This window comes from Lepisma saccharinum, chromosome 3 (genome assembly GCF_977018435.1).
Source record: "Lepisma saccharinum chromosome 3, izLepSacc3.1, whole genome shotgun sequence".
Lineage (NCBI taxonomy): Eukaryota > Metazoa > Arthropoda > Insecta > Zygentoma > Lepismatidae > Lepisma > Lepisma saccharinum.
This window is the reverse complement of record NC_139231.1, coordinates 109,157,730-109,301,908: the sequence shown is the minus strand read 5'-3', so window position 1 is coordinate 109,301,908 and position 144,179 is coordinate 109,157,730. Positions and strand designations below refer to the sequence as shown.

Below are 144,179 nucleotides of genomic sequence, written 5' to 3'. Positions count from 1 at the left end.
AAATTTGTCAAATTAATGTTTTGTTTATTAATTTAATTATGATTGGATAATTAAGATCTCGAAACCCAATTTGAACTTGCGCTTCATACCGATACCAAAGAAAAAAGTAATAACGTCCCTGAATGACCTTCGACCAATAAGTCTCTTACCTATATTTTCCAAAATCACTGAAAAAATTGTTAGCAAGCAAACTCGCAAACACGTTAATGACCTAGATCTGCTTCCGAAATGTCAATCCGGTTTCCGTCCCTCACACAGCACGGCAACGGCTTTACTTAAAGTAACTGACGATTTATTACGATCAATCGACAAGAGAATGGCAGTAGCGTTAGTATTACTGGATCTCACTAAAGCCTTTGACAGTGTCCATCATGACCTGCTCTTGAGCAAATTAAAATACTACAATTTCTCACCTCCCGCTCTTCGATGGTTTAGATCGTATCTGAACAACAGACAACAGAGAGTATTCATAAACGCTGCCACGCCCCCTCTCTCTCGCACCCTGCCATTGGAAACTGGTGTCCCACAGGGATCCATTCTAGCCCCTCTCCTCTATACCATTTTTACAGCCGACTTACCTACCGTAATCAATCACAGTAAAGTTCATTTTTACGCAGATGACACTCAACTACAAATTCCTTTTCCACCGAAATCGCCAGATGCAGCCTTAGCTTTGCTCAATGATGATTTATCCAACATAAATACCTGGTGTAAAAGTAACGGTCTAAAAATAAACCCACAAAAATCAACTTCCTCTCTTATTGGTTCCCGAAATAGTCTCTCTCTGATAAATCCTAACGAGATATGCATCAAACTAGACACAGCTATAATCCCTTATTCAACAAATGTGAAAAATCTAGGCGTCATTTTCGATGAACACCTTAACTGGGATATTCATGTACAAGAACAAATTAAAAAAGCTTACGCCGTGCTAAGATCGCTGTACAGCTTTAAAGAATGCCTAAAAACAGAGATTAAAATGAGACTAATCCAATCACTTATCTTTCTTTTACTGGACTACTGCGACGCAATTTTCGGACCAAATCTATCCGTTCGAAACAAAACCAAAATCCAGAAAGTCCAAAATTCATGTTACCGTTTCGTGTACCATATAAGAAAATGCTATCATAACTTCCCAACCCTAAACGCAAACAAAATGTTGAACATGACCAGACGCCGAAAATTACATCTGTGTTGTTTTATTCATAATCTTTTACAAACCAAAACACCTAGAAACCTATTCCAGAAATTAAAATTCGGAAGGGAAATACATGATTACAAAACAAGGGGAAAATCGAAACTTGAACTTCCAAAGCACACACTAGTGCTTTTCGAATCATCATTTACGTATTCAGCTGCAAGAGCGTGGAATGAACTTCCTCCTTCCATGACGTCCCTCACTAAACGCAACAACTTCAAAGACAAACTAAAAACTCTATTGTTAAATGAACAATATCTGTGTTCCAGCACTCACGAATAATAGCTCGCATATCTGAACCAACTTCCTAATAACAAGTATTTTCATCTTAATTTTGATTGTTTACTTTTCCCCTTACATGTTGCCAACCCTTAACAATATTTTGTCCTTTCTCGCATATTAAAAACATTTATATGTTTTTTACACATAACATTAATATTAATTTGTATTATTCTTAACCATATCACACCAAGCACAATTGTGTCAATTAATTTGTGTATCCTTGTGTATTTGTTTTCAATCCTTTTATTATTATTATTATTTTTAGTGTGTAGACGAGCCTTTGTTCTCAATTTTGTATTTGTTCTTTTTGTGTCTTCTTTATGTTTCTCTCTTTCTTCCTTGTTTGTTATTGTACAAACATTTAGTAGGTAGAATGTATTTAGTATGTATATGTATCCATCGGGGTTAGGTGGTAGAACAGCCACAGGCTGAACCTCGCCCTTTAATAAAGGAAAATTGAATTGAATTGAATTGAATTGAATTAAATGAAAAAAAGTTGTAAAAGAGAGAATGCCATGGCGTCCAGTAAAACTATTTGCGCCCTATTAAATCAATATTGTTTTCAATTGCAAAAATTGGATCTAAAAATTTTCTTGCTCGCTTCGCTCGCAGTCTACTTGTTTTCTCTGATGTAATGTATTTCAATAATATGTGTTGTACTGTATATTTGTATTGAATAAGCTTTGAATATGTACACAATTTAGTGTTAGCTTGTTGCATATGTATTTTCTTATTTTATGTCGCTCCATGTTGCATATGTGTAAACATATGTTGTACATGAAAGTTACACATGTATCTTCGGAATGCATTTATCATTCATTTTCTGCCATTCAAAAACACAGTTTGTGTGCTCTATTTCCATTATTAGCTAATGTGAAATTGACGGTGTTGAAAAAACATTTCAAATAGTTTATTCCAAACAAATGCTTTCGAACAGACTTCTACCCTCTTTTTGCGTAATTTATGAGGATAATGACGTCTTTGATACCACTACTACTACTGGTGGTAGTAGTAGTAGTAGTAGTAATAAAGCCATTATTTATGGTATTATTATTATTATTATTGGTACGTTTATCCTGGTACTTGCCCAACCTCGCCCCCGACAAAAAATCGTGGTTGTACCTCTGGTATTATATTTTTCAGCAAATTTTGTCTAGCAAAAATAATTTGAGTAATTAATTCGGCATAAACGAGGAGGGGAAATGTTCTGGGGGGGAGGGAGTGCGTCATGGGCCTTGGGGGGATGGGCACCCCTGCTCTCGGGTAAGTTCTTGTCACATTTCTCTGTAACCTTTAGTACAAATGGGTCGAATTGGTGTGTTTAATCATACTTGCAATAGTGTTTCCTTGGGGTTTTTTGGTAGAAAGATGCTGATACTTGCGATACGTTTGACGATAGAAATGATAACACTCAAAGTTAAATTTATCTTGATAATTGCACGTTTGTTCATTTATATTTCGTTCGTTAACACAATCTGTTATTAATTTTTATCCGATCCATGAGAAAAGGTTCCAATAGTAGGCTTTGCATACTGTCAGATAAAAAAGCACTGCTTGGTTAAAACATAGCCTATTAATGATATATCAAAGTATCCCAAATTGATTGATCGATTTTGTTTTATTTTACTTCGCTTTTCTGCCAGTTTTGGCTAATCGTGAAGACAAGGCTGACTATGATATGATGAAATTTAATAAGGGTCACTCACAAAGAATACTAATGCTCAGGCATTATTCGAACCCGGGACCCTTGGCATCGTAGCGTGCTGTGTTAACCACTCCGCCACGGGGTCTGACATATGCGAAATAGTTAAAGCAAGGAGTGAAATTACTGTTTTCGAGCAACTCAACATTTTAAATTACAGCGCTTGAACAAATCTTAAGGGGGAGAGGAACAATTTCCCCTAGGTCCCTCTCTCTTCGTCAGTTGCCGATCACTGTTGCCAACTTCGCTCTTTTAGAGCCAGATCTGGTTCTTTCGTGCACTCGTTTGGCTGTGAACTATGGCACCCGCCCTTTGCCCCACTATGATGCCATCACTGGCTCCGGCTTACATAGATAACTTCTGTCGTAAGTATACATTTTGCACGTGACGTTATGTTGGCTGCGTCGCCCCACCCCTTCTTACTTCCCCAGCTACTCTTCTTTATAGCGCCTTGGCTGACGTGAAGAGGACGTAATATTGTTATCCGGGAATACTTTATTTTCGATTTCATCGACCTCCGTCGTCGCCTTGTAATCAAGGGGTCCCGGGTTCGATACCCGGTGGAGGCACATGGCACAGTAGTTCGGATCCCACTTTAAACCGGAGGTCCAGTCCCGATTAACCTTACTGTGCATAAAGTGGACTTAAAACACCAACTCAAAAACTCAAATCATTCGACCATCGGTGGATTATTGAGATGGGTGATGCCGCCGGATCTAGACGGTGAAAACTAAGAATGATCTAGACGGTGAAAACTAGGAATAAATTGTCATCACTTTAAAGCTAATGGTAATAACACCCTCACCCCCACTCATTTGGTACCTAAATTACCCCACGAGGCACTTTATGCAGTTTCGTAAATCTAGCTCCTTGAAAGTTATTACTCAGTTTACGCTGAAATTTAGCTCTTTTATGTGCATCAGGTTTGGCAACACTGCCAGGATGGCCGTAGGAAGCAAGGAGAAATACATTACTCTTATGGAAACATTATTTTATTTGTTCTTTTGGGAATATCAAACTTCCGATGGCATAGAAAAATATATCAACGCAAAAAGGGACAGACTGAAGTAGTAATTTGAAAGGCGGAAATGTCGAAACTTCCATTTGATTAGCCGTAACTTGAAGTTGAAGTTCATTCCCTATAAGGAATACATGGGTTTCTGAAAATTCTTATTCATCATATTTTTCAAACATCGTATCTAGCTTAATTATCAACTTTATAAAAAACTTTCACTTGCAACATCTGAAGAAATTCTTACTCTATTGAACACCAGCTTTTTTCCTCAGTAGCATTGCCCATTCGGACGATATTGAAATAAATGCACAACTGGTGCGAAATTGTCCCTCATTCCTGAAAGGGAAACAGACGATAATGGCAGAGACTTGGAAATCTTAGTTAATCTGTATTGAATGTAAATATTTCAAGCAGAATCCGAACCACTAAAAAATGCAAAAAAAAAAAATTGATTACATGTAGCTGGGTCAAGTAAATAAATACAGAGTTGGCCAAAGGTTTAGGCCCCTTTTCATTTCGTTATAGTCCAGTTCATATGGATCTACACCACAAAACTTCGCTTTTTTCTCTCCATATACTCGTATTCTTCTGTCGACTGCGCAAAGAACTTGAACACGATTTCCAGATGGCACAACATTGTCAATTGTCATTAATTTTATGCAATTTTACCAGTACTAACAACAAACTTACAGTTGGCGCAGGTGTAACGAACGCTACGTGGTGGTATTTCCTTGCATACGACAATCAACTTGGCCGCGAACATGGCGGCAGTACGAATACTGACGTCACATAAAACCCACCTATTGAAATGCATAGTTCTTATGTTTTGTTATTAAGTTTTACGCACATCGTTCAAAAAAAATCTTTAAAAAATAGAAGTTTAGTCATAAAGTTTACTCTCTGTTACCTATGAGATGATTGATTCATTTGATGTTTTAAGTCCATTTTATGCACAGTAAGGCTAATCGGGACTGAACCTACAGTTTAAAGTGGGATCCGAACCACTATGTGCCTCCAACATATGATATGAAAACCTCATTTTTGCAATTTTGAAAAATAATTGTAATTCGAGAAAAGGCATTCTTGTAGCAATAATTTCTTGCCAATCGGAACTTATTCAATGAACGAGGCTGCTCAAGTGTTCAACCATTGACTGCTACCTACCAGTACTGCTTGCTTCATCTGCAAGTGGAGTACACGTTTTGGCACTGCAAATTAGGGGTGTGCGGGGCAGGAATTTTTGGGTTGGGACGGGAAATTTTTAAAATCAAGACATTCGGCACGGCCCAAAGCTCTGGAAATCTCGAATTCTACGTAATTTTCACTTTAAGTGATTGTTTTTGCATTTGTGGAATAAAAACTAACAATTTCCGATAAGTTCCAGAAACTTACAATGCATAAAACGTCGAGAATTAACGACTTTTTAAAATGACCATTCGGTATTTCCCGACTGCTCGGGATTCCGAGAAGTCGGGAAGTCATTTCCCGAAGTCGGGATCGGGACGGGAAATTTTTTCCCGATCCCGGTCTCGACTTTTCGGGATCCTGCACACCTCCACTGCAAATTATAAGATATTTGTGTTTTACACAGTAGCAAATGACTTTTTACCTTAGCTTTCACGGTCCATGCTAAGTTTACGGGACGAGCAGGAGCCCTACCTGTACGCCTTTCTAAATGATGACGTCAGGCTAATCGGTGGACGTTTTCACTTCAGTTACGTAGGACGTGAATTTCAGCAATAGAAGGCGTTTTCATTTTCACGGTCCATGCTAAGTTTACGCAACCAGCAGGAGCCCTACCTGTACGCCTTTCTAAATGATGACGTCAGGCCAATCGGTAGACGTTTTTCACTTCAGTGACGTAGGACGTGAATTGCAGCAATGGAAGGCGTTTTCATTTTCACGGTCCATGCTAAGTTTACGGGACAAGCAGGAGCCCTACCTGCACACCTTTCTAAATGATGACGTCAGGCCAATCGGTGGACGTTTTCACTTCAGTGACGTAGGACGTGAATTTCAGCAATAGAAGGCGTTTTTCTCAAGAACTAAGACAAACATCGCTGAGATATTTTGCAAATCTAATTTTTCTGTCATTATCAGTAAAAAATCTCCCGGTCATCGGGAAATGCGGCGATGACAAAGCAAAATAATAAAAATATTGCTTTTTAAATATTTTAGAGGAGAAGAAAAAATAAATCAGAATATTCACATATTTGAGCGAAATTAGTCAAGTAACACCATTAAACAGGTAGAAGTACGCAAGAGATTCGCTAAGTTTAGCGCATCGAAAGGAAAGCCCAGTTCTACACCCCCTCCCCCCGTGCCCAACCGTCCCGCTGCGTTTCCTGTTGAGTGCAATGGTGTCAGGAGGGCCAGGTCATCGCAGCAGGTCTGCGAATCCAAGGTCTTTCGACCGCTTTCCCCCGCTTTTGAAGGTCTGGGGCGCATCAAGTATCTGAGCGCTCAGCGAGCAACGTGGTCGCTCGGCTACTTGACGGCCAAATAGGCGTTGTTCCGCGAGCGCTGCTCGCTTGATCGCTGAGCGAACTTGAACCTTGCTCGCCACAGGTTTGAGCCACAGAATATAGCGTTTCTGTGTTTCGATCTCGTGAGGCAAAGGGAAGAAGAGGAAAACTGTATGAGGATGGCGGGTGGCGAGCCGCAAATTGCGTGGCGACCAATGAGGAAATATTTTTGATGAACGGCTTGCGATATAGCGTAATTAGTGAGGAAGTTCAAGTAACAGAAGGTGATGTGGTATTCCAGTTAAAATGATGGTGTTGTTTATTCCAAATATTAAATATTAAATGTAAATATACACCGTAGTTTTGGAAAGTTGTGCAAGTGTGTGTGAAAATGAAAATTTCGATAGTTTTGTTCACATCAACTATTCTATTTCCATTCCATAATTAACAGCATTTCAAACACCGAAATCTTGTCCACTCGACGCAGCCACATTGACCACAGATTATTCAAAGGCAAGGCACTGATATTTTGATCAATGAGCAAACTTCGTCAAGTAAATGATCTGTCTGCTCAAAGAGCGAAAATCTTGCTCAGCGAGCGTCGCTCAGATACTTGACGCGCCCCAGGTCATAAAGCGGGCCATCCATTTGCAAAGAAGCTTGCATGCTTCTTGCCCGCTCAAGGTAGCTGACCCTCGCGCCAAGCATGAGAACGGTTTATTGCTATCCCAACCAGATGTGAAAATGGATGGAGGGGTTGCGGGTTAGGTCAAGTTCCAAGATCTCTTCAGTTTCCACAATATTTAGGCATTCCAAACGTTTGGAAGTTTTGCTCCAGTCTGGCCAATTCGCGCGTGCGCAAAGCTTGCTTCGCCGTTGTTCTGGTGTTTGTTGGAGGTGATTGGCGGTTGTTTTTTTTGGGGGGGGGGATTTTCTGTATTGGTATTTATGCATACTTTATCAAGAGCAGATCCACGGGAGGGGATGGGGCGATCGCCCCTCCCAAATCAAAAGCTTAAACTAGGTTTTTCCATACATTATATTTAATTTACATTTCATTTGTATATCAGTATTATACAGTAAGCTCTCCTGTATTTAATTGTGTAATCATTATAGATAGTTATTATGAATATTTTATAAATATTGTAATAACGAATTTCAGTTATTATTATTATTAATTATTTTTCCCAAGTTTGTATTGAGGATCTGTGCTAAGAAAGAATATACATTTTAAATCAAAATTTTAAAAATAAGTAAATAACAACCCTAATGCTTTATGCATATTTTTATATTTTTACATCAATAGGGGCGACATCTTTTGATTAGGTTTATCACGGTAATAACGGGTGTCCCACTAGCTTTCGAACCCGAAAAAAAGTTATAATTTCCAAACAAACATACATAGGAAAATGAAATTCACAATACACGTACCTTGTTTCATGCTGAACAAGAGGCAGGGTTGAAAATAAACGTATGCGTCAAAACTAAGACGGTAGGTGGCGCCAGGAGAAGTGATGCGTGTGGGTTAGTGTGATGCGCGAGTCCCTGCATCGCGAGGATGGATCGGTACACCTTACCAGAACGCGTGTTCATTGTAAAGAAATATTGGATATCGGGATCGTAACAGACCGTTCAACGTAAATTTGGACGCCGTAATGGACCATTGAAGGTGGGAGTTTGGTGTGCAATTTCCAGACAGCGTATCGTTGGACCCATCTTCTTTGAAGATACAGTAAGCACACAAGTTTACTTACACATCTTCAGTGCATTTGTGAATCACCTGGATGATGAATAACTGCGTCGCGGTTATTTCCAACAAGACGGAGCGACATGCCATACTTCCAACGTCTCCATGGCAGAAATTGAGTCCTTTATTGGTGACAGAATCATCTCCAATGGATTTTGGCCTTCAAGATCCCCAGATTTGACACCTCAGGATTTCTTTTTATGGGGTTTCCTTAAAGGTTGTGTCTATAGAAACAAATCACGATCACTGCAAGAGTTGCGAAAAAACATCGAGAATACGATTCACGAGATCACACCGGAGCTTCTACATCGGACTTTTCACAATATGGAACGCTGTGTATAAACATGTCTGAACGTCCAGGGAACACACTTGCAACACCTCCTGTGACGATCATGTATTCAGCATGAAACAAGGTACGTGTATTGTGAATTTCATTTTCCTATGTATGTTTGTTCGGAAATTATAACGTTTTTTTTCAGGTTCGAAAGCTAGTGGGACACCCTGTATATATTAATGATTGAGAAAATTAATAATCATCCTTTACTTAACCCAGATTCGGATCCAGTACCCTTGTTTTCAGCTTGCCCAGGGAGCAAGGGAGGACACCCCCTCCCCCACGAATTTTCATGTTTATTAAAATGTACAATGGTAGAAGAATTTTTTAAAACGCTTTTGGAACCTAATGTTCATGTTTGGCCTTCCCCCTTCCCAAAGTTAGGCCCAAGTTACACTGGTGACGGAACCTAGAGGAGAAATTATGTTGATTTCATGAAATGGATGAACGATAAATTAATCAGCATACACTTCATTCGATATTTGAACCCAGAATTTTTGCTCGTGAAAAGTTCCTATTTGTAATATGACTATAACAGTCTACAAAAATACGTGAATGCGAAAGTAATGAACACGCTTTCAAATGCTTTGTTCTCAGAACAGAACAATAAATTGCATGGCATTTTCCCGAGATTACATATTCGTCCAATTGTTTGTGGTGCAATAACGCACGATTAATTAAATTATTATTAATACATTACTATCATATTAATATATTAATACCATATATTATATTATTATTACTATTCTGAGACACTTGCTTCGGACCCCTCCCCTCGAAATATATTTCTAGATACGTGATTGCAAGCAAGCTTCGTCGTTGTGTGAACAGTTTCTGTAATTTTCTGTTGTTCAGTTTTAAACTCATTCAGCAAATTCGTTTGGCTGTATGTACACAGGAAATCGAAGATTATGCAACCCGGAATTTTCTATCATCTAGTTTCGCCAGGAAGAGCAGCTCGCGAGAAGCATAGTGTTTCCAACTCTTGAATCTAGCCACAGATTCACGCAACCGGGTGGAGATTTTGCTTTCCTCTTGATTTGATTTCAACGGACAACAAGTTTATTTTGAGAATGTCTCTGGTAAAGCTCCTTCCGATAGCCTAAAGTCGCTTTGTAATCAAGCGGACCTAGGTACAATTCCCACTGGTGGCCCACCATTCTAGATCATAAGTTCCGTTTCCATTAATGTATCTGTGCATAAATTGAAATCAAGAATTTTCTTAAAAATTTGCGTGTGCTCGGAACACGTAAAATGACGTGGAAGTTGTGATTGGTTTTTACATCACTCGCGCTAATGCGGACTCCCGAACTCCATTTCTGCAGTTATTCTTTTCGAGACTTTTTCTCGTTGGTCCTGCCACCATAGGTAAGTCCAAAGAGAGGATTCTGACCCCCATAACTACCCCCTCCCCGTTCAGTGTGCTTATGCCTGTCACGCTTGTCTTTTCCCACTGTATCCTATTTGTACCCATTACACCCATTTTTTTCATTTTGCAAAAACGATTTCGGCATTTTTTTTCAGAGTTACTCTTTTTGTTTTAAATTTTTGGCGACATCTGTTTTGGAAAAAGTTCCACGAAGTTTGTTCTAAGTGTAAATGCATCTGGACATCCAGTGTAGAGTGGGGTTCGAACCACAAATATGAGCTTCCGTCGCGAATCGAACCAGCGCTCCTTTGATTATGTTTTCTTTCCACGTTTATTAAAATTTGCTTCCTTCACCCTACTTCCGATTGTCGTATATTTCAATTCGTATTAGTTATTTTCCAGTTTTTTTTTTTCATTTGCATTGTTCGAGCCGTGATAACTTTCTCTCTTAATCTGGTTATTCGAATACTTATATACTTTTTTTTTTTTTTTTTCCTTTTCTCGATTTTCCCTTCGCACTCACTACAGATTTCGGTATCGCGCTTTTCCATATTTTCAGTAATTTAATTCTCTTGTGTATAATTCCTTTGACTATTTTTAATTTGACCTTAGTCCGAATCAAGAAAATATGTTAAGAAATGTTTCCCGTGTAAATCTTATTGTATGGTGGTGTAAAATTGATGCCAGCTTTTTCTTGCGATAAGGGTTTTGAAAGTGCAAGAGTCTCATTTATTAACCTTGGGAGGAAGGGGGGAGGAGGGGTGCCAGCATTTGACAGTACTCTTCCATCACCAGGTGGGGTGCTGAGAAAGCTACCTGCGAGCGAAGGGGAGGCGGTGACGAGCAACACTGCCACAGCGAGTCGCTGTAAATGATTCCATCGTTTGTGCTGGGTGAAACCGGTTCTTGGTGCTCCTACACTTTTCCGATACATTTCTGCCAGCCTTTTTAGCAAAGTGAGGTCAAATATGTTCCAGATTCGAACTCTGGTCAGGCATGAATGTATCACTTATAATAATTTGTCCCGTCACAATTTTAAAAATTGATAATTCATCCGTATTAACGCGATTAACTCAAGAGGCAGAAGAGTGATGTAAAATAACCGAAATAGAAATTGATGCATTTGTGCCTGGTGCTATATAATGTAACGACGAAGTTAACTCTTTATAAATGATGAAATAGGTAGCCCCTTGCGCTCAAATACACTTATACGTTGGCCAAAAAGAAAAAAAAAATCAACTTATCGCTGATCTCTTACTACATTTGGAATACAGCCAAAAGCGATGTAAAGCAATGCAATTTCATTGTGAATGTTTCACATCCTATAGTCTTTCTTTTTCTCGTAGCGGGGGCGGGGGTTCATTCATTACAAATAACTAGGAAAGGATTTAGCAGCAATCCGTGATATACTTAAATATCATAACATGCTGCGTAGCCAGGGTTCTTGGGTCCTAGCCTCTGATAATTATGAGTTTTTCTTTTTCGTTGTTTCTTCAATCTTCATCAATTTCCCTGAAGCATCATTCATCCTCTGTCGCCATTGGCTATATGTAAAAGTTGACATAAAATGAGTAAAATTCGAAAAGAAAACACAAGGATCTACTTTTCCCATAGCTCGCCAAACATGCACATTTCCGTATTTTATGCTTTCAGCGCTATCATTATTCTTGGCAGGCAATGGATTTGAAGCAACTCTCACAACTAACGTAAACTACATGTCACTCAGGCATGACAATTCTGGCGGGCAAAGTGGATTTTTTTTGTATTGGCACATGGTAGCGCAATAACTATCTTCTGGCCTCCTAGATTTAAATCCGTACTTCTTATTCCAGTTGAGTGATTGACTCACAATTTCGCTATTGAAGATTTGGGTTATACGTATTGTGTTTTTGTTGCGCTAGGAAAAAGCAATCCCAAAGGTTCGCACTGAACAGAAAATTGTGTGCTTTCCCTCTCTCTCTTCCAACTCCGTCCCTATCTCTCACCCCACGTCCCCACTATTTAGGTAAACTGTTGTTAGAAACACATTTTCCGAAGAATATCCACAGTGAAAATAATATTCCCCAATTGTTTTGATAGGGCATTTCTATTGATCTGAACGAATTATCTCCGTAAGAGGACTAGGGCCCCCGATGGCGCAGTGGTAGAGTCGTCACCTTTTAATCAAGGGGTCCCGGGTTCGATACCCGGTGGAGGCACATAGTGGTTCGGAACCCACTATAAAATGTAGACCCAGTCCCAAATAGCCTTTCTGTGCACAAAGTGGGCTTAAAAAACAACAAATCAATTCAATTCAATTGAATCATCTTATCAATATTTTTAAATCTGCATGCACCTGCTTAATTTAATAGATTATACATTTATATTCATTGCGGGCAGAAATGTGCGAGAAAACAATGTATATTTTTCAGGGAATGCACGAGTCAATAGTAATGTATATTTTACGGTATATACTCTTTTATATTGCATTGATTAAATAGTATCCTAAAGCAAGCGTGAGTTTCTTTGCACACACCACGCAGGCCCTGCTTGACGTAAATCTCAGATGCAGTAACTTCACGGTTGCCTTTTGCCACCACGCTTTGGCTTTTATTCGAGCCCCGGTGGGTGCTTCGTTCGAGATCCTGCAGCAGTTTTACTCGTATCTATGCCTTGAGCATGTCACTTGCAACGGAACCAATAAAATGAAACTTTCTGCACGGGAATAGGCGTGAAACTCTACATGCACCAATGATAAGGTATTTTCAAGAGGCATGTGCCACGTGCAGCATGTCCCTTCGGTCCGAATGTTCACTTACGACATCATTTCATCATGCCTTACACTTCGGGATTTATAAGAAAGAAGATAGTCCGCATGTTCTTTGCAGCGGATCTGCTGCACTTCAGATTGCTACGACCCATGGTGTGGACGATTCATGCGTCAGGATTTGGTGTTACGAGGAAGAAGGGGACCAAGGAATGAAGTCAAGACCCAACAAAGACCGGCCGAGGAAGGCAACCAGGGAAGAAGATTGAGATCATTGAGATGAGCGAGGGCAATCCCTTCATGGCTGCAATGAAGATTCGCCAAGACTTGAAACTGGAGTGCCATGCTGCAAGTTCGGCACCGTCGAGCGGCAAAGAAAGAAGCAATGATGCATTTCCATCACGAAGCACGGATCAGTTTTCTTTACAATATTTACCAGCTCCTCAAGAATTTTGGCAGAACGTAATTTTGAGCGACGAGAAAGTATTTTCGTCTGACGAAAATGGTCAGGTTTGTGTTTGGAGGCGCAACAACACTCGCTACGGCCCCGAGAACATTTCTACCCATGCTAGGAGTGGCAGGATATCCGTGGCGATGTGGGTATGAATCAGTTCGCCTGGAGTAGATGGATTGGTGGAAGTGTCCTCGAGAATGAATTCGCAGGAATACATCGCAGTGCTGGAAAATCACATGCTTCCCATCGCGCGAGAGAGACACATTGAAGATGAGATTCCGCACGTGACTTTCGATCAAGACAACAGCTGCGTCCATACGTCGAAAGCGACCACCACCTGGTTTAATCAGCACCCAGGAATTTCAAGAGTAGATTGGCCAATCGAAAACATTTGGGCGTTGATGGTGAGAGAGTGGGAACCTAGACAGCTGAGAACAATGGAAGCTCTACTGGCTCACGTGTTTGATATTTGGGAGAGTTTAAGGAGAAGACCAAACATCTGCTCGTGGAATCCTTCCCTCGTCGACTAGATGCAGTGCTTGAATCCAACGGTGGTGGACACAGTATTGAAACCCCGCACGGTTTAACCGATGTTCTTTGCTACATCCCAGAACAAACTAATTACACACATCTCCATATGCAACTTATCTTTCCAATTCTTTCTTATTGATACCTTGGTGCTCATGGTTACTTTTAACACATCTGCACCATTATATTATATTCTATAATATTAATATTAATATTCACATTATTGACAGATTTGATTCACATGAAATTCAAATGCGCAGCACACATGCAGCCATTCCTAACACTTAACTATTAGTTACATTACACCTCTCACGTTGTCACAGTTCTAAATCAGGAGTGCCCGGGGGGGGGGGGATTATGGCGCAGACTGTGATGGAAATTTGACTGAGTAAACATGGCACACTGATGAATTACGTTATCAATTAGCAATTGCTGTTATACAAATAGTAATTTGTAGATTGTCAGGGGAATGTTACGGGTAAAAGTAATATCGGCCGGGGGGGGGGGGGCGGGGGCGATATTCAACTCTTACATATTAGGCCTTAGATTGATAGGGAAATTATGGTGAGCGATTAATGAAGTTAGTGGGATTTTCAGGTAGCTGGATTGATAATTATTTTGGGGGGCAGGGAATCCCAACTCTTGTGTATTAATATTACGTCTTAGATTGCTTTTTTGGAGGGAGCAATATCAACAGGAAGTCTAAAATTGGCATGGAAATTTTGTTGGGAAGATTGAGTATTAAATTTGAGGTGGAGGGGAGGGGAATAAAGTTTTGATAAAGTGTTATGTCTTAGATTGCGAAGGGATTTCTGACGATTAAGAAATTGAGAAAGGTTTGGGCGGGACTCGAACCCGGAACATTCGGTGTCTGGATCGTTAGTCCACCACTAACCGCACTTGGCCGCAGAGCCGGTTCTCTTTGGTGGCCAAGCGCGTTAAGTGGTCCACTTCCGATCCCACGAAATTTCCGGGTTCGAGCCACGGCTTCAGTATTGGTATCATGGTATCAATTTAATCTAATCGTCACTCATCCTCATTATCCGAAAGTGGCAGAAGAGCGACATAAAATAACAAAAGATACAAAAAGAACTTTAACACTCTAGTAATTTCTGATCAATAGATGCGTATTAGCTTTGATTGTTGACTCTTTAGTGATAAGCTTACGATTATTATTGTTAATATGAATTGCCGTCCATTAACAGAAGGACGGACCAATCGATCATTTAATTCATGTCTTTTTTTGGTATTTGTTGTCCCTTCGGATCAGCTTCGAAACCTAAGGAAATTATTGGATGTTTGTCTGAAGTTAGTGACAATGTTTCTTTAAATTCCCGTCGCTCTTTCAGCCGGCGCGGGAACCAAATTTATGGCAGTGATCCTGTGTTGTCGCGTTTACCTACGAAGGAACTCGTGGTCATCAACCAATTAGGCCTACCGCTTGGGCAAGAAACGATAACTTTACAAAGTCCTCTTCCCCGAAGCAGCCAACAGGGAAACAGGATTTTGTCAAAATAACCCTTCTGCTCTGTGAATGAACACCGGTTCTAACAGCGTTTCTACTTAATTGGACATTATCCATTGTTTTTCTTTTTGATTGACCATATATTCTATCTTTAAATTTCGAGACATTTCAAGAGATCACCTCTTCTCTCATCTTCAGGCGAAGAATTTTTGCTACGTCTCTAGTGTGATTGGAACTATGATAGTCCGTGATTTTGCTCCAAATCCGGTCCGCTAAACAACCAGTCTTAGATGTCCATTCGAAATCGACAGCTATAGAGCAAAATATGTTTGAAGTGAAGAGTCTTATTGAATGAAACATAGCTCGACTCACCCTCAAATTTGAATTTTTTTTAGATACTTTGCGTGCACTTCGTATAGAAGGCACCACGAGACTGAAAATTCACACTATTTGGCATGACAACAAATAGACCTTATTCCAGCTTCGCTGAAAGTTCGATGTATATAATAGTTGTCAGTCATTAAGTTCAACGCCCTCTGCGCGTGTGTTGTGATGTGTCACCGTGTTCCAATTTTGTTTTAATTCCATTTCATGCTCAGAAAGGCTACCCGAAGTGGGACCTACACTTTAGTGGGATCCGAACCACTAGGCAAGTGTGTCTCCACCAGGAATCGAACCTGGGACTCCGTGATAATAGGGGGTTAACGCGTTCATGGCTTTACATTTTCGTGAATTCAAGGAAGCCAAGGTGAGAAAAATGTGAAGAAATGTCTTCTACACGGAAATAACTATGTGTGTGTATGTATGTAAAACTTTGTAGCACATCCATTTTCCTGCCTTCATTTTATCATCATTACGTTGAATTTTGCACCAGTGATTTTTCACTACGTTCTAGGTCACGTCACTTTGAGTCGTAAAGTATTGTCTATAATTCAGTTTTAGTATAGTTTGTAGCCTCTCACCCAAGAATTTTTAAGGTGGGAGAAGGGAGGTGGGGCTCAACTTCTGGAAAAAATAGTGCGAGTTCAATTGAGAATACGAAGATGGAGCGGAATGATTATATTGCTACAATATCTTCAGGAAAGTAAAGCGTAAAATTGAATTCATCCTCTGAGTGAGTCCATGATATTGTTTATGTTTGAAGGTAATATATTAAACATGACTATCAGCATAACCGAACACATATAATGAGATGATTTATTGGTGTTACCAGGCTAAAGGTGTGGAGTGCGGCCTGTTGCCTCTTTCATTACGGAATTCCACATGTAAAAATTGATCAGCTCTTATTGCGAGTAACCATTATAGGCTTAGACCAAATTCTGATGTTTATATTTCAATTCACTTCCTCAACAAATCCTTTCTCGATTGACTAGATTTTAAGCGGAGCGTCATTCAGTTGTCTGTCCGTGTTCTTTTTGCAGAAGCAACAGCAGCTCGCTCGCACCCACAGTGCCCCGCCCACTCGAGGAGACGCGTTGTCTGTGCAGTGCAGAACAGTGACAGTGTTGCCTCTCTATTCGATCTTTGTATTCTCTTTTGCCTGCCACTACACACACATTTCAGACAATTCTTCCCATACAACAAATGGAAAAGCAATCAGGTAACTGTTAAATTGCTCTTTTCTAGATTTTGTATTAACACTTTCCACGGTCAAGATAATTATGTTAACTTGGTTCTGTTTCGTATTCCCACAATTTGGTTTCGTGCAGTAGGGGTTTATATTGCAAGCTAAAAAAAAAGAAAAGTAGGCAGGTATTTTAACATTTTAATTTTCATCCGTTTCATGATTGTATGAAAGAATATGGTGGAAAAATACACTACTTGAGACAATATCACTAATAATAATTGGCTGCGGCTGTGCCCGAGCGTGGTAAGCCGTCGGCTTTTGATCTCGCTGCCGAAATTCCCGGGTTTGAGTCCTGGCCTGGGTATGATTGTTTATGAGTGTTCCTTCATGAATTTTATCATACACTAATCATCATCGTTGCGATTAGCCAAAAGTAAATTTAAAAAAGAAAGATAATAATAATAATAATAATAATAATAATAGTTATAATAATAATATGAATCTAGCCCCCATGGTTCCTTTATGACTGTCCTTTTATCAATTTAATCGAGTTATCATTCATCCTCATTGTTGCGATTAGCCAATAAATGGTAGACAAGCTGCGAAACATAAGATGAAAAATAATATCAGAATTTTCTCCGCAGAAGGAAAAATAAATGCTCCAGAAAACATGCAATACAATACAGGAAAAGAGTGGCCTGTAATGTGAGTCTGTAAACCAAATTTAACTCTCGAATGAAGAAGTTTACGTGAAGGTTTCGTCTTCTACAAAGCAATACAGGCTTGGATGGCGCAGTGGTAGCGTCGTCGCCTTGTAATCAAGGGGTCCCGGTGGAGGCACAAAGTGGTTCGGATCCCACTTTAAACTGTAGGTCCAGTCCCGATTAGTCATACTGTGCATTGTGGACTTAAAACACCAAATCAACAACCAACCAACCAATACAGGGTTGGAAACACTACGGTTATAGGTTTGGAAACAATGCTCCTCTCGGGAACTACACAACCAGGCGAAATTAGATGATATAAAATTCCGGGTTGCATAACCGTAAGGGAGGGCGTTTCTTTCGAATTCCTGTGTACAATTCTCATTGCAAAAGAAAAATAAAAGTATCTATAGGCTACTATATTTTCTTTTTTAAAAGGGCGCTATCTAAAGTAACATTGAAACATGCGACTCTGTTTTGAAAGGATAGCCAGGTATTGCCTCGAGAAATTGATCGAATGCAATTCGCGATTAAAATTACCACCTGAGCGCTAGTGTCGTTTCCAATATGGCCGCTCTATGTAGGATAAATCTTTGTTTACATTCAGCAGTAGTACGAAAGAGCAGCGTATTGTCATGGCTGGTATAGTAAAAATGTTTAAATTGCGATGTGAATTCCAGGAACTCTAACGAAGGTGAAGCTGTGATGAGAACGAAGCATTTAATTCAGGCCCGTCGCGTGATAATGTTCGCACGAGCACGTGAACACTCATGAAAATGTTTTAAATTACGTACATATTAAATGCACACACACACACACACACATATTTTTATTCGAAAAAATACTTCTTTGATGTTCGAATATATACACACAATTTACTCGGACTTGACGTCTTTCACGTCTGATAACTTTTTTAGAGAGTTGGTAACACTGACTCCCACGGTGTTCCACGGATTGCGTTGAACACAATTGCTGTGGGTATCGCATGAAACTGACAGCGAATGCTGACAGCTAAGGGACCGTTGGCCGCTATACCGCGAAAATGTTTACTGGGCTGTGTGAACATATGGTGCTGGGAGCCCTGATTCAAGCGGCAATACTTCTTGCATTCGGCACCAGAGTGCAGCATAGACAAGGCATGTCTAGGGGGACTCTGTGCTCGAGACGGTCTGCGCTACATAGTTGCAAACTTTAGTGAAAAATCGCTAAACCTGGCGAATTTTAAATTCTAGTGGGCGCTAAAGTTCACGGAATAGTGACGAGCGACTTTTCTTTAGAAATTAGTCTGCAGGAGTTACATATCTTTCAAGGTTTATATGATTTGCGCATGTGCAACTTTTTTTAGTAATCTACGTTTTTAATGAAAAAAAAAAAAGAACTCTCGCCAACTTAAATTGCAAAGGAAAGTGCGGACTATATTTACATCAATTGAACGCGCATTTTTCTGGTAACTATACTCAGAATAGTATGGAGTCCTAGGCCTAAATAGCTGTTACTGAAAACAGTTATCAATTGATGTTAGTAAATTATTTTTACTATTCTCTACGTTATTAGAATATGCTTTTTGTGAAGAACATAATATAACTTTCAGAATACTAGAGATGCATTTTCGCTACACATAATATTTTCTTCTTTGAAGTTAGAAAGTTAAAATGAAATATTGCATAAAATTATCTCATTTGAAATTAAGTTATTTTTTAATCTATATATAAACGCACAAACATTTAAATTTAATTTATTGGTTGGAATTAACCTGATGTAAGTTGTTCTTTACAGTATCTTTTTAAAAATATATTTTGCATTTTCACCTGTAAATTTGATTCAGCAACTTTTAGCGCATGTTGAAGATTTAGCTACTTCTGCTTTTCAATTGTTGGCAACACTGTTGCTGTAGGAGAACTGCAAAGGGGACACGTTATTTTTGGAAAGGTCAAGTTCCGTTCGTTTTGCGGGGCAATAAAAAAGCCTATGCTCGTTGGCGGCAACCGGCAAAACGCGGTTAGAGTGGTGTCGACCGTTGAGAGCGCAATATCTATTGGCAAGCGGTTGGGTGAATTTATGTGCATTGGCTTTCAGACGTGCGTGTGTGTGTGTGTGTGTGTGTGTGTGTGTGTGTAGTGTAGTGTTGTGTTTTGTACACTATGAATACTGTTAGGAGTTTGAAAGAAACTTCATTTTCGCGAATGAGCGAAGCAGAACGAACGGACGTAAAAAGGATGGTCCCTCACCAGACGGACCTCTGCATTGTTCAATAGGTAAGTACTCCCAAACTTCAATCATAAGCATCCCAACCGAGTTATTGTGGGCGGGGCGAGGGCATTCTGTATAATACCCAAATATCTTACGCACACAAAATATCTTTTCTGGACTGGACGCGTCATCCCCTCTGTCCCGCTAACGATGCACGTGCTTTCAATGCTGAATGAATGTCGTTGGTTAACATATGGTCGGTGTAATATAAAGTAGATTGCGAAGTATGGTAGTCTTGCATTGTACATACCTGAGATTGCATGTTATACTAATTAGTTTGCACTAGCCATTACTAATTGTAAATTGCGTAATTAAAAGAGTGTTAATTGAATAAAAAATCTTGGATTACTTCAAATATAGCGTGATTTTTGTGGAAAATAGTTGAAAATAAGTTGAACTGTTATTCTTACTTTTTCAATTGAATATGAAGTTACAAGGGGAGAGGAGTAAATCTTCATTCAGTATAAAAATTTTATTGTGAACACCCGTATGTGAACCGCACGCGACGCCACTGATTTAATTATGATAGGCAAAAATAAAACGGAAAACGCAGACGAAACTAATGTATACGCACTGGTTCTTCAAAGCAGTGCTGTATCATCTGCACCTCATGTTGTAACTGGGGTTCTCGGAAATTATTTGAAAATAAAGAAATTGAAATAGACTTATATTTGAAAAGCTGGCAGGAGAAAATTGCGAACATGTCGGTGCAGTTTTTACTCGATAATATTCACGATTTCATGACCAGGCTATCCTCACTGATAAAGGACATCGTACTGAATGAAACAGCAACATTACCATGTTCATTCTCATTTTCTGGTTCTATTTGAAATTAATTCATTCTCAAACTATTTTCATCTTCTCTCGACTTGCACCTGTTCCAAATTTCACACATACATAATACATGGATGCATTGGGTAAGACGCTTCATGACTTTTCGAAAAAGAAAAAGCTTTATTTATAAAGTACGATTTAAAACTTTACTTTCATGGCAATATATATTTACCTATCGAAAAATAAAGTGAGCAAACTCGTGCATTCTTCGTAATTTCCTTGCCGAATTAGTGTTATTCCCCATGCCAATCTTCTGTCAATCAAAATATGTATTCCTGATTTATTTACAAATATCATTTTGTTGATTCCACGGGGTGGAAACACATGAAAACGTTTAATTTGTTCTGACCCATAAAACGATTTAGAGTACAAAAAAACCCTGAACAGTAGAACTTACTGTTTCGCATATTCCCCATGCTTTAAACGACTTCAACACAACGTATCCTACGTAGACTAGTTTCTGAAAGTCCCACCAAATGGCATATCGGTTAATTTTAATCGCGAATGGATGGGCGAAGCCAAGAAAACGCAACGAGAAATTGAGTGACCTTGATTTTCCAACTGCAAGTGTGCAACTATCTGACTCCAGCTTTTGGCAATCGCAGTGTCTCGCCAACAACAAGGGAGTATTTCCCTAAATGGATGGCCCGCGTTTAGACCTTTTTTCTTCAGCCTCTTTGTTTACAAACACGGCAGGGTTTCTGTTACATCAAGATGAAACTTCTCAGAATGTCCAGCACTGTAAAGCATACAAGGCTAATGTTTTTTAAGAGAAAAAAAAACATATTGAAGAGCATCGCAACGCAACTTAGACAGAATACATGAAAGTAATGGTGCATAGAAAAAAATATAAGTAAGCAAAAACATAAATTTCCCCACGGTTAATATTTTTTTTGGGTTCTGCGATTCAAATATCGATTTCTGGAAGAAGAAAAAAATGTTCTTGGTTTACAAAATACGAAGTACTTCCTGCTGTTTTGTGTTTACTATGCTTACAAATGACAAAGTTGATCAAGATTTTTGTTCTCGAGGTGATAGACATACTTACTCAAACAGAACATTTTTCCTAACATATCTTACTTTCACACCAGAGATGACCAAAAATATCAGGATTCCGGAAAATCTAAAAATCTCGATTCGAAAATTTTACTACCCGGATTTCGGAAGCAATCCGAATTGGAACGACTTGAGATGACCGGACCCCCCTCCGATTTTCTTCATATTTGGCATACTCACTAATTGAGGCCTCCTAATCACGAATCTGAAGTTTTGTCGGAAACGTCTAGAAATTGCAAAATAAGCTAAAATAAGGCGTTCGTTTTCGGAATGGAAACCGTCGATTTTTGCGAATTTTTTTGTTTCACAAGCAAATATTACTACCACGACACCAAATTTTAACTATGGGTGCGTTCCGAAAGTCTTAACGAAACGAACGCATTCAACGAAAATAACTGGGCTCGTGAATCTGGTGAAACCAGTTATTTTACGGACTTATGGGACACTCTAGGCGAAAGCGCAGGCGCAGCGTTTTGTTTAGAGAAAGTTTCCGCATGGCGTCAGCGGAAGGAATGTCCTTATGGCAAAAATAAACTCTATTATGGCCACTGTTACTCATTTTAATCACATTCTAAGAACGGTAAAGGCATACTTATCTTGTGCATGTTGCTTCATATCGCTATCTGTTAAAATTATAATACATTTTCCGAACTAGTGCAGTTTGAATCCATCAGCACGCGCTTTGTCTGCAAGGAGCAGACGATTTTCACGGAACAAACCAGCATCCTGGCCCGTGCGTTTGGTGAATCTCATTCTTGCACGAAACGCACGGAATGCGACTTTTGGGACAGCATAATGAAACTCACGAAACGCACGGAAGCACTTATGGAACGGCCAGTTGCCATAACTCGTTTAACGCGTTAAACTCGTGCGACTTTCGGAACGGGCCCAATGTTTGCCTAACCTAACCGAAACTAACCTAACCACGCGCCAATGGTTCGTGGGGCTAGCGCCAATGGTTCGCAATTTCTAGACGTTTCCGACAAATTTTAACTTCAGATTCGTGATTAGGAGGCCTCAATTAGTGACTATGTTAAATATGAAGAAAATCGGAGAGGGGTCCGGTCATATCAAGTCATACCTCTGAATTTCGGAGAGAGAAGTTTAACAATTTTTCCATATTGTTTTTAAATAGATTTAGTCATCTCTACTTCACACGTCACACTGTTATCATCATTATCAATGTAGAAATGCCCCCTCCCCGGGTTGAAAGATTGACCCTGACGTTTGGCAAGTCTTGCGATGACGACGTAAAATGTCACGCTTCGCCACTGGTAAAATGAATGGATTTAAAAAGTATTCCATGTCGTAATGCCTTCTCCTTCAATCATAGCATGAGTTTATTACTTTTTGTTTATTATTTGGGTTCATTGACATTATGATCTCCACGATTAGCCAAAAGTAGCAGAAAAGCGGACTTGACTATAGTTATTTCGAGTCGATTTTATCTGCACAGAAAGCAGACAAAATTATTTCACTTTCACCTACCCCGTCCCATCACTGTCATCTGACTGAAAAGAGGAGGATACAAACATGACAAATAATGCAGGTATAATAATATCGGCAAGCAAAAAACTATGTGATGAATAAGTTTCTTTTAAAAATTCGAAACTGTTTCAGATGATGAATAAGTTTATTTTTAAAATTCGAAACTGTTTCAGATGAAAGCTCAATGTCATGTCATGTATTACATGAAAAAAAGTGATGATATATTCCAATTTGGTATGAGCGATCAGTGGTGGGTACTGTGTTAATACCTTATTTTTTTGTGAAAAATTTTAATCGTTAACGTTTTACAACGTTTAATGATTTTGAAAGTTTTGTAGGAGAAAGACGGGTAACACTTTACTATACCAGAGACGGATTTCTTCAAATTTACAGGAGAAAGTACTTAGGCAAATCATTTTCTGTAGCGTTGTTGATGTTCGGGAATGTAGTTTTGATCCATTTTAATGCGAATGCATGTGGTTTTCTACGAAAATCTATTTCCGACGCGCTATTGCTGCTGCCGCCATTTGCTTTCTGCACGAGAGCACAATACGCGATATTGCTGCAGCTACAAGCCGATGTTGTCCGTATATGCTAAATTGAACGAAAGGAGTGCTAATGGAACCTAACCGAACCTAGTAGGCATACCTCTTCCCCGTGATGGTTCGTGAGGCTATCGTGAATTTTTGGGCTAACATCAATTGTTTTTGGGGCTACCCGTGGATGGTTTGTGGGAAATAAGGAAGAACAGTAAGTACGTTGATGGGTAAATTTCTCGTATCGGACAAACGGATTTCTTCAAATTTACAGGAGAAATTACTTACCGAATGCAGTTTCTTTAGGCTCGGGTACCCTTTTCTACACCCTCGATTTTTCGCACATTTCAAATATTCTCGATACGAAAATTAGTTCTTCATAAGAAACGATGTTTCTAAATAGCGCGGAAAGTAATTTTTTTAGATCTACGTGCTAGGAAACTTACGTTTTTCAATATTTAGATTCCTTATGTAACGTCGAAACGGTTTTGCAGGTATTTGATCATGGCGTATCTTGGATTCATGTCACAGGCGCACGTCTGAACATTTTCTTTTTCTTCTTATCTTTGACTTGTGCAATGGGATAATTTGCAATTTCTTCTTGTTATGAATGACTTGTGCAATGGGATAATTTGCGATTTCAATATATTAGTTATGTAATTTATTGGCGGATTGGATATTTGAGACATTGCAATTGTTTTGTGCGACTTTAGACATTGGAATTGATTTGTGTGACATTGAATTAAGACAAAAGGACTAAATATGAGATTGACACACGTTCAACGGATGAAGGACATAGAGGACTTTGTTCCACGAACCATTGGCGCTAGGCCCACGAACCATTGGCGCTAGCCCCACGAACCATTGGCGCTAGCCCCACGAACCATTTGCGCTAGCCCCACGAACCATTGGCACGTGGATAGGTTAGTAGGGCCACGCAAAGGTTTCAATAGTTAAAAATTGGTTTCGAAAAAAATATTCGTAGCCCCACACACCATTCTCGGATAGCCCCACGAACCATTGGCGCCCACGAACCATTGGCGCGTGGATAGGTTAGTAGGGCCACGCAAAGGTTTCAATAGTTAAAAATTGGTTTCGAAAAAAATATTCGTAGCCCCACACACCATTCTCGGATAGCCCCACGAACCATTGGCGCTAGGCCCACGAACCATTGGCGCGTGGATAGGTTTCTTTTCGGCAACTGTAGGCCGTTTTCTGAATGACTTGTGGGCTGGGATAATTTGCGACTTCTTATTTTTATCATGGAACTACGGGGTTGGGTAATATTCTGTGGAAAAGGACAAAAAAGACGACTTATTGCATACGACTGACTTCACTTACCGACTTTTAGTTTCAACTTCCACCTGCAATGCCTGGCCTTGGGAAAAAGAGGTAAGTGACCTTTTTGCTTCACTTTTAGCCTTAAATTTTTGTTTCTTCAATTAAGTCAATTACCACAGGGGCGGAGGCTCGAACCGGTGGGAAATTTCAACACAACAATTTCGAACGAGAAAATTTTGGCGCTAGGCCCACAAACCATTGGCGCTAGCCCCACGAACCATTAACGATAGCCCCACGAACCATTGGCGCGTGGATAGGTTAGTTCAGTTAGGTTGAGATCGATAGTTAAAATTTATTATCGTGTTAGTATCACGATCTACAAATTGGAAATAATTGCCAACCATTTCAAACGACAATATTTCAACTTCAAACGGCTGTACAGTCGTAAATACTTCTTTCCGCGCTCCAATGTTTTTTAATTCACAAATAGGATCACATAACCTTCATAATGAAAGAAAAAACATTTCAAAATTCGAGGGTGTAGAATAGGGTACCCGACCCTTTCTTTATACTTGTGGAAGTCCGGGGAAGTGTTTTCTCGCATGGTTCATTGAATTTTGCCGGTAAATCATCTATTTTTCGATATAAATGTGTGACCGATGCACGAAAGCTCTTGCATCCATTTACTTCCAGGTGGATGTAGCCTGTGTGTGATGATGTAATCCCGGTCAGTGTTTCCAAACACGTGTTTTTGTAACTGAAGGAGGTACGTTTCCGCAAATGGTTTGTGGGGCTATGTGTCAATGGTTCGTGGGGCTATGTGTCAATGGTTCGTGAGGCTATGCGAGATATGGGGCTACGCATATTTTTTTTCGGAACGAATTTTTAACTATTGTAACCTATACGTGACCCTACCTAACCTAACCTTACCGGAAATGGTTCGTGGGGCTATGTATGAATGGTTTGTGGGGCTATGCGTCATTGGTTTGTGGGGCTACGTAGGTATTTTTGGGTGCAGTGGGGTGGAAACACTGCATGCCAAGTGCCGTAGTGAAACTGTGACCGCCATTTTGCGTGTTACCGAAGGCAAAAAGAAACTAAGAAAACTTACTCGATATGTCACTAATAGAATTTATTTCCGTGAAATAAGCGAAATGCCACCCTCACCAATGTTTCTCAATGCAGAATACGTAAGTACGAATATTCAAATTAAATGAACTAGCAAATTTCAGCCATTTGTCCGATACGAGAAATTTACCCGTTATGTAAGAAATATACATTATTTTCGTTAGACATTCATTATTTCACCTAAAGAAATGTTCCGCAATGCAGAATAGTATGTTAGCAATGTAAAAAATTGCAAAATAAATCATTGATAGGTGTCTCCAGTATAGTAAAGTAGTACTGAAAGACGAAATATAACAAAATTGTGAAAATGTCCCAAGTTCCGATTGTTTAATTCTGAATTTATTATGGAGCACACATTTTTTGGTAAAAATGTCATAGCCAGGAAATGGATTTCTTCAAATTTACAGGAGAAAGTACTTACGGAATTGAGTTTCTGTGTAATTTCGGAAGGTCGTAGAAGTGTTTTCTCGCATTTTTCAATGTATTTGGCCGCTAAATCATGTATTTTTCTATAATAATGTTCGTCCGATGCACGAAAGCTGTTGCTTGCATTTCCATCCATGTACTTGAACCGGATGTTGCGAGCATCTGATGACGTAATCCCCGGTAAGTGTTTCCAAACACAGTTTTTTCACTATATTGCCCAACCTAACCTAACCTTACCCTGATGGTGCGTGGGGCTATCGTGAATGGTTTTTGGGGCTATTCGTGGATGGTTATACGATCCAGAATGGTTTTTGGGGCTATGCGGGAATTTTTCTGTTCAGAAGGTTGAAACGCTGCTTTGCCGTTTGAAACGCAGCATATTGACAACGATAGTCAAGATTTGCCAGCCATTTTGCGTGTACAGGAATCTGGAAAACAACAAACAATAATTACTCGATATGTCAACAATATATACTAATTTCGTTAAAAAAAGAGAAATCCCTTCTTAAACAATCTTTCGCAATGCAGAATAGGTAAGTATGAATGTCAACAATTACAGAATAAACAAGCTACAGACATTTCCCGGCTTTGATAGTTTTACCCATTTTTTATTTTGACATGGTTCGATTTCTATTTATGTCTGTTAACTCATACTTCAGAGTAGTGATTATTTACTGTGTTTTGTCTGCAGAACTATTTCTCCCAATTTTTTTCTTTGCTAGCAGCCATTCCTTTACTATCGTCGTGGATAAGGACTGCTGCTATTATCTATTCATGTGCGTTGGTTGCAAAGAGGTTTTAGCCCCGTGTAGTTCCAGGCATGGGCCAGGGGCTCAGCCAGGGTGATATAAATATCTGTATCATCAAATGTAGTATGGAGTGTGTAGTAAGGGATGATTTTAGTAAGAGCCAATTAACACTTCAAGCGATATTTTAAAAGATATAGAAAACATGTATTTGTGTGAAATTTCTAAACTGTATGTAACTTAATGACCCCCCTCCCCCACACATAATTTACCTTCATTTAACACTGTTAAACTTTTGAAAAATGGACTTGATAACCTGTGAGCCCCCCCCCCCCCCCTGGAGATCAATTCTGGCTACGGGCCTGTGTAGTTCGCTGCACTTTTTCACTGTCCTTACACTTGTGTAGCTAGTTGGTTACAAAGTGCAGCACCGAGTTGTGTACTTCGTTGATTTGGTGTCTGCATGATTTACAGTACATTCTTAAACTGTGTGCTGGTGTATGATCATGTGGTATGTGTTAACCTTTCAAATGAATGTTTTAAACATTAGATAGACATTTTTTTTTTTGGTCATACAACAACTACTTGGTTAAGCACAATTTCCTTGCACTAGCTTGAAATGGGATGTACCTGCATTACATCTGGTGTTAAAAAGTGCAGCAAAATAGACCAGGCTATTACATCACTAAATACTAGTTAGGTTAGGCAGTGTTTAGGTCTCTTTGCATTAATAAAGCATCCCTAAATGCTTTTGCTGTTAGGTACATCAGGTTTAGGGCTCTTGACATTAAAATGACGTCCCTAAAAGCTTCAAACACCTGATCATGTAATATCTGGTCTCAAGCATGAAACTACCTTCATTAGTCAGGTATGGGACTATGTCAGCGAAAAGCAACCTCATCATTGAATCTGCTTCAACCATTGTCAAGCTTTGCCACATCCTTCTTGAGAAGATCAATGGTCTCTACATATATGGCTTAACCTATTTCCTGCTGGTGCACCAGAACTATCTTGTTTGCTTCTGTGATGAAGACGACAATACGAGTACATCGATAACTGCAGTTTTGTAGGCAAAAGACTCGAATCACAGGCTATTTATGTGTAAAATTGGCAAATTTACCAATAACATTTAACTTACTATTCATTACTTGTAAGCACTTTGAAAATTAATGTAAAAAATTTTACATTACTTTTCACTTATATTTTACATTTAATTATCTTGGCAGGGAATCCTCCTCCTGGCTGGAATGACCCTCCAATATTTTCCTACGAAGCAACTTCTTCACCACATCCAACATCTTCCAAGAAAGGATGTCTTCTAACAAAAAGAGTGGCATTTCCGTTGAATTCAACACCTGATGCGAACAGTCCATCAAAACAAGTCTCTACAATGCCTCCTTCCACACCACCTCGACCACCGCCAACCATGGAACCTGAAGAAGCTACAAGTTCAGAAAGGGTGGATTCAAAAAATGATTCTATATCGACAATAAGCAAGAAAGAAACCCTGAGTCGGACATTAGGAAATTTGGAAGACATAGTGAAGGATTACAAAGCCTCGGCTAAGGTAAGAATAACGAAGGACAATGATGTCAACTTATTCATGTCATGACTGCAAGTTAACTGTTGTGATAAAAGTGCAATGATTGCACCTGCAAGAATGTATGATAAGTGAAAATGGTAGTTGCCATTCCTAAATATACTCTTTCTACACAGCAAAATAAGTTTTGACCTTCCATTTGGTAGTGTTATTTCTCGTAAAGTTTATGGTTCTTACAAACACACAAACTCAATTTTCAATGTAATGCACAGTCCGTTCAGTGGGAAAGGTGACTAATGACAAATGAAAGACAAAACGTTATGGACTGGTAGTTTACAATAACGTTTATTCAAAATAGACACCTTGTGAGTCAATACATGCACTGAAGCGGTCTTAGAACTTTGTGAAGCAGTCTTGGTACTCCTGTTTCGGAATTGCCTCCAAAATCACGGTCTTAGCCTTTTGGATGTCTGGAATGGTGTCGAAACGCCTTCCTTTCAACGCCAATTTCAGTTTTGGAAATAGCCAGAAGTCGCGTGGAGCTAAATTTGGACAATATGGGGGGTGATCGAGCTCCACTATCCCTTTTTTGGCAAAAACTGGCGTACCAGCCTGCTCTTGTGCACAGGTGCATTGTCGTGCAGCAGAGACCAGGAGCCTTGTTCCCGATATTCAGGCCGAACTCTACGAATCCTGGCCAATAGACAATGAAAAAGACCCACGGCCACTTAGTCTGCTACTTCTTCGATGCTCCTGAGGGGGAGGTGAGCGCCGAAACTCCGGTTCCAACAGATAGGCCCGCAGCTCCAAGGTCATTTAATTTATTTTTGTGCTCACTTCGTAATAGTTGAAAAATGTCTGAATTCGGCAAGTCTCTTCTGGCCAGGATTATCTTCTCGTCAAAGGCAGGACAGAAAAACACACTGTGTTCCGGCATATCTATTTCCAGTCGGCAATATCTGCATGTATTGTTTCCTCTTTTGCCTATTTTTGTAAGATAGCTACCATAAGGGCCGTGCCTGGTAAGGAGATGTATGAGACCTCTTGATGGTGTGGCGTCCGTATTTAGTACAGTCTCCTGTATACAGGGGAGGAAGTTATGTAGTCTTCTTCCCTTCTCGCACATGTCCCATTCTCGTTGCCAGTCCCTGTAGAATTTCACCTTTATGTTTTGGACAGTGGGGAGGAAAACCCATTTGTTCGGTCACTTCCCTATCGTTTCCCTTCTGAAGAAGGTAAATCATCGCTCTTAGCTTGATTTGATAATCGATTGGCAAGATTCGCATTATAACAAACAGTGCTTCAGTTGAGGTGGTTTTAAAGGCTCCTGTGATTCTAAGAATCACTTTCCTGTAAGAGGATCTTAGTTTTCGAACATATGTTATTTTGCACAATGGTGAGGAAGCCCACGTGGTAATTACTGAAAAATATATAGATGCAAGATAAGTTTTTATAACTGAAGGAGGAAGTCTGTAATTATTGGACGCTATAGTGGCTATTTTATTCATAACAGCTTCTTCCTTAGAGGTTATGTTTAAAGAATAAACCTTCTTCCAGTACTAGTTTATTTGTGATAAAATTATTCCAATATTTGGATTTGTAAGATCTTAGATCATTTTTGTATCTTTTTTGGCCACCCTGTATAATTCCAAATTTTTTATTCTCAATTTGTTTATTTTTGTTTTTTGATAACATTTTTCGTGTTTTTCTCATAAATGCTCTGAGTTTTGTTAAATTTAATTTTCACAGTTTATTGTTTTGTTTAGCATGTTTTTTTGGTGTTGCTATTGTAATTGCGTTATGTAATGTTTCTGTGAGTACTCTGGTCCATTCATTAATTCTTTTCGTGGAGTCCACCTGTGGAGGGAGGTCTATTGATTCCAATAGAAGTTGTTGGTTAGTTTTCCCCCATTCATATCTTATTTCTGGCATCTTATCTTTTTCCATTTCATTTTTGTATATTTTGAAAGTAATCACGTTACGATCACTGGAAGTTATCATGTCGTGCACTTTCCATTCCTTTACCTTCCCCAGTAATCTGTTATTTGAGAAGGTTACATCAATGTTACTGGAGGACCCTGCCCTCCCTCTATAAGTTGGTGGGTAATCAGGTAAATTTTCCACAAATGAGTTGTTTCCTGCCATGAAGTCCTCCACCTGTTCGCCGTTGGAATCAGTGTCTCGCCCGTACCACCATGGGGAGATCCGTGTCTCACCTGTAGCACCACGGGGAGGAAGAGTTTGTATCCATTGTTATTAAAAGGTCTTGATTGTTATAAGTGTTGCACGCATCGCCCATTTTTCCTAGAAATTGTTCGATATTATGACTGTATTGGCAGTAACAGTTTATCAATGTAATGGTCGGCTGGGAGCAGTCTTTCCTTAACAGGTTTTTTTTTCTTTTCCTAGGATCTTCTAATGTCTCTGGGGATCGTTTCCTCTTGTCAATTGGTGTGTGGCATACAGTTATATTGATTCCTGTCCGGTCCGAAACCGGGCCACCAATTATAAACGAGGGAGTATTTTTTTGTTTTGATCTGGGATTTTGGGGGGTTAGATGATTTCAGCCCCTTCTTGGGGCATTTGCAGTTTTCCTTCTTCTCCCTAGTAGGTTCTGAAACAATGTTCTATTACAAAGGATCGAATCGCATAAATGCACGCAGCAATTTTGCCGACAGTTCGAAGTTGCTGGCGATAGCTTCCTCTAACGTGGGAAGGTATGGAGGGCAATTCACATGGAATAAAAGTATGTCTTAAAAATCATTACCAGATAAATCTGGAAAAGTGCCCTTCCTTTCAAAGCCAACACACTAACATTCACACACACTCACACTATTACGCATTTTGGACGAAAAAAGAAAGAGAAAATTTGAATAAGCGCCGAGGTCACGCAGGTATCTCTGCTCGCTCTTAATCACAAACATTGCTTTACTTTTCCTCGTATGCAGTACTCAAGATAAAATTTTCATTTCTTCAAAACCTCCGGGCCTCTCCGATGGCATAGTGGTAACATTGATGGCTTGTAATGAAGGAGTCCTGGCTTCGATACCCAGTGGAGGCACATTGCACTGTGGTTCTGGTCCCACTTTAAACTGTAGGCCCAGTCCCGATTACCCTATCTGCATTAAGTGGACTTAAAAGGATCAGATGGGAGTGAGGCTGCCAGTTGGTAGGTAGGCCAGGGGCATCAATGGGATGTTGTGACACGGGCTATTTTTTAAAAATAGTGGCAAAATGCGTAATTGAGAAAGAAATGCTCAGGACATCAAATAAGTCTAATTTGAGAATTCTGTTGGAATATTCAGGAAAATCTAGAGGTTGGATCTTGTTGTTATCCAGATATTCGTACGACTCCACCAAATTATTCTCCTTATTACTTTAGAAATATTTAAAAATAAAATCTAAACTTTCATAATTTAGAATACCACCATGGCTCATTAAAATAAGACAGATTTTCAAAATAGTTGTTGCCAAGAAAAGCCTAAAGGTCTGATTAATGACGATATTGTGTAAGAATGAAGGTTTTTATTCCTACTTAAAATTCTAAACAGAGTCCAAATTGTAAATATTTGTATTGTCTGCTGTAGATTCATTGGCTTGTAAGGTAATTGGATATCATTGCTATGAAGACATGTCATTGTATGTATATTTTGAAAAAAAAAATGTTTCATTAAAATGTAGTTCTCATTTTGATCTGCTTGTCTTTTTGCTGGTGGTAATGCTATTGTCAGTACAATTTTTTGAATTTGCAGCCTAAACATGTAGATGAGATCCAGAAGCGATTAACAATAATGCAGCACATGTGGGAAGACGACAAACTAGTTGATGATGTGTGTTCAAAGATGGTCCAGTTATCAGAAGGTGAGAATTACTCACATTTTAGTATTTACTTAACTATGACTGTAAATAAATGTGTTACTATGTTGTTACAAATTCATTTTTGTATACTTTGTCCTTTAATAGGCCACAAAGAAAGAAGTCTGCAGGCATTAAATCTGGAGATCTGGGTGGGCAAAGGTTTTGAGATAATTGTGTGTCCAAAAAAATTGAATTATTGCATGTTATACCATGTACGCTTTTAGAAGAAACACAAGTTCAGCCAATATGCAGAAAACTAACAGCTAGGGGGAAGGGAAAGACAGACAATTTGCTGTGTCCAATATTCAACTATTTTTTTTTTTATAATACATACACAGTATATGCGAGTACAGTAAAATAATATAGTGAATATTTCTACACAGGATTATAATATCACTGCAGCATACACGAACTCAAATTGACTCACTCACAATGTTTGAGAGTACCCACGACAATTAAGGGTTATTGTGTATATTAAGACTAATTTAACATTCATTGTTTTGACAAGACAGAACTCAGCTGTGGCAACGGGGAAAAAAAAATAATAAAAAAAACCAACAAGGAAAATGAAAGTATAATTGTCTGTGTGTGTTGAGACATGTTGTTTCCAAGCATTTCTTCAAGAAATGATAACTCTGGCTGTAGGTGAGGGAAATTTATGGGACTTGAACAATCAGGTTCAAAATGTCTGGCTCCATATTGCACCCAAGAAAAGTTCAGACCACAGTTTCTAAAGGTACAACATTGCACTCCTACCATAAGCTGGTCACCACGGACAGGCTCTGCTTGGCCTTGCCCAATATCGCTTCTAAAACCATATGCAGCATAAGCACTTGAAGTGTGAGTTGTTGCACCGTCTTGTTGGCAATATCCATTAATTAGTTCTTCATCAGTTAAGTGATTGACAAACCCGTTGAATATTTGCAGGTAGACTTCCGTGAAAACTATTGGTTAAAAAAAATAATAATGTCTATGATTCGTCTACGAAACATGCGACTTTACACACCGATTTTCTATGCAAAGGCTTTTCATGCACAGTATGAGGGTTTTCTGCTGCCCCTATATTGCGTGTTTTGAGAATTTATGTATTCACTCCAATGAAACCATGCTTCGTCTGTAAGCCATGTGACGTCTAAAATTCCAGGATTCTGAGTAAGAAAATCTTTAAACTGAACATGTTTTTCATAGTCCATTGCAAGCAATTCTTGAACACACGACATGGTGTGTAGTTTTGCTTCCTTTGCAGCTCCTTGATACATTAGTCTCTTGGGAAAGTTTTTGTAGTGATGTGAATGGTATTGTTTCTTCTGACATTTTGCAGTTTCCTGCATGTTGTGCGAGAAGGCTTCCCATTGACTAAAACTGGATGCAACACTTTGATGATGCAAATTCAGTTCAAAATGCTGTTTGAAATGAACTTGTTTGCCAGTATTTACAAACAAGGAACATGTGCTGTTTGACTGTGTACATTGTTATTTACCTGACAATCGACTCTCAACTGCTGGGATGCGGAACAAATGAAGGTCACTGAAGGAGTCCATTATATCACTGGGAAGGGGGGGGGGTGTTCATGCTGTTTTGCATCCTTGGCGGTATGTGTATGTAAATTTTCATGTCAGTATCTTCACAAATTTTTATAGGCAATATTTGGGGGCCTCGAGCAAGAGATTCACCCTGCTTCAGAAAGATGCAAAATTTCTTGCAAACAGCACTTTAAGTGGAAATGCCTAGGTAATGGGATGTTCAGTTACACCTTGGGCCTGGATGGGAGGGGGTGGTACTTCTATGATGACAATGAGGCAGCTGAGGGATACTTTCAGAAAGTTTTGCTAGCTGGGGAGAAGCCACCCATCTCCTTGTTTTGCTCCTCAGTTTGAGCACTGATCAAAACGATGAAGTTTAGAATCTTGAGACACTAAATGAACGTTCTTCTTATTATTTTTTTTAGGGCAGATATTAAATTTTCGCCGATACCAATATTCTACCGATCCGATATAAAATTCCAAATTTATCACTTACCTAAATAAATGTGTTTTGATCTGACCCCAGTGCAAAGAAGTTGTATATTTAGACATTTACTTTTTTAAAAAGTTTGACATGGAGATTATCCATAATTTTGCACTAAATTATAAAATATTTATAGATATATTGGATCAGTAAAATAATTGGTAATTTTACCAATACAACAATATGCTTCCATCAACTGATACCGATAGAGTACCAATTAATCTCCCATTTCTATCATTTTTACTATAAATATTACTACAAAGGGCATTTTTTACAAAGATTGAACATTGTATTGTGACCACATAATGTACAAATGCAGTTGCTTTTCATAGGACAGTGCAAGTATGTAGTTTTTTTTTGCCATGACTTACCTTTATTCAGTTTTTTCACTAATCTTTGTTTCCCCTTCATTTAAGACTTGAAAAAGGGAAGAGCAGAGGAGGCAGACAATATTCACAAAGGCTTGATGGTAGACCATATTTCACAATGCAGCACGTGGATGGTAGGAATCAGGCATTTAATACACCACGTAAGGAGTGCAAGACAGAATGATGAAGGCAATGAAGTGGAAAACTAGTGGGGAAAATTAAAGGAATTATTCAGTTTTACGATATGTAATTTTGGAAGGGTACTGTTGGATTGGATGTTGATGGAAATTCACATTATTTATCTCCATGCAAATATTTATTAAGAAAAGGTTATATTTGGAATGTTATATTTATTTTATAATTTTATGGAGATTATCCCAAGTCCATTGTGTATGCAATATAGATCTTTTTAAAGTCACATGTGTATTTTTAAAAGCCCACTGGAAATCAAAACTAATTTGAATAGGATACTACTGGGACAAAATATAAAGCAGAAAGGTAGATTTTATTGCAAAACGAAGCAATTGTTTGATTGGGTTTATCTTAAACGAGGGATGTGCCGAAGCCGATTACAGATGTATGAAAATCGGCAGAAATTGACATATCAGCATCAGCATCAGCATTGGCAAAAATCCAATATTTAAACCGGTACAGATTATACCAGGTGGTTATAATTAAAGTGACGGTGTTCAGAGTGGTACAGTACGGACTGTAATGAGAGTAGCAGTCTGAAACTTTGTAGATATGCTAATGAAGCAATGCGCTCGCGAATTATGCAAAAAAATAATTAGTTCCAATTCTCGCCACTAGGGTAAAAAATGGCGCTGTAAGCAGTCAAAACTTGGTATAGTTACAGGAAAAACACTATAAATCGCAGAAAACAATACTCTTTGTAATAAAATATCGCTACAATTTCACTATTCGAATTACATGAACATTACTAAAGGAAAAAGCAACAAGCGTCACCAACAACAACCAGGGAGCTCACACAATGGTTAGGCAATGTCACCGACTTTGACGTCAGAGTTACGGAAATTTCCACGTTTTGACTGCTTACAGCGCCATTTTTTACCCTGGTGGCGAGAATTGGAACTAATTATTTTTTTGCATAATTCGCGAGCGCATTGCTTCATTAGCATATCTACGAAGTTTCAGACTCCTACTCTCATTACAGCCCGTGCTGTACCACTCTGAACACCGTCACTTTAATTATAACCACCTGGTACTAGAGTTTTTACCTTCTAATAAGTTTTATATTCTAGTTTTGTAAGATTTATTGAAAATTTGGTTATGATTCGTCATTATTGTAGAGTTTTTGTAATAAAATTATTGCAAACTCTCATTCAGAGGATCAACCTAACTATAAATTGGAAATAAAACAGTACATTGCTGAACCAGGATCTGCTGTTGTATTGGAAATTCAAAAATGAATATTCAAACCTGAAGCAAGTGCTGAGAAAATACTTGGGCATACCTGATGCATCAGTATTCAGTGATTGAGTGTTCAGTGTTGCTTAACAGATTGAGTGTTCAGTGTTGCTTAACAGATTTGCGATAAGAGAAGAAGTAGGTTACTTCCTGAAGTGCTTCCAAATCTCGTGTTTCTGAAGTTGAATCTGGCAGAACAGGAATTCATTTTGTATTTCAAAGAACTGCTTGTGTACTAATGTTAAATCTCTTGAGAATCCATGTTCTTCTTAAAGGTTCACATAACATCATTTGCATCTCTTGAGAATATATATGTATATACATATGATACGCAATAGAAATGTACATAACAAATTTATTTTTGTCGTGCTGAAAATAACATCCCATTTCTGTTTAATAATCTTATGTATCGGAATTGGTTAAATATCGGCATCGGTTCCGGTTCCAAAAATTATCGGTGAGTACATCGGAATCGGTAAACTTTCAGTTTCGTCACATCCCTATCTTAAACACTTTACATAGTGCGTATTTGAACGTTTTCCTGGGATAGGGGATGACCATAAACAATATCCAAAATGCATGAAGGAGCAATATACAATTTGTAAACTAAGAAATACAGTAAATCTTGTAAAAATACCAAAACATAGTCCATAATCACCCAAAATGGACCACAAATTCAAAATAAAAACAATGCTTTCAGATTTTAACTGAAGGGGAACCAATTACTATTATGTAGTTCTTGAAGCTTTCCTGGAGGTGAATGATGATGAAGTTTTCTCGGGATACCAGCCAGGTGATTTCTGGATAGGCTTCCAAGCTTTCAACTTCAATCCCTGAAGATGAGTGACGTTAGCTCTCGGAAGCCTATCCATAAATCACCTGGCTGATATCCCGAGAAAACTACTTCTTCGCAATTACTATCATGTTTAGTAATGTCTTCAGTGTCCTGAAAGAGAAAAAAAGATCATCAGCATCGAAGCTCTGCTTGCCCACAAACTTGTGAAATTCCAATGACATGTCTATAATATCTGAGGATGCTTTAGTATCTATTCTTGTTGCAGGATAATGTCATAGGTACTCCTGGATGTCGATCTGTTATCAGTATTTCTAAGTAACTATAAAGGAAAGGGGGGGGGGAGAAATTTCAATTCACTGACAGGCATCACCCTCACTGTCTTCCATACCCAAATTTATTTGGAATTCAAATTTTTGTAGGAACTATACAATATGACACACATTTTTAAAAGCCACATACTGCTAACATATTAACATTAAACCAGTCAGTAGTCACAATACATATCTTTCTATTGCTATCAGAATTTTGATCTGACCTCAATTTCCGTCAGAGCAGGAAACGTTTTTAGGGCATGGTAAAAAGTATAGTATAGATGAGAATTAGGATGAGTATTGGCATTCATTGAAGGTGATATCGCTCAGCTCAAAAATTACCAAAGATTATCTGAATGACTTTAATAACTACTATAATAGGAAATGAAAGACATTGGATTCAAGAAATTCAACAACATCAAATGGTCATTTTACCATCATTCATTGTCTATTCTGCAAACATTTCTTAAGTAGCATTCCTGCATAACAATCACTAAAATATTTTTTCATTGCATAACTGTAAATGGGAAAAGATTCTTCTCGCAGTTGTGTGTATGGTGACATTTAAATGCTACAAGTGGCACATTAATTGTAAGAAAGATTTTGCAATGTCCACAAAATGAGACTGAAGCTTCACTTCAAAGAGTGTTTCAAATTAATTCTCTGTATCATTATACGAGACTTACATTAGACGAAAACAGTTCTTTCCTAAAAACAAAACATGAACCCAACTGGCTTGTCGCTTGCTTGCTGGCACATATCTGGAACTTACTGGTAAATCCTTTGAAGATTCTCTTGTCCGACAGCTTCTAGAATCCAGAAATGGGCTTTGGTCCCAGTCCACTGCATTCCTAGACCACCTCTCCACAAATAGTAGTTGTTTCTGATTCAGATTACTTACTCAGATGTAAGTCGCAAGCTGCAATCTTCTGTTGCTTTCATACAGGTATAGATGCACTAAGTTGCATTGAATCAAGTAAAGTATTGTAATTTGATATTGGGCATGTGTAAATATTCTAAACAGTGATGATCCAACATTTGTATCATGTCTGTAATGTTTATTTAAAAGAATAACATAAAAAAAACTGCTGTAAAATTGCATTTTTTGACTATAGTGCTTCCCCCCCCCAAACATTCTAAAATTATTGTTGAGCTTTGACCTTTTGTTGTTGTGAAATTCCCAAGTATTGTAACTCAACTGATTTATAAACTACATGGATAAAAAACTAAATGTAACAAAACATAAAAAATGTAATAACTGCATTTCACAAAGAGTTCCATTTGGATGAAACTTGCAGCATTGAAAATATTTAAAAAATTCTTTTCTGTTGCATATAATGAACAAAAATCCACATAGCAGCAGCAAATGAATAAAATGTAATGAAACAAGGTGTAGCAATTTCTTTGCTTACAATTCAATTCTGATTGCCTCTGATTCAGTACTAGTGTTGTTTATTAAAATAATAATTATTATTATTGTAGACACAGGGCCAGATTAAACTATGGGCAACTGGGGCTCCCACCAAAAGGAAGCTGTGAAGGGCTTCCACAAAATTTATCTTTTAACCAGCTGGCTATACTTGTGAACAATTACATAAGAAGTTGTATTTTAAAAATAAAAAAACTTCCAATATTGTCGTGTCTACACTTTTCTGGTTCGGTATTCTAATTGAACTTGTGGTGGCAACTCCCATCACAAAGTACGTCTGCAGCTCGCGAGCTTGTGAGCATTTACAAGGAGGATCTGGAACCCTCGCTAGAGAATGAGCTGATACAATTTGCACACCTAGTAAGCAGTAGCAATGTCAAACATCAGGAAGACATCCCAATGGAACTGTCTATGTATAATATTGTAAGCAAGGATCCGTTCCGCAGTACATTTCCCAATGTGTAAATTCTCTTTAGAATGTATTTGGTCTTAATGGTAACAAACTGCAGTGGAGAAAGATCTTTCGCAAAAATGAAATTAGCGAAAAACATGCTTGTGCTGCCATGGGACAGGATCGCTTATCCAATCTTTGTTTATTAAGCATTGAACATGAACTTCTTCATGAATTGGACTTCGATGGTATAGTAGATGAATTTTCAGCCAAAAAGGCAAGAAAAGTGTGTCTACTACCTAGTCATATCATAAATTATGTTACAAAGTTTAGACAGGGATGGCAACACTGGTTGGCAAGGTAACCCCGCAATGTTGGATCAAACAACAACCAGTATCATTGTGTGTTTGGCTGTGGTAGCGGAAAGGTGAATTTCACTGCGAGTCGAATGGAGTGGGGTGTATACGAGAACCGTGTGGCAGTAATCGCACTGCACAAAGTTGGCAAATCACCATCGGACATTTTCAACACCCTGAAAAAGCTGAATATCAGCAGGATGTTCATGCATCGGACCATCAACAGATACTGTGACACAGGGACAATTGAGGACCGCCCCAGGAAAGGTAGACCTTGCAACGTGAGAAGCCAGAAGCTTGTGAAAGCAGTGGCAGCACTGATTCGACGAAATCCTGTCTGGAAACAAGCAGTGATGGCTCGAGAGCTGAACATTTCGAAAATGTCGATGTTGCATGTGCTCCGAAGTGACCTAGGACTCCGTGCTTATCGGCGAAGTACTGGTCACTTCCTCACTCCACAGCTTAAGGTCCAGAGGGAGCAGAAAACAAAAAGACTTCTTCAGCGTTACGCAAATCTTAACAATTGAAGTCTTACAATTGTTAAAACAACCGTGTTTATGGCTCGACATCCCAGCAAGCTTGTGAAAACATGCCACAGATCCTCAGAGGCCATCCAGGGTGGCTACAAACAAGCAGAAATGAAATTCCCTGACTTTTCCAGGTTTTCCAGGACAAAATTTACATTTTTCCCTGACAATTACAAACTAAACTAAATCGATGTTTTTGCAAATGGAAATAATAAACTCATACAGATCCAGGTATGGATTTGTTAAGTACCAATATTATCTACTATGAAATTGACTCAATTTCTCTATTCTCTATGATTTGAATTCAAACTGCAAAATAGTGAATTTGGAAAATTATTACAATTCACAAGCTAAGGAAGGATTACGGAATTTTGTCATACGCAGTAAGTTTAAAATAAAATACTTGATTATTTTTAAAGTTACGACTAAATGAAATTAGAGTGAAGAGTGATTGATTAAGAAATACAATTTGTAATTTATCAGTCTCCTTATACATTCTCGGTATTATATGTTGATGTTTCCACTGAGGTTTGGAACCCTCTGCTTGCAAGAACCATGAGTGCGGACTCATTTTTCCATGTAAAGGGTCTTTCATTAAGAGTGATACTTTTTAAAATTTGAAAAAAAAATAAACCACTCAACGTATCAAAGTAAATTGTGCTTTATTTTGAAGCTTAGACAGTTATGTTCTGAACAAAATCTCGTTCAAATGTCCACCACGGCATTGAACACACTGACGCACACGATGGCTCCACTGATCCTGATTTCAGTGGAAAAATCATCTTCTTAGACGAGGCGCATTGTTGTCTTAGTGGATTCGTTAATACGCAAAATTGTCGTTATTGGAGCGAGAAGAACCCACAAGTGGTCCATGAGGTGCCTTTGCATTTAGAAAAACTCACTGTGTAGTGCGGTTTATGGAGTGGCAGCGTCATTGGACCTTATTTCTCTCGAGATGATGAGAGAACCGTTACCGTCAATGGCAACCGCTACAGATCCATGTTACGCGAATTTCTGTGGCCAGAACTTGACACCATAGATATTGAAAACATGTGGTTCCAGCAGGATGGCGCTACGTGCCACACAGCTAATGCTACGCTCGATTTGCTGAGGGATAAGTTTGGCGACCGGATTATCTCAAGACGTGGATGTGAATTGGCCGCCACGGTCGTGTGATTTAACACCCATGGATTTTTTTCTTTGGGGCTAAATCAAAGCCCAGGTCTATGCTGACAAGCCATGAACTTTGGAACATTGGAGGCGAACATTCGTCAGGCTATCGCAGACATAACGCCACTAATGTTGGCCAGAGTGATTAACAATTGGAGCTTCGTGTGCGTCAGTGTGTTCAATGCCGTGGTGGACATTTGAACGAGATTTTGTTCAGAACATAACTGCAATGTCTAAGCTTCAAAATAAAGCACAATTTACTTTGATACGTTGAGTGGTTTATTTTTTTTTCAAATTTTAAAAAGTATCACTCTTAATGAAAGACCCTTTATAAAGCTACTTCTCTCTTCTCTGTAAAGCAAACAACTTAACTCTTGCATGTAAGTGAAATAATTGAATCGAACAAAATAAAGTGTCATATTTCCATACATTATCAATGGGATTTCTGCTTCAGTACAGTATATCCAAGTAAAGTACTGTGAAACTGACAACATGCAGTTATACCATTAATGTTGACGAAAAGGGTATGTAGGTATTAGAAATTTAACGCACGGAATTTATAGAATTGCATTGTATCTGATTTACCTAACCACACATTAAAACAGGAACACACTAATAATAAAAGCTTCTTAAAGTTCATATACGAGGGGCATCCTGAAAAAAGCTCCAATGGTGCCTATACGCAGCACTAGTGGTCGGAGAGCGACACACACACATGCAGGCAGGAAAAAGTGGCATGTAGCTCTAATCTGGTAGTTGCAATGCAAACCTTTTAGGACAGTTCTAGGTTAAACATTGCAGCTCTCATACAGTCTCCCACCGACTGCGATGTAGCGTACATTACACACTCAGAATTCGGCATAGAGCCACCAGAAACCGTGTGAGGTGTGCAAAGAGGACATCGTGAGTGATAGTATGGTCAGACGATGGTGCAGGCCAATCGAATGTGCACAACCCCATACAGCTGAGTACAGGAGGGCCCATTGCATCACTTCAGGTGTGATATCTTGGACCACTCCCTGTACAGCCCTGGCCTTGAATGTACAGACTTTCATCTCCTTGTTTAACTGAAGAGGTTTCTGGCAGGGCAAGGATTTGACAGCTACACTGCGGTAGAGATAGTTCCAGTATTTGCTGTCAGACACATATGCAATGGGCATACAAATTTTAGTGCCATGCTACGACAAATGCCAGAACAACGGTGATGATTGTGCCGAAAATTAGGTTAGGACTCGCAGTTACTAATGCAATAAATTACAACTGATATTCTTGTTTAATTCATGCCTAATCGGTAGGGACCTTGATATTTTGTTATTTTTTTTTCAAATTGGTGTATTTTCTTATTTTTTTTATTTTTTACTATATGGTGTTTTTTCCCCCAAAATTCACATTTTCATTTTAGCGCATTTTCTGGCAAATATCTGAAATTATACCTTCATGGAGTTTTTAAACTACTGTTTCAAATTGTAAATCACATGGCTTACGCCTCTTCGTGAGAGTTTTATATCTTGAAAGTTATTTTCCATACCCCTTTTTTAATTTTAAGGTAAGGATTTTAGATAATGGAATTTTCCCCGTATATACTGAAGGGTGCATAATGACCATAAGTGGCGACGCACCCAAAAAATTAAAATCAATCTCACGTGACAGATACCGATATATTACACCAAAAATTGGCATTATCTTTTTTTGACTTGTTAGTGTTTTACGTTTCCCCAAAATAAAGTTTTTTTTTAGAACTTTTATCTGCCAAATATACCGAAACTTAATAATCCATTGTGCTTTTAAACTATTATTTTAAATTGTAGGTCACCTGGTCTACGTATTTTCATGACAGTTTGATATGTTGCAAGAGATTTTTGAGGAAGTAAAAGTAAAGTGCTCCCCTGCACTTTTCCATGAAGGTGTATAGGGGTGTGGAGTTAGGGCCCCACACTTTCTTGATCACGGCTGAAGGTGGGGGTGATGTGATCAGCACCACGCAACTGGCTACCTTTATCCCTCAAAGTTTCCTCAAGGTACCAGCTTCATATGATGCTGGGTTGGGTGCCGGAGCAGTTTGAATAGGTGGAAAACATCCCGGTTCTCCCCCGCAGGGGATCGACCGCAGGTCTCTCGCATAGTAGTCAGATGCCCTAACGACTGAGCTCCATTATTACTCGCTCCATCTGTTGACAAGTCCCCTTACTACTCCCATACGGACAAGAAAAAATTATAATTCAATGCATTTATCACATAATATTTAGAGGCTTAACCTTTACTCCCCCGATGATACCATATGGTATCATGGTGCTTATTACGAAATGTCCTTCAAACTCTTATGTTTGGGTGGAAACTCTGACACAGGTCTGGAGCAAGCCTGGGAAATTCATATTGATGACCAACCTCCCCCTCTCCGCAACATATCCATGCCAGATTTCCGAACAGAGTTTCACATTTTGGCTCATTATTCAACTTGTATGGCACCCAGGAACATGAAACATGTTTCAATCTCTTTGGAAACATCCATTCTTTTAAGAGTATGACCATTTCCTGTTGTACAGGATTTTGTGTATCGTGCATGCGCGAGAGGTTACCTGTTTCGTTTGTACCAGTGTCAAGTGAAGGAAATAGTTTGGTACGAAGCCAGCTACGTGCAAGGTTGCTTCGAGGTGTTGCTTGTGCGTTTGCAGAAATGTAAGTGTATGCTGTATGAAAGCGAGCTATTACATATATCTTACTTCAACTGTATTTTTTTTATTTGTATAACCCGAAATGTGTTTGATAGCTTCAGGCAGGTTGGTTATACAAAGTTTGGCGTACCCGTCACAGGGACTCGAAACGAACGAGCATTACTCAGCGCGTATGGACTGTTAAGATAGAGAGCGACTGGCAGTGTAGCGACCACGTGACCTTTGCGATTCAGTTTTTTTCCTCGCCAGCTGTGTGCGAAGACGTTGCAGTGCAGTAATCATGTCAGGGAAGGTGAAAGAAATGGAGCAGCTTTTAAAGCAAATGGAAACTCGTATGTTCGAAAAACTACAAGAGCAGAGCAACGAGATGCAGGGACAATTACGAGAACAAGGTAAGGAGTTAATCCAGCAAACTAAACACGTTGAAGAAAGAATTAATTCAAGTGTGTGCAAAGTTGAAACCTCGTTGAAGCAAGAAATTGATGTCGTAAAAAGTGAAATAGTGAGAATTGAATGTAACCTGAATGCAAAAGTTGAGTTACTTCAAGAAGATTTTGTGTCGTTGGAAAATAGAATAGAAAAGAAAATAGCCGACGATAAAGCAAATATGAAAGAATGTACAGGTGTGTTCAAACAACAAGTTTTAGAATTACGTAATCATTTAGAAGGTAAAATTAATGAGATTGCAGATAATTGCAATGCACAAAACATTAAATTACGAGAAGTTTTTGACAATCAAGTAAAGCAAAACGAAGCTGTGTTTGTTGAAATAAAGAAAGCAATGGATAAAGATCAGGCTAAGTTTGCTAGTTTGTTCGATCTTGTTAAGAGTAATGAATATAGTGCGAAAGAATTAAAAGTAAGGTCAGATAATTATGATGTTCATTTACAAGATCTTGCTAAAGAATTGAACGAATTAAATACAAAAGTAGGTCATACTTTTCAAGATTTGAATCAAAGTGTGCAGTCTACCAAATGTAAAATTACAGAATGTGATACTACTGTAAAAGGCTGTGTTCAGCAAATTTCTGATATTACACATAAAATTGACGTAATAGAAGGGAAATGCGTTGGCATGGAATATCAATTAAGAGATTTGAGCAATGAAATAGGCATGTTGAAACTTAGTTTAAATAACATTTCGTCTAGTATGAATGTTCCTTGTAACACATACGTAGATAGAGAATCCAGAATAGATGTAAGTTCTTTATCGAAATCTAAGAATGAAAATAAGGTATCTTTTCCGAGTAAAGTATCTGAACATATTACGTACAGAAAAAAACAAAATTATGTTGAAAAGGAATATAATCCTGAAAGTATTTCTTCAGGTTCTGAATATCAAGCAAAAGTGAAAGGAAATAAAGATAAGGCTGATATAAATGTAGGATTTCCATATGGCAAAAACACTGAAAGTAAACGTGATAGTAGGTTAAGTAAAGTAAATGTAACAGAATATAATAGTTCTGATAGTGATTCAGAACAAAGGCTTAGAAGGTCAGAAAAAAAATTAAAGCAAGGAATATTAAAATATTCTGATGTAGATAGATTTCCTAAGTTTAATGCAACAAGAACAGATTATTTAGCTTCCCAGTTCCTACAGGAAGTGGAAGATAGGTTTGAAATGTTGAATGTGTCAAGAAATGAATACATGAGATACATTCCATTGTTATTAGAAGGAGTTGCTAAAAACTGGTACTTACAAGAGAAAGCACAAATATGTGGTTATGATGAATTTAAGCTTATGTTTTTAAATGTATTCGAGAGTTCTTCATGGAAATCGACTCTTTTGGCTAATATTTTGTGTAAAAGGTATTCTAAAGAGTTAAAACAGTCTCTTTTGAGTTACTTTTGGTCTCAGATTCATCTGTTAAACACAATACAGCCTGATATGAGTGATCAACAAAAGATAATTCTAGTAGCTCAACAGTTACCTGTAAAAGTGAAAGAAGCTATTTTAAATCAGCCATACATAAGTTTGAATGTAGCAGCTGAGCTTGTAGCTAGACATGAAGCATTATATACAGGGTATGAACAAGAAACAAAAAGAGATGGTAGATTTGTAGGTGTAAGACAAGTGAAAATTGTACAAGGTGATACAGTTAGGAATAAACTACCTATAAGAAACTCTTTTCAAAGAAATTATGTGAATGAAAATAGTGGCAATGTTGATAGAAATCAAAACATGTCTAACCGAAATGGGAATGTAAGACAAAGATCATGGGTTCAAAGACCTAACCGTCCTCAATCAAGTTATAGACTACCTAATAGAAGTGGGAATGATTCAAATATAAGTAGAAGAAGTAGATATAGTTACGATGTTAATAATGATGACATTATTAGACATGATGGTAATGAGAGAATTGCAAGTGGAACTAGTTATCGAAATAGTAGTACAAATACAGTACCGTATAACAATATTCAAGTTAGTAATAATAGTCATAGTAGATTTATGAGAGAGCCTGTATTAGGAAATTCTCAAATTAGTGGACTGAGATCTTGTTCTGAAGACACAGAAACAGTAAATGTAGATTCTTCGCCTAGAGCGAATGCACCTTTGTTTATGCAATCACAACCTTTAAACTAAGATGCGAGTCTACTGTTACGACGACACATAGTAGCATAGATGAAGACAATGGTGTTGTGTCTGTAATTAATTCTGACATTGAAACTCATGTAAAGGAGGTTTGTAATGCAATATCTAAACCGAAGATGAGTGAAGCTCAATTGAAAACTGTATGTACGATAGATATTGATTTTTACGAGGATATATTGGAAAATGAAGCACAGTATAACTCAAGTAATATGGTGTTACCTGTGAATTTAAGAAATAAGATAAAAGGTACTACATTTCTTTTTGCGAACATTAATGGAGTAAAGAATAGATGTTTATTGGATACTGGATGTGAAATTTCGCTTATGTCAGAGAAGAGATGGAGAGAAATAACGTCTGAAGTAAAGAGTCCTAAACTTGATCTTGTAGGAAACATAATTTTACTTGATTATACTGGTAAAAGAAAGCAAAACGTGTTAGGTAAATTCTGTGTAAATCTTGAAATGGATAACATTGATTTTCTAATCCAGTTTGTTGTTGTAAGAGATTTATCAGTTGATGTGTTGTTAGGTTTAGACTTTTTATATAGTATAGAAGCTCAGATTGACTTCAGAGATAATGCTATGATGTTTAATTCAGAAGAAAGTTCACATTTAGTTAAGTTAATTCCAATTTCATGCACCTATGTTGAATCTGAAAATAATTTAGAAAATGATTGCCTCAGAATAATGACAAAATCTGAAATGAGTGAAACTGTTGCTAGTATTAGTGATTTAAGGAATAAGACTTTGCAAGCAGAGATTTTAACTGACAATGAAAAGGAGAAATTATTTGATTTACTAGTAGAATTTCGAAGTTTATTTGATGATAAACCAGGTCATTGTAATAAATACATCCATGACATAGAACTTAATACAGATGAACCTCTTGTTACGAAACCTTATCCTATACCATATCACTACAGACAAGCTGTACGTGATTATATCAATAAGTTATTGGAATGGAATATTATTGAACAGTGTGATTCCCCATATCTTAATCCTCTTGTGGTAGTACTTAAGGCAGATAAAAGTATACGCATATGTACAGATTTTCGTAATATTAATAAGCATCAGAAGATTAGCCAGATTAGACCTATAAATATTGAAGATGCAGTTCAAGGATTTAGGGATAAACCTTATGTTACTCTGATTGATATGTCAGCTGGATTCCATCAGGTATTACTCTCTGAAAAATCAAGAAAATATACTGCATTCTCTTTTGAGGGGAAACAATATCAATATAAAAGACTTGTGTTTGGTACTTGCAATGGTGTGCAGGCTCTCACCATGGCAATGAGTAGAGTGCTTGGAGATACACTCTCTGATAATGTAATAATATATGTTGACGATTTATGTGTTCGTAGTAGTACATTTGAAGCTCATCTTAAGCATTTAAGAGAAGTATTTTGCAAATTGCAAGAATCTGGTATGACTATACGCTTGAAAAAGACATTTTTTTTGTAAAGAAAGATTACTGTACTTAGGTCATATTATTGATAGAACTGGTATTCATGTAAATCCCGAAAGAGTGAGAGCTATTCTTGATCTTCCAGCTCCAAAAAATATAAAAACACTCCAAAAAATCATTGGTAGTTTCTCATGGATGAGGAAATTTATTCCAAATTTTGCTGTTATATGTACTCCCTTGTATGAATTATTAAGAAAAGGCAAGAAGTGGGTGTGGACAGAGAAAGAACAAAGAAGTTTTGATTTACTGAAAGAAGCAATTTCAAATGATGTTAAACTTTTCCATCCAGATATTCATCAAAGATTTTATGTCCAAGGAGACGCCTCCTTACTTGGCGTTGGAGGTTATTTATTTCAAATTGTTGATGGTGAAAAAAGGGTAATAAGTTACATGAGTCGTACATTAAGAAATCATGAGAAGCATTACACCATAACAGAACTAGAGTGTCTAAGTCTATTATTCTGTATAGAAAAATGTAGCCAATATCTTCTAGGAAGAGAATTCACAATAGTATGTGACCACAAATGTCTTATTTGGTTAAATCACTCAAAGAATTGGAACCCTCGTTTGTTGCGATGGTCTCTCCAGCTTCAGAAATACCAATTTACAGTGGAATATTGTAGAGGTTCTGATAATGATCTCGCAGATCTATTATCAAGACATTTTGAAGGATCTGAACCTGTTTTGGTTCATGTTAACAATAATATGGTCTTGAGAAATGAAATTTTGAATATACCAGTAGAAATACTGGTGCAAGAACAATGTAATGATGAAGTGTTTCAACCTATCATTAATTATTTAAACAATTCTGAAGGTTTGAATATGAATTTGCCACGAGAATGTAGAAATTGGAAGAAATATTATAAAATATGTAATGGAGTTTTGTTAACGAGAGATTTTCATTTTGAAAATTCATGGAAGATATGTATACCTCAATCTTTGATTTCTGTATTATTAAGAAATTATCATGATAACATGGGCCACTTTGGTGGTGATAAAGTTCTTAGAAGAATGAGGAAAATTTATTACTGGCCTCGTATGAGAAAAGATATTTTGAGTTATGTTAAAGACTGTGAAATTTGTATGAAAACAAAACCAAACAGGCATCCGCCTAAAGGAACTTTTCAGTTACATTATAACAGAGGTGAAACTGTTTTATTTTTAGATATTCAAGGTCCTTTGGTTAGAAGCTCAAAAGGAGAAAGGTTTTTGTTAACATTGCAGGATGCTAATACAAGGTATTTATTTGCCTATCCAATGAGATCTAGTACAGCTGATAGCATTGTGAAAGTCCTCTTAGAAGGATATATAAGACACTTTGGTATTCCACATAAGTTAGTAAGCGATAATGCTGCAGTGTTCCATTCTAAGAAATATGTAAATACTTTGACTAACCTAGGTATTAAGTTAACACACACTCCTATGTACCATCCAAATTCTAATATGGTTGAACGCCGTCATTGTGAACTAAACAGACTAATGCGTGTATTTTGTAAAGAAAAACATCAAGATTGGCCCAAGTATATTGATGTAATTGTGAGTTTACTCAATGATAGCATACATACTTGTTTAGGGTATGCTCCATCTGAATTACAACTTAATAGGAATCTGGAATCATGTACTCTGAATCACTTTCAAGTACCCCTCAATGAAGTTCCACAATGGAAAAATAAATTATATATGACTTCTGTTAAGGACTTAGAGATAAAAAAGAAAAGGAATGAAAGATATAATGTAAGGCAAGAGAATAGAGCTGAGATTAAAGTTTCAGATTTAGTATTTATCAAAACTCACTACCTTAGTAATCTTCTAGGGAATCGTATCAAAAAATATTGTGAAATTTATGAAGGTCCATATTTAGTAGTTTGCAACAAAGCAACTAATATCTTCAAGTTAATAGACTTAAAAACTGGTAATATTAGTGATAATCATCATAGTAATAACTTGAGAGTATGGAAATGTTCAAGTGAGAAGAGAGATTATTATTTAAAACAATTAGAAAAGTTAAACGCAGAGTTATACAAGCATTTATTCAAATGAAAGTATAGATAAATATGTTGTATGCAGATATGTATTCTACATATTTTGATAATTTGTTTGTAAACACAGATATTTGTTATAATGATAATCATGATTTAGTTTTGGGTTGATACAAGACTTGAATTCTTTTGATGAATTAATCAATCATCTTTAAAAATTAAGAAACAAAAATTTGAGTTATTTTTTTTGTGTATCATGGAAATTTAATTTTATTTTTGAATTACCTAAGTGTGAAACATTTAGAACTTATACATGTAATAACTATTCATGGAAGATGTCAAAAGTGTAAAATTTCACTTACTCCCTTCGTGAAATTTTTCATTGAAGGAGAGGGATGTATGACCATTTCCTGTTGTACAGGATTTTGTGTATCGCGCATGCGCGAGAGGTTACCTGTTTCGTTTGTACCAGTGTCAAGTGAAGGAAATAGTTCGGTACGAAGCCAGCTACGTGCAAGGTTGCTTCGAGGTGTTGCTTGTGCGTTTGCAGAAATGTAAGTGTATGCTGTATGAAAGCGAGCTATTACATATATCTTACTTCAACTGTATTTTTTTTATTCGTATAACCCGAAATGTGTTTGATAGCTTCAGGCAGGTTGGTTATAAGAGAATACTAAGGTTCGTGCCTTCTCCCCAAAATAGCGGGAAAAGAAGGGGGCAAACTCCAGATTTTTTTTCATTGAAATTCGGTGGTCGCGCCCCCAAACCCCTCTTCCTCGGTTTGCCATTCTGAATTGTACACGGTTGCATGCTATGATGTCTTAGCTGCAAAACAAAACTTATCCAAAGTAGATTGCTCCCATAGTGCCAGAGTTATAACAATTTTCCTCCAAAAATGCAAATTACCTATTTTTAGTAAAATAAAAAATAATCACATTTTGGCTTATTATTCAACTTGTATGGCACCCAAGAACATGAAACATGTTTAATTCTCTTGAGAAATGTCCATTCTCTGAAAAGAATACTAAAGTTTGCACCTACTCCGCAAAATAGTGGGAGAAGAGGGGGCAAACTCAAGATTTTTATGTTTTTTTCCATTGAAATTTGAGGTCGTGCCCCCCAAATCCCCCTTCCTCGGTTCGGCATTCTGAATTGTACACGGTTGCATGCGCTGATGTTTTAGCTGCAAAACAAAAGTTATCCCAAGTAGATTGCTCCCTTAGTGCCAGAGTTATAACAATTTTCCTCCAAAGTGTGTCCGAATTTAAAATTCCTGCCGAGAAGCCCGGGCGAGAGAAATTTATATCTCCCTCTCTCTCTCCTCCTACCCTCACTGGTTTCTGGCGTAGTGGTTGTGTTGCGCATAAAAGGGGCCTAAAAGTTGAGGCCGAAACTTACAAACGAGATTTCCTGTTTCCGTGCAGTGTTCTATAACGATATCTTTAAATAAATAAATAAATAAATTTTTAAAAAAGTCAATGAAGACGAAATTCCCTGACTTTTTTTGACACCTCAAATTCCCTGACTTTTCCCGGATTTCCAGGTCTGTCGCCACCCTGCCATCATTCCGCGTCAGTGATGGTTTGCTGGGGGGGAGTTCATAGGATGGCACAACTGACCTCCACTTCTGTGGACATGGTGTGAAAACATCTGCAAAAGTGTACCAAGCGATAGTGTTGGAGGCACTTGTGAAATCGTTGGCCTGCACCATGTTCAACAATGAGCCGTGGAGCTTCCAGTAGGACTCAGCACTGGCCCACAAGGCAAAGACCATACAGGAGTGGGTGGCTTCAGAGGAATGTGCCTGATTTCATTGCTCCGACTGATTGGCCCTCCAACGCCCCAACCTCAGCCCATTGGACTACAGGTTGTGGTCCGTTTTGGAGGGCATGGTCTGTAGGAAGAGGCATCCAAACCTTGCGTGTCTCAAGCATTCTCTTGTGAAGGCAGTGGCAGACTTTCCCCTCGAGATCGTGAATACTGCGATCAATGACTGGCCTCAGAGACTTCAGGCCTGTGTGAAGGCCAAAAGTGGCCATTTTGAACAGTGATTGGTGCTGTGTGTTGGCAAGACCTGTAGCCTTGTAACATCCAAATATTAATACATTAGCTTCCACACTGTGCCTGTAGTTCATTATTAACTTTGTAACAGAATTTATGATATGACATACCTAAAGTGTTAAGCCTTTGGGAATTTTCTTGAAAGTGTAGTTACTACAATTTCCACAATGAACCTGTCGGTAATTGTCCAGTAAATGGACCGTATATATGTAGTGATATATTTACTCTTAATTGTAAATAATATCATTTATAATAAATTATGTACGTAAGTAGTCTACTGCTCAGTTCTCTGTTTCCGTCAACCCCATTAGTATTTACATAATATATTGTAGTTACGGTGTTCTCTTCATAATATACTGTAGACATTTAGACGCAGAATTTTACTGCTTCTATAGTGCTACAATTTTCAGCCTGCGCTATTCTCCCTGCAAACCTATCTGCGATATGTTCGATTGTGAATGACTACCAATTCTAACATCAGGTCTACTATTTTAACTGCTGAAAATTGATGGTTACCATATTGAGCTAATAAAGCTCCTAGTAAAAATAATAAAAAAATGGGGGCCTCCACAAACCTTGATACGGCCCTGTGTAGACATATGGCAATCATGAAAGCTAAAAGCTTCTGCTTGTCTGAATAAAGAAGTGATATGTAACTTTACACGTGTATCTATAATCGACAATGGTTCATTTTTCAGAAAACTGTTTTTTTTTATTAAGTTAAACTAATTCAATTACAAAAAAATACGCATCAATAACTTGTTTACAAAAATCATACTGAATCTACTTAAACAAGCTGTACACAATAAACAGATCTTCAACACATACTTAAAGTTTTATCGGTAACAATGTTACCATTTACAACTGAAAAACATAATACTAAGTACTTTGGTGAACACAACATTTGAGCAATACTTTGTTATGACACATACTTTAACGTACTTCAAAAGTACAAGGAACATAATAATCACAGTTTTGTTGTTAGAAATAAGCATCAACGATCAACTTTTTAAATGCAAGAACTGAAAAACATAAGCACCAGAATGCTTCTACCCACTTCCAGTGTGCAAATCTGATCTCTTAATAATATAACTATAATCAATGATACATCAATTTGCAAAAATATAGTACTAACATCAACAGTTATTTCTCATTACAAATATTTGAGAACATTATTGCCATGTTGTCTTTTACTTAACAAAACAAATATTTTTTTAATGACAAAACATTATCATTTTAATTTCTGCATATTCATATGTGCACTGCTGCATATTAAGTGTGGCATTTAACACAAAACTCTAAATTCAAATTTCTTTTCTGCTGTTTACAAACACACACACACACACATTCTGACTAATTTTATTACACATCTGTAATATATGGAGGAACATGACTTAAAAAAATAAATTACTATATGCCGAACTCGTATCTACCAGATCGTAACATTCGTCGTCTTACCAATAAACTACTAAGATCTTTGTGGAAAAGCACAAAGCGTCAAGCTGTCATACCATAAGGAGAATTTGGGGCTTGTGGATACATATACGAAGATACAGGTATAGGAATTGAGTGGGGAGGTCCCCATCCAGATGGAGCGTTTGAGTAATGGTTAGGCGGTTGATAAAGAACCGACTGTGGTGCATAGTAAGTGTATGGGGAAGGAATAGGACCTTCGGAACTTGAGTTTCCAGGCACAGGGCTATAACTAGAATCAGACCTGATATCTGGTGCATGGGGCTGCATAGAAGGTGATGTGTACATGGGGGAAAACACAGGCCCTGACCCAACAGCATAGGGTGACATATATGGCATCATGGAAACACCATCCGACTCGAAAGGGTACATTGGTACTGGGCTGTACATCGGCATCTGCTGAACACCACTTGCTTCTTGCATGGAATGCATATTTGGCAATGCAAAACTTTGGTTATTTGGACCTGACAGTACAAAGGAATCGCTACCAGGTTTCTTTGGTTCCACAGAAGCCAGCAACTGGTTGTCGGAAGACATCTTTGGTTTGAAACACTGACCCGAGTCAAAGTTCATTTTCTGGAACCTTGGCGGCATATATGCTCCATTCCTTGATCCTTTATCTCCATTTTGGAAGGTTTTGGTGGTGGTGTGAACATGGGCGTTCCTCTGCCAGTTCTCTCCAGTGTCAGCTACATGTGAGGAACTGTCACAGATTAACTCATTCGATGGCACATGGCTTTCGGACACTACCAAGTTCTGCTGCATTTCTTGTGTGAGAGAGGTCATCTGGTAATTCCTATCATCTGATGAATCTAAAAAACATACAACGTGGGAAAGTAAACCTTGAAACATAATTCAAAGCATTATGGGGGCAAAATCAATTTTCCTAGAATATTATTTTAAATCATTTTCCACTACACTATTCCTGACTTTAACATTTAGTGAAATGTTACAAGATTTTCCCACTCGCATTGAACACGGATGGGAACACCACATGACAGCAAACAACATGCAGTTTCTTGAAAACTACACTTGATATTTCAGTTCTGTCTTTTTTGGTTATTTGTATAGACATAAAGGCATAACATACTCGAATTATATATAAAAAAAATCCATTGTTCCTATTATGTACACATTCAGTGTTTGAAAAAGTTCTTTGTTTCCCTCTCAGTATTATGAAATAGATCTTATAAAATGGGCTATAACTCCTCAACCACTGCTTCCGATATATTCCATTTTTACATGTAATAATGAGAACAAAATAACATTTTAAAAACATGTGACAATTAGAGGTCCAGGGGCAAAGGCCCAATTTTCAAAAATTTCAAGAATCCCGAAAATTAAGGCTCAAAAATGTTTCACAATGTCAATTTTTTTTTCAAATTGGGGGACAAGCATTATGTGTCCTCAAAGAGTGGCCTTTTGACGTGCTTCCCTCCAAATTTGGTCCATCAAGAGTCCACAGGGTTGATCCTAGAAGCAAAATTATGGAAATTGTTTTCGTAAGCTGGCAACAATGCTGCTCTTTTTTATACATTGTTTTATTTTTCGTCCTGGTAGTCCCTGCCAATTCCCCTAAGGTTGTGCATTATTAAGTTACAGTTATACTATTTTTTCGAGTTAGATGCTCAACGAGATCAGTCCCAACAAGAAATATACTTCAGTTATATGTTTTTTGTTTCTTTGTATAGACTGCTTGCTCCAAAGAATGCAATTGGTTCTTGAGCTACAATTTTTTTTGTCCATCACAGCAAATTTGAAAAGCGAGCACTTAAAAGTCCAATCTGGAGAGCACGCGAGGGTCCGTCCGTTAAATTATTAATTATGAAAACATGAAAACCAACAAGTGCAATGTATACAGATTTTCAAGGTATTAAATTCTGTATTCCCTGTACACCAATGCACCGTGTCATGATGACACTATCCTACAGAAACATTGGCATACATAGTACTTGTCCCAAGGGTGGCACTTGTAACCCCCTCTCCCCCCCAAAAAAACCCTAGGCAGCTGCTTAAAAAAATATTGCATTCCGGCAATGACTATCTGCCAAGTTTATACTTGTAACTATTAGTCTTCATTAATGCAAATTACCCTGACTAAATGAAACTTTTTGTGTGAAAAATATAATTTTAGGCTGACATTTATTTTCCATGTTCCATACTCCCTTTTCTGGATGCCATTTAATGGAAACAATTTCACCAATTTGCTCAATCAATTAATTTGTCTAAACTTCCGTATAATTAGGGGAAAAAATACCTCCTGCATTGGAAGTTCCATTCTGCAAAGACTGTGCCATAGGTGAAGTACTTGTTGGCGGAGACTCCAAGCCATCCATGACTGCACTCTGGCTGACAGGTACGAATGAAACTGGTCCAGCCCATGATGGATACCCTGTTCTGAATACCTGAGAAAATGTTTTGTTAGTATGTAGTACCGAGAAGGAGTAGTATTAGTCCAGATTTAAACCTTAGACATCCAGGTAGTTTTCTAAAAATATTAGCCTTTAGCATAAAATTTGAAATAATACAACTGCTATAAATAAAATTGAATATCTATGAACGTAACAATGGTAGTTACGAATTACATCTCACTTTGTTTAAGGGAGATTTCAGGCTGAAGCGACAAGCAATGCATCCAGCTTGGGAACAAGTCAAATGGCGGCAACGTTTCAGTTTCACACCACAGCAGCATGACAGACCTCACAAGCCTGAGTTAATTGATGAAATCCTCAAATGGCACGTGTCATCTGTCGCTTCAGTGTGAATTCTCTCTAAAACTACATTATTTTCATGAAGTTTGAATGTTGCCCAAGCCATCTGGAGATAACACTGTGATTTTGGGGTTGAGAACAGTGCTGAAATATTGGCTGGCACATACTAGGACTGTGCGATATTTCGATATTGAGTCAATATTTTTAAAATATTGAATCGTCAATATCCAATACATCAATATGTCTGTATTCGCATACATGGTGGCCTTTACATGCATTCTGTTGCTCTTGACGGTATTTAGCAACAGCAAACAGTACAGAATTCATATTCTTCATATAGTTGTTGCATGTATTTGCTTTTCATGTTAATCAGAGGCAATCTCTTTATCGATATCGATAAATTGACTCTATATCAATATCGCACAGCCCTAGCACATACATTAAACCAATACATAGCAATACACTCATTATTTATACTTTTGCAATATTTTTTGAACAGAAGAGAATAGGCCTTGTATACAGCAAAACAATACATGTTTTCAAATATTATTCTTGCCTCCCTGATGGCACAGAGGTAACTCCATCTCCTTGTAATCAAAGGATCCCAGGTTCGATAGCTGGTGACGGCACATGGTGGTTCAGATCCCACTTTTAACTGTAGGTCCACTTCCAATTAGCCTTTCTGAGCATCAAGTGGACTTAAACAAAATTGCAATTAATAAAAACATCATACATTACTTTCCTTTAAAATTAATGATTTAGATATAAACAATACTTCATTTTGTTCAATATAGATAAGGCTATATGGGGATGCTCATAACAAGCTCACAATCTGCATTTATTACATGAAGTACCATGCACAATAGACAACTGAACTACAAATCAAATAACTAAGCTTACGAATATCCATGGTGTTTACATATTTGTGAACAACACAGACCAAAAACTGAAGATTAACAAAATAACATCACTTAAAATCTGATCTATTTCTGGGTACATCAGCAATGAGGCTACCTGCTATAAGAATGCAACCACCTGTAAGCTAATACAGGAATGCCATGTGTTTGACAAAAGATCGACCTGTAAAGGGGCATTTAGCACCTACAAATATGGACAGGACAATACACTATTACACTCATAGCCGCTAGCGCTAAGTTGAAGGAGAAGAGCCTCACTGATCTGCATGAATGAACTTTAATTACAATTTGAATGCATGAATTTTTAGTCACAATTTTAAAATTATATGGAAATACATTATACAAACAGTAAAAATGATGATGATGTTTACAGAATTGGCAAAATTGAATTTTTCTCCTGACAATATCTTACACAGTATTAATTTACAGTGCTTCCCCTATGATATAGTGATAACATTATCACCTTGTAATCAAGGGGTCCCAGGTTCGAAACTCTTGGGAGACACACAGTGGTTTGAATTCCAGCTTGAACTGTACGTACAGTAATACCAGGTGTTTCAGAAATAATTGAGAGGTTACAAAAATTTATTGCAAGTACACTATTGAACTCGCATTAATGAAACCAGCCCAGAACGAATGACAGGGTGGCTACAAACAAGCAGAAATGAAATTCCCTGACTTTTCCATGTTTTCCAGGACAAAATTTACATTTTTCCCTGACAATTACAAACTAAACTAAATCGATGTTTTTGCAAATGGAAATAATAAACTCATACAGATCCAGGTATGGATTTGTTAAATACCAATATTATTTTCTATGAAATTTATTTAATTTCTCTGTTTTCTATGATTTGAATTCAAACAGCAAAATAGTGAATTTGTAAAATTATTACAATTCAAAGCTAGGGAAGGATTACAGAATTTTATCATACGCAGTAAGTTTAAAATAAAATATTTGATTATTTTTAAAGTTACGACTAAATGAAATTAGAGTGAAGAGTGATTCATTAAGAAATACAATTTGTAATTTATCAGTCTCCTTATCCATTCTCGGTATTATATGTTGATATTTCTACTGAGGTTTGGAACCCTCTGCTTGCAAGAACCATGAGTGCGGACTCATTTTTCGATGCATAAAGCTACTTCTCTCTTCTCTGTAAAGCAAACAACTTAACTCTTGCATATAAGTTAAACAATTGAATTGTACAAAAGAAAGTGTCACATTTCCTTACATTATCAATGGGATTTCTGCTTTAGTACAGTATATCCGAGTGAAGTACTGTGAAACTGACAACATGCAGTTATGCCATTATTGCTGACGAAAAGGGTATGTAGGTATTAGAAATTTAACGCAAGGAATTTATAGAATTGCATTGTATAGGTACCTGATATAGCTAACCACACATTAAAACAGGAAAACACTGTGAATAACAGCAGCTGAAAGTTCATATACGAGGGGCGTCCCGAAAAAAGCTCGAATGGTGCCTATATGCAGCACTAGTGGTCGGACAGCGACACATACACATGCAGGCAAGAAGAAGTGGCATGTCGCTGTAATCTGGTACAGTTGTAATGCAGCCGTTTTAGAACAGTTCTATGTTAAACATTGCAGCTCTCATAGTGTCTCGCACAGACTGCGATGTAGCCTATGTGTAGTAATCAGATTTTTGCACAGAGCCACCAGCAATTGTGTGAGGTGTGCAGACTGGACGTCGTGAGTGATAGTATGGTCAGACAATGATGCAGACAATTCACAAAAGGCCAATCGAATGTGCACGCACAACCCCACACATCTGAGTACATGCGGGCCCTTTGCATCACTTCAGGTGAGAGATCTTGGACCACTTCCTGTACAGACTTTCATCTCTTTATTTACCTGAAGAGGTTTCTGGCAGGACAGCTGACAGCTATACTGTGGTAGAGATAGTTCCAGTCTTTGCTGTCACACACATATGCTATGGGCATACAAAATTTAGTGCCATGCTACGACAAATGCCAGAACAACGGTGGCGATTGTGCCGAAAATTAGGTTAGGACTCACTATTACTAATGCAATAAATTACAACTGATATTCTTGTTTTATTTATGCCTAATTGGTAGGAATCTTGATTTTTTGTTATTTCTTTTCAAATTTTTTACTATTTCCCCAAAATTCACATTTTCATTTTAGCACATTTTGTGGCAAATACCTGAAATTATACCTTATTGGTGTTTTTAAACTACTGTTTCAAATTGTAAGTCACATGGCCTACACCTCTTCATGAGAGTCTGATATCTTGAAAGTTATTTTCCATATCCCCTTTTTAATTTTAAGGTAAGGGTTTTAGATAATGGAATTTTCCCCATATATACTGAAGGGTGCATAATGACCATAAGTGGCGACGCACCCAAAAAATTTAAATCAATCAATCTCACGTGACAGATACCGATATATTATGGCACCAAAAATTGGCATTATCTTTTTAGACTTGTTAGTTAGTTTCCCAAAATTCGCGTTTTTGTTTTAGAACATTTTTCTGCCAAATATACCGAAACTTAATACTCCATTGTGCTTTTAAACTATTATTTTAAATTGTAGGTCACATGGTCTACGTATTTTCGTGACAGTTTGATATGTTGGAACAGATTTTTGAGGAAGTAAAAGTAAAGTGCTCCCCTGCACTTTTCCATGAAGGTGTATAGTAGGGGTGTGGAGTTAGGGTCCCACGCTTTCTTGATCAAGGCCGAAGGTGGGGGTGATGTGATCAGCACCATGCTCCTGGCTACCTTTATCCCTCAAAGTTTCCTCCAGGTACCTGCTTGATATGACGCTGGGTGGGTGCTGGAGCAGTTTGAATAGGTGGAAAAGATCCCAGTTCTCCCCCGTAGGGAATCGACCCCGGGTCTCTTGCATGGTAGTCAGATGCCCTAACAATTGAGCTCCATTATTTCTCGCTCGACAAATGCCGATGGTGCGCAGTTAGCTTGGTAATTCAAAACACATCTCACGCGACAAATACTGAAGATGTGGCTCGCGTGTGACGGTAGATACGCATTCGGTCTCCTGTTAGAACCCTGCCACTTTGCTCTGTGATGCAAATGGTTTTGACAGAAGTTGAAAAAATCGTGGGAAATACATGATTTATTGTGGCTGTCGGAATTATTCCATATATAACAAGCATTATAGTTAACTCTTGAATAAAATGTTGGAAAACTTGCACGTTCTATGTACACTAACATGGCGTACAAAAGACAAGTACGTTGGATTTCATGGAATTTTTTGTTGTTTTAGGACATTTTTTAAAAAAAATTGCTAAAAACGACAACAATTTGCATTTTATGCCAAATTCGCATTATCTCGATATTTCGAACGGGCGAAAAATGTGTCAAGACATCACTGCACATTCATAAACACAACTTCGAAGCAATTACCATTTTTCACGGTTTTTGTGTTTGCGAAAAATCAATGTCCCTACTAATTGGAAATTACTTTCTAGCCACCCCTCGTATAAATCAGCAGATGGAAAGTGAAAATTTAGCACAGCTGGCAGAGAAAAGACAATTCGATTTGCTTTTATGATTGAATGATTCGAGTAAATATATTAAAATATTTATGTATTTATTATTATTTTATTTCATAATATTGGACATTAACCACTCAGTGAGAGATTAATGACCACCTCTCAAGAGTTTAAACAGACAGGACAGAGAGTGGCGTTAATTTCAATACTAGTGTTGCAGTAAATTTGAAGTTGGGAGCATGCACTTGTCAATTTTTATAACGTTCACCAATGCAGATTTATGTTTCACTTTTTCGTGATAGTATTCAATATATATACCCCGTTTTGTTGGATTCTTCTTGATATCTAAGAATAGTGCAATGTCATTGTAAACGTGTTAACTTGTGCGAAACCAGTAATACGTCATGATGATGAAAGAAAACCTTCGTAAGCACTGCTACATTAAATAAGGTGAAGTGAGCCAGAAGAGTAATAAAATTCCATCAGCATATTTGCAGTCTAAAGCTCTTCTTGTTTATGCATGCAGTTTTTGTTGGATGTTGCAGTTTGAAAGGGGAGGGGTAGGGAAATCAAGACAAAATTCCTTGACATTTCCCTGACTTTTTTGACAACACAAATTCCCTGAATTTTCCTGGTTTTCAAGGTCTGTAGCCACCCTGGAATGAGGAATGCAAACAGTTTGTGCATGTATGTTTTGTTAAGCTGAGAGTTCACATTTCTGCAGACGGCTAGACGACACTCGCATCAATCAGTGTTTTGGTTCCCTAGATCACCGGACCTTACACCATGTGACTTCTTTTGGTGAGATTTCCTCAAAGACAGAGTATTCGTCCCAGGGATGCAGTGTGATATAGCAGACCTAAGGGAACGTATCATCGCAGCGATAGACACTATCGACAGGACCGTGTTGATGTGTACCATGTCACCTGTAGTGCACATGTTGAACATTTGTAGGAAAAAAAAACAACTGAATTACTTGTTCGTTCTGGACTGGTTTCACTCAAGTAAGTTCAATATTTTACTTGCAATAATTTTTTGTGAATTAGATATGAATAAAATAAAGGTGACATTATGATTTAAAAAATTAAGGTGTCTACATTGTAGATGAAACCAATAGATAATATGTTATAATATTATGTCGAAATACTCACATCATGACCAAGATTATAAAAGAACCTCAGTGTAGGAAGATCTGAAAAAAATAAATCACAGTCTAGTGAAGAAATAATTAAAATTAACTATAAATACAATACAATAATACAATTAAAATGAAATAAACTGCTTTCAATGAATTCACATTAAAAAGTTGATGAAACAGTATTAAATGAAGGAATTAACCTCTACCTATTTCTAGTAAAAGTTCTACTACTATTTGGACACTCAGGCAAAAAAAATCAATAAAAAATAAAAAATCTGATAACTTCCCCTTATTTTAATACAAGTGAGATAATATATGGAATTCAAAAGTGTTTGCTTAACATTTCAGCACTTTATAATCTAATTTTTCCAAGCCAAAAAACTTAATATTTGTCATCATCATAAGTAAAACAATATTATTAAAGGGGTTTTCTACATGTCCTAAATATCAGAACTTGACTAGAAAAGCACTGAAGTGCTGAAATGTCACCAAGAAAAGCAACACAGTGCTTGACCATCTCTTTACTCAATACTGGAGGTTGAATCCAAGTGAACAAGAAACTACACACTAAAAACAGTTCTTGAGATTACAGTTGAATCTCGATTTCACTTCCACTTTATAAATTTTACTTTTCTCATTCCAATAAGATAAAATTCGAATGTAATTCCCGGTTTTCAAGGTGAACTTTCCAAAAATTCAGGGGTACAAGCTGATGTTTTCTCATCCACACACAAATATATATTATCAATATAAAGGGTCTGTGTGATTCCAATGTACCAAAAATTCTAATTCAATACAATTAAACAGTATATATTTAAAATATTTCAGGTCCAGAAACTCGAAATACAGGTAATGGACAAAATAATATGAACACCTTGGTTTGCAAAGGCCTATATACGCCGTCGTGGAAAAGGAACAACACTCAGCAGAGATTTCAACCATCTAGTGGCGATGAAAGCAAACATATCAGACTATCAGAGGCTGGTGAGAGAGTTGCATGCGAGCAGTCAGCTATCCGTCAAATGCAGGTATGTCCGACCTTTCAGACTTCAAAAGAGGCATGATCATAGGAGCCCGCCTGGCTGGAGCATCTGTGACTAAAACAGCTACACTTGTTGGTGTAGCACGGAGCACAGTGTCAACTGTTCTGACAGCCTACAGACAACATGGAAAGACAACGTCTGCAAAGGAGAATAGTGGGCGAAAAACAAAGTTATCCAACAGGGATCGACGTGTGTTGAAGCGAATAGTGACTCGAAAGCACAAGACAACACTGTCCCAGATAACCGCAGAGATGAACAATCACCTCCAGGACCCTGTATCAACGAAAACCATTCAAAGAGAGCTGCATTCTGTGAACATTCATGGCAGAGTTGCCATCCCCAAACCGTTGGTAACTCCACGTAATGCAGTGACACGAAGAAGGTGGTGCCAAGAGCACAAGAATTGGACACAGCAGCAATGGGAACATGTGATATGGTCAGACGAATCGTCTTTCACATTATTTCAGACCACAGGACGTGTTTATGTGTGGAGAACTCCTGCTGAAGCATTTGATATCGACTGCTTAGTGCCTACCGTGAAACATGGTGGGGGGTCTGTGATGGTTAAGGGGCTATATCTTGGAATGGTGTTGGCCCACTTGTCATCCTGCGTGGGAGAATCAACGCAGAGAAGTACTGCACCATCCTGGGTGACCACCTCCATCCCATGGTTCAGACTTTGTTTCCCGATGCATGCCCCATCTTCCAAGATGATAACGCCCCTATTCACACTGCTAGGTGCGTTGATGCATGGTTTGATGAGCACAGTGATGAGGTAGAACATCTCATCTGGTGTCCACAGTCCCCCGATCTTAACATCATTGAGCCTTTGTGAGGTATTTTTGAGGCCAAAGTGCGTAATCGGTTTCCACCTCCAATGACACTTTCGGAACTTGAGACTGTTTTGTGCGAGGAGTGGCTACGTATTCCAGTTCACACTGTACAGGACCTTTATTTGTCTATCCCACGTAGGATACAAGCTGTCATTCAGGCAAATGGGGGGCCCAACCCCCTACTAATACAAGTTTTCTGCAATTGCATTGGTGTTCATATTATTTTGTCCATTACCTGTATATCTACAAACAAGTCATAAATGTTACGGGACATATTAATCTACAAAAAAATTGATAATTGTATAAAAATTTCCAACTCAAATTTACCTAATCAGCTTCAAGATATCTTATTTTGCAATAATCTTCCATCTGTTAGATTGTTCTGCAAAGGACACTAACAAAGTAAACAGTTCATGATTGGGGAAAGAGAGACGCGGTAGTATATAAATACGGAGAAACTAGTACTCACTTTTATCCGCGAAGCTGTTTTTTCTTCTTTTTCGATTAATTTCAGTGGCCACTGCCACCATCCTCGTTGGAACTTGCTGCGCTGTTGCTTGGCGTGCGTCTTTTGTTCGTAGTTCTCTGGCCGCCGTTAGGTGCGCTGTGCGTCTTGGTGCGTCGTCTGCTATTTCCGGGCGATAACTGCTGCAGTAGTGGAATCCAAGTATGGTGCGCTTGCCCGCTATCGATGTTTAGTTCGTGCGGGAAGTGCATTATGGCGTGCGTTTCCTTGATTTTGGTGTCTATGAGCGTGTGGGCAGTGTGTTTGACTCGAACCTTTTGAATTTTATGGCTATTGTATTTGATATGTCTAGCAAGACCAATCTCATTTCAACCACAAACTTACATACGTGTTCCGCAACAGTGCCGATGCTAAAAATCTGGTAACTTCAATAGTGCAAGCTGACAGTGCAAAACTAGCCAGCATTGATATAGTAGATATGTACAGTTCAATCCCCATAGACCTAGCACTACGTTCGGTGGAAAGATGGCTGACAACTAACAGAATCCCGGCCCTAGAGGTACAAGAGATAACCAGACTATTGGAAGTTTGTCTAAAACACAATTACTTTCAATTTGAAGATAAATTCTACAACCAATCCGAGGGCCTTGCGATGGGCAACCCACTATCAGCTCCTTTAGCCAACATCGTCATGCACCTGGCTGAAAAAGAGATACTCCACACTCCAGAACTACAACACATCCGATATGGAAGGTACGCGGACGACACAATAGTTGTATATAAAAAGGCAGAAGAACTCAACCTCCTAGTAGACAAACTAAATAGCATCCACCCCAGGCTCAACTTCACCGTAGAGCATGAAAAACTTGGTAAAATCAACTTCCTGGACATCACCATCAGCCGTGCACTTAACAAATTCACAACCACCGTCTACAGAAAACCGGATGCAGGCAACCAGTACATACATGCTCTCTCTAGCCATCCCCCTAAGCAAAAAGCCAATGTGTGGCTAAACTTTTATCGAAGAGCCTTCTCCTACTGTGGCAAAGAAGAGGATCTACGAGAGGAGATAGCCACCATCACAGAAATAGCCCTGAAACATGGCTACACTGAATCACAACTCTCCACTTGGTGCAGTAAGGCGGAAATACAGGTCAGACACCCTAACCTACCACAATCAACCCATCCACAAGCAACCCAGCCACAACCAACCCCCAGTGACCAATATAAATGGTTTGCCTTCCCCTACCATCCCACCACTTCCAACCGCATAGCCAAAGCCCTTCTCCCATTTGGCATCAAAGTAGCGCACAAACCCAACTCCAAAATAACTGACAAACTGAACAAGCACAAACGGTACTTCCTCTCCCCCCTTGACAACCCAGGTGTATATGATGCAGAGTGTGAATGCAAGGCTCATTACATCGGCAGGTCCATCAGATCTGTCAATGAAAGAATCCAACAGCACCTAGCAGATGCGAAAAAAGCCCAACCCACTACTGGTCTTGCTAGACATATCAAATACAATAGCCATAAAATTCAAAAGGTTCGAGTCAAACACACTGCCCACACGCTCATAGACACCAAAATCAAGGAAACGCACGCCATAATGCACTTCCCGCACGAACTAAACATCGATAGCGGGCAAGCGCACCATACTTGGATTCCACTACTGCAGCAGTTATCGCCCGGAAATAGCAGACGACGCACCAAGACGCACAGCGCACCTAACGGCGGCCAGAGAACTACGAACAAAAGACGCACGCCAAGCAACAGCGCAGCAAGTTCCAACGAGGATGGTGGCAGTGGCCACTGAAATTAATCGAAAAAGAAGAAAAAACAGCTTCGCGGATAAAAGTGAGTACTAGTTTCTCCGTATTTATATACTACCGCGTCTCTCTTTCCCCAATCATGAATACAGAACCTTCGCGTGTGAAGGAATTACGGGAATACGAACGGAACGAACGTAAGTTACTTGTGCGTCGTTTAGACGTAATTTTCTTGAAAGCGTGCAAGCGGTGCGATGTTTTTCCCAAGTTCATCCAGTGGAAAGTGCAAAATAGCAGCTACAGAATGAAGAACGTTATCCATATTTCACAAAAACGTGCGCTTTCCGCCGTTATTTCCGACAAACATGCAGAAATTCGCCGACTGGCTCACACGTGCGAACGACAAAGAAATAGACTGGAAACCACGCTACCACCCGCTAAGTGGGAGCATGCAAAGAATAACATCGAATACATGCTGCAAATCTTGGAAAACCAAAAAACTAGGTCTTTACGCAACAAACTTCACCACTTGGGAGGAACGTGGCCGAGTGAAAATGCAATCAACCCAGATGACGGACATGGAAAAAACATAATAAATCTGTCAAATCTCTCAATCCCCAACAAATTCAAAGAACTCCTTGCCTACGGCGATAAGTTTAATGTACAAAACAGTAAGCCACCCACCCTCGACCTCATATGTGCGGCAGAAAAAGCAGCTTGTTTTGCTCCCAAACCCCAAGATTCGGAAAACATCAGAACGTCAGCAGCCGGAATTTTTCAAAAAGTGATGACCAACAGTGAAACCAGGAAACCTAATCCAGTGCACCAAGAAATCTCTTCTGTCCTCTCCGATTTTGGCAAATGGCTGAACACCAATGATGTTTGGTGTCTAAAGTCTGACAAAACAAACCAGTTCGTAATCATGCACAAAGGTGATTACTCCACGAAAGTGATAGACAAGCTAAACAGTGACTCGTACAGTGTCATCAAAAAAGACCCCACAGACAGGTACAATAGAATTGTGAAAAATGCAGTGAAATCTAGTGCCATACTTAGTGAACAAGACCACAAATTCCTCCTCAATCCCCACCCTTCACCTGCCATTGCCTATGGCATTCCTAAAACTCATAAACCTGGAATCCCCATGCGACTTATAATAGCTGGCTTCAATTACCCCACAGTTCACCTAACAAACTGGCTAAAAAACAAAATATCTCATTTCAACCACAAACTTACATACGTGTTCCGCAACAGTGCCGATGCTAAAAATCTGGTAACTTCAATAGTGCAAGCTGACAGTGCAAAACTAGCCAGCATTGATATAGTAGATATGTACAGTTCAATCCCCATAGACCTAGCACTACGTTCGGTGGAAAGATGGCTGACAACTAACAGAATCCCGGCCCTAGAGGTACAAGAGATAACCAGACTATTGGAAGTTTGTCTAAAACACAATTACTTTCAATTTGAAGATAAATTCTACAACCAATCCGAGGGCCTTGCGATGGGCAACCCACTATCAGCTCCTTTAGCCAACATCGTCATGCACCTGGCTGAAAAAGAGATACTCCACACTCCAGAACTACAACACATCCGATATGGAAGGTACGCGGACGACACAATAGTTGTATATAAAAAGGCAGAAGAACTCAACCTCCTAGTAGACAAACTAAATAGCATCCACCCCAGGCTCAACTTCACCGTAGAGCATGAAAAACTTGGTAAAATCAACTTCCTGGACATCACCATCAGCCGTGCACTTAACAAATTCACAACCACCGTCTACAGAAAACCGGATGCAGGCAACCAGTACATACATGCTCTCTCTAGCCATCCCCCTAAGCAAAAAGCCAATGTGTGGCTAAACTTTTATCGAAGAGCCTTCTCCTACTGTGGCAAAGAAGAGGATCTACGAGAGGAGATAGCCACCATCACAGAAATAGCCCTGAAACATGGCTACACTGAATCACAACTCTCCACTTGGTGCAGTAAGGCGGAAATACAGGTCAGACACCCTAACCTACCACAATCAACCCATCCACAAGCAACCCAGCCACAACCAACCCCCAGTGACCAATATAAATGGTTTGCCTTCCCCTACCATCCCACCACTTCCAACCGCATAGCCAAAGCCCTTCTCCCATTTGGCATCAAAGTAGCGCACAAACCCAACTCCAAAATAACTGACAAACTGAACAAGCACAAACGGTACTTCCTCTCCCCCCTTGACAACCCAGGTGTATATGATGCAGAGTGTGAATGCAAGGCTCATTACATCGGCAGGTCCATCAGATCTGTCAATGAAAGAATCCAACAGCACCTAGCAGATGCGAAAAAAGCCCAACCCACTACTGGTCTTGCTAGACATATCAAATACAATAGCCATAAAATTCAAAAGGTTCGAGTCAAACACACTGCCCACACGCTCATAGACACCAAAATCAAGGAAACGCGCGCCATAATGCACTTCCCGCACGAACTAAACATCGATAGCGGGCAAGCGCACCATACTTGGATTCCACTACTGCAGCAGTTATCGCCCGGAAATAGCAGACGACGCACCAAGACGCACAGCGCACCTAACGGCGGCCAGAGAACTACGAACAAAAGACGCACGCCAAGCAACAGCGCAGCAAGTTCCAACGAGGATGGTGGCAGTGGCCACTGAAATTAATCGAAAAAGAAGAAAAAACAGCTTCGCGGATAAAAGTGAGTACTAGTTTCTCCGTATTTATATACTACCGCGTCTCTCTTTCCCCAATCATGAATACAGAACCTTCGCGTGTGAAGGAATTACGGGAATACGAACGGAACGAACGTAAGTTACTTGTGCGTCGTTTAGACGTAATTTTCTTGAAAGCGTGCAAGCGGTGCGATGTTTTTCCCAAGTTCATCCAGTGGAAAGTGCAAAATAGCAGCTACAGAATGAAGAACGTTATCCATATTTCACAAAAACGTGCGCTTTCCGCCGTTATTTCCGACAAACATGCAGAAATTCGCCGACTGGCTCACACGTGCGAACGACAAAGAAATAGACTGGAAACCACGCTACCACCCGCTAAGTGGGAGCATGCAAAGAATAACATCGAATACATGCTGCAAATCTTGGAAAACCAAAAAACTAGGTCTTTACGCAACAAACTTCACCACTTGGGAGGAACGTGGCCGAGTGAAAATGCAATCAACCCAGATGACGGACATGGAAAAAACATAATAAATCTGTCAAATCTCTCAATCCCCAACAAATTCAAAGAACTCCTTGCCTACGGCGATAAGTTTAATGTACAAAACAGTAAGCCACCCACCCTCGACCTCATATGTGCGGCAGAAAAAGCAGCTTGTTTTGCTCCCAAACCCCAAGATTCGGAAAACATCAGAACGTCAGCAGCCGGAATTTTTCAAAAAGTGATGACCAACAGTGAAACCAGGAAACCTAATCCAGTGCACCAAGAAATCTCTTCTGTCCTCTCCGATTTTGGCAAATGGCTGAACACCAATGATGTTTGGTGTCTAAAGTCTGACAAAACAAACCAGTTCGTAATCATGCACAAAGGTGATTACTCCACGAAAGTGATAGACAAGCTAAACAGTGACTCGTACAGTGTCATCAAAAAAGACCCCACAGACAGGTACAATAGAATTGTGAAAAATGCAGTGAAATCTAGTGCCATACTTAGTGAACAAGACCACAAATTCCTCCTCAATCCCCACCCTTCACCTGCCATTGCCTATGGCATTCCTAAAACTCATAAACCTGGAATCCCCATGCGACTTATAATAGCTGGCTTCAATTACCCCACAGTTCACCTAACAAACTGGCTAAAAAACAAAATATCTCATTTCAACCACAAACTTACATACGTGTTCCGCAACAGTGCCGATGCTAAAAATCTGGTAACTTCAATAGTGCAAGCTGACAGTGCAAAACTAGCCAGCATTGATATAGTAGATATGTACAGTTCAATCCCCATAGACCTAGCACTACGTTCGGTGGAAAGATGGCTGACAACTAACAGAATCCCGGCCCTAGAGGTACAAGAGATAACCAGACTATTGGAAGTTTGTCTAAAACACAATTACTTTCAATTTGAAGATAAATTCTACAACCAATCCGAGGGCCTTGCGATGGGCAACCCACTATCAGCTCCTTTAGCCAACATCGTCATGCACCTGGCTGAAAAAGAGATACTCCACACTCCAGAACTACAACACATCCGATATGGAAGGTACGCGGACGACACAATAGTTGTATATAAAAAGGCAGAAGAACTCAACCTCCTAGTAGACAAACTAAATAGCATCCACCCCAGGCTCAACTTCACCGTAGAGCATGAAAAACTTGGTAAAATCAACTTCCTGGACATCACCATCAGCCGTGCACTTAACAAATTCACAACCACCGTCTACAGAAAACCGGATGCAGGCAACCAGTACATACATGCTCTCTCTAGCCATCCCCCTAAGCAAAAAGCCAATGTGTGGCTAAACTTTTATCGAAGAGCCTTCTCCTACTGTGGCAAAGAAGAGGATCTACGAGAGGAGATAGCCACCATCACAGAAATAGCCCTGAAACATGGCTACACTGAATCACAACTCTCCACTTGGTGCAGTAAGGCGGAAATACAGGTCAGACACCCTAACCTACCACAATCAACCCATCCACAAGCAACCCAGCCACAACCAACCCCCAGTGACCAATATAAATGGTTTGCCTTCCCCTACCATCCCACCACTTCCAACCGCATAGCCAAAGCCCTTCTCCCATTTGGCATCAAAGTAGCGCACAAACCCAACTCCAAAATAACTGACAAACTGAACAAGCACAAACGGTACTTCCTCTCCCCCCTTGACAACCCAGGTGTATATGATGCAGAGTGTGAATGCAAGGCTCATTACATCGGCAGGTCCATCAGATCTGTCAATGAAAGAATCCAACAGCACCTAGCAGATGCGAAAAAAGCCCAACCCACTACTGGTCTTGCTAGACATATCAAATACAATAGCCATAAAATTCAAAAGGTTCGAGTCAAACACACTGCCCACACGCTCATAGACACCAAAATCAAGGAAACGCGCGCCATAATGCACTTCCCGCACGAACTAAACATCGATAGCGGGCAAGCGCACCATACTTGGATTCCACTACTGCAGCAGTTATCACCCGGAAATAGCAGACGACGCACCAAGACGCACAGCGCACCTAACGGCGGCCAGAGAACTACGAACAAAAGACGCACGCCAAGCAACAGCGCAGCAAGTTCCAACGAGGATGGTGGCAGTGGCCACTGAAATTAATCGAAAAAGAAGAAAAAACAGCTTCGCGGATAAAAGTGAGTACTAGTTTCTCCGTATTTAAAGTAAACAGATTGAGAAAATTCTGTTTTAATTTCCACTCAGCTTTCTTTTCCTTCCTTGATAAAAATATAAGCTAAACTGAAAAATTTGCCTCAGGACATTTATAAATATGTATACATTCAATAGGATTTGGATTAATAAAAGTTGCAATTTTTCACTTCTAACATTTCACTCCTACTAACCTGAAAAAGGAAGATCACTTCCGCTGGGTTCCAAAGACCTCTGCACATTCAAATTTACAGCATAAGAACCACTGTCCCGTTGGGGAAACGTGGGACTGCTGCCATACATCATGTAAGGGTAACTGCAAGCAGCTGTTGGTCCTGGAGCGGAACTTTGGCAATACGCTGGATATGTCATCATCTGCGTCATGGAACTGCTTGGCTGGAGGGCTTGCGGAGGTTCCAAGGTTCCTAGTGCCGCTGCTGCATTTGCAGAGGAGTGCATCGGAGATGTGGTCTCCGAAGTAGAAAACCTGTTATCGCTTGGAGATAAGGATGATAATGTGCACGTTGTGGCTTGGGAATTATCAGACATGGCAGATGTTGGGGAGTGATGATCCTCACAAGATAAATCCTGGAAGAAGAAAAATACCAGAAAGCTGTAAATTTGCATATCTTGGGTTAAAATTTCAGGAGATGTCTAGTTTCAAACGAAACCACCCAAATTATGCACTTTGGGGCAGCTGGTTTAAATTTAAACCAGCACCATGTGGCAGCAATGAACACATCCTTTCTTAAAATTTACAGATGATACAGAAGGTTGATCCGTCTATAATATGTGTCAGATTTTAAACCTTCACCCCTGCTCACAGAATCGCCTGATCTGAATGATTCAAACAGCAGGAGAAAGCCAAAGGCCTCTAGTATCGTGCCAAGTTCATGTGTGTGTGGTGTGTGCATCATGGCTCCCAAGGTGAACCGATTTTGGGAATGCTACGTCGTAGCACTTTTCCACCCCAAGTTTTCCGTGACACAGATTCAAAAACAGTGCTGGGAAAATGGATGTGCATTGGGGTTAACGACAATCAAGAACATAATTAATCGACATAAACACCACGACCTTCCAGCACTTCGTTCACCTGCAAAGGGGAGTAGAAAGCGACCGTGTACTGTGGTGACTCCTCCTGTAGCTCGGAAGTTGTGCCGAATGGCCTTACAGGAAAACACTCCTATGCAACGTGTGATGGCAAGACGAGTGCACTTGACATAGTCAACTGTGAACTGCAACCTACGTGACAAATTAAAGCTCCGGATGGTGTTTAAAAATCGTGGGCACTTCCTCACTGCGGCGGGAGAGAAAGACTCACTGCAGGTGCCTCTACGAACGCCATCTATCCGGGGAAAAGTGGAAGTTTGTTGCCACACTCGATGAAGCATGGATTTATCTATTCGGTTGTGGCAAAATTCGAGCTGTAACGTACACCCCCACGAGATGCAAAAACCCGTCCTGACTACATCCGTCGGTGCAAAGCAAGTTTCGTGAAGGGATTTCTGGTTGTCGCAGGATACTGCTATGACAGCAAGTTAACGATTCAGCTGGTGCCTAAAAACTGCAAAATCAACTCCTCATTTTATCAGAAACATATCCTCACACCAATTTATACAGATGGTCTGCTCCGTTTGTATTGGAATGCAATAAATCAAGTCAGCATGCATATGGATAAGGCCTCATCATACATCTCATTCTACACAGAGATTTCTGCAACAATTGGCGGCAGACACAGACATCCAAGCTATTCCCTTCCAGGACATACCAGTGAATTCACCTGATGCAAGTCCAATGGATTTTTGCGGGTTTGGCCTATTGAAAAGAGCACTTGCATCTCGTCGTGTCACCACTGTTCGTGGCCTCTGGAAAGCCTGCCAAAAGGAGTGGCTCGAGATTCCTGTTCCTGTACTTCAACAGAGCCTCATACAATGGAAGTTACGGTGAGGGCTATTGCCAGGACCCATGGTGCTCACATCGAGGGCAATCGCTGGTGGTCAGGTGGTTTTTCATAAAGTAGGTGAGACGTCAAAATCGGACACATATAGACGGATCAACCTTCTGTATTTCACTTCTGTTCATTTATACACATACTAGCTGATTGCCCGGCGTTGCCCGGGTATTTATTTATCCCAGTCTTCTATTAGACAGGAAAATAATGAATTCTAACTATAGTGTAAAATAAACTTGGAGTTGAAGGGCATTGGGAGTGTCACTATTAATCTTAGCGACCCCGAAAACTATGAATTCCACACTATAGATCCACCAACTTATTTGAAACCCTGGCTAGAAACAAGTGGCGCTAGTGTCGAATGTTTAGGAGGGGAGCTCGGGAACTCTGGGGCAAGGGAAGGGATGGCAGAAACACGTGTTTTTCCCTCTGTGTTGCCAAATCTAGAAGTGGGCGTGTGCCTTGAAAGGTTTGTAAGTAAACAAATATGCAGGTCGAATGTTAAGTTTCGTTTCTAGATGTGGTAATTCAAATAACATAGCATGAGAGGAGGGAGGGGGACACAAAGTTAAAAATGCCAGCTGTATCGCAGAAGGATATCAACAATTTAAACACATAAGATTAATATTCTAAATTATGTAAACTATATATATTTTTTAAAAAAAAAGCAACTTACTTTTGGGTTCTTGCCTCCGGTGGCCTGGAGGCAGATTATAAGGTGTCTATGCCGGAGAGGTCCGAATTCGAACTTTCGCTGTCACTGTCGCTATTTACATCGCTACTTTCGGAACCCGATTCCAGGTTTATAATCAACGTTTGAACATCATCTTCCAGAATTCCACCATTCCTCTGATATTCTTTTTCCAAACGGATGGCATGTTGGCACACACATTCCCATTCCTGCACTGTGACACTGTCAATTGCACTTTCGGTAAGAGCACTTATTTCTCTGAAATTTGAACTTACGTTTCGTAAGGCAACTCTACGCTTTATGGTGCTCCATATGTACTCGATCGGGTTCAAGTTGCAGTGATACGGTGGAAGTCGAAGGACAGGTGGCCGTGGGTTTTCAAAATTGTATCAGCTCGATATACCGGATCGGGAAGGTTATTTTTTTACTTTCAGCAACAATTCTGGCTTTGTTTGTTCGATATCGAAAGTTATGTTATTTTTTATTAGTCATTCTTGAATCTCTAGTTTCTTACTTTTTGTGTTCGGGGCTTTATTGGTTTGAATTGAGTGGTAGGAAGCATTATCCATAACAATGACAGATCTATGTGGGAGATTCGGAATAAGTTTCTGTTCCAACCACTTCTCGAAGTTCTCGGAATTCATTTCGTTATGGTAATCGCCAGAAGTTGTTTTGGCTTGAAATATATTAAGTGCGTTTGGAATAAACCCCATGGAACCCCCGGCGTGACTTATAGTGTTGCCCACGGGACGAGACGGGACAGGCTTTTAAAAATTCGAGACGAGACGAGATTGATCATGTGTCCCGAGACAAACGAATATTTTCGAGACGAGACAGCATTTCACAGTATTTCCACGAGACGAGACAGGCCAAAGTCTCGTCTCGTGGGCAACACTAGTGACTTATGATAAGTCTCTGCCCCGGACTGTCGTTTGTGAAGACATCTGACACATCTTCACTCTGCCAACACTTTTTTTACTTTGTAATTAGGATGAATCCAAGTTTCATCAATGTAAACAACAGGCCTCCCTTCGTTGCGGAATCTGTTGATCGCACGAAGATATTTTGCTCTCCAAACCACAATGTTGCTTCATTCAACCAGAGCTAAGCGAGAGTTTCTACATTTTTTAAATTTAAAGCCTATTTGTTTCATAATTTTCCGTAATGTTTCTCGCCCCCCCACCCATCCCCCTGATAATTAATTTCTTCCTTAGCAATAGCTAAAAGTTTCAATAAGGTAGGAACTTCTCTTTTCACTACGTACATTTCATGGATTTTCCTTCGCAGTATACACTTATCCATGTCGTCAATGACAATCTTATTCTGTCGAGCACGTCTCCGTTTACCAGGAGTTGACAATTTCTGGTTAGGGGTTTGTAAATCTTTTTTCTCTTTTCAGTTTTTTAAGCAATGACTCCGACCGTCCCGTTAGATATACTGCTCTCTTTAGGGGTTCATTGCGAGGATAATTCCACCCGTCTCTTTTCTCTTCCTCACACTTCTCGATGATTCGTAGTAGCAAATTTCGCTCAATGCTGTGCACAACTTTCGACATTTTACACTTACTCAAAAAACACGTCTACGCCCATCAACAACACTCCTCGAATTCTTGAAGAGAGTAAAATTAGCAACACTGTGTCGTCGGAAGTGGGAAGGTCCTTGGCCGACCAGCGCCAGAGCAAACACCGGGGGTGAAAGAAGGGGGTGGGGGAGGCCGGTTAGTTCGCATATTTTCCGAGGTTTCAGAAAGCTTGGTGGATCTATAATATCGGTCGTCTTACATGTCACCCCCTTCCCACCCCCACCTCTAGGGGTGGCAGAGGTTCCTTGGAGTTGAACGGGATTGGGAGTGTCATAATTCATCTTAGAGACCACGAAAACTATGGATTCCACACTAATGTCGGACATTTTCGATTATTTTTATATGGCACCCCCTTCCAACCCCCACCCCTAGGGGTACCAGAAGTGTCCTGAAGTTGAACGGCATTGGTAGTGTCACTTTTCATCTTAACCACCCCGAAAACTATGGATTCCACACTAACATCGGTCGTTTTCGATAATTTTTACGTCACCCCCTTCCCACCCCACCCCTAGGGGTACCAGAGGTGTCCTGAAGTTGAACGGCATTGGTAGTGTCACTATTCATCTTAACAACCCCGAAAACTATGGATTCCACACTAATATCAGTCCTTTGTGATTATTTTTATCACCTCCTTCTCATCCCCACCCTTAGGGGTGCCAGTGGTGTCTTAAGAGTTGAACGGCATTGGGAGTGTCACTATTCATTTAGAGACCCCGAAAACTATAGATTCCACACTAATATCGGTCGTTTTAGATTATTTTTACACCTCACCCCCTCCCCTAGGGGTACCAGAGGTGTCTTGGAAGTTGAACGGCATTGGTAGTGTCACTATTCATCTTAACGAACCCGAAAACTGTGGATTCCACACTAATATTGGTAGTTTTCGATAATTTTTACATGTCACCCCTTTCCCACCCACACCCCTAGGGGTGCCATGGGCGTCTTGGAGTTGAACGGCATTGGGAGTGTCACTATTCATCCTAGAGACCCCGAAAACTATGGATTCCACACTAATAAGGGTCGTTTTTCCATTATTTTTACATGTCATCCCCTCCCACCCTCAGGGGTGCCATACCCCCACAGTATTTCTTTCCAGGTTGCAAGTCGTATGTGTTCCAAGTTTGGTTGTAATCACTCCAGGCATTCGAGAGTTATGCCGGAACAAACAAACAAACAAACAAACAAACAAAACAAAACAAACACACACACAAACACACACACACACACACACACACACACACACACACACACACACACACACACACACACACACACACACACACACACACACACACCAATTTTCATATATTTGAAGATGTAGGCGTAACAAACTAGAATGACAACACAATATACAGAATGTATTGAACATTTATAGTACAAGAACTATTAACACATACAGCAAAAGGTGCATATCAGTACATAAAGAATCTCCCAAGTTTGATACGTACCATCAATTCTGAAATCAAATTATGAATCACCCTGTATGTGCTGTTACTATTCTTAACACGCACTTGGAAATTATCAATTTTTTTTTTTAAGAAAAATTATGCAATGTAATGTAAAATGTAACATATGAATGGGGTATTATTTCAACCAATGTTTCTTGCTGATATGTTTTATTTTTATGTGTAATAATAATAATGACTGATGATATGATGGAACACCCATGCCCAGGCCAGGTTCAAACCTGGGAACCTTGGTGTTGCAGCATGCTGTGCTAACCACTGCACCATGGAGGTTGGCGTGTAATAATGACAAGAGTGAAAGGGAAAAATATTGTTCCCAACATTCAACTATTAGGGGTTCAAAGGGAGAGACCTCCAACTTTCATTACCTAAAAATTACTATTTTTAAAAATTAGTTGCACATTTTCCATTTTTTCTCAAAATTTGTGGATTGGGATTACTCCAAGTGTGGTCTTTTGTTCTAGTGCATCCAGCCAATGAATCCTAGAACAAATTTTGCAGAAATCTATTCCGCAAGATGGGTGCACTGTTTTTCTTATACACTGTTATTACTACTCCCCCCCCTTTCAGTCTACTTTGGTCTATTGTGGTGGCTATAGGGGGATTTTATAAATTTCACCTCCGCTAAGAGTCATGTCCCACCCCTCCTGGACATGAAAAATGCCAACATACAAAAACTAACACAAAGACACTGTACTTACAGTAAAGGTTTGGCATGTATTGACATCCACTGAATTCATGTTCTGCAGAGTCATCTGAATCTGCTGATTGTCAGACCTCTCTCTGTAAAATCTGTAAAACGAGAAATATGAATGTTTTGCAACTACCTATTATGTTAGCATATTGATCAGTTCTCATTGTTGATATTTTTTTCAATAGAGTTTTATTCAACTGAAGCATGAGGGTGAAATATTGCTTTCTAAGTCAAGCCATATCATATGGCAAAGACTGAGATATCTGGATAAACCAGTTTAGGGGAGGGTGATGGGATGCTTGCCCAGATCAACAAGGAGAAATGCAGTGCCTATGCAAATTATCCTAGTGGTGGATGTTTTATGAGAATTATCCTAACTGTGGGGATGGCATCACCCCATGTTCCCCCTACTTTGACCACTGCTGAACCCTCTCTCCCTGAGAAAAATCCTCAGGGCAGCCTTGTCAAATGGACTTACATTCAAAAATGCATTTACCCTTTCTTCTTTCTTAAATACTGCAAAATATAAAGGATATTCAAATATAAACAAAAACTTGTCTAGAACACCTTTATTATGCATTAACTTCCTTTAAAATATTTGAAAATTACCAGCAGTAACTGGTTTGGAAACACAAAAAGCACAATGCTGGTGAAAAATAAATTAAAAACTTTACATAATTTCCAAAATACAGTCAACTCTCGATTCTACGACCCCGGGTATAACAACCCTCTCGAAGTAACGACCCTCTCGAAGTAACGACCCTTTTCCCGTGAAACGTGAAAATTTAGAAAAATTTGGGGAAAAAAGTTGAAAAATTGAAGGAAATCAGCCGAAAAATGCGTTGTTTTTTCCTCCATTCATTCCTTTTACGAGCGCTCTACCTCTCACAATTGGGTCTGAACTAAAAATAGACACCACCACACCATGCTTGAGTGATATCCAATTGCACTTGACCTTTGCCCTCCCCTCCCTCAAGCGCACCAATGTTACCCCGCACCCGACGGCCGCTACCCAATGCACCAGGCTTGTTTTGCCACGCTTGCTCTTGGATATGCCAGAAGAGATGGAATGTGCTTGGATGTTATTTTAAATCGACTTGACTTGTTACCTTGTCCTAAGAGCTGCTGAAAACTCAGGGAGGGGGGGGGAGAAGCCCGAAATGACTGCTGGGCTTGCAGTCTTTGCCAATGTGTATGGCAGGTCAAGCTCTTTCATCTATAAATACACCACCTTGAGAGATAAGATCGCAGGAATGTTCGAAAATACAGATGTGAGGCGCCTGGAAGTCTGGCCCATCTGCCCAGCTCTGACCTAGAGTTCAGCAGGTTCCCGTGAGTTAGCAACTCTCGGCCTTGTAGCCAACAACTTCCGGTAACCGCTTTCATTCAAAACGTGTTCTTTGTTCCCTGCAACACTTCATAAAAATGCGAAACTGTTAGATAATCAAAACCACATAGGTGAACTAAAGATCGTCAACCCGCTTAATGCATTGTCATCCAGGTTTCCACAAAAGTTTACTTCGATCTTACATGCATCATAACTCCCGTTTCCCACTTCATACGTTTTCCTAATTGTGTCGATGTCGTAATATCTGCCAAAAGTGTTCCGTTGGCTTACTGACTTCTCCCTCTTTTCCTATCAGCAAACGTAGGGGGAGGGGGGGGGGGGTATGCGATGCAGATTGTTTCAGCCACGATTTTCTTGTTGATGCAGGCTGATTACAGGCGAGAGTGGAAAAGGATCCACCCCTCTTCCTTTCCTTTGACGTCTAAAATGGGGCAACCAGTTCTGGATATTCTTGAAAACGAACAAAAACCATAGAACAAGTAAAAAAAAAAGTGACCCTCCCCCCTTTCCCCAGCTCATTCTCCGCCACTGGTGTGCATGGCAATGTTGATAATTGCAGAATTCAGGTTTTTTTTTTTTGGTTTTTTTTTAATGCTGTTGTCTGCATAGGAAATATTGCCCGTATTATTGTCTGTTGCATGGTAAAACGTAAAGCAAGGGTCATTTCTTTCTTCTTTACACTGCTGTTAAAAGTTCCCTCTTCAACAGTTGCGTTATCTCTAAAATGCTGGGATCTTTCTCTTCCGCCACCTGCTCGAACATCCAGTCGGTCTCCTTGTTTTTACGATGCAGCTGGCGCCAGTGTTTTGTCTAGCGTCTGCAAAGCTCTTGCTTGCCGATAACAGCGATGACTTATCCAGCGCGAAGGAAAAAGTTATTGTTTTGAATCTTGCAAAGCTGTTTTGATTTGACGATAACCTAATTCGATCTCCAGAAAGGAAAACAAGAGTTAAAATAACTTCATGTTCTGCACCTTCTGATAAGCAAATCTGTAAATTTAATTTGCATCCGCTTTTCTTCAGAACCATTCATGTGGAGAAAAAAAAAAAGAGTGTTCAATGTAGGAATGGTCGCTGAGACCGATTAAAAAGACATTATTCAAGGGGAAAACGTTTGGAGGGGTGGGGTTTGACATCGAGAATACTCCTAAATCCAACATTAAATTGTCCATTAACGTGAGAGTAAATAATACCATTTTGATATGTGAAAATGCGCAGTTTCATAAAGCTTGTTTTCAGTTCATTTTATGCTGATGGGCTAATCGGGACTAAATATACAGTTTAAAGTGAAATTCAATTCCAAACCCGAATGATTATCGACTGCCACGCTGTTTAATGACATGTCCTAGAATATGCATTGGGTGAAAACACATTGCAAGTTGCGCATTTCCTTTTTCATGGATTACAATGCAAGTCAAGGAAGGAGTTTGGACTGCTCTCTTGAATGGAGAAAGAGGGCGAATGAAGTTGGTTGAAGCAAAGAAAAGTGACTTTTTTTTTTTTTACGATGTATTGTACACAGCCGAACCAGAACGAAAATTACAGCCCTGACTTTATTTCTTTTTGTCTGGTACCTAGAGAGGTTGTGTTGTTTCTCCCGAGAGATCTAATCTTACCAGTTAATCTTGTAACAGACGATGCTCCAGCAAACCCGTATAAAATCCAACATTCATTCTGCCCGATTATCTCCAGACTTTTGCTGGCACCAGTCTGACTGGTGTCAAGATTCTTCGAGTTTCGCTTGCAATAAGCAAGAGATTGTTTTCCTTTCCATTGGTCTCAGTGCAAACGGGTTTCTCATGAACTAGAATTGTAAGAATTTCCTGGAAAAGCAACGACTGTGCACAATTGAAACAAAGTAACATTATTTTAAATTCTCTTTTGTGAAAACTTTTCATGTTCTATTTTCCTTCTCACAACATGCATCCTGTGCATAACAGGTTGTATAACTACCAGGATAAATGGTGTTACCATCTCCTAGGCATCTTTGTGTCTGTTTGAGCTCCCTTTAAGCTGAAAATTGGTGCAAATTCCAATAACGACCCCTTCGAAATAACAACCCTTTTCCCGGGAACTGTGAAAGGTCGTTGAATCGAGAGTTGACTGTAATTATACTCCAAAAGGCATTTTTACAGACCTTGTGAAGGACAAAAACACCAGGAAAGTATAGGCATATGTTGATGCATCTACATCGGTATTGACACAGCTCCAGCTTGTTAAATTTTATATTGGTACTTCATTGGTATTGGCAAAAAATCATATCGCTCTATCCCTACTTTAATAACACTTATTTTGTTTCGTATGTGGTTGTGGCTCACTATTTTACATGCAATAAATGTTTCAACTAGGGAAGTTATAATTGGATGGAGCACAAACAAATATGCACACAAAAAAATATTCTACATTAATCTCTCTGGCCAGTCTTGGATTTTCTTCAGCCAATGATGACTGACCCTGTCAAAATATTGTGTATAAGGGTCATTCTAAAAAAAAAAGGGGTAGAAACCTTGCCATAAAATATGTTTTAAAAATATTTAGACATCTTCTTTCAGCAGGAATTAATTTAGTCATTGGTTACAAGATTCATCACCTTTATTTCTTCCAGAAATAATTCTTCCTCTTTTCGGAATTTTACACCGATTATGTAGATTTTCTCCTCCGTGGACTGTCTGGATTCAAAATTTATGGATGTACATTATTTGAATATATTTTCCTTTAGCAGGGTTGCTATGATTTTTTTTAAAAGAAATTTCTTGACTTTCCAGCTTTTCCAGTCCAAAAATGAAATTTTTCCAGACATGTTTATCATCATGATTTTTTTCTTTTGAACCTTGTATTTCTCAATTAAATATATAATCTGTTAATTATTATGAATATTCACTGTCGCAACTTTTTTAAGCAAATTTAATTCTACACATACAAGAAAACATGAAAATTCAGAGTAAAATGTAAAATTACAATCGGCATCAAATGTATTGGGTGCTACAATCAAGTGCATCTAACCATCAGGCTAAGGTAACAGAGGTATATTATTTCACAATAACAAATTTCCACAATATAAAAACAACAGAAAAAGTTAATAAACCATACCCAATTTTTGATTTTCTGGCAGATTTGTAGAAAATGCTGCTATTTTGCTTACATTTACGAGGGCAAATCGAAAAGTCTTTGCGCCTAATTTTTTTCTAGCTTGTTATAAGTGTTATTACAAAAGCGAGATATACGAGCGATGCAGTAGGCTTTTTTGGAACAGCCCTATTGTAACTTCAGATTTCTTCCATGGCACGGTGCTGTTATCAATTGGCAAAGATGGCTGGAGTGCTCAGGAAGTCCACGACATATGAGCAGTGAAGTGTTATTCGTTTTTTATGGTGCAAAGGACAAAAAGCCACAGATATCTACAGGGAAATGGAGCCATTGTATGGGGACAAGCTACTGTCCCATACTCTCTCATCTGCGAGCAGCCATTAAGAAAAAGCATCAGGGTATTCGTGAAGTGAGTAATGTGGTCTTCCTCCATGACGATGCGAAACCACACGTGGCGAAAAAAACAATCGCCAAACTTCAGTCATGGGGGTGGGAGATTATGGAGCATTCCCCATACAGCTCAGACCTAGCCCACAGTGATTACCATATTTTTGGTCCATAGAAGAAGTTCCTGGCAGGACAGAGGTTCACGAATGCCACCGAAGTGCAGAACGTTGTTCGTCGCTGGTTTCGTGATCAGCCAGCTACTTTCTATGCAACGGGCATTGCGAAACTTGTGGTACGGTGGGACAAGTGCCTCAGCAGGTGTGGTGATTATGTGGAAAAATAGCAAAAAGTACGTAGAAGATTGTGTATATCTTGTTTTTCTTTTATAGTTTGTAATCTGAAAATAAATAGTTAGGAGCAAAGACTTTTTGATTTGACCTCGTATAAGTGCACAGCATCTGGAGAAATTTTTGTTGCATCCAGGAATTCTATAGGAAATGTGGTCTTCATCCATGACAATGCGAAACCACACTTGGCGAAAAAAACAATCGCCAAACTTCAGTCATGGGGGTGGGAGATTATGGAGCATCCTCCATACAGCCCAGACCTAGCCCCCAGTGATTACCATATTTTTAGTCCATAGAAGAAGTTCCTGGCAGGACAGAGGTTCACAAATGACACCGAAGTGCAGAACGTTGTTTTTCACTGGTTCCATGATCAGCCAGCTACTTTCTATGCAATGGACATTGCAAAACTTAGGGTACGGTGGGACAGTGTCTCAGCAAGTGTGGTGATTATGTGGAAACAGCAAAAAGTACGTAGAAGATTGTGTATATCTTGTTTTTCTTTTATGGTTTGTAATCTGACAATAAATAGTTAGGAGCAAAGACTTTGATTTGCCCTCGTATAAGTGCACAGCATCTGGAGAAATTTTTGTTGCATCCAGGAATTCTACAGGAAATGCCAACAAGACCAAGATCATCTTCACCAACCTATCCGATAATTATGATCATATTGTCAATGTACTTTAGTTATCAATCAGATATCTGGACTACAAGTTTTACTTTGATATTCTTTCTAATATCTACTATTATAAAAGTGAACATTTATTACAGAAATCTGAAGGAACCATAATTTTGCACAAGACTGAGAATCATAAGAACCGAATCCAGAAGTGGAAGTGAACTGCTTGTTCATTTTGCAACTTTTTCTCTTGCAGACTCCAAAATGCATGCAAATTCCAGACGATCTGCAAAATTCCACGACACTTCCCTGACAAGCCAAATTTTCTGACATTTCCCTGTTTTCCAGGTTTAGACAAGTTTTAATATAATGTGATTAATTAAGTAATCACATTAGAACCCACTATGAAGATCAACAAATTTTATGAAGATCTTAGTTAAATAAAACATTCAAATATAATGTTCAAAGGGGAAATTTCCATTCCGTGGATACTGATAAAAAGTTTCTATAAAAATCCACAAAGTTCAACACTGTTCACATCAGGAAATTGAAGGTAATGTAAGGCATTGTGATTTCAAGGGATGTACCTGTCTTGCCTTCTGTATGACATTTTTGGGATTGCATTCTTGTATTCCTACTTTGTTGTGATCATATGTCCAAGTAGAGGAAACAAATGGAAAAAAATGCCTAACATGGAAATAATTGCAACACAAATGGTTTTTGGGCTAGAATATGTGCAATGGTATAGTGAATAACATTAAATATCCGCCATCTTGAAAATTGCAGCCAAGTTAAAGCTTTTCATAAATTATTTGGAAACTGTCTACATGACCCACAAATGCTTTCATAATCATTTTTAGCAGAGGCAATGGACAGAAAATAATGCCCAGCAAGGAAATAATCAGAACGTGAATGTTTTTTTGTCAGATTGTGTAGACTGTGTGAATGGTACAATAAATTATGTGAAAGGTTTGTTCTTTTGCTGCGTTCTTCTTTATATTGTATCCCTCTAACGTGTAATGTGTTACACACACGAACGTGCGCATATGTCTATACATAATATAATGAATGTATGTATGTCTTTCGAAAACACTTTGGCTGGATGTTTGTGGAAAGAAAATAATGGATACAAGGAAGAGGAAAATGTCTTCGTGGAATAAAAAGTGAATGGGGTGTAAGAGAGTGACCCTATGTAAAAACACCCAAATGTCAACCTAACTACCACGTAATACACCATGGACTGCATTTTGCAGAATAAGAAGGCTCTGGCATTTGGGCTCATGGCCAGTATAATTCTCTATGGGACTTGTGTTGTGTGTTGTCAATATGTGTTTGTTTCTTCACCTATTTCATCTTATCAACATTCATCCTTACTTTTGAAATTAGCCAAAAGTGACAGAAACACGAAGAATAACTTTTTCATTTATTCAACAAAAAGTTAAAAATAAGAAGGATGCTTGGGAAAAAAATACATTAGTGCCAAACAGAAGAAGATAGGAGAAATTACATTAAAAAGAGGAACAGCAGTAATGCAAAATGAAAAATATCATGGGGAAAATTTGGAAATATGGTCGAAGAGAAAGCCTGGGAAAGTAACACAAGGCAGTTCTGGTGAGTTGTCAGGAAAAAGTTTTGGAAAAGCCACAAGAACCATTGAAGATGAGGATAAGTTAATTACAGATAAAATGAATGCGAAAAAATCGAAAAGAGACGAACGGGCCAGAGGAAAATGGGGTGATAAGTCCAGGGCCCAGATATAGAAGTAGAAATAGAAGATAGTGAAAATAACATTGTCGTAAGATAAGATGAAGAGAGGGAAGGCAGCAGGGCAGGATGGGATTGTCCCAGTAATAATAAAATATGGAGGTCCAGAGGTAAGGAAGAACCTAACTAAGCTGTTTCAAAAAGCATGGAATGAGAAATGACTGGGAAAGAAACATTATCCCATTGCATAAAAAGAACAGCAGCTGTGACTGTAACAACTACATGGTCATCTGTCGCTCGTCCATTGTACATAAGCTCTATACAAGGGCACTGCAAAATTGGCTCAGGAAAGTGGTAATGGAAGACATGGTAGAATAACAGGTGGGTTTTCATCGCAAAAGGCAAACACAAGATCATGTGTATACCATGTGAAGTGTTATGGAGAAAAGAATCGCCAAGCATATAGATGTATTTCTAGTATTTCTTGATTTAAAAGATGCTATTGATTCAGTTCCTCGACAACATGCATGGAAAGAGTTGGAGGCAAAGAAAGTGTCAAGACTGCTCAATGCAGTGAAAAATGTAAATAAGAATCCTGTGGGGCAGTCAGAATAGAAAACGAACTCTAGGTGAATTTAATATCAAGAAACGCATAAAACAGGGAGATAGCCTTAGCTCAATCCTATTCAATATCTTCTTAGTTTAAAATGCAAAAATATGTAAATGGCGGACCCATAGAATAAAACGAGGTGATTACTAGTATACCTTCAAGCTCTACTATATAGCGATGAAATCATTTTCATGTCAGATACACCTGAGAGACTTTAGAAGGTAGTGGAGGAGTGGCATAGGGAGCTAAAGAGAAAAGGCATGAAGGATTACACTGAAAAGAGGAGTTATGTGGGTGACTAAAGAGGACAAAGAAAACGAAGTCTTAAACATAACATGCGATGAAAAGCAACTAGAAAAAGTTGAAACATGTGGATATCAAGCACTATGCTAAGCAGCGATGGGGGAATGGATCAGGAGGTAACGAATAGGACAAAGAAGGCAGCTTCAGCATATTACCAAATGAGTAACACCTTTGTGGACAAGATAGACATTAGCACAATAACAGAAGTGCAGCTTTACAATTTGATCCTTGTCCATATCATGTTATATAACATAGGGAGACTACCACTCCAGAATAAATATCTTAACAGCTAATTCCAAGTTATAGAGTTGAAATAACTCAGAAGAATAGTGGGGAAAATAGAAGGAATAGCATCTGCAATGAGAGAATACCAGAGGGGGTAGGAAAAGGCAACATATGAAGTGGTAGAAGGAAGTTAGTTGAAATGGTATGGATATGTGAATAGAATGAGCGAAGACTGAAAAGCGAAGCAAATGATGCAAATGTAGGTTGAGGGCTGAGTAAGAAAAGGCATGCCAAGGAACACACTGGAGGAGCTGCTAAAGAGGATGAGTCAAGATCGAAAGAAAAAAGTTCGAGACATTAAATCTGCAAAAACAGAACTTGAATATCTTTGCAAGAACTTGTTGTTTATCCACTTGTTTCTTGGTTGTGATACTACTTTTCAATTATTTACAATTTTACAATTTGTATTACACGATTTGTCATAGATTCATCATCATGAAACCCTAGTCAAGTTTGAGACTCTATCATGCATAAAAATATCTTGTTCTGATTAATTTGCACGGGACTGTACTAGTAAAAATGTTTTTATGTACATTTATTGCAAGACATGCTGACACAAGGCGTAATAGTTTTAATTTTTTTCTCCTTCAAATAACTTCTTCCTTCCTTACGTATATGAAATTTCACTCCTACAAATCACATCAACTTTTCCAATGACAAAAGTTATGAAACACAAACTCACCTGACATTATTGCAAGGAGTCTTAGCGTAGTGCCTCGTTGAATTTTTCATTGCATAATGGCTGTTGTCCAGAAATGCAGATTGCAGTCGTGGAGGAACGGGGACAGGGACGAGAACTTCCTTCATCTTTCGAGGCTTTGCCAGTCTGGATTTTCTCCACTTTCCTCCTGGAAACAAGGAGAAATGGATGAAATAGCTGTCCTGGGTTACACAATGGCACACCGTTGCATCCTCTAAACATGTCTTAGCCTGTGAAGATGTCACACGGAAAAATGTTTTACGATCACCACCACCCATGTGTACCCAATTTGTACAGTAAAATATGGTAGTTATATTCTAAATTGACGCTAAATACAAAAGTATATTAATGAAGGTAAATGTGGTTTAAGTATTACGCACGTGAAGTTTTGTGTTTGCATGTTGCACAATTTTTTCCAATTAATTTTTGTTCATTCCTGGGTGGAAAGAAGTGACACGCTACCATTTCTGTACTTTTCTGTACTACACTGTACCCTTAGTGAATGAAGGCAGTGAGCCTTCGAAATTAATTGGAAAAAACTATCAAATTGTGCAACATGGAAAAACAAAACTTCACGTGCGTAATACAAAAGTAGGTATTCCACTCTAAGCGTAACAGTTTCGAATCACAATTGATTTTGTCACTTTTCTGGCAGCTTCAGTCATGGACACTTTTAGTTGTAACAATCCCACTGGGAAGTGAATGGGGCTGTTACAACCCAGAAGCATCCATGTCTGTACACGAATCCTGAGTATTCTTCCATGGACCCAGTAAACTGATATTATTTTATGTATAAGGTATATAAATACAAAGTTGCTTTTTTTTACTGTGAATCAAGAAGATAGTAAATGCAACATTTGAAAATTTGGACTGTGAGATTGGGCAACAGCCAATTAATGTAACTCAAGGATTTCCATCACTTCCAGAATTTGTTTTATAGTTAACAACAATATAACTATTTGAAAGTGTCCAATATAAAAATTGAAACCTGTATCACAATTTGAGCACTACATTCTAATTCGTTTTGGTTATTTAAAAAAAATGAAGAGCATAACTAAAATTGAATAAATGAAATTTTTCTGCACCAAATAAATTAGTATGATGATGTGGAATAGTCCATACTTGTAAAGCATAGAAAAACTGAATAATAAAAAAAATGCCAGGGGCTAAGAACTGTGAACATATTATATTAGAAGAGAGGCTCAAAATATTATTTGGTACCGTATTCCAATGCTAAAAGTGCGGACTTCTGCTGAATGTTGGACAAATGCTTGAACTGCTTGTATGAAGTGAACTGCCACTGCTGAACTTTCTCCTGGGACTTAGGAAGTGGTTCAAGGTTGTCATATGGCACAGTACGTCTATGGGAAAAGTAAAAGACATTGAAAAGGTTAATGAATGAATGAAGAAATTGAAAGAATAACAGAGAAATGCAATTACTTCTGTCTTACTTGAGATTTAAAGCCATGACATTTTGCCTCATAGCATGTTTCATAAACAAAAAATACATGGAAGACCAGTATGAATTTAACTAAATTACTTCACATGTTATCATTGGAATTGTAAAGAAGAATTCCAGCACTCTTCAAATTATTTATATACAGGGTGATTCAAAAAGAATATATGTATTTTAAAGAGGTATATTTTAGAAACCGTAAATAGTAAATGTGTGGAACTTACTCACAAACACTACAAGTTTTATCTACAGATGTTCAATATGTCGTCCACTAGCGGCACAAACAATATCACAGCGGTAATCAAATTCGTCCCAAACTAGGGCAAGGATGTCTTTCATGACTGAAGCAACCGCAGCACTGATTCAATTTTTCAGCTCATCCAGGTCATTTGGTAGTGGTGGTACATAAACGGTTTCCTTAATGTACCCCCAAAGGAAGAAGTCACATGGAGACAAGTCCGGTGACCTTGGAAGTTAGCTGAAAAGTGCCAAGTTGTTAACTGCCTGACGACCAATCCAACATCTTGGAAGAGTTTCATTGAGAAAAGTGCGCACTTGACGATGCCAGTGAGGGGCATTGTTGGAAAATTATTTTGTCAAAACCTTCTTCATGCAGCCTTGGAAAGAACCAATTTTGTAACATAGCAAGATAGTTCTCACCATGAACTGTTTGTTCATTGAAGAAGTACGGACCATACGCAGAAGAACGGGATATTGCACAAAAGACATTGATTTTTGGTGAATCTCTTTCATGTTCAATGTACGCATGTGGATTTTGTAGGCTCCAAATTCTTACATTCTGTTTATTAACCTTACCACTAAACACAAGTCCTCTTCAACAGCTTCCAGTATCTTGCCAGCAAATTCCACTCTTTTTCCCTTGTCCTCATGCTTCAGTGCCTGTAAAAACTGTAACTTGTATGGCTTCATCACCAAACGACACCGCAAAACTCTCCACACAGTTGTCTTGAGGCAGTTGCAACTCCTGACTTGCACAACGTGTTGATTTGGAAGGGATATGTTGAAAAGACGCTTGGATTCTCGCAACATTTTCTTCTGACACACGCAGCTTCCCAGTGCTCTTTCCTTTGCATATCCAACCAGTTTATGAACTGTCTATACCACCTGCGAATGTTCCACTCACTTGGAGGATTCACTTAGTAACACAAGCGAAAACGTCTTTGCACTGTAATCGCAGAGTTACACTTTCCAAACTCGACAACACAGAATGCCTTTTGCTGCTGTGTCACCACTTCGACTCGATCTGAAATAGCGGGATTGTGAGAGCACAAGTGCTGCACTCGCGATCTAGTGGCAATTGAACGAAACTACGTGATCTTACCTTCCGTTCAGAAGTGCTGGACTGTAATCTGATGAGTAGTATCAACAGCATACTGGTTTGTAATACGTATATTCTTTTTGAACCGCAGTGTATTTTTCAAGAAAGGCATACAGCTTGACCAAGATGAGAAAACCATTCTGGCACTATCATCGAATTTTTAACCTTAAGGAAATGGAGGGACAATGGGCAACACAACAGACTGTTTACCATGTAATTTTGCCCTTGTGTTGCCAACACATCGTTGGTGTCTTTATTCAGTGCTAAGTGTTTGTATCACCAAGAAAGATGGTGGTCATGTCTCGGAAGCAACCCTCACACATGGGCCCCTTGCCCTGATGTACCCAGGTGAAGTTGGATCTGAGATTACCACATCCGTTTGAGAAAAAAGGGTGTCCTGGGACTTTTGAATTATCCTGTATATAAATACGGCAACATGGAGGAACTTGAGCTCAAATGAAGGGAAAGAACTTTAGGTTGCGAGTTTGCCCTGTTATCATTTTGGTGAAGCTCTACTTTATTCATTCTACTTCTTCGATATAAACTGTTAATTTACATGTATGCACAAACCACTGGTAAAACATATTGCACACACATGGTCAAAGAAAAAAAGAAAAATACTAGACATTTGATACTTACTTCTCCCCAAACTCTTCCACAAACACAACTACAGGTCCCTTATCTGGCATCATTTCTTGAATATGAGCATGAAAAAGTTTTTCTGAGTCAAGTTTCAACAAACACTTCACTCCGACTTGAAGTTCATTGTTGCTAAAATATATCCCATACTTTAATTCTGGAAAAAAACAAAAACAGTTTGGTTTGTTTTCAGTTTATTATTTTCCTAGTAGCAGATAGCACACAGAAAATATATTTGGTGACATTTCATGACAAAGATAAATCAAATGCCACCAGATATGTGTTTTGCATGCACTTTGTTTTTTTTAATTAATATTAATAGTAAACATGGAAGTCAAGTGATCCTTTCATAATCTCTAATCCAGCTGCTACACAAAAATTTTGGAGAAGAGAAAACAGGGCAAAAAAGAAATACATGTAAAGAGTATACACGCATGTAAGTGAAAAAAAGGCAAGAAATGGGAATTGATTGACATGAAATTCCCTACACCGATATGAAATTTACAGATAACAATACAGTGGAAACTCGATTTTACATTACTCAGTTTCACATTTTCCCGCATTATATATTTATTCTTCATGGTTCCAATAGAGGATAATGCTATAAAATTTTCCCAGATTTTACATTTTCCTGCATTTTAAGATCATTCAACTCAGTCCCCCAGAAAACATAAAATCGAGGTTTCACTGTATTTACCTGGCTCTGTGGCTCAGGTAGTAGAGCATGGCATGCAAGAGACCTGGTATGACAAACTTTGTCATAAGCGTCATTCATGTGTGATTCAATTTGTTCTCAACTCACGTAACATCTTTTGTAAGGGGTATAATATATAACTGCCAACCTCGATTTGTTTATTTAGCGTAGTAGGCTATCTAGTTCATTGATTGCTCACGTGGTGGCAGCAGATGTGTCACAGCAGACTGAGTTGTTCTGTAGTACCAATTGTACTCAATAGATGTCCTTAGCTTACTCTTTGTATTGAAATAGTGTATTTTTTTTTTAAAGGCTCGTGAATGTTATAATAAATGTAAGGAATAACAATGTACAAATAAAACAATTTATGTTATGACAATCTATGTCATAAATGCTGCTTACAAGTGTATTTAATTGGCTTAACGATCAAATGTGCGTTCATAATTGATATTGCTGCAAAACTGCCAAATTGCATTCATCAGTCAACATTATGAGCTATCCAGTTCCGGGATTGCGCATCGAACAGCTGACGGAATGGTTTGAAGAACCGTTCACACAGAGTTCGAGTCTTCCGCTCACCGGGTGACTCAAATCAGCACAGTTCTTCTGTGAATACTATTATTGTGTCATCAACCATCGTGTACAAAAAACATGATTGATACTATAAATACGAATTTATATCTTGATGTCTATGTAAACATTCATGAGATAACGAATCCAACATTGCTAAACTGAACTACGGAATCACTTGCGTGAGCAGGTTGATGGAACAATTCAAAAAGGACTCGCTGCTCGTTGTACAAGATTCAAAAAGGACTCGCTGCTCGTTGTACCAGATGGACAGGACAACGGACGTCTGTTTGGAATAAGCCAAAAGAAATAGGCTTACATCACGTTCATCGAGGGATTGCCAGTTGTTTGCAAATGCATAAAATGTCAACTAAAGACAGTGGATGGTGTTACGGTTCGTATATCGAATTGTAAATCAAAGTGAAGCCCGATATTTGGAAATTTATGATGGCCGTCACATACTCTTGGTGGGTATACGCAGTAAAACATAAGTATCTACTGAACGGCAACATGCTTTGGAACAATGAACGTCACGTAGCCATTTTGGGCAGTTACAGCTGACTAGTCTTAAACAGTGTTCATTAACGTATTTAACAATGTTGTCATTTTATTGAAACGACTTTTTAATTCTTTACATTTTGCTGTTACCTGCGGTAACACCGGCTCTACAAGCCTCTGCTTCCACTTTTGTCAAGCTAAACATGCTGTCAGGTGTTGTTGTATGAAAAGGCACTCTAGTATGATATAAATGCTCATACAGACATATTCGTTTTTGGTCTGAAAGTATCATGAAAATACTAGAGTACTGTTAGTATCATTGCTTTTCATGCAGATAGGAGCGAAAATGCTAGCTGGTAAAATTTAGCAAATGGCCTTATTTGTGCAACATTGAGTATCAGTTGTAGATCTGAAAGTACAAATTCTTTATCCTGTTTGTTGTTAAATAAAAACACATATTGGTAATCCGTGGTGTTGCAATTTAACCCCAAAAGGTTTCTCAGTGTGTAGATCCTCAGCAATTTGTGTACTACTGTCAGTTTTCTCTACCAGAGAGGGGAGGTTCATCTCGCATTGGTCACCCTAGGTAATATCTATGCTAGTGAGAATATGAAGGCAATGTGGGATTTGCAACAATATTAAGGGATTGGTCAGTGTCAGTTTGGGTTCACAATCTCCTGAATTCTCAGGACCATCGCTATTCCAGGGGAGTCCTGTTAGTGGGTCTAGGCCTCAAGTATAGTTCATAGTGCTAATTCACATGTGCAATGGCAGTGGTACGGATCCCAGGTAGCTCACCCTTTAAAGGATAATTTGTCATTTTGCAGAAGATAATATGGTAACATCAGATTATTGTAACGAATAACTTAGGGGCCTGTTCACGTTTGGTCTAACTTATTGTACAGGGTGTACCAAAAGGAGGGGTAATTTTTTCTTTTGTTAAATAAGAATGAAAGATGAGTGAATATCAATTATATTTGAGGTAGGCACCATATGACATATAATGAACAATCAAAGATGAGATTTGGTTTCTTTAGAAAGTTTGTTTAAGTTTAGCTAAAATCAGTTTCAATTTATGAAATTTCTACTTGTGGCCTTCCAGTCATCTCTACCAGCAAGGCGAGAAGGAACCTATTGAATAGTTTAGGGATTTAGTTGGGAGTTTCGGGTAAGTTTGGAGTTTGGGTTCAAGGTTCTCATCACACAGTGAAACGTAGGGAAGACCCCTCCACTGGCGATTTCGTCTCACCAGGTTTGAGCCCTGGTCAAGCTTTCATTTCCTTGCTCTCCTGTGTGTGTGCCAAATCATAATGCAAAATTATAGCTATGTGGTGTAAAACTGCAAAATGTGAACTTGAATGGTTCGTTCGCTTCTTTAAGTAGCCATGTGAGTATCTACTGGTAAAATCATTGGCAATTTTACCGATAAACCAATATGCCCCAATAACAGCCTAGACTGATACAATACTGATTAATCTACCCCGTCTCTATTAAGACATACCTATGGCAGTTCTGTCATTAATAAAATCATCTATGTGTCACATATTTACATGCTGTTATCTGAATGTAAGTTTACATTTACATAACTCACCTTTCCGTATGTCGTTCCAAATGTCAAACTCTATATTCCTGTAAATATCAGGATCCAATGCTTTGGCCACTTTGTATGGGAATGGGGTGATACCATGAGCTAAAACCTCTTTAAGATTACAGGAATTCTCTGCCTCTTCTTCAGAGTCTCGATCTTTCTCCAGTGAACTTTCAAATGCCCTGGAAGAAGCAAAAGCAAGTTGTAAAACCATAACCATTGTTCATGAAGCTCAACTTAAATAATATTACGTAAGAGAGATACTGCACACATGCCCCTGGGTTCTCTTGAGATATTTTCTGACACACATTGCAATTTACTTTCAAGTCATGCAATGCTAAGAGTCTCATCCTAGATGATTAGAACAAAATCAATTACTCATCCAAGAACTGCATCTTCATGTGCATAACTACCTGGCATTACTGCCAACATGACAAACTGTACATGCTTAAAGATAAATTTAAAAGAACACATATGAATTTCCTTATGGTGCAGATTTTTGCCTATTTATCTTTTTTTTATGCCCTTGTAGTAAAATATAGGCTTTAATGCTTTAAATTAATTTTCATAGCACCTATAAATGGCTATCTTGAACATATCCCTTTTTATTTGTTTATTCCAACTTTCTCTAGCTACTTTGGCAGTACATTGCAGAAAGTAAACTCCTAACTTGTAGGTGTCCCTTCAAATTTCAACTAACCACAGTTCATCATCATTGTGATTAACCAAAAGTAACAGAAAAGCAACACAAATTAAGAACAATACAATACAAAAAATACAAGTCAATGAGTACAATTGACAAAGAAAATTAATATCAAATTCATGTTCACTGCCTATTATGCAGCATTTTTAATTTTAAAGTGCCTTTTTCCACCTCTTGTATGGTGTTTTCAGTCGCCATAAATCTGCTCTGTGATAAAAAAATTATTATTGTACGATAAGTGATTAACGTGGAAATTACAGCATTTTAGGAAAAATTTAGAATTGGCAAAACAGGCAATGTAGCAATAAATTAATATGTTACTATTATCCATATTAAAATGAGAAATAGTTCATTTAAAAGAATTCAAACACCCAATGTAACGAAGTCACTAATCTCGAGGATTTTTTTCAGTCTGATCCTGGATTATTGTAACATTATGTCAGTGCTGAATCAATACACATTACAAGATTATTTCTAAATGTGCCACAAAACCCCACCTCTTAGATGCTCACACTACATTTCATATAATTCGGCATTTTATGCATGACCTGCTTCCCTTCTGGGAAGTTTTCAGTATCATGCTCAAAGGTTTTCTTTACCTACTTTAAACACAAGTAAAACATTAAACTATAGTTAAGCGTAAGACATTGAGGTTATCAGAGCAGTACACAAACAAAAACAATACCACGTTGACGCTCAGCACTGCACTCCTACCTTGAAGACGAGTGTGACATTAGCTCTTGAAAGCTTGGAATCCACAACTCTCATGGTCAATAGCCCAAGAGAATTTCTTCATCAACAAGAATACATTAAAATTAACACCAGCTATACCATTACAGTTCTCAGTACAACACTATAAATCAATCTAACTGCCAGTGAGACAAAAAAAAATGTCTAAAATTAAGGTTTCACCTTTACTCACACAAAGTTTTCTTCAAAACATCACAACTTACATTTTATTTTTATTGTACGTAAAATCTTGAAATATACAACACTGACGACAACTTTAATAAAGATTCCCAGCATTTAACAAACTTCCAGTTTGAATCTGGAAGCAATGAAGGTTTACATCACAAGTCTTCCATTCCCCAATGAGAACTGGGAAACATGCAGGAAATTGGAAATGTTGGGTGTCCACAATATTGCCAGATTATAACCATTCAGTCTTGAAAACTTCATTTTTAAAGTTGATGATCTCACAATATTTGGGATACTTCACATTTGTTACATGGAGGGGTTTTGATGCAAATTCTAGCTATCCTAATGGCTGAGCATATTGAGTGGTTGACTACCAATCAGTAGAGGCATGAAGATTTAGTTTTTGACGAAAACACAAAACGTGAAATATCACACTGTAATGTTCATTTTTCATGTTTTTGAAAGGTGTCGGGTACATTTTCCTACTATGTGTCATCACGAAATGATGCAAAAGGAACTGCAAAATAAAGTCAAACACAAAATTTAGAGTTTATTTACCGATGTGACACTTTCTGCAGTCTGATTTATCCTGAGTTATGCAAATCATAGAAAACTGATTAACCCTGTTGTAAATATTTGAGAAGCAAAAATGGAATCCTTTACACAGGGATAAACTTAATACTCTGATAACTACATAAACATACTACAGGGTGTCCCACGAACGGCGCAACTGGGAATTAAGAGTGGCGTTACTTTGTAACCGAATCCTGTACATACATAAGTCATACACCAAATGTTAGCCCTGTCCAAGTAGATATTCTTAAACATAGAAACAACAAACGGGGTGCAGTGTTGTTCATGCAGTGTTGCCAAATGTAAGTGAAAGTGTAAATTTATTTTCCCACAAAGCATGGAAAATTGCATGTCAAACATTCGTACGGAAATTTGGACGTCAATTTCCACCTTGGGTAGGTGGACTATTTTGCCATCTATAGTTCAGAGAAGAAAACCGATCGTTTTCGCATATAGCCAATCCTGAAATGCCTCGTAAAGGCGTACCGGTCCAAATGGGTGTTTTAAAAAAAATTATGAGGTACAGTGGCAACACTCTTGATGTTTGAAGGCAACAAAAGGTGTGTTTAGTGATGGTCTATGACATGGAAATACTGGAAACAGGAAAAAAAGAAAATGAAAATTATGGTGAAAAAAGTGTTAAAAGTGTTACTTACCTACTCCTGGCAACCATGCAATGCGATAAGAGCGCCCACCGAACGAGAACAAAAGAATCAGTTAGTTGTGTACTCAGAACTGTTTGAGCCGTACATTTCGCATTGTTCATAGGGGAAGATTAGAATTGTTCTGTGAAATGAAGTAACGATATATCGACTTGTTTCCAGATTTCGTGAAACAGGATCAGTTAATGACAAACCCTACCACAGACAACCACCAGTTTTGACACAAGGTGTGCTGCAGGATGTGGAGCAGAGAATATCACAATCTCGCAGGAAATCTGTTCGTAAACTTGCTGCACAGTCAGGTGTATCAAAAACAACAACTCACCGAGCGTTCAAACAATTGCACCTACGTGCATATAAGGTACAGGCTGTGCAAGAACTGAAGGAAGCAGACAAAGGTGCACGTGTAAGATACTGCCAGTGGTTTAGAAATTTTATTAGAGACAATGGTGTGAATATTTTGGATAAGGTTTTTTTCACGGATGAAGCATGTTTCCACTTAAATGGATATGTCAACAGTCAAAATTCTCGACACTGGTCAAGTAACAATCCCCATTTGTTACATGAACAATAACTTCATCCACAAAAGATCGGTGTGTGGTGCGTGATTTCGCGGAGAAAAATAATCGGTCCATTCTTTTTCAACACAACAGTTGACGGAATAGTTTATCGTGACCTTATCACACAGTTTATTTCTCTGTTGGAACGTGATGGTTGGTTTCAACAAGACTCTGCAACATGTCACACGTCTAATGAAACTTTAGACATGTTGGCAGAGTTTTTTGGCGATCACATTATAAGCAAAAACTTATGGCCCAGTCGCTCCCCGGATCTGACGTCTCCAGATTTTTTTCTGTGGGGTTATTTGAAACAAACAGTTTACATTAATAACCCAAGAACACTTGATGATCTAAAAATAAACATTTGCACAGCCATTAACAATATAAACCAATCAACCTTCCATAAAGTTGCTTCCAACATAAAACGTGTTGATGAATGCCTCAGGGAAAATGGTTGTCATTTTCAACATCTTTTGTAAAGCTACACTGCCTGTTACGTGCATTGCATGGTTGCCAGGAGTAGGTAAGTAACACTTTTTCACCATAATTTTCATTTTCTTTTTTTCCTGTTTCCAGTATTTCCATGTCATAGACCATCACTAAACACACCTTTTGTTGCCTTCAAACATCAAGAGTGTTGCCACTGTACCTCATAATTTTTTTAAAACACCCATTTGGACCGGTACGCCTTTACGAGGCATTTCAGGATTGGCTATACGCGAAAACGATCGGTTTTCTTCTCTGAACTATAGATGGCAAAATAGTCCACCTACCCAAGGTGGAAATTGACGTCCAAATTTCCGTACGAATGTTTGACATGCAATTTTCCATGCTTTGTGGAAAAATAAATTTACTTTCACTTACATTTGGCAACACTGCATGAATAACACTGCACCCCATTTGTTTCTAACCCCATTTGTTGTTTCTATGTTTAAAAATATCTACTTGGACAGGGCTAACATTTGGTGTATGACTTATGTGTGTACAGGTTTCTGTTACAAAGTAACGCCACTCTTAATTCCCAGTTGCGCTGTTCGTGGGACACCCTGTATTAGAAGGGAAATGTTTCTTTTGTGTACTAAGTGTAGTTTTTAAATCAAATTTAGGGTTTTATTTATCATTTTTAACACCAAAATGCAATTTTATATATGTACAGCTTTCGATCACGAAATGTGCCGTTAATGTACTGAAATCTTGATGTTTTATTCACCTTAAATATGTGGCTCTACCAATCAGCCACCGAAGATGCCATGCTTCTTTCTTTTGTGCATCAAGCTTCCATCAATTACATCTAATCATTCATCCTCAGTTGCAATTAGCCAGAGACATGGAAGTGATCTTTAAAAAAAATTTTAAAAAATGTGCATATCCTTCAGTCCCTCAAGATAGAAACAGGAAGTTCCCGAAACATTAAAAACTTTTCTTTATAGTCTTTATAGTTTTGAATTTTGTGGTGTTGTGTATATGAATATTAAATATAACTAGAGCTGAGCCGATACCACTTTGAACCGATGTCGATACTCTTACAGATTCCCCCAGATACCGATACTGATACTTCAAAATTGGTTCAAAATTTTGATTGTAAATATTTGTTTCCAATTATATGCAATAATTTGCAAGAAATTTAGTTTAGAATATTCAGAGATTTCGTCAAGAATATGAAAACAGATACAGTCAACTATCGATTCTACGACCCTGGATATAATGACCCTCTCGCTACCCAACGCACTAGGCTTGTTTTGCCATTGTGATTTTGCTTGCTCTTGGATACGCGAGAAGAGAAGATCGAATGTGCTTGGAAGTTATTTTAAATCGACCTTGACTTGTTTCCTTGTCCTAAGAGCTGCTGACTATTGGATTGGGGAAGGGGGGGAGCAGCCTGAAATGACTGTGCTGGACTTGTAGTCTTTGTCTATGTATATGGCAGGTCAAGCTCTTTCATCGATAAATACACCACCTTGAGAAATGAGAGATAAGATCGCAGAATGTTCCAAAATACAGATGTGTAGTGCCTGGAAGTCTGGACCATCTGTCCAGCTATGACCTAGAGTTCAGCAGGTTCCCGTGAGTGAGCAAGTCTTGGCCTTGTAGCAGACAACTTCCGGTAACTGCTTTCATTCAAAAATTGTTCTTTGTTCCCTGTAACACTTCATAAAAAAGCGAAACTAAAAACATAGGACAATGAAAAAAAAAAGTGACCCCCCTCCCCTTCCCAGCTCATTTCTCCGCCACTGGTGCACGGCAATTTCAGAGAGGCGATAATTGCAGGATTCAAGTCATATTTTTTTAATGCTATTTACTGCATAGGAAACATTGCCCGTATTATTGTCTGTTGCATAGTAATACATAAAGCAAGGGTCATTTCTTTCTTCTTCACATTGCTGATAAAAGTTCAGTCTTCAAGAGTTGCATAACTTCCAGCAGGAGCTGGTCTTCTTTATACGCTGCGGCGCCAGTGTTTTGTCTAGCATCAGCATCTGCAAAGTTGTCGGGTGCTGAAAACAGGAATGACTCATCCAGCGCAAAGCAAAAAGTTATTGTTTTGAATCAAGCAAAGCTGTTTTGATTTGGAGATAATGAAATTCGATCTCCAGAAAGAAAAACAAAAGTTAAAACAACTTAATGTTCTGCGCCTTCTGATAAGCAAGACTGTAAATTTTATTTTGCATCTGACACATGAACAAACTTCCTCAACACTCTTGAGTGTGTTGGAAGGAAATGCACACAATATAATCACCGCTTTTCTTCAATGTAGGAATGGATGCTGAGAGTGATTTAAAGAAACAGTATTCAATGGGAAAACGTTAAGAGGAGCGGTTGTTTGACAACGAGAATACTCCTAAATTCGTAACATTTCGTAAAATTCTCTTGCTCGCAAGGCCTCCTTGTTCTCAGTTTTGTCAAGTTCAGAGCCCTATTAGGGGCAAAGAGGAGGGGGGTGAGGGGGTGCAAACATTGACAGCCAAAGGAACCTGAAAGGGGACACAGAGGAAAAATTGCCCACATAAAAGTTATACATGTTATATGTACAAAAAATATTATCTACAGAATGCACATACCATTCATTTTCTGCCATTCAAAAATATAGTTTGTGTGCTGTTTTCCTTTATTAGATAATGTGAAATTGACGGTGTTGAAAATATATTTCAAATAGTTTGTTCCAAACAAATGCTTTAGCACTGACTTCTACCTCGTCTTTGCGTAGTTTATGAGGATAGTTAACTTTTCGATACTAGTACTATTACTACTACCACTAATAATAATAACAATGCCATTATTATTATTATTATTGGTACGTTTATCCTGGTACTTGCCCCTCCCCAGATAAAAATTCTGGTTGCACCACTGCTCCATATTATTTGGTTTTGCTGGTTTCATTGGTGATTAGACTGACTTACAGTGAGGACGTTAAGAGGCAATGTGCACAATAAATAATTTGCAACACAAGAACTTTCTAGCAACATAAAGAGACTAACCTTTTAAAAAGATTGTCCTGACTAAAAGCATTCTCTTTCTTAAGACGACCAAGCTTGTCATGAAGCATTACATCCACTGCATAAGTGACGTCAGACATGTGGAAAACATTTTTATACAGGATCTCATACACAACAGCTAAAATGCAAAGACATCCAAGCATTCATTTACTCAACAGAAAGCAGGCCAAGCAAGCATAGCAAACAAAGGATCACAGATCAAAACATGATGAAGTTCTACTGATATATTGCCAGGGTGATGCAAGCAATTTGAGCATATTAAAATGAATGCGGAGACTATCCACTGAAATGAAACTATGAAATGGAAGTAAGTATGTGGGAAGAAGCGACGGAGACTGATCTAAAGTGCAAAATAGAAGAAATGTAGCAGGGCAATAAGATTGATATGTTGCAGTTTGTTGACCCATGAAATGCATCAATGATGACTGACTATGCTTAGCTGTTGATAACTGCATTTCACTTTTTAGTCCTGAATTTCAGAAAGTACAGTGATTTTGTTTTTTAGGGGGAACACACTGAGAAAACTTAAAATGCAAGAAAATGTGAACTCGAGGAACATCAAATTGGGGTATCACTGAATAGGAAAAATTCATTTCACATTTGGCTCCAATTTTCGGTACCTAATTTTGAGATCACCACCTTAATATCGAGAGCTTCATATATTTGGATCAATATTATTGAACGTGTTTTTTAAAACCATTACAATAACTCTTAAAAGTGTTACACAAGGAAAATGAACAAAAATAGATTTTGCTGGGGAAAGTTATCCATGTTTGGTTTGTGTAAAACAAGGTATTCAAGGAGTTATCGTGGGTTCAAACCTTCGAGCCCTATGACCAGGCAAAATCTCAATAATGTTGAAATCACTTCATCATGTGTTCATCTGTGATAACAACACACTGCTAATAATACAATATCATTCTAATGCAACTACATGCATAAAAATATGTAAGTGTAACAAGTAAAAATAAGCTTTTAACATAAAAAACATACAAAGTAAGAGCAATGTGGAGGATGTAACTCAACCATGGGAACTATCACACAAGAAATATATTTTAACACGTTTGCAGCTTATTTCTTACGTTGTTTGGAGTGTGATGTTCATAAGAATGCATATGAGAGACAGTTTGGAAGGCTAATTTCTGTGTTCTTAGTGCTCAGTTTTCGCAACATGTGCATCAAAGGAGTGCAAAAGCGAATTTTGGCATACATCAGGCATGATGTGATGTTTCTGCTTTTCACCTCTGCAACCAGGTAGCAAAAAAAAGTATATCTGTAAAGGTATGTTAGGGTTGAGTATCAGCAAAAATATTGGTTCAAATTGAATTATCCATACCAGCCTATACTTTCCCAGATTACTGTTGCATTGCAGGCCTGCAAAACATTTGTAGTGTCTAAATATCCTGAAACTTATGCAAAATGCATTTGCAATTGCACTGTGGGGAGAACTAGATTTTGAGATCAAATTATTTTCTCATGTAAAATTTTTATTTTAAACCAAAACTCTGGTAGATTGATATTGATATGGTTCCAATGCAATATTTATACATGTTGTTTTCCTCTAGCGTTCACATCATGTGGCTTCATCAGGGGATAAGACAAGAATAGCCAAAGTTTAAAACATGAGGGGGTAAGTTAGGTTAAAAATGTAAAAGACAGGGCACTGCATTTCCTTTTACCATTTTAACCTAACTTACCCTCCCCCCTTGACTATTCTTGTCTTATCTCCTGATGAAGCCACATGATATGGTGAGGGCTAGAGGAAAACTGTAAATAAGTACACGCCAAATCCAATTTCAAATTGTTACAATTTTTAAGTATTTTTAAGTATTGGTGGGAATCTGTTAGAATATCTAAATGATCATGTTTGGTTTGAATTGATATGAGCTCAGACATAGTCTGTATTTATTTCATTTTAAAAAAGTGATCTGTTTTTGGCTTTCATGTTAAAAGTTTTCTATAAGGCAGATAGGTTAGTTGAGATTGGAATTACTACAATTTAATGTGGAATTCGAACCACTGTGCAAATGCTCTACTGGGGATCAAACTGGAATACCCCTGGCTTCAAGGCCCTTTTTGGCTTTGAGTACATGTAGGCAATGGTACCTCACTTATGCAGACCACATTTGGGATGAAGACCTCTGATATTTGCAGTTTTTAATTTGATAACCTGCAGAAACAGGGCCAAAATGATGGCAACAGTATGAAAATAAAAGCCAAACAAAATGCTAGTCATTTACAGCACTTCAATAAATTTCCTTTACTTGAAAGAAGTCTAATATCCATAAAATTCAAGATACATTACATTACACACACTCAATGCACAAAAAAATATAAGACCAGCCCATATACTGAAGACATAAAAACATGACAACCCAACCTACTACACTCGTCAAGCATCTGGCAGCATCAATTCATACCAAAATAAAGAGAAATTCTTACATTGGCAATATCCTGCAGTGGCAATGAATGACTTTGCATAAACTGAATCGTAGTGGTTATCGTGAGAATAACACAACATTATCTTATCTTCAAAGCCATTTGCTGTGGCTTCATAAGGAGGTTTGCCAGCTTCTTTAAAAATGATGAAGTCACGTCTGGAAAGATACAAGGAGGAAAAACTGAGCGGACAGAAAAATTGGATGCAACAATTGTTATTGTAGTGTGCAGACTCTCAAGAAAAAACAAACAACTGTGCATTACAATTACTAGAATATAAAAAAAGGAAAGTCAAAAATTGTACTTACGTATGTGAGTATAGTGCTCTTAATTGTAGAACGACGTTTCAGAGATTGACTATCTCTTTCTTCAGGTTCGTATAAAAAACTAAGTACTTGACATAGTACTGCGTCAAAAATGTAATATGAGGATTGTGGTTAAGGGTTGGTTAGGATACATTTAAAATATTAAGTTTTTGCTATTAGAAGTACGTAAAAACCAAGTTGTTCCCTAAAAAAACTTGTACAGCAGACCTATTCACAGGTAAAAAAGCTAAAAATCTAAAAAACCTGCACGAATCACAATGCAACCTGCAGGTTTGGCCTTTCCTACCCAACTGTGCTTCTCAATCCACAAGAAGGTCAATTCTCCACGAATGTTTCCCCTCCCCTTAATTTTCTCGTTTCCCCTTATTACGTCACAAATCCAACGTAAATTCACGTTCCTCTCTTGCAGCTTGCATAACTTCCGGTGTGACGTGGAAACCGATATTGGGTTCAATCTTCCAGGTTTGATTGATTGATTGAGTTAAAATTTATGGGTGCGTCGGCACTTAAGGCCATTTCGCACCCTTCCGTGTATACGGGGTAATGTCCCCTTATCTAAAATTCTGACAGAACTTAAAAAAGGGGGTGTAAAGAGCCCCTTGGGAAAAACTAAAAGTGCAAGGTTGTAAAAACCTGCACGAGACAAACACAACACATTAAAAAGTCAGAATAAATTAAAAACCTCCTTACAGACGGTGGAAGAGTCCAGCTCTTCGCAAAAAACTAAAAACACATGATAAAATACTGCTGTCATCACCCAAGAGGGATGACAAACAGCCCGAAAGGTTAAAAGTCTGCCGGAGGTAAGCAAGATCGACACATTCAACGAGAATGTGTCGGATGCTTAAAATAACATTACAAGTACGACACAACGGAGGGTCCAGCCCTTGCAGTAGGTGACCATGCGTGAGACGGCTGTGTCCTATACGCAGGCGGGTAAGAATAACGTCTTCTCTCCGAGAGGGACGAGACGAGGAACGCCAAACACCTATGGTGGGCTTAACAGCGTGAAGCTTGTTCCACGTTTCCACATCCCACTCGGTCTGCCAAGTGTCAAGAAGGCGAGAACGGAACACATTCTGCAGGTCGCTAGCTGGCAAAAGGTGGACGAGAACGTCGCCATCTGCATCAGCAGACTTGGCGGCAGCATCAGCTGCTTCGTTCCCCTGGATGCCCACGTGGCTAGGGACCCAACAGAAGTGTACATCTGTGCTGGCAGATAAGGACACAAGCCGTCTGAATATGCGTTGCGCTACTGGATGCCGGGAATACGGCGAATCCAGAGACTGCAACACGCTGGTCGAATCACAGCACACAAGGACTTTCTTCAGACCATTGACGTCTGCAAAGTCCAGTGCCTTTAGAATGGCGTACAACTCTGCCGTATAGATGGAACAGGCAGGATGTAGCAAGTAACTAGAACTTTGAGAGTCTAGGACGAAGGCGCAACCAACTGATTCGAATGTCTTGGACCCATCCGTGTAAAACACATTAAAATTGGGGTGCTTCGCACGAAGTTCTAAAAACCGTTGCTGGTATACAACCATTGGTGTCTCTGACTTCGGAAGAGCAGTCAGAGAAAAATCGATAGAAGGTGCAGGAAACTCCCAGGTAGGGAGAGGCGGAATGAGTGGAGAGACGCCAGGAAGATCACTGTCAACACCAAGTGCTGACAGGATCTCGTCTGCACGAACACCAAATGGTCTAGTGACACTAGGGTGGAGCCGATACCTTGCCAGCCTACCCTCGTCTGAGATGGTGTGGAATGAAGGATGTGAAGGCATCGAGCGAAGATGGAGGAAGTAGTTAACTACCAGCCGCTGTCTTCGCAGAGACAGCGATGGCTCAGATGCCTCTACGTACAAACTGGCGACTGGACTGGTCCGAAAGGCACCAGTGCACACACGTATACCAGCATGGTGGACGGTGTCTAGGATGCGAAGTCTAGATGGGCGAGCAGAAGAATACACAACACATCCATAATCTAGCTTCGACCTGATGAGTGCACGGTATAGGCGAAGCAATACCGTCCTATCAGCACCCCAAGAAGTATGAGATAAAACGCGTAAAATGTTGAGAACTCGAAGACAAGAGAACTTTAACTGGCGAAGGTGAGGTAGCCATGTTAATTTATTATCGAAAATGAGGCCCAGGAAGCGGACCTCATTCACGAAGCACAGGGGAGATTTCCCCATGTACAGGTCAGGATCGGAATGACATGTACGTTGACGACAAAAGTGAACACACACGGATTTCTCGGATGAGAAGGTGAAACCTGTTTGGGAGGACCACTCAACCAAACGATTTATCGTCAGTTGGAGTTGACGAGAAGCTGACGCGAGATTCCGTGAGCGACAAAAGATCGTGAGGTCGTCTACATACAGAAGACCATGTACAGGGGCAACAATGCTTGCCATAACACTGTTCACTGCTATGGCAAACAGAGTCACACTTAATACGCTGCCCTGCGGGACACCGTTCTCTTGTTCGTGAAGATCCGAAAAGGAGTTCCCAACACGTACGCGGAAGAAACGATCAGATAAAAAGTTTTTAATAAAGTACGCCATATGGCCACGGACGCCCCAAGAATGGAGCTGCTTTAGGATGCCAAAACGCCACGTTGTGTCATATGCTTTTTGGAGGTCAAAGAAAACTGCAACTAAATGTTCCTTGTTGAGGAATGCATCCTGAATGTGTGTTTCCAGCTGAACCAGATGGTCCAGTGTGGAACGGTTGGAGCGAAAACCACATTGAAAATTACTTATCAAGCAGTTTTCCTCCAAAAACCAGGTGAGACGCTTGTTGATCATGCGTTCCATCAACTTGCACACACAGCTAGTTAAGGCAATAGGCCTGTAATTCGAGGCTGCGGTGCGTTGTTTACCTGGTTTCAGGATGGGAACAATAATAGCTTCTTTCCAGGAAGTGGGGAAAGAGTCCTCCAACCAAAGCCTGTTGAATACCGCCAAAAGGAAATTTTTGGCTCCAATGGGCAGATGACGAAGCATCTCATAGTGGATCTTGTCCACTCCAGGAGCTGTATTCTTTGAATCTCGAAGCGCCTGATCGAACTCCCGTTCAGTGAATGGAGAGTTGTATGGCTCGGTGTTATGACTTCGAAAAACGAGAGGGCGTCGTTCCTGACGGTCCTTCTCACGGCGGAAACGTGGTTCATAATTTTCCGAGCTAGACGCATCAGAAAACTGCGTGGCCAAGATATTAGCAATGTCTCCGGAATCTGTGTACAACGTCCCATCGTGCTCCAGAGCGCTCAGAGGAGTAGATGCACCCCCCTGGATGCGACGTACTTTGGTCCAAACGGCTTTCGACGAAGCCTGCTTCGTCAGAGAAGACACGTATTGGACCCAGCACGCCTTCTTACTGGCTCGAATAAGCCGACGGGCACGGGCACGCTTAATGCGGAACTGCTCGAGATTTGCGGCAGTGTGGTTCCTATTGAATCGATCTAGGGCATGATCGCGGTCCTTAATGGCTGCACCGATCTCCGCAGTCCACCAGGGGACTGGGCGTCGCCTCGCAGGTCCACTGGGATGTGGAATGGAGGTGCTTGCAGCATCATGCACTCTTGACACAAATATATCTAAGGCGTCGATGGCTGGCAAAGTCGACGCAAGATCGATTTCAAGGTCCACTGCACGCTCGAAGGCTTCCCAGTCGGCCCGACTGAGATTCCAGTGAGGGTGTTGTTCACGTGATTGCTGAAGATGTTCGAAAGTAAGAATGAGAGGGAAGTGATCACTCCCACAGAGATCAGGATGAACGCTCCAAGATGTGGTAGGAGCAAGGCTGGGACTGCAGAAGGACAAGTCCAACGCAGAATATGTGCCAGAGGAAGGACTGAAATATGTGGGAGTTCCATCATTCAGCAAAGTTAAACCTGATGCCTCACGGAATTGATCTACAATTTGACCCCGGGGCTCTGTACGAACGGAGCCCCACAAACGATGGTAGGAATTAAAATCGCCCAAAAGAACTACAGGAGACGGAAGTTGTTCGAATATACAAAGGAGGTCCTCAAGAGAGAATCGCTCCTCCCTTGTGATGTAGACACAGCACACAGATATTGGCTGTGGTAGATGGACCCGCACGGCGACAGCTTGGAGGGGGGTGGTGAGAAAGATTGGTGTTGAGTGGATGGTATCTCGAACACCGATTGCAACACCACCGTGTGCACGACGACCCTCAGGAAGCTTGTCGGTGCGGTAAAGCGTGTATCCGTTTAGAATCACTGATTCATTTGGACGAAAATGTGTCTCTTGGAGACATATGATGGCAGGGTCAAATTCAGATATTAAGATTTGCAGTTCCTCGAGATGTGTACGGAAACCGTTAAGGTTCCATTGGAGACAATAAGCCATAGCTGGAGGTATTATAGTTACCTTTTAAGGCGTACTCTGTTTCTAGGCCCTGTCACCTTGATAAATTCTTCATCCGCGGCTTCGTCCTGTATCATGTCCTCGGGTAAGGACACAGAGGGCGAAGGGGATGAAGGGGGAGTGGGGGCGGGTGCTTTTAGCGCCCGCCGGGCAGCTTTCAGCTGCGCTTTAAGTTTCAGGGTGGTCGATGCCGCCCTGACTGGAGAGCTACTGGACTTTAGAAAATATTCTTTAGTGTGCACCTGCTTGAACTTCTTCTCTGTGGAGCGAGGAGTGGTTGCTGGTTTCCGCGAAGCAGGACGAGCTACTACGGGAAGCGTTGTTGTTTGAGTTGCAACGTCGCTGGTTTGTACACCCACACTGCGACGGGTCAGAGCAGCTGCAGCAACTGTAGCGAATGGCACAGGTAAAGTGGTGCGTATACTTTCGCGGAGACGTTGTTTTGCTTCACCAGCTGAGATTTTCTCTGTGACGACCAACTCTCTGATTTTCTTCTCTTGTTGGAAAGAGGGGCAGTCACGATGCCAGACTGGGTGCTCGCCTTGGCAGTTAATGCATTTGGGACCAGAAGAACAAGGTTCGGTCCCATGCTCAGGCAGACTACACTTACCACAAAGGGCGGTAGTGGCCTTGCAGGAAGGCTGAGTGTGCCCAAAGTGCTGGCATTTGAAACAACGCATCGGGTTAGGGATGTACGGACGGACTTTGAGTCTCAAATATCCAGCCCGTACCCTGTCTGGGAGAGTGGTCGTTTGAAAAGTCAGGATAAGTGAAGCAGTTGGTACCAGTTCTCCGGACTTCCGCGTCTTTATTCGCTGCACTGCGGTGACATGTTGGTCTGAGAGTGCTTCAAGAATCTCTTCCTCCTCAGCATTTAACAGATCCCAGTGGCGAATCACACCTCTACTACTGTTAAGTTGACGGTGAGGTTCAACATTAACAGGGAAGTCGCCCAAAGATCTTAACTTTAAAAGGTTGTTGGTCTGGCGATCTGTGCTGGTCTGGATAAGTAGACTCCCGTTTCGAAGCTTTTTTATTTCTGGTACATCTGAACCAGCGGCGTAGTCTAGCTGTTTCTTTATCAGAAATGGTGACAGGTCCTTTAGTGTAGCAGCTCCATGTTTCTTGGTTGTTGCAGATTCATCGTTACTCTCGGTCTTCTGCACGATACTAATCACAAGATAACGTGGCACGTTACTTGTCCTTTCCAATAATTGAAGCGGGCTCGAAGGCCGCGCTCGTTTTGGCGGTTTCCCCCCGTTTGAGTTGTTTTTTGTACCCATATACAAAAAGATTTATTGTGGAGGGTCCATAAATTGTCGCCTCGACATGCCCTCTATGCCGAGGAAGGCCTACCCCCAAAAATGGAGGCTACTCGAGGACCAAACCGAAATCCCCGAGGCCACGTTCGCGACTGCACCTACCCCTGCAGCCAACACTGTCCCATCGGCACGTGCAACTCACACCTTGGGATAGGGGTTTTTTATCGAGGTTGTCTCCTCTAGCAGGACCCTTAGTTATAGGGAGGTCAAAGATATGGAGATGAATGACGTGATGGAATGGTGAAAACGTGAGATATGGATGTGAAGAATGAGTGAAATGATGAGATGAAAATGACCTCCCTACCTTACTTAATAGGGAGGTCAAAGATATGGAGATGAATGACGTGATGGAATGGTGAAAAACGTGATATGGATATGAAGAATGGGTGAAATGATGAGATGAAATTGGCCTCCCTACTAAGCCCCCTCGCCCCGTCAAGGCAGTCCTACATGGAGGGGGTCAATCTTCCAGGCTTTGTCCCATTTTTTTTGAGGAAATTGATCCCCCCTTCTTCCAAATTTCCTTTGTCCCTATTAAGATTATTCTCCCCCCTACAAATATCCGCTGTTTCATACACGTTTCTTCCTAATTTCCTCCCCTCTTTTCTCATTATCTCTTTTTTTGCGATTCTATGCCCACTTTCCAAAATGCGTTCTGAGAGACCCGTTTTGGGAACTTTTTCCCTTATGTCCTTTTCATGCTCGCTCCATCTTTTACCCATATTTCGGCCCGTCTGTCCTATGTACTCCTTCCCGCATTGGCATTCTATTCGATAAACCCCCTTCTGTTTTTCCGGTATTTCCCTAGTTGTCTTTCCTTTCTTATAATCGGTGAAGTATTTTTCTACATTCTTTGGTGCTTTCATCCCGCAAACGATTCCAAAATCTCTTGTTATTTTTCCGATTTTTTCCGATACGGATTGATGGTAAGGGATGCCAACGTACTTTACCCTCCTATTTTCGATTTTTTCCCCTTCTTTTTGATCCCCTTCCTCTTTATTGGTTTCTTTCCTAATAATTTTCTGTGCTCTCTCCGCTATCTTATCCATTTCTCTATATACGTCTTAATAAGGAATGCTATAGATTACATTTGGAAGTTAGTGGGGAACTAGACGAAGTGACGTGGAACCGCATTGAAGAGAGACACTTTAGAGCTGTGGAAAAAGCCAAATTTAGGGATAGTAATACTATAGAGAGGAAATTGATTAAATTAAAATTGAATAGGAAGGATAATTTAGAGAATAAGAAACAAAAAACAGAGGAGTTGGGAAATAATGAGAACATTTTAAATTTAACCCTCCTATTTTCGATTTTTTCCCCTTCTTTTCGATCCCCTTCCTCTTTATTGGTTTCTTTCCTAATAATTTTCTGTGCTCTCTCCGCTATCTTATCCATTTCTCTATTTGTATATCCATTTTTTAATCCTGTTTTTCTTATCCACTGAATTTCGTTGTCTTTTTCTTTTCCATTATTGCATAGTCTACCGGCCCTAATAAAAAAGTTAAGGAATACGTTTTTCTTTGTTATTTCGGGGTGCGCCGATTCCTTGTTAATATATAAGTTCCCCGATAGGGGTTTATGATGTACTCCTGTTCTAATCCTATTCCCTTCTTTCAAGATACTAAGATCCAGGAAATTGATTTTTCCATCGCTTAAGTTTTCCCTAGTGAAGTTTATTCTTTCGTCTTGTTTTTCTAATTCTTCAAATACCATGTTCAGTGCTACCCCCTTTCCTATAATCAAGATATCATCAACGTATCTCCCATAATATTTAATACCCATTCTCGTTTTTTCCAAAGCTGCCTTCTCAATGAAGTGCATAAAAATGCTCGCTACTATACCAGAAATGGGGTTTCCCATCGCCAAGCCTTCTTTTTGTCTATAAATACTGTCATTGACATAGAAAAAGTTATATTCCGTTACAAGGTTATACCATCGTACATATTCCCAAGCAGTTAGGATGTCTATTCCTTTTTCTAACAGCCACCTTAGTAAACAATCTCCCGCCCGCCCCCTCGGTACACTTGGGTATAAGTTAATAACATCAAAACTACTTATTGTATCCTCGTCATCAATTTCCAGATTCTCTATACATTCTTTAACTTCTACGGCATTCTTAACGCTATATTGGGTGTTCTCATTTACCCTCCTTATTCTTTTTACCAGCATTTTTGCTAGCCCATATCCCGGATGTTCGTATGTTGGTATAATAGGCCTAAGTGGTATGCCTTGTTTGTGTGTCTTAGGTATTCCAAAAGCAATTGGTATGTTGCCAACTTTAATTTCCTTAATAAGGATTTTCTTTTCGCTTGTGCCCAATGTAATGCTTGTCTCTACCCCTTTTTTGATCTCTCTTCTAATCTTATTAATAGGGTCTTTCTCTATTTTCTCAAAATCGTTAACTTTAAAGCTATCTTCTAATTTTTGGTGATATTCCTCTCTGTCCATGATAACCATCTTGTTTTCTTTATCCGACCTAATTAGAAATACGTTATTCGCCTTCACCCATTTTCTTACATTTTTTAAATCACGTTTTAGGTTTTCGTTTACTTTCTCTTTCCGTGTTCTATCTCCCTTTTTCATGTTCGTTTCCTTTTTGATTTCTTTTTGCAAGTGTTGTTCCACAATATTACATATCCTTTGTCTAACCTCAGTTTTATCCTCCCTTTCGTCAATAGTTGTTCGTTTCTGCTGCTATTATGAATTCTTCTTTTTCAAGTTTCTCTACCCCTATTGCAAATTTCTGCCCCTTGTTCATAATCCTAATCAACTCTTTAGGTGGTTCATGGGTGGTTAAATTTAAAATGTTCTCATTATTTCCCAACTCCTCTGTTTTTTGTTTCTTATTCTCTAAATTATCCTTCCTATTCAATTTTAATTTAATCAATTTCCTCTCTATAGTATTACTATCCCTAAATTTGGCTTTTTCCACAGCTCTAAAGTGTCTCTCTTCAATGCGGTTCCACGTCACTTCGTCTAGTTCCCCACTAACTTCCAAATGTAATCTATAGCATTCCTTATTAAGACGTATATAGAGAAATGGATAAGATAGCGGAGAGAGCACAGAAAATTATTAGGAAAGAAACCAATAAAGAGGAAGGGGATCAAAAAGAAGGGGAAAAAATCGAAAATAGGAGGGTAAAGTACGTTGGCATCCCTTACCATCAATCCGTATCGGAAAAAATCGGAAAAATAACAAGAGATTTTGGAATCGTTTGCGGGATGAAAGCACCAAAGAATGTAGAAAAATACTTCACCGATTATAAGAAAGGAAAGACAACTAGGGAAATACCGGAAAAACAGAAGGGGGTTTATCGAATAGAATGCCAATGCGGGAAGGAGTACATAGGACAGACGGGCCGAAATATGGGTAAAAGATGGAGCGAGCATGAAAAGGACATAAGGGAAAAAGTTCCCAAAACGGGTCTCTCAGAACGCATTTTGGAAAGTGGGCATAGAATCGCAAAAAAAGAGATAATGAGAAAAGAGGGGAGGAAATTAGGAAGAAACGTGTATGAAACAGCGGATATTTGTAGGGGGGGAGAATAATCTTAATAGGGACGAAGGAAATTTGGAAGAAGGGTGGATCAATTTCCTCAAAAAATGGGACAAAGCCTGGAAGATTGAACCCAATATCGGTTTCCACGTCACACCGGAAGTTATGCAAGCTGCAAGAGAGGAACGTGAATTTACGTTGGATTTGTGACGTAATAAGGGGAGGGGAAACATTCGTGGAGAATTGACCTTCTTGTGGATTGAGAAGCACAGTTGGGTAGGAAAGGCCAAACCTGCAGGTTGCATTGTGATTCGTGCAGGTTTTTTAGATTTTTAGCTTTTTTACCTGTGAATAGGTCTGCTGTACAAGTTTTTTTAGGGAACGACTTGGTTTTTACGTACTTCTAATAGCAAAAACTTAATATTTTAAATGTATCCTAACCAACCCTTAACCACAATCCTCATATTACATTTTTGACGCAGTACTATGTCAAGTACTTAGTTTTTTATACGAACCTGAGGAAAGAGATAGTCAATCTCTGAAACGTCGTTCTACAATAAGAGCACTATACTCACATACGTAAGTACAATTTTTGACTTTCCTTTTTTATATTCTGGATTTGTGAGTAACACGCGACTAACCTACAAAAATGCTATTACAATTACTGTGTGGTAAGGCACATGGTAAATAAAACTACCCTACAGATCAACACAAGGAAAAGAGCCTTTAGTCAAAAGCATTCGCGCATCTTCCCTTCGGTTCTTGGGGCTCGAGGCAGTGTTGCCAGGTCAGACTTGAAAAATCGGGAGATTATTCCTTGGGAAACCAGATCTGCTAAAACACACTGATCTAATAGTAGCTGATGAATGACTTTCTCTGGAAGTGAGGGGGGCATGGGCATGCACACTGGGGGGAAATTGCCCCTAATCTTGGACGACAGCAGATTTTTCCAGGGAGGGGCAAGCTAGGTATTTTTCCATGGAGGGATACAAGCCATATTACCTTGTAATAGTGTTGCCCCCTCAAAAAACACCCCTACATTTCAAAATGATCATGTTCCTGCATCCCCATAATTATTGATGTAAATTATTGTTACTGAAATCATACATACTTTTAGGTTAACATTCATTTACTGGGAAGGAGGGGGGAGTTGGCAGCTATCCTTGCACTCCCTTCTGGATGTCTGTCCCCATATAATTGTATAGAAAATTAAGTGCATTATTTCCTTTGCAATTGAACTATCCTGCTTCAGTCTCAGCAAATTTCTTGTTATTAACAATGAAACATATTGGGGAATTATACAGTACACCTTCCTTAATAATTGAAGGTAACAACGCTTATGCTGGGGTGTCACCTCCCCTCCCATCTATTAGAAAAAAATATGTACTGTATAAAATATATTGCCCATGCTACAAAGTCAGAGGTTCTACTTAGTAAGGCATGGATGTGTCATTACGTTTGTGCCATCTCATCAGTTCCTCATTCATTGTCCGTTACCCGTAGAGCCAAAAAAGGTTATGTAAAATAACCAAAATAAAAAAATAAGATTTTGGTGTGGATAAAATACAACCATCTAGAAATAGTAATGTAATAATAGTAATAAAGTAATAATTATTATTATGTTCTAGCACAATTGAGTAGCGTTTTGCATAATTTCACAGTTCCAACAGCCCTTTTCAAGACTGAGTGAAGTTCCACGAACACTTGTCAATTTCAAATTTAAATTCAATGGCAAAAGCTCGAGAACTCTTCCTCTTTAAGTCTTTTATGGTGCATCCAAACAGGAGATGTCTCTCAATAGCTTCAGACAAGAGAATTTTGTAGCAAAAAGGAAGTCATGATTGAAATCCTGTTCCAAATGATATATTGAATTTAATTTCATGAGGCTGTACCAAAAATTGTAATGGAGAACGTAGTTGCATGCAAGCAGGCTTAAGATGTTTCAGATTTAGATTATGTCCCCCTTGTCAAGGTGTTTCCTGTAAGTATTCCATTCTTGTTTTCAGTGTTTCCAGAAAAGACAATGGAGAAGACATCGATGAATAACATGACGACAATGAAAGCGAGGAACTCTTTGATTCAGATATGTCTCTTGTGGTGTCTTACCTACAGGTGTGCATTACACTCATGACAATCTCATTAAGTTGTGAACAGAACGAGACACGTGAAAACAACATCCTGCCTGATCAGATGGCAAATATTATGGAATATTAGCAGCATACCTTATACATACCAAACACATTTGCCAAATTCCATTTTGTTACAAACAATTCAATTCTCATGCGAAATATTAAAATTATACGCCGTGCTTCCAATATGGTGCCGTTACCTACCATGATCACAAATATGATGATGATCTCCAGAAAATTTAATATGTTGTAATTGATGTTACTAGTGTCATAAGAAATATATGTATATATCAAACACCAAGTTATTGTCAATATTCCTTCAATTCGTTAAAACCTTCACTGTCCCCCATTTTTCAATATGGCGGACTTAGCATACAGGTGATCGCCGGGAACTTTTGGTACGTTGTTATTAATGTTACAAATATGTTATATACCAAATTTCAGCTTGTTATGAATTAGTTCCTTTATTTTTCCTATTTTGACTGCACTAAAAGCTGATGGTGAAACATACATAAAAACTATATAGTAAAATCATTACACAAAAAGTTATGGGGTTTTAAAACCTGAACTACTAAAATAAATTTACAACAGTGTCTCCTTAATGAGCAAACAGTCATCCCCGAGATGGATTGAGCACAACTCTCTATTCAAATTCAGTTTCCACATTAAAAAACACTATTAAACCATGTTTCAACATTAAAAAACACTAGTTGCTGAAGTGTTTTCAGTGCATAATAAAACTGTCTTGGTCAGCAACACTGTAGTGTTTTTTACACAAAGTAAAAGAAAAATAAATGAAAATCATGATAGGGGTAATTTGTAGGCACACATAAGCAGAAATACATACTTGTACATTAGAGACATGGCACTCATTTCCACCTGTCCTCCCCATTCTTTTGGATTGTACAACTGCATGAGGTGATCTTCCAATGGCCTCTCAACAAACTGGAATGTCATACAACAAATGTTAGATATATGTAAAAAAAGAAAGACAACAATAACATCAGAACATTCCAATGAAATGTAGACCTCCACGTCAGTGTTTGCACTATCAGCAAGTGAGGCACTCGTGGCCATTTTGTTGGCATCGTAGTGTGTCGCAGCAAGCTCACAACAGTTTCCGTAATTTAAGTGATTTACTTACCAGATTTATAAAAGGTGGTGTTGAAGCTAGTCACCTTTGATACATCTTTATTAAGACACCCACTAACGTAAGCTGGCGAGGGGGGCCAGAAATATATTTTTACAGAGGGCCTGAAAGCAGACAGGATACTGTTAAGTGATTACGTATTGTGTTTTTCTAGTAGTGGAACCCTGAGTTTACATTTTCCCACATTATACATTAAATCTTCATGGTCCCAACGTAGCAAAATGTTATAAAATTTTCTCCGATTTTACATTTTCCCATATTTTAAGTTCTTTCAGCTTGGTCCTCTGAAAAACGTAAAATCGACTCTCCACTGTATATTCAACTGCAAAGTGTGTTATGGCTCAGTAAATCTTTTCTACTGCACATCATGTATTTATTAATGATGAATATGTGATAACTCAATCGGCATGTGAAGTTCAAAGGCGATTTGAAACAAGATTCCCACATGTAAAAGTTTCATGCGATTTTTATCTCTGGGGTAGATTAAAAAAATGATGTATGTAAGTAAAATCCACACACCCTGAAAGAACTGAAACGTAACATCCCCAAAGAAATTACAAACATAAATCAATGGAAACTGCACCAAGTTATGGGTAACTTCATCAAGAGGTTTCAAAAATATCTTGTCAATGAAGGTGGCCACTTTCAGCACCTTCTTTCATAAATTGGTTAAGTAAACAAATTACTCATTAAACTAGTTACGGAAACTTGCACGCTTGATTCACTGACACACTACAGTGCCGACATTCGGCTGTGAGCACTTCGCAAACACTGGCACAGTGGTCTAAACTTCGTTTAAACATTTTCAGGCAACAGAGTTTTGAGGACCAATGCTTTCCATTTGGTGATGCCTCGCCAGGGCAACAAGTCCCATCGCCACCGTTCACTGGATTTTGAGACCGGAATATGCTACTATCAGTTTTAAAGCAGCTTCCCAATTTCCTAATGAGATCAAAACCAAAATTTTGGAACTTCCACTGGGGACTAAACCCAGGAATGTGTGCATCAAACGGGACCATGCTAAACATGCAGCTACATGGAAGATCAGAGCATCAATATCCCCACCATATAAATTAAGAGGTAAAAAAGTGCATTCCTAATTAGAAAAAAAATAGGAAAGAAGAACAAGATAATGGTGTCTGTCAAATAAGAAGGTGCACTAAGAAGGGGAAAGATAGGAACAGTACTTTGAACTAATTGTGCCCACAAGTGAATTCATCCAAAAGCTCCAACTGCAGTTACTATGTGTGAAAGAAGGCTAACGATATTTTAATTTAGCATCTTATCTTATTTTCCTGTAGTTTACGGTTATTACAAGCATAAGAAAACAGTTTTTCTTTGTGACGTTTCAGGAGAACACACGCTCCTTTCATCAGACATTTATTTTCATTTTGACTAAAGATACAGTTATAACACTGGTTAGTAATTTTTTAAACAAAAAGAATCTGTTATATAATGGATGTTGTCAATGTTACATTGTTGTAATATAGCAACTTAACTGTGAAAAAAGCAGTCTCTTTTATTTTTATTTCAGATTTTTTTTTTTTACCGTAAACTACAGGAAAATAATTCTATAATGCAAGCAATCCGTACATACAAGAAAAACTAGCATCTTATCCACCAGTTGTATCTGACTGCAATGATGATTAGATGAAATTGATGAAGGGAAACACCCATGCACAGACAGGACTTGAATCTATGGTGGCAAGATCATGAAAATCAATGAATACAGCCCCCAAAGCAAACAAGACATGAAAAAGTATTAACATTTCCACTATGTTCCTAAAATGCATTTTTGTGCACACCTGGCAAAACCATAGCAAAAATTACTTTCTTATACCACATTTCTTAGATTCTAAGGTGCCCCTTTTTTTCTTCTTGGATGTTGAAAATTTAAGCGTGCCTTGGATATACCATGGTATTAATATAATATATCTGTACAATGGAGTATTTGCCAATTTCAATATACAAGTTTTTCCTCAATGTTTTACCCAAATTCCGGTATTCATAAAAATCACCCTTAACCTTTTTCCGCCCAAGCATCTCGAACGAGATACCCAAATGTAACCCTCACTGTCCCAAGCATCTCTATCGAGACGCTGTGTCAAGGTCGTAGTTTTCACGTTATAACTTTTCTATTTTTGGCTAGAATTTCGATTTTATTTTTTTATATTGTTCCTAACACATGTATTTAACAGAAATGTTTTTTTTGCATATTTTTTTGTCTTCATGAAAATGGAGGGGTAAAGGCAGGAAAAGGTACTTCTCTTTTGTGGATCTTTTCAACGTCAAATTTTTGCTGACAAAGGAAGACCGGCTTTGTTGTTCTAAAGCAATGCTTTTCACTCCCTCCTGCTAAGTGCATTCGAAGGAAGCTTGTTTATCAGTATCCGATGTCAAAATGAAAGTTTTCCGTGAGGGCGCAAGCAGGGGGTGGGGGAAGACTGGTTGTTGAATCTGCGTTGTGAGAATGGAATTTCGAAGCACGCTGAAGGAAACCTTTGTTTTTGTTTTTTCTAGCACAAGTGTCCACAAGTGGCAACAGGGGTTACCCAGCATTGTCTAAAAATAGAATTTCAAGCAGCTGCAAGAATTGGCGCTCATTTTTCACTACGTTGTAGCTTTTCGTCCGTGAATGTTGTGCATAGGTGTCGTTTTGTGCCCAAGTGCAAGGACATTTTTTGGGTGGTGACAATTTTTTTAAATAATTTTTGGGAGTTTTCTCCCTTCCCCCTCCATATATACGCCAGATTTGCATAAATTTTGCATTTTGACATTTTTTCGGGGGGCAGGGGAAACACCATTTTTTTTTTTAAAGAAAAGTGTTTTTGAGGGGATTTCCCCTCTTTCCCCCTCCATATGTATGCCGGATGTGCATAAATTATATATCGTCTGAATCTGTGATTCATTCTGCGTACAACGGTATATCTTTCATATCTCTAGGGCATTTAGTTTCTGAGCTATAGTCATTTCAATGTAACTCTGCATTTTGAAGCTTGAATCAGTGGCGTGGCGACCATTCATTCCTTTTGGGGGTACAACTCAAGTTACATTGGTCATATGATAATAATGCAAATATTTTTGTGTTCCTTACATGTCAGCAATAATTTCTATGTGCATTTTGAACTTTTCATATCCTTTTTCCAGGGGGGGGGGGCAGAGGGGAGAAACCCCATTTTTAAAAAAAGTATTTTCAGGGGATTTACCCCCTTTCCCCCTCCATATATATGCCAAATGTGCATAAATTATGTATCTTCTGAATCTGTGATTCATTCTGCGTACAACGGTATATCATTCATATCTCCAGGGCAAATAGTCTCTGAGCTAAAGTCATTTCAAGGTACCGCTGCATTTTGAAGCTTGAATCAGTGGCGTGCCGACCATTCCTTTTGGGGATACAACTCAAGTTACATTGGTCATATGATAATAATGCAAATATTTTTGTGTTCCTTACATGTCAGCGATAATTTCTATGTGCATTTTGAACTTTTCATATCCTTTTTTTCGGGAGGTGGAGGGAAAAACCCCATTTAAAAAAAAAATCAGGGGATTTCCCCCTTTCCCCCTCCATATGTGCGCCGAATGTGCATAAATTATATATCGTCTGAATTTGTGATTCATTCTGCGTACAACGGTATATCGTTCATATCTCCAGGGCAAATAGTCTCTGAGCTAAAGTCATTTCAAGGTACCGCTGCATTTTGAAGCTTGAATGAGTGGCGTGCCGACAATTCCTTTTGGGGGTATAACTCAAGTTACATTGGTCATATGATAATAATGCAAATATGTTTGTGTTCCTTACATGTTAGCGATCATTTCCATGTACATGTCGACACTGTCATGTACTTTTTGCTTGAGGGGAGGGTGGGGGAACAAAATTTTTTTTTCCCCGAAATTTTGGAATTTTGAGAGATAGGCCCCTCCCCCCGCCACATATACGCCGAATTTGCAAAAATTTCATATAGTCTGAATCTCTGGTTCATTCCGCGTACAACGGTATATCACTCATCTCTCTAGGGCAATTAGCCTCCGATCTACACTCATTTAATTGAAACTCTGCATTTTGCTCAAAATCGGCTCGGGACAGAGAGGCTTACATGTGAAAAAGGCCTTGGAAGGTTAATGAAATTTTCTTATGATTGTATTGTTAATGATAAATGTAAAAATGTAGCAACAATGTAAATGTTCTAATAAGTACTGAAGTTATTAGTTCACTGCACTTTTTTACTCTCTCTGCACTCACGCATCTAGTTGGTTACATGGTGCAACACTGACTTGTCTTCTTCGTTGATTTGCTGTCTGCACCATTTGCACTACATTCTGAAGCAGGGTAGTACGTGGTCACGTGATGCGTCCTAATCAACCAAATCAACAATTAAAGTAGCAGACAGGCATTTGTTGAATCTTCTGAACTTGAACACCGCTTTCGGTCTAGTTGGTTGAACGTAATTTCCTTGCACCACCCTGACACTGGATACACCTGCAGTGCACCGAGTGTCAAAAAGTGCAGCCAACTAGACGAGACTAATGACATCTTGGGTAATGGTTCAGATTGTTTTATGATTATTTTTTTTTCAAATTCTCCTAGCAGGAAGACTAATTACCGTAGAATTTTGGCAATCATTGTCACACAACATTTCAACTTTGCTTAAAAAGTAATGAGCACTGTTTGGATTTAGAAAAAAAGTTATGTTGAAATAAATAACTTATTGAACAAAATCTTAAGTAATCACTAAAACTCCACAGTATGTGTCAACAGAAGTAAATTTAAATCGAACCATGTAAAAATTGCATTTGTAGCATGATGAAATGGCAATAAAACAAAAAGGAACTTGGGCCGCATCTCGAAGACATGTGGTATTTGAACCCTTTGACATATGGTATTATAAAAGCCACATGAGGAATATAATATATCCTGCATTTAGAGTACACGAAATACAATTGCATTAGTTAAAATTACTTCTGCATACGTGAATCTACTTGCATATAGTACTGAAAAGAAAATTATTTATATTGTTTTTAACTTTAGCAGTCAACAATGCTGATAGAACTTAGTTACACAACAGACATATGGGGTTTTGCTTAAAGAAAAATTACAACATACCACTACTGACACAAGAGAGCATATGATTTTTTTTTTGTTAGAAATAGAGAAAGATTGTTTCATACATCAAGAGTTCTTGAAGAGCTGTAGTGTCATGGAGTAAGGTAAATACACGAACATAAAGCTTATACAGCTCTGACACATAATACATACAAAATGTAGAAAAAAAGCATCATAGGAAATACAGATCTTGGTTTTAGTGCAATATCATGCTTCTCCTTCAAAGAAGAAAAAAATATTTTCCATAAAGTCTCTAACTGCAAAACTTTGTACATCAAATCTGAGCAATATTGAGTATTTGAAAACCAATTTAGACATATTTTAGAACAGATTCAAAAACTGTATAAACTAACAATAATAATTTTTACCTGAGAAAACTGGTCTGCATGTCTCTCAATGTAATGAATGCAAGACAATCTGACTCGCATATGATGAACCTGAGTATAAAATACCTAGGAGAAAAATGCACAGTTATGAGGTGCATATTATGCAAACATACAAATAACAAATTCAAATATAGGAAGACATCCTTTTAACACAGTACAATATTCCTGATTGAATACCTGGATTTATAACATGACACAATATGTGCTTATTAAAATTTGGCATGCCAATGAATGGAATTCATGCAATCTAGAAGGAACACAAATTTGCTGTAATTGGCCATCCACCTTCGGTATTATAAAATTTAATTCTATTATTACTAGAAAAGGTGTCTCAAGATTACCAGCATCCAGACAGAGAGGTTTGAAAGCCAAGTTTTGATTCTCTCCCAAACAAATATCTATGGTGAGTTGGTGTTTTAAGTCCACTTGATGCACAGTAAGGCTAATCGGGACTGGACCTACAGTTTAAAGTGGGATCCGAACCACTTGTGCCTCCACCAGGTATCGAACTCGGGACCCCTTGAGTACAAGGTGGAGATGCTACCACTGCGCCATCGGGGAGGCCGAAAAGAAATATCTACCTCCTTTAACCCTACTTCCTTGTGTGATGATCAGGTTAGCTATGGTAGTACTCACAAAACCCATTATGGTACTAATCTGATATTCCCCGGACAGATTTATTCAATTTTACAGAAGGAACTACTTACAGTAATAAGTTCCTGTAGCATTGTCTAACATCTGGAACGTGTTTTGTGTGATGTGGGAATGTTTCATAGCGGAAATTCATGTTCTTTGTTGAAAATTAATTCTCCGACGGACAATAGCGTTTGGTGCATACACCTTTGGTACATTGCATTTTGTTCACGTTCATTGGGTATCCAGCGTTTCGAACTGTCTGTGTTTGCAACGGAAGTTAGAAACATGACGTGTCGTGGATGCGTGGTGAAATTCGTACCGGGTGTGGAAGATCCAGTGGATTTATTAATTTAATTGAACACGGGATCGTGAAGAAAGGAAAGTCGAAAATGTGGCAGTGAATGTAAGCTACTCTTTAGAAGGAATGGGCTGTGGGTATATGCCTAATATGACGTGTCATGGATGCGTGGTGAAATTCAGGTATGTTTTCCGTATCCTGGAAACTGCTTTCTTCAAATTTAAAAGTTTGGGGCTCATTTGGGGGCAGGTGACTCCGGCCAATTTCTAACATGCCTTTAACAGGGACTCTATATAGAAAGCCAGGGAGCCGGAGCAGAGGCGGGGCCGTGGCAGCGGGCGGTAGGTCAATTGCCCCAGGGGCGGAGCCTGAAGTCGGTGGGAAATTTGGACTGAAAAATTTCAAACGAAAAAAAAAAAAAAGTTTAAATTACCCACCAATTCCGGGACGGATAGCCCCAAAAAGCATTCACAGATAGCACCATGAAACATTACAATTTTCTTCGTAAAACAATGAGAAAAAGTTTTTTTTAAGAAAAAATTGGATCAGATGAGCTTTGTTCACAGGTATTTCTTGGGTTCCGAAGGTTGAAACACTGCATAACGAATGAAAATCAACAAAACACAAGCACGACGTGCGATTATGTAGGAAGGTGTACGTGCCATATTGGGTCTCAGGCAAGCGAAAAGACTACGAGAAAGAAGTACTCGTAATGCGAAAAATTGCAATTACTTTGATCAAATGTCAAAAATTGACAAAACGAACAAGTTATAGGTGTTCGGGGAATATCAGATTTTTGACCTAATTATTATTTTGTGTTTCTTGTACTAAGGGTTGCCAGATTGTCCCCTTTTTTAAAGAAATGTTCCCGTATCCCGAAAAATGTTCTAGGGATGCCCATTTGTCCCGTATTTAGCTAAAAATATAATAAGTGAATGAGAATAGGTCATGTTCTGAATTTTATAGTAATGCATTGGGATAAAATGTCTTCTTAAGGGACGCCAACAGTTCACTCAAATATTAATATATTTTGTCAAAATGTTAAAAATTAGGGATTAACAATGCTTTAAACAGCAATTAATTTTGTAATATTTAAAAATGTTCTAAAAAATAAATTTGGTAACACTTTACTATGCCGGAGACGGATTTCGGTAAATGTTTACTGTCCTTCGGACACCTATAACTTCTGAGTTTCATCAATTATTGACATTTCTACTTACCTATCTGCTTCGCAGATCATTTTTTAACGTGTATTCACGTTTTTTTAATCATTTTTTTTTAAAAAAAAGTGTTTGTAACTGCAGAACGTACGTTTCCGCAAATGGTTTGTGGGGCTATGTGTCAATGGTCCGCTATGCGAGAATGGTGTGTGGGGCTACGCATATTTTTTTCGAAACCAATTTTTAACTATTGTAAGCTATTGTGACCCTACCTAACCTAACCTTACCGGAAATGGTTCATGGGCTATGTATGAATGGTTCGTGGGGCTATGTGTCAATGGTTGAATTTCCGCTATGAAACATTCCCACATCACACAAAACACCTTCCCCATGTTCGACAATGCTACAGGAACTTATTACGGTAAGTAGTTTCTTCTGTAAAAATAAATAAATTTGTCCGAAGGATAGTAAACTAGTACGGTACTAGTTTACTATCCTTCGGACAGATTTCTTCATTTCTACAGAAGAAACTACTTACCGTAATAAGTTCCTGTAGCATTGTCGAACATGGGGAAGGTGTTTTGTGTGATGTGGGAATGTTTCATAGCTGAAATTCATGTTGTTTGTTGAAAATTAAATCTCCGACGGAGAATAGCTAGCCCCACGAACCATTGGTGCGTGGATAGGTTAGTTCTGTTAGGTTAGGAAACATAGTTAAAATTTGGTGTCGTGTTAGTATCAGGATCTAGAAATTGGAAATAATTGCGAACCATTGGCGCTAGCCCCACGAACCATTGACGCTAGCCCCACGAACCATTGGCACGTGGTTAGGTTAGGCAAACATAGTTAAAATTTGGTGTCGTGGTAGTATCAGGAATATATATATTTGGTTGTGAAACAAAAAAAATAGCGAAAATCGACAGTTTCCATTCCGAAAACTAATGCCTTATTTTCGCTTATTTTGCAATTTCTAGATGTTCTACACCTTCAGGAATGTTCCGCGAAGCAGATAGGTAAGTATGAATGTCAAAAATTGACGAAACGAAAAAATTAGAGGTGTCCGAAGGATAGTACATTTTTACTCAGAATAGTACGTTAGCAATGTAAAAAATTGCGAAATAAATCATTGATAGGTGTCTCCGGTATAGTAAAGTAGTACCATCAATTTAACTATATCCATGCCTATATAATCTGTATGTCCAGTTTCTTTTATTTTAGAAATCTGGCAACCCTACTTGTACTATAATGCTTTTACTTGCAGTTATAATACATTATATCATACAGGGCAAGAATCACAGTTTACTATCAGATTGTGTTACCTTATTAGGCCAGACATTGTCCACTGCTCATAATAAAATACATATTTTCTGAGAAACTATTTCTAAACGACAATTTTTCCATGAAAAACTTGGGGGGGGGGGGGGAATCGAGGACTGTCTGACGTCTATCTCACATGGTCCCAACCGATCAAAAATGATACTCCACAACAAATTTAAAATGGACACTTGGAAAACAATCTCACAAATTAATCATTTACCTGTTCTGACACGGCTCGAAAGAGACAGGACCCATCTCCTGCAGTGTGTTTTCGATAAAAACCCTGTGACTCTAGCCACTGGTCCATTGGTTCGGCAACTTTAACATAAGATCTTCTGGGGGCCATTGTTTTCTCTAAATTTCTTCTTAAACTGCAACAAACAAACCACTAATCACGAAGACAAGTACAAATAAAAAATGATGATAAAAAGCTGTCGTATGATAAATGTTATAACCGTTGAATTTTTACAATCATTTTTGTTTCTTGGAAATCACGTAAGATTGAATGTGCCTAGATTGGAAATGACGTTTCTGCAATTTACGAATTATCTCTACGTACAAATAATACTGACAAATTTATTAAAAATGAAAAGCCCTACTTTGTAATTTACATTTTAAAAACAATGAACCCTGCAATTTAAATCTTAAAAACCATCTCTCCCACTTAGACCATAGAAATTGCATGTACATTTTTGTTCAACAGGTGCTCCTAGTTTCTTTGACATTACACACGTGACTCATTACGGAAAGAATTTCTTTTCATTGAAAGCTTACTTCTGCTTTAATTTGATACCAAAATAAATGATGTAAATAATCCCTACGCATCAGAAATTCCAAAGTAATCTGAGTTTCATACACAGTACTTAAAAGTAATAAAAAATAGCACTCTGTTAACAATTCTTGCACATACCTTTTGTACCGTCTGCCGCTTTAAAAAACCTAAACAGTATGATAACATAGTTGCCAGTACACTCGACTCGCTAGATGTTCGAAATTTGCTTTTCGAATGGATGGACATTTGCTGAGCTGAACAAATTCGCCATTGATATAATTGTAATTATATATTATATTTATACATATAAAGCATATTATTTCGTAAGTGTAGTTTATTGGCTGATAACAGTTATATATTCCGTTCATTCGGTGTGTGTTAGTAAATCGCAGTAATCGACATTGACTGTTGCCAACTTGGATCGTATAGAACCAGACCTAGTCCTTTTACGCTGTTGATTGGAAATGCTCCAAGGAGCTTTTTAGATCTACGAAGGAAGAATCTAATATAGGACGTAGGGGTAGGGGTGCTTGCGCACCCCCTAATTTTCTTCCGCACTCCTCCAACACCCTCTATTTAAAATACATGTTGAGAAATTAAATCTTACAGTGTCATCTGTCGTAATCACATTGAGCGCCCGAATGTTAGGTATTGTAGTGAGACCGCTGTTATTGCATTCAACAGCTTGGCATTGAAAGACAAGCCGCATATCTTTTTCCGTACTGATTGATTGATTGATTTAGTTTATTTTACTTCGCGTTTTGTGCCTCTTGGCTAATTTGCGAAGATGGGGATGAGTGATGAAATGATGAAATTGATGAATGGACATTCACAAACAACCAAGCCCGACCGGGATTCGAACCCGGGACCCTTGGCGTCGCAGCGCGATGTGCTAACCTCTTTTTTTATTTTTTTTTATTTAAAAGGAAAGCCCCCTAAGCGGAAGCTTCCCCCATCACATTCACTCATATCATTTACATTTCTCAGGACTCTTCAGGACAGACAATCACAAATACCCATGCCTTACCCGGGACTCGAACCCGGAACCCCTGGCGTTGTAGCGCGCTCTGCTAACCACTTCGCCACGGAGGTCGACTCTCGGCCACAGGGTCGGGCTTTTTCCGTACTGTCGGCAGTCTCTAGAAAGAGCTGAGGTCGCTGTTTTTTTATTTCGTCAGTATTGTTGTTAAGAATTGTTTCTTATTTTGTTTTTAAGTGGCCTGTTTATGTTTTTTCGATATTTGCCTACAGCTCAGAGTGTTCTTCTTTTTTGGCCTTGTTGTTAAACGGTTTTATTGTCCACCTACTTGTTCCTCTTTTCTCAAAGTTCCACTGGAACAAAAATTTCAAGTGCTTTGAAGATATCATCAGGTTATGCTCGGGAAATTATTTAAGGCGAGTTGTATCGTGACTGGTAGTTTACTTGTTAGTTTTAGTACGTTCTGTATGTTCCACGCAACATGTTTAGTAAAGTACTATCTTAGACTTTGACGAGTAGCCAAGAAATGGTTCAGTTCGTTGATGGGGATAGTGCAGCAGAAAGGGGATTTTAACAAAGATGAAGTTGCCGTGCACTTCGCGTTTTGTCATGTCACAGCAGCATCTGTAGCGCAACCACAGGGGGCAGGGGGCATTACCCCCAAACCTTGGTCAGACATCAATTCTATGGGGGACAAGAGGGCAAACATTGAAGTAAAATAAAAGCAAGGCTAGCAGAATCTAAGAGTAGCAGGACAAAATGATACTCAAGATGGAATTAGTTTTCATGTATTCATTTCTTTTTTCTTCTTGACGGCCAAAGGCACCTGCAGGGGGTGGGGGCACAGAGAGTCAATTACCATCCTCGATTTAACATAGGTACGTTTCGTAAAAAAAATATTTCGTAAATTCGTAAAAGTTCAGAGCCGTAGGTAGGGGGGGGGGGAATTTGCGAACATTATAAATATAAAAGTTATAAAATAGAGAACGTGGCGCCGTATTAAATTCATATTGTTTTCAGTTTGCAATAATTTGGACCAAAAAATTTTCTTGCGAGCGAAGCGAGCAATATCATTCTTTTCTGTAATGCATTGTAAATTGCCAGAGAGAGAAGTAAGAACGACTATGTACTTCAGACTGTTACTGAATGAACAATTGTTTGGATGAAAAGGAGCACGCACATTTGAGAGATTTATATCATTCTTACTGTTGGTCTGTTATGAGGCGAATGAATTGATTATGTAATACATTTAAATAATATGTTATATATGTATGTATTAAAGAAACTTTGTATACGTACACAATTAAGTGTTAACATATTGCACATGTATTTTCTTTTTTTTTTTACGTCGCTTCATGTTGAATATGTGTAAAACATATGTTGTACATACATGAAAGTTATACATGTCAGTAGAATCAATAATACTTAGTGCCAAACAATAGACCCTTTAATTGACATTAATGGCTTTTTTATTCCTTAGCGAGGGGTGATGCTATTGTTAATTAATCAAGTGCCACGTGTCGGGGGTGGAGGAGGAGATGAATCATCGATGACTCATGCACACGTGTGAGTTTGGAATTAATGGTTTTCCATTAGTGTACAAAAGATACTATTATGTATTCCGTTTTTTACCCTAACCTAACCCTATTGTTGTACTTTATTTATGCGTTACAGCCGGATATGAGTCATGGGTGCCTTATGCACACGTGGGAGTTTGGAATTAATGGTTTTCCATTAATGTACAAAAGACACTATTATGGAGTTCGTTTTTTTACTCTAACCTAACACTATTGTTGTACTTCATATATGTGTTTCAGCCGGATAAGAGTCACGGATGATTTATACAGTCGGGGTACTTGAAGTTAATGCGTTTTCAGGACACGTTTTTGGCTATTCTAAGGCGTCACGAGCGGCCATTTTGGTGAGTCATGTTTGGTATAATTGAGGAGCTCGAACGGTCCTGGGTAGAGGCTAGAAAATATTAACCAATGAGAGAAGGTTTTTAATAAATGAATCAACCAATCAGAGAAGAGTAATGAAAAATAATACTTATATTGACGGGCCTTTTGTCTAAGAATCTATAAATAACGAGCGGAAGACGAAGCGGGCCATGTGAGTTCTCAAGTGTTTGGCTTGAAAGACGTGCTGATTTTTTAGCGTGACTGAGTTGCAGTGCAACTAAAGGCTTTTTAAGTTGGTAAGTATATTTTTTGCGTACTATTCTTTATTTCAAGTTGTTTTTAGCTGCCATGGAAACAAAGTTTAAGCGTTTTACATTATTTTTGAAAATATTATACAAAGAGTACTCGAAAATAACACTAACAATATGTATTGTTATTGTTCCAGGTTCTGTCACTTTCTCTCTCTCAATTCTACATACGAACGAAGAATGGCTTCCAGCTCCAGGTCCAACATCAGTGCGGTGAGTACTGCCGAATCTATTTTAACCCATTTAACCCTGGGATTTTACACTTCTCCAGATGATATTATTAATGCATATTACAACTTTTGCGAGAGGGTGGTTATTTACTATGATTACCCATATTCTGATCCGACCTTGTTATGGGAGACTGCTCACAACATATTGAATCAAATTGGCACTGACGAGCCTCTTTTTTCAGTAGCTGGGGAACGGAACAGATATTTCAGGCGCTTTCCCATGCTAGGCCGGGAGGTTTCCTTTGATATCCCAGCGCAAGCAGTTGGCGAGCCCCAATCTTTTGTCACTGCGATGTTTTTTATAAAATATTATACAAAAATATTAGAAAATAACACTAACAATATGTATTGTTATTGTTGCAGGTTCTTTCTGAGAAGCAGTTGTGAAGTACTCTGCAAAGAACTGTAGGGCCGATTGGAAGAAACGAATAGTGAAAACTGACGTTATTGAGCAGGTCCCCATAGAGATGAGTGATTTGATGCTTATATGTCCATGTTTCTTCGATTATATCGATAAGGATTGTGTGCTGGAGGCTTTGAAAAAGTATACTCCTTACAAGTACGTTACGTGCTGGGGCTGTTATTCAAATGAAGGCAACCAACTAGCCCACGATTGCGTTATTAAACATTTTTACGAGTGCGAGGATGTGCGTGGTAAAGATGAAGTTCAACTCTCCGATTGTTTTATAATTTGCCAAGAGGAAGGCGGAGTGAATGAATGCCAGAATTGTGTAGAGTGGATGTGCGAGAGAATCCAGTGTTATCTGCAGGATCCGGACAATACAAGTCATATTTTTTTTTTTTTTATCTTGCTAACCATGAAGATGTAGGTGATGCTTTGAAGGCACAGGAGGAATCGACAGGATACAGAGACTTTTACAGTGTGTTGTGTGAAATTTCAAATGATTTCGAACTAGTAAAAACTCTTATAGCCCCTATACGGGAAGCGGAGCTTGCCCAGGGTTAAGAAACAATATTTGTGAATATCTAAAGTGAAAATGGCACAATATATTATTGATGCGCAAGGTTTAATGTACAATAATAAATTTATATTGCGTGAGATGTGTGTTAGTTCTACAAATTTGGATACTGTGTATTATGCTTTTGTAAAAGTGCCAGAATATTTCAAAGACAATAATGAATCCCAATGGGTGAAAGAAAATATTCATGCTTTATCGTACGATACTCCTCTGGGATGTGAAGTGTACTATGTTCGTAGTGTAATTAGAAATTTGAACTATCAAGGTTCAATTTTCTATTGCAAGCGAGAAGAAAAATCCGAACTTCTCAAAGATTTGTTCAATATTTATAATATTGTAGATTTGCAAAGTGCAAACTGTCCTTCGCTTAGAAATTTGTATATGTTTCAAGGAGGATTGTGCAAGTATCATTCTGATACTTCGCCTCCATCAGAACAATGTTGTGCATTCAGAAATGTACAAAGACTTGTATCTTGGTACAATACTAAAATTACCAATATGTAATGTATTTTAGAGCATATAATAAAAGATTTGTGAAAAAATAATTGTTTTCTATGTTGTTATTTAGCCTTATAGGCCTTTTTTTTTTTTTTTTTTCAAGAACTACTGACTTTCTTGAGTGTTTAGTAATACCAGGGATTATTTGTGTCTGTTATACTGTATCATACGAGGCTTATTTTTACTACAGTCAGGACTACATTCCAGGCTCTATAGCCTGTTTATTGGTTAATCACACAAACCACAGATAAGGCTGGCCGTAGACCCAGGCGACAGAGCGTCATTAGCCTGCAAGAACCTTTTACATCGAGAAATAATGCTGACTTGTACCTGTTTTTTAGTTTACACATTCATTTAGGATTCAAATGAAACAATTGCAGTATTTTTTAAAAGTTTATTATTATACCAGAATATATCAAATTTATATACACGAAAAGTAGACTACAAAAAGCGAAAGTCACATAGTCATTACGATTTAGTCGCCGCTGGAATTCCTCCATGAGGGTTTCGTGGTAAGAGAGAAATTTTCGCCATTGTTCAAAATGTAGTGTGGCTTCTCCGGTAGCGTTGCTGACTTCCACTGATATGTTTCTTCCGCTCCCATTGAAGACAATGTAAAGTTCTCCGCATATGCACAGGGATTTCGTCCGGTCCGGCACATTTGTATGTGTGGAGAGTGCTTCCATGTAACTTTTGTAGATTTTATCTGATTTGTAGACGCATGCCGGGTACTCTATTCTATCTAAGATAATGTAATTTTCCTCATGATTCAAAATCAATTCAGTGTCGGTGAAAGTACCACGAATAACGGCATCCATGTTGTTATCAATGTTGTACCGGCTTTCTGGTTCCATCTTGTGTTTATTTATGTGTATCTCTAGTAGACTGCAATGCTTAGTAATTTTGTTAAGTATATACACATTTTCTTCAAAATATGCGCAATGTACTTCAGAAGCAAGGGAAATCTTCACCAATACATGGTTCCTAGAAAAAAAAAAGAATCAGTTTGACTTTTATATAACCAATATTTCCTATTTCAAGTAACTACATGTACCAGAAGCACTTGCACCCGAACTCTAACTAGACTTCGATTTATACTATATCAGGAGCTAAGAGAAATCTTTTGAGAATTACAAAAGCAGATTATGCTATGTAAATAGCCTTTTGCAAAAGGCCGATGACAAAATTTTAAAAATTGTAACAGCCCAGACAGGGACTCGAACCCTGGACCGATAGGTTAAAAGCCTAATGCTATACCAAGTAAGCTATCCGGGCACACGGTCTACACGTGAAAAGTTGGTTATGTTAAGAAATATCCAAAGGATCAATAGCATACAAGTGTTATGTGTATGAAAGGAAAATATAAGGTTGACATTACTAATCATTACTCTAAAACCATAGAAGACACTGTTCACAAAATCCCCTGAACAAGTGTGGGGCAAACGTTTTGCGGCGAGCGAAGAAAGACTGCCAAACCTTACCCAGGGGGAAATTTTCCCACCCGTCGCTCGCACGTGGGGGAGCCTCCATTGTTAGTTCTCGCGGTCATTGCTAAAAGGTTGTTTTTTTCTCTCATCTAAAGGGCATTACGCCCTGACTCTATTATGATTTTTGAATGGTGCTTAAATTTGTAGTGGTTAGCGCGTGTTGCCAATATTTTATTTTGGAAAGTTGCACGCGTCCACGGATAGTCAAGACTTCTGTGAAAAAACATCTATAATTGTTTACCGAATATAGATAGTTTTACTGGAAAGAGACATGCCACATATCTCACATTCTATAAATAGGAAGTAATAAGTTATGTATCCGGGAGCGCTACGAAGCGACTGCAAGACTGAATAGCAAAGTTATCGGGTAAAATGAAAGCTGGATTTTTTTATAAGGTACTTTATGATGCTTGGGGGTATATAGCTGCTCCCTCTTGTAATCTGATACCAAATTGTTACTTTGGAGTGTGGTGAGAAGAGAGTGCAGATTGAAGGCTAGGATGAGTATTGTAAGTATATTTTTTAATACTGTGGTGGTTTATTTACTTTTTAAATACCTCTTCTAGTAACTCAATACCATTTTTTAAAAATGAAACAAATGGTTTCTACACACGAAATTTTTATTTTCACAAACTAATCTACTACAAAGTATGTAATACATCAAGCTTTTTTCGGGGTGTAAGGGGTGACCTTCCACGTAGTACACCCAACTGTCAACCTCACTTCCACGTTAGTACACCCTGGACTGCGTTTTGCAGACGAACGAGGCTCTGGCGACTGGCACACTGGCCAGTATAATTTTTTGTGTGTTGTCCTGTTTTTTGTCCTTGTGTGTGCTGAGTGCTCCTTTACAGCCTCAGCTTTTAACGAAAGTCAGAACATTTTAAGCTTTTAAGATTTTACTTATGCAACGTTAGAGTTGTTCTTTGTAAAGATAAGGGGCTGGACCCCGTATAATGTGACGGGTGCAAAATAGCCTAAGTGCTGACGCACCCAAAATTTTAAAATCAAATCAAATCAAAATCAAGCTTTTTTCAATTGTTACATATCAGAGAATACTATTCTACTACAAAGTAGCGTTATACTAACGCTTTTTTTATCCCAAATATACATTTGTAAACATTACATTATTGTTTGAGAAAGAGCTCCTATTTTTTTTGCTAGTTTTTGGATTGATTGTTGCAAATTGCCTCCCAGAACTCGTCCTCTAAAGAACAATCATGAATGTGAGCAGGGTGCAAATCTAATGCAAAAGTAGAATCTGGTATATAGATCGGTCCCTGCCCACAAAAGTGAAATTTTTTGACGGGACTTCATTATATTTAAACAAACAGTGGCGTACGGGATTACCGTACAACTCCCTTGTTCGTAATGTCTGTATGGGGGTACCAGAAAAGTACACTTTATCATCATTGGTGACAAATTTATTTATGTGCCTTACACCTTTTTGCTCAGTCCTTGATTTGTTTCCTTGCCACAGATCATTGCATGTATATGCAAAGCTGACCTGAAAATCAGATAGCATTTTGGTATATAATTGCGTAACAAGAGTAATATCCAGACTGTCTATTTTTGTTTCAAAGGCTTGTTTATTTCTCACAACTATTCTGTTGTGACTGATTTGAAATAGGCTCCAGACACGTTCCTTGTATTTGTTGATCAACTGCTTCATTTTTTTCTTTATGCACTCGAGATTAAGGCATCTATGATTGCTTTATTCTTTTTTCTCCATGCTCGCATTCCACACAAGTAGAGTGAGAATAGTGAAACACTATTGTCCGGGCCACAGCTTCTACGAGGCACTGCTCATTGATTAGGCTCTCACATCATCCACACTGTTGATAAAGTCAAGAAAAACACATTTGTAAATTTTTTAAAAATCTTTCGCAAAGATATTGTGTATCAGTTCCTGCTACACATTGGTCAAGGAATAATTATTCTGGTTATACACTTACAGTTCAGTTTAAAAAACACTGGGGTTTTCACCAAAACTGTCAAAGTATGTTCCGTAGCAATTCGAATCAATGTACAGGGCAAGTCCAATGTATTCCAGGCCCCGAATCTCTGTCTTTATTGAAACTTGATATTTTTCGGTAACGTATTGTCTGTACCAGACCAACAAAAATTTTCACATAGAACACTGTCATGGCAATGCTTATGGTATCCATTTTGCAGCCAAATTCAATGAATATAAGTTCTCGTCTAACGACGAGATGCTGGCTTCTTTGTAGTCTGATGTCGAGTTGTTCTCGTCTTGGGTTGAGGCACATGCAGGTACAACGTGCTGAATGAAACTGTAGTGGTGTAGAAACTGACCGTACAGGTGCGCGTTTCTCAGAGCACAAGCTATTTTTCTCAGGCGGTGGTTCTTCTCACAGCAGGTATAGGCAGGGAAACTTAGTAGAGCTGATTTAGGGCTTCCAAGCTGCTCCAAGTTAATCACAGTGCTGTGAAGTAAGGTAGAAAGGAAATGGCACTTTTCTGCGCCAAAGGAATAAATAGCTGAAGCATTTTCGGTACAGCGGGATAAAATAGTGGACACATTGAAAAAATTCACTTCTCCAGCTTGCCAAGAGAGGCCGTGCACATTTTGAGTTTCCCATAAATTTTCAGTTTGTATTCTGATATCGAGATCTTCCCATGCGCACGGTAGTTTAAATACCCATGATTGCAAACAATTAGAATCTGGATCCACAACAGCTATTTCTTTTGGAATATATTTTCCATGATTATCTCGAAATCCTATAAAATCGATAACGGCTCTCATATTGTGATCCGACTTTGCGGCTGACACTCACTCAACTGAAGGGATATTTGCTATAATCAAAATATACGTCACGATAAGACCCCCCGTGAAATCAGTATCAATGGATGGTGAAAGAATAAAGATATACAGAACAGATTATGCTCAATACATAGGAAAAGTTGGTTATTTTAGAGTTTCTTTGTTATTTAGAAGCAGGTTAAGTTTCCTACTCTATTTTCCCATTTTATTGAGGCTTGGTGGGTCCTAGAGCCACTTTATGCATGAGCTGAAAAATTGATGTCAGATAACCCACAACCTTCTGTCAGAGTACATATTTGTTACATGGTACATTTTTGTATTCAGGAAGACATAAAGCAGGAGTGCTCCTACTGTGATATTCAAGAGTTTTTAGGGGGGTGAAAGAACTTTTGCAACATATATATTTGCATCACCCCCACTACATTGGAAAAAGACGCCAGTTAGCTTCGCGGAGGCCGCACTCGGGCTCAACAGTTCTACAATTAAATAAAAAACAATATAATAGTGACTAAAAGGAGAACAATATCAAAGTGCGTGTGTGTGTGTGTGTGTGTGTGTGAAAAAAATATGTAAGTATTTATTTTTTACATTATATATACATTTTTTGAAAAATGCCATTTATATTTTGTTTACATCCCGTACGGTAAGGAGACATAGTTCTCCAATTTTCGGCGTTTCGTGTGAACTGTCTGGTGAGTTTTTTGTTCCCTTTCCGAGACTACCTCGAAATTAGCTTTACGTTTAATTTTTCGAGGGTTTTCAACCACTCTTTTCAATTTCTCCTTTAACAAGTTGCTTGAAATAGTCAAAATTAATTTGCAATTGCGTCCTGTACTTCATGGTAATTCCGCGCACTTTAATGACATGTTTCTCATCGTTTGCATCATATTTGTTTTCCATTTTATATGCATAATTCTTGGGGCCACCACCAAGAAAACATGAGATTTCATACGGGTCTCTAATCTCATCGGTCAGTTCACCGAGAAAGGAACCTGTAGGTAACAGCGTTTCACCCTGCTTTTCAACATACAGGGTGGCTCAATAAGTCATTTAACACCCCCAGTACAAGGCCATTGCGGCATGAAACGTGAAAATGGCGATGACCAATCGTTGCCTGGCCAAGAGTGAACCACATTGACGTCACCCGCATGGTCGGCAGCCATCTTGATGTCCGCCATCTTGAAATCAACTTCAGAAATTTAAATGGGAAGGGGGTCGTACGACATATCAAAATGGGCTAGAATTTCACCAGGAAAACAACTGTGACATTTGTTTTTACCTAACTTTAATTGTTGCAGAGTTAACAATACCACAAAGTTATGGCTCAATAAGTCACTTAACACCCCCAGTATAAAGCCACTACGGCTTTGAACGTGAAAATGGCGATAACCAATCGTTGCCTGGCCAAGAGGGAACCACATTGACGTCACCCGCATAGTCGGCAGCCATCTTGATGTCCGCCATCTTGAAATTAACTTCAGAAATTTAAATGGGAAGGGGGTCGTGCGCCATATCAAAATGGGCTAGAATTTCACCAGGAAAACAACTGTGACATTTGTTTTCACCTAACTTTAAATTTAAGGGCGATTCCCGCATGGGAGAGTGACACGTCCTTTTCTTTTTGCTTAAATGTTTATTGTTCAAATTATCGTTAGTATGTGATTATGTGGTATTTATTGTTTAGACCAATCACTGAAAATGTCCGGATATTGACTTACCGGTATGTACATATCTTGTAGTATTGGTTGACATGGGAATTACGATTGTGTTTTGTCTTTACATGATGATGTGAATTGATCGTGTCAAGAGTAGCACATTTCCTTTTTCACTGATCTGAACGAAAATGCCACTAACACGTGAGGAAGGGATTGCCATCATATTGATCTCAGGGGAGAGAAGTACGCGTGACATTGCCGCAGACTTCAATAACCGCAATCCTGCAAGACAACCGGTGTCACATGTGGCCTTCAGCCAGTTGCTGGCAAAGTTTCAAGATACTGGATCTGTGGACGACAAGCCGCGACATGGACGTCCGAAAACAGCTACGGATGAGGGTACTGCTGTAGCGGTGTTGGCATCATTTGCAAAGTCCCCAACCCGTAGCACACGAAGACCAGCGCTGGAAAGCGTTGTCAGCAGGGGTTCAATTCAAAGGATTGTACGTGACCACCACTGCCATCCGTATAAGATACAGCTGCAGCAGCACCTTAGTGAGGACGATCCAGACAGGCGTTTGCAGTTTTGTGAGTGGGCTATAGCACAACTGCAACGTGACCCTGCCGTCGGTAGCAAGATTCTGTTCAGTGATGAGGCTATTTTTTTATGTGTCGGGGGAGATGAATAAGCAAAATCTGCGTTACTGGTCACCCGAAAATCCACATTGGACAGATCCCGGCAAGGTGACGAGAGGCGGGAAGCTAATGGTGTGGTGTGGTACTTGGGGTTTCCGACTTATTGGTCCATTTTTCATTGAGGGCAACTTAAATGCAGAGGGTTACTTGCTTCTGCTACGGGAGCAGATCTTCCCATGCTTACTGTCCGAGGATGGGAACTATCCTGAATGGTTCCAGCAAGATGGTGCTCCACCGCACTATGGGATGATAGTCCGTCAGTACATGGATCAACAATTCCCTCACCACTGGATTGGTCGCCCAGGGACTGTGGAATGGCCTGCATGCTCACCTGACCTGACACCATTGGAATTTAACCTCTGGAGACACCTGAAAGCCATGGTGGATGCTACGAAAATCAGGGATCTGGCCCATTTTCGCACACGTATTGTGGATGCCTGTACTGAAATAACTCCTGAGGTTCTTCAGAATGTGGTAAGGTCATTGGAGAGACGATTACACGTGTGTATTGCGCAAGAGGGACGTCATATTGAGCATGTGTTATAACTTTGTGGTATTGTTAACTCTGCAACAATTAAAGTTAGGTAAAAACAAATGTCACAGTTGTTTTTCTGGTGAAATTCTAGCCCATTTTGATATGTCGCACGACCCCCTTCCTATTTAAATTTCTGAAGTTGATTTCAAGATGGCGGACATCAAGATGACTGCCGACCATGCGGGTGACGTCAATGTGGTTCCCCCTTGGCCAGGCAACGATTGGTCATCGCCATTTTCACGTTTCATGCCGCAGTGGCCTTGTACTGGGGGTGTTAAGTGACTTATTGAGCCACCCTGTAGAATACAGAGTCAGTGTCCACATAATGGATAGATTCTTTTACTTGATCCATGAATGAATATAAATGCATTCTTCCATAAGCAGTGATAAATGCTGAGACAAGGACATTGGAGAGTACTAGCGGCGAATTGGTCGTTTCCAGGTCGACAAAGTTTACTAGCAAGCATTTTTCAGAAATAGGGACTACATTTTTAATCTCAGATTGTGGATTGAATACAATATCATGGAATTTCTTTTCTGTATTGACAAAAACTGACTTAGTTTTTAAGACGGCTTTTCCGAATTTACCAAAAATCGAGTTAAGGAGTATTTTGGATATGTAACACAGTCCAGCATTGTATCCAATTTCTTCCTTGACAAGCTGAATACCCTCATGTTCGAAATAATCTCGAATATACTTGTCTTTGTCATGTTCTGTACTGCAAGTGGAATGATATCCTGAGGACTGTTTTTTCAGTCTAAGGAAAGTATCTACGTATTCTCTGAACGCATTATCTGATTCTTGTGCTGAAGGAAAATCCCATACTTCATAAATTTTTAGTATTTTGTACCCTTTCTCTACAGCCAACTTGAGTTCTTCTGATACCCAGGTGCCATGTAAGTATCTTTGTTTTTCGGTGTGTGGGCACTCTTTCTGATTCTCACTTTGTGCACATGCACGGCAGAGCGCAAACATTAACTTGCTATTGCACGCCATGCCAAGCACAGGTAAGTATAAATCGTTAGGCGGGAGAAAATCGCACTTTACAACCCCGAATATGTTCTCCAGTGGAGGAAACTCGGAAGTGCAAATCACAGGTTTGCCCGTAGGCATCTTTCGCTGTTTCATCATGGCCGGGTACAGGGAAAGAACATCTAAAAGTTTCATACATGAATTCTCGCCATCTTGGCGTTCGTATAGAGCCCTGAAAAGTTCTGTACGACCGCCATTTTAAGCTTGTTTGGGGATAAGCGGGGAGTCAAGTGAGTAGCAGTTCTCACCAATAAATTTGCGTAGTTCCGGATTGGTTTTTATTTCGTCATGGAACTCACATTCCCATTTTTCAATTACCGTGTACCCCATTTGCTCCAACAACGCTTTTCTTGTTACTGTCCGTTCGTACCTCTGATTTAATGTTTCTCCTGTTTCATTAAGGGGTTGATTCCTATTTTCAGGGGAACATAACCGGCAAGCGTGAAAATAACAACCAAGAAAACTGTACACAGTTTTAGTCTCTTCATGGAGCCCGTCCAGCTTATAACGGCCTACTTTCGCTTCCCCGAGATTGCCTGCATGCCTCAATGTGATATTGTTGGTATATTCTAACCATTTCAACCATTTCAACAAAATTAATGAATAAGTATCCTGGTCCCGGAATCCCATCGGTGGTATCTTGATAAGCGTGTTTTATTTTAGAAATTTAGCCCTGAATATCAATGAGGCTAAAGATGCAAGTGTGGCACATCTCAGAAAGCACTGAATTCCCGACAATTGTTCAATTAAATTTGAAAATTTAATACACGCAGCTGTAAGAATTTCAACATCACTAATACAATATTGTCGCAACTCTTGTTGGAAATCAAATATTTTCCCAGCCTGAACAGTTTCTTCATGCCACTTCCGAATTTCCTCCCGTTCTTTAGTGGACTTGGCGTCCACATCATAAAAAGAAATATCAGGGTAGGGCCCCACGTAATATTGGTTCTCAGGCGTAGAAAAAAGATAGGGAAAGTCGCCTTTACGCAGTTTATCTCCGAGACCCAGACTTGTAGGCAAGTCTTTTAATTTCATTAACATGAAATTTAATAAATCGCGGAAAATGATTTTCTTGCCCACGCTCATTTCAATAATATTACGGCCTCTCATAATTACTGAAGGCATAATATTTTCTTTAGTGATTAAATAATTCAGTACAAAATGAGAATCGTAACGTCCCGCATTATGTGCAATACACACAATTTTCTCAAATCCTTCCCTGGGTGTTTGAATATAATGTATAAATTCCGCAATATTGGGGAAAATATGCATACGAGGGCCACACGTTTCGCAGAAATCTGCTTCAGAGTCTTTACACGCGTGACAAGCCTGTTTGGCAACAGCCAGATTCACTTCGTGTTTCTGTGCATCTTCCCCGTCAACCAACATACACTCAAAATCATAAAAAATATACAGAAATTTAGTAATTGGATCTACTTTGACCAGGAGAATATAACATTTGTAGGTAGGGTCGACAAAAGCATTACAGCTTTTGCAAAAGAATTCTTCACATTTATGGGGAGTTTTACGGGTCCTTGTATTAATAATCTTACAACAGATTGTGCACTGGTGAATGGATTCACACACACTAGATTTACGGCCTTCTGTACGTAAATGGTTCTGGAAACATTTTCCAGACAGAAACGCACTGTTACATTCTCCACATTTTCGCGGGACAGAGTTAGTGTTTTCCTCTAAATGACTACCTTCACATTTGGAACAATGCAATGTACACTCACTATGTTGATATTTGTTATTATAACCTAATTGACAGTTGGCACAATAATGTTTTTTCACAAGAAGGTGAAATTGACTATATCAAAGTGTTGGTTATGATACACCAAATTGATTTGTTTAGGGGCGAATGGAGTGGTCCGAATCACCTCGTAGTCTCTTTCCCCGTCTTTCATTGCAAAAACAACAATCTGGTACTCTGGCCCTAGCTTGTTCTGAAACTTCATAATCTCTTCCACTGTACACCCGTTGGAAGGGTCGACGCTTGCTTCATGGCACAAGCGCATAGCAGCTTCTTTAAATAGATGATCCGTACGTGTAAACGAGCGGATGTTGTGTGTGTCTTTATCGATTTTAGCCTTGCCAAGTATAATTGCTCTAGGAAGGCACAAATTATCATCGTTGTTAATTACAGTGATAGCCCGCTGTCTCTGATTAGGATTGTTCATTGTTAATAACGGAGCATATTTTCTGTAGAGAGGAACTTTGCTCTTTCCTCTTCCGCGTCGCGGTTCCACAATATGCGCCGTGCATTTAATAGTAATCCCCACAAAGAAAGACTCGTTGCTATTGAGCACTTTGGCAACATAATGCTGGATAATGTCCGCATTTAACGCTGAAAGACGTCGCCAAGGGATATAGATATCCCTGTCGTTACCTCCCGCAGAAATAATCACCCCAACTTGATTCTCCGGTACAACATCATAAAACACCCTTCTCATCACGAACTGGAACATCGCAGTGACAAAAGATTGGGGGTCGCCGACTACCTGCGCTGGGATATCAAAGGAAACCTCCCGGCCTAGCATGGGAAAGCGCCTGAAATATCAGTTCCGTTCCCCAGCTACTGAAAAAAGAGGCTCGTCAGCGCCAATTTGATTCAATATGTTGTGAGCAGTCTCCCAAAACAAGGTCGGATCAGAATATGGGTAATCATAGTAAATAACCACCCTCTCGCAAAAGTTGTAATATGCATTAATAATATCATCTGGAGAAGTGTAAAATCCCAGGGTTAAATGGGTTAAAATAGATTCGGCAGTACTCACCGCACTGATGTTGGACCTGGAGCTGGAAGCCATTCTTCGTTCGTATGTAGAATTGAGAGAGAGAAAGTGACAGAACCTGGAACAATAACAATACATATTGTTAGTGTTATTTTCGAGTACTCTTTGTATAATATTTTCAAAAATAATGTAAAACGCTTAAACTTTGTTTCCATGGCAGCTAAAAACAACTTGAAATAAAGAATAGTACGCAAAAATATACTTACCAACTTAAAAAGCCTTTAGTTGCACTGCAACTCAGTCACGCTAAAAAATCAGCACGTCTTTCAAGCCAAACACTTGAGAACTCACATGGCCCGCTTCGTCTTCCGCTCGTTATTTATAGATTCTTAGACAAAAGGCCCGTCAATATAAATATTATTTTTCATTACTCTTCTCTGATTGGTTGATTCATTTATTAAAAACCTTCTCTCATTGGTTAATATTTTCTAGCCTCTACCCAGGACCGTTCGAGCTCCTCAATTATACCAAACATGACTCACCAAAATGGCCGCTCGTGACGCCTTAGAATAGCCAAAAACGTGTCCTGAAAACGCATTAACTTCAAGTACCCCGACTGTATAAATCATCCGTGACTCTTATCCGGCTGAAACACATATATGAAGTACAACAATAGTGTTAGGTTAGAGTAAAAAAACGAACTCCATAATAGTGTCTTTTGTACATTAATGGAAAACCATTAATTCCAAACTCCCACGTGTGCATAAGGCACCCATGACTCATATCCGGCAGTAACGCACATATAAAGTACAATGGAAAACCATTAATTCCAAACTCCCACGTGTGCATAAGGCACCCATGACTCATATCCGGCTGTAACGCATATATAAAGTACAACAATAGGGTTAGGTTAGGGTAAAAAACGGAATACATAATAGTATATTTTGTGCACTAATGGAAAACCATTAATTCCAAACTCACACGTGTGCATGAGTCATCGATGACTCATCTCCTCCTCCACCCCCAACACGTGGCTCTTGATTAATTAACAATAGCATCACCCCTCGCTAAGGAATAAAAAAGCCATTAATGTCAATTAAAGGGTCTATTGTTTGGCACTAAGTATTATTGATTCTACTCATGTCATATGTACAAAAATAATTATATTCGTCATACATTTTCTGTTTTTTTTTTTCAAAAATTCAGTTTGTATGCTTGTTTTCAATTATTAGCTAATGTGAAATTGAACGTGTTGAAAAATATTTCAAATCGTTTGTCCACTTTATGCACAGAAAGCTAATTGGTACTGGACCTACAGTTAAAGTGGGATCCGAACCACTGTGCCTTAACCGGGTATTGAACCCGGGACTCCTTGATTGCAAGGCGACGACGCTACCACTACGCCATCGGGGAGGCCACCAATGCTTTAGCACCTACTTCTCCTCTTTTAGCGAAATTTACGAGAATAATAACGTCTTTGATACTACTACTACTATTACTACTGCTGCTACTACTACTAATAATAATGTTTTATTATTATTATTATTATTATTATTATTGGCACGTTTATCTTGATACTTCCCCCCGCCGAAAAGAAATTGTGCCTCTGCTAAAACATGCATGCATATTTCATGCCTTCTTTATTTTCAACATCGCACCCCCTAAATTTTATTCCGCACCCCCTCAGCACCCCCACATGATTAATCTTGGCGCCGCCACTGCAGGCGAATATTGACTAATTGATTGGTTTGCTTTACTTTCAGCTGCGTAGTTAGTAATAAAATTAAGCCTTGTTTCCATATTAAAAACACTAAGTTGCTGACCAAGGCAGTTTATTAAGATATTTAAACACTTAACATGTAACGTTTCAACCCAGGGGTGATTTTCCTTCATGTAGGAAGTGAGGAACCTCCTACAATTCATTTATGCTTGCTTCCAGTTCTCTACTTTTTTAGAAGTTTAATAATAACGCGGATTATAAAATTATGAGCGCAATGCAGTGGCGGTCCCTCCATGGAACAGAGGGAACAGGCTGTTCCCTCCCACTTACTGCGCTTTTGGGCTATTTAAATTATTTATATTAACATAATAAGAACACTTTTCTCTCGAAATCAACGTTTCCAAAAGTAACACTGAAGAAAATCTTTCACCGTGGCTGGACGTTTGTTGACGTCATCTACCCCCAACGCATCATGGTTCTCACCCCATGCTCTACCATGGTCTCTTAGTATCATGCCTTCTACTGTCTGAAGCCGAGTATTTCCGACCACGCCCGAAGGTAAACTATCCCCACGGCACCACGGAAGCTGAACACTCTAGCTGTTCCCTCAGAGAGATATTGCGGATTCGCTTTTCTTCCAGTTTTTGCTATGTGCTGAAGTTTAATCGCGTCACAAGTGATACATTTGAGTGTAGAAAGTCTATAACTTCCTAATCTCGTTGAGAACTTGCGTCTGACATTCATAACGAACTGGAAAAATCTTCTACA

At 38.9% G+C, this 144,179-nt stretch overlaps 2 protein-coding genes across 3 annotated transcripts; one reads left to right on the top strand and one right to left on the bottom strand.

The window, feature by feature from the left end:
* Positions 1-23,103: 23,103 nt before the first annotated feature.
* On the top strand, positions 23,104-35,512 carry LOC145985954 (steroid receptor RNA activator 1). The gene is made up of 4 exons (XM_083120097.1): positions 23,104-23,265; positions 28,548-28,888; positions 32,614-32,722; positions 35,143-35,512. The coding sequence occupies exons 1-4, from the start codon at positions 23,250-23,252 to the stop codon at positions 35,301-35,303; spliced, it is 627 nt and encodes a 208-aa protein (XP_082976223.1). The 5' UTR covers positions 23,104-23,249; the 3' UTR covers positions 35,304-35,512.
* An 18,097-nt stretch (positions 35,513-53,609) lies between these two features.
* Positions 53,610-126,078, bottom strand: LOC145985297 (deubiquitinase otu-like). 2 transcript variants are annotated; one of them, XM_083119140.1, is made up of 15 exons: positions 126,002-126,078; positions 125,312-125,462; positions 121,663-121,746; positions 115,888-115,985; positions 103,374-103,528; positions 100,914-101,049; positions 94,025-94,203; positions 90,672-90,828; positions 88,459-88,598; positions 87,220-87,385; positions 77,859-77,949; positions 71,662-72,055; positions 62,027-62,067; positions 56,005-56,152; positions 53,610-54,559 (listed from the first exon to the last, which is right to left on the bottom strand). In XM_083119140.1, exons 2-15 carry the CDS (start codon positions 125,435-125,437, stop codon positions 53,772-53,774), a joined length of 2,703 nt encoding a protein of 900 aa, XP_082975266.1. In that variant the 5' UTR covers positions 125,438-125,462; positions 126,002-126,078; the 3' UTR covers positions 53,610-53,771. The 2 variants fall into 2 exon arrangements, with proteins under 2 accessions (XP_082975266.1, XP_082975267.1); XM_083119141.1 differs by lacking the exon at positions 126,002-126,078 and adding an exon at positions 125,780-125,913.
* Positions 126,079-144,179: the final 18,101 nt, after the last annotated feature.

Excerpts from the sequence above, each read along its gene's own strand:
- LOC145985297 (XM_083119140.1), bottom strand. The coding sequence starts at position 125,437 with ATGGCCCCCAGAAGATCTTATGTTAAAGTTGCCGAACCAATGGACCAG. Across the intron at positions 90,829-94,024 it reads TTGGAACGACATACGGAAAG|AATTAAAGTATGGGATATAT; the intron begins GTGAGTTATGTA and ends GTTTTTTTCCAG. Across the intron at positions 88,599-90,671 it reads GTGGAAGAGTTTGGGGAGAA|ACGTACTGTGCCATATGACA; the intron begins GTAAGTATCAAA and ends CTTTTCCCATAG.
- LOC145985954 (XM_083120097.1), top strand. Across the intron at positions 28,889-32,613 it reads ATTACAAAGCCTCGGCTAAG|CCTAAACATGTAGATGAGAT; the intron begins GTAAGAATAACG and ends TTGAATTTGCAG. Across the intron at positions 32,723-35,142 it reads GATGGTCCAGTTATCAGAAG|ACTTGAAAAAGGGAAGAGCA; the intron begins GTGAGAATTACT and ends CCTTCATTTAAG.